At 41.4% G+C, this 121,896-nt stretch overlaps 2 protein-coding genes across 5 annotated transcripts; both read left to right on the forward strand.

Moving 5' to 3' along the window:
• The first annotated feature begins 1,477 nt into the window (after positions 1-1,477).
• Positions 1,478-42,347, forward strand: fermt2 (FERM domain containing kindlin 2). Of its 4 annotated transcripts, XM_083998409.1 has the most exons (17): positions 1,478-1,720; positions 3,670-3,827; positions 17,503-17,736; positions 24,048-24,176; positions 26,850-26,882; positions 28,565-28,790; positions 28,983-29,085; positions 29,215-29,322; positions 32,706-32,840; positions 33,452-33,501; positions 34,127-34,251; positions 34,412-34,518; positions 34,617-34,835; positions 37,605-37,625; positions 38,665-38,789; positions 38,955-39,096; positions 39,823-42,347. In XM_083998409.1, the coding sequence occupies exons 2-17, from the start codon at positions 3,671-3,673 to the stop codon at positions 39,994-39,996; spliced, it is 2,088 nt and encodes a 695-aa protein (XP_083854535.1). In that variant the 5' UTR covers positions 1,478-1,720; position 3,670; the 3' UTR covers positions 39,997-42,347. The 4 variants fall into 4 exon arrangements, with proteins under 4 accessions (XP_083854535.1, XP_083854536.1, XP_083854537.1 ...); XM_083998410.1 differs by lacking the exon at positions 37,605-37,625; XM_083998411.1 differs by lacking the exon at positions 26,850-26,882.
• Positions 42,348-52,620: 10,273 nt separating this feature from the next.
• Positions 52,621-109,920, forward strand: stxbp6 (syntaxin binding protein 6 (amisyn)). Its single transcript, XM_083998623.1, has 6 exons — positions 52,621-52,947; positions 61,736-61,956; positions 97,495-97,625; positions 97,747-97,912; positions 106,564-106,721; positions 108,478-109,920. The coding sequence occupies exons 2-6, from the start codon at positions 61,803-61,805 to the stop codon at positions 108,499-108,501; spliced, it is 633 nt and encodes a 210-aa protein (XP_083854749.1). The 5' UTR covers positions 52,621-52,947; positions 61,736-61,802; the 3' UTR covers positions 108,502-109,920.
• Positions 109,921-121,896: the final 11,976 nt, after the last annotated feature.

A 121,896-nucleotide genomic window follows, 5' to 3' on the forward strand; every position in this document is an offset into this window, starting at 1 on the left:
TGTAATGAGTTTCTGATACAGTATAATGACTGACCATGTGTGAGTTAAATATAGTTTGCACATGCAGGAGAAAATTAAAATGTGAGTTTCATATTAAGTTTCCACCAATGTGAAGCAGAGGAATGTTTTATATTAATTTACTGTACTTGCATAAAAGCTGAAAGCACAGAGACTTTATTATTTCTATCTTGTGAGAGGTTATATTTTTATTTCATTATATTGTATGACTGCATTAAGTGTGGTACTTTTTCTGCAGCTGTACGTACTTGTTGTCCTCTGGAGTGTGATTTTATATTAGATAAAATGATGAAATATAATTGATTTCTTCGCTTTAAATCCCCAAAGTGGATTGAAGCGGTCTGACATACTGCAGCTCCACCTGGGCCAGCAACAACACTGCAATAACATTCAGTTTGAATATATGTGATGTGTCAGGGATAAAAGTAACCCCCCAGTTTTCCACCAAGGAATTAAAGCGAGATTTTGGAGAAACTTTTATTTTATTTATTTATTTTCAGCGAGGCCTATTCAAAAAGTGACAACCCTAAAATGCTGTGTTATATTGTGCTGTTGCACTCGGGAGTAAAGACCCAAAGGTCCCTGAATGCTCCTGCAAGGCTCAGCAGTATTATTGCCATAAAAGGCAGCTTCAGTTTTTAAGCTCATGTCCATTATCCCTGTCACAAACTGTTGAGTTTTGTATCTGTTTTAAGATACATACACAGACGCACGCCTGCCGTCATCTGTTCACACTTACATATAGCAGAGACTTACTTTTATTCTCACAGTTATTTGACAAATCCTGTGGTGAGTTTAGACTCCAAACACTAATCAGATTAATTGCTATGATCGTTTTTCTGTGAAAAAAAAATGGAAAATTAGCCAGGTACAATGATGACAGGAGTAAACAGTGGGGCTACACTGTACTATCTATTCAAATTTCAGTACAGTTTCAGTTTATTTCACACAAAACAGGCATAAAAATTACATACAAATATGATGCATAGTGATAATAAGAAAGGGACACCCCAATACACTTAAGTGGTATGTACTAAAGTAGGCTATACAAAATACTGGAAATCCTAATACTTCATAACCCCCCCCCCCCCCCAAAAAAAAAGAAGAATAACTTAATGGTCCAAAAATATCTAATCTAACATGCATCATAAAGTTTAGATAAATAAAAGATTAACTATTACTTTATCTGTTCTCACAAAATTAGTTCAAATTATTTTTATGTTTAAACCTCTGAAAAAAGTGTGAAATAGTTAAAACATAATAGAAATGAACACAGAAATGAATAGAAACCAAAAAAAACAAAACTATAAGAATTCTTCTTATGCTTAAAGCAAGTCAAAATGGAGTATTAACCTGTATTTGTCAGTGTGAGTGAGTGTATGTGTGTGCTGTGTGTGAGGTGACAGGGGGGGACTAGTGGGCGACCAGTGAGGCTCCCAGTATGAAAGGAAAAGTAGGACTGGAGAAGTGACGTTGATCTGCTGCTGGAAAAAGAGGGAGGGAGAAAGAGGGGACGACTGGACTCCATTAAGCCGAAGGCTGCAGGAAAACTGTTTGGAATACTTCACTTCTCCAGCCAGTTCTTCGGGGATTTCTCTCTGTTTTTATCGCCTTTTAAATACTTTATACATGATTTAAAGAAGGGGAAGTTGCTGTGAACCGCGTGGTCGACTGTTTTAGTGTGTTTTTCGTCTTTGTGAAGGTAAGTACACAGATTTAAATGTTCGTCCTCAAAGCTTTTTTTTTTTTTTTTTTTGCTCGGTCGCCGCAATGAGAAATGAAAATCACTCTTCTTTACGTATCGCACGCGCTTCTCTTACACTCGCACGCGCTCTTCTTGGCAACTTTGTCGCAATTTTTTTAGCGGTTCGTTTTCATTTACGCACTTTTTTTATTCTCTCTCTCTTTTCCCTTTTCAGTGAATTCAGTAGTGACCGAGTTGAGTGTGTGCATGGAGCCGGGGAGTTGTTGTAGTCCACAGGCTCTGCTTACATAATGAACCCCCTCCCCAGTCTATTTGTAAGAGAGGCTTTACCGTTACTTTTAACAGGTGAACCAACACATTAGCGGAGCTAATAGCGGAGAAAGGTTGAACTTGTAGCCGCGGGCATGGAGCCTTTGTTCGGCCGTGTTATATTGATTAAGGCGGCTGTTTTGATCGTCAGGCTACTGTCTGCTGAAAGCCCTCAGATCACAGTGACAGGGCAGACTACAGTATAACTTTTAAAACCTGTTTACCCAGAAACGATAAGGACAGAGGCACAGTAGTGCTAAAACAGTAGCACATATATGAATGTTCATGTTTCCTCCTTAGAGAGCTAGGTTATCTTATCTGTCCCCTCTAATATTACCATAACATGTTGAAGAAGTAGGCTACCTGCTTTTAAAATGGTACTTAATCATCAGCTCAGTATCAATACCAGATGTTAAAGTTGTCTGGATGAGGAATAAACCTTATCAGGAATGGACAGTATCAATAAAACATTAAAATTGTTTGTGACAATATGATGATCTATCAATGTAAATCAATTGAAAATGGTTTATAGATACAATAACTAGATGGATATGTCTCTATGCAGTCAACCGAAGGCCTGGTACATCAAGAAACGAAATCACACTGATTGATTGTAGATTTCCAACATTGTCTACAATGACTTGCAACCTTCCTGAAAGTGACATAGATCTGGTGATATTAAAGGGCCACTCCAGACATTTAATGTCATACCTCCATAAAGTTCCAAGAGACAGGTTTAGAAAGTGGTTCAGAAACATTTTGTGCCTGCTACATTCCTATGACGTGAGGTTTTCTCATATAAATCTGTCGTCCGAGCCAAGATGACTCTTAATGACATCACTATAACATATCATGGTTACTTTGGAAAGCTCTGCCAGAGCAACAGGAGGTATTACTCAATGATTTCTCAGGCTGAGATGTAGGCTATCAACCATTACCATAAAAATCTATTTAAGTTGTCATATTTCTCAGCCATAGACCCCATCATAGTGTTTAAAAGTATTACGAGTATTTTTTTTTAAACATTTTAACCGGTATGTGTATTGGCAAGAATCTGGAGGTACGATACATATCCCAAAAGATTTGATATATTGTGCGACATACAGATACTATAAGTAAGGTGATGTTGTTTTGCATTTTTTTCTTCCCTCAAAGTCTAGTTTTTAAAAAACTCTCACAATGTTGTATACACAAGCAAATACAGTTTGTTTTTGTGCATCCAGAGTCAGAACAGTTGCACCTGTTTGTATGTAATTCATAGTTCCAATCACATCCTACATTATACAGTGCTTCAAAGTATTAATACAGTCACACAACATAAAATATTGCAATATATTAGTGTATCAATATTTTCTTACACTCCTATCTATTGGGTTTGTGCACATAGTTGGTGCTCAGTCCAATTCCACTTTATATCAGTCGTTTTCATAGTTGTGCATTTTTATATAATCTTCAAAGAAGCTCCTCAATCTGCCATATACCGTAAAGGTAGTAATGGATATATGCAATGTATGCAAAGAAGGCCATGTATACATAGGCTTTGTACCACATTATGCCTTTCCAGAGGGTCAATGAGTTTCTCTTCACCCAGAAGCTTAACTGGACCTTCTCCCGCCTCTCGGTGGGTCTGTTGGCAGGATGGCGCTGGACGGGATCCGGATGCCCGATGGCTGCTACGCCGACGGGACATGGGAACTGAAGATGCATGTCACTGACCTCCACAGGGACGTTTCGCTGAGGGTCACCGGGGAAATCCACATCGGAGGAGTCATGCTCAAACTCGTGGAGAAACTAGGTACGCATGCACAGTGCTGTCTGTCACACAGAGCTGCTCAAAGCTGCTTATCTGAAGTGTAGGAAACAGATTTGAGAATGGATGACCAGTGACCACGCATCTGTAGATTTCATAATGCATCACATTTGTTATACAGTAGAAATTCTTGTGGTTGGTGGTAATTATAGCTCCTTCCTTTGACCTCTGACCCATCACCATTTTGCCATTGCAGAATTTGCATGTAGGCTATGTCAAAGGCTGACTTGTGTTATCTGTTCATATTTTTGGGGCAAGAAATACCTCTCCTTTAAGAGCTACCATTCTGAGAAATCAGATTCCACTGAGCAAACAGCAAAAGTACAAACTGTTTCTGAACACTGGCCAAAGTTAAGAACAGACATTTTCCACTTTTGTCATGGCTGGGAACTCGAGAGGATGCAATTTGCCAAAGACATTGAGAGAAAATGTATGAAATCAGTGATAAGGATCTGCCTAAGGACAAGCTACGTGATTGTCTTAAAGGAAGAAAGGGAACCTGTTAGTTTGCTACTTTTGAAACTGTGCACTAATGAGTCTGAACTTTCAAACAGAGGTAAATGTTCCTCTTTGTTTGCCAGTTTGTCAGCAGTGCATATGGGTCAGTTTCCCAAGGTATAAAGAAACCATAGATGGTGCCCTCCCCCTGCTGTATCATGCACTGTTCTGTGACTGCAGTTATGCACTTGACAAGTTTGGGGCAAGTAAGCATAAGAGTCCTCTGTTCCAGTCACTTGAACACTGTCCTGTTTCATGCCGGCTGGAGAAAGGTCAGCGGTGGTGGCAGCACGATTTGGGAGTGTGACAGTGTGTTGTGTGTCAATGGTGCTTGAATGCTCAGCATTCCTGCAGCGCTCCAAGGTTTTATTCCCTGTCCATGGTCCCGTTTTTAGCCCTCCTGTGAGAGCTCCACATAATTGAGGTCTTTGTTCTCTGTGGTCGTCTGAGCTGAGCAGCGTCCATGCTGCGTGAGTGCAGTGTTGCCGCCGCGAGTGGGACGACATGAATTCATCGGCCCGCCCACCCAAACTCCGCTCAGAACCTGGCCTTACCCATTGTTTGAGTTGTGTTCATGCCTTCTGTTGAGGTCTGGTTTAAGGGTATGTTTTTACTAAACATGACACCCCCAATGTGGTAAAGTGTGGGTGAGGTCTTTGTTACATCGGTTGGTCTGTCATAACAGTCGGATGCATAACGGAAAATAATATAGTAACTTTAGCTTTTTATCGTCAAAGAAATTGAATTTGACGCATGTTTGAAAAAGTATAATGAACTGCATTGGCTCAAGTCTTATTCTTTCTTAAAGCAGATATCAGCTTCACGGCCGTTTCGGCTAATGCTGCGTTCAAGGCAGGCTTTTGAAACCGTAAGTTACAGCTTCAAGTCACAACTACGACTTGGTAGCGTTCCAGGTAACCCGTAGCTCGTGTTTTTACCATCCTGTTGTCTGTGAAAGTTCCCTATAACGGCCACTCGTAACTTCCGACCCGTGAACTCGTACCAGATCGAACTGGTATGACTTCACAGGAAGGAAAAACACAAAGTACAAGTTTCTTTGAACGCACCATGAGTTAGCAGCCCCCGCCCTTGTCAGGCATCAATTGGTCCTCCTCGTGCTACGTCACCACATTCACGCGCATCCCTTGGCTGCACACACAGCCCTTCATGCCGTTCTATCTCCTCATTGGATAACACTTGTATCCCACAAGGAAAATTTTCTCCTCGGGTTACAGCAGAGCAGAGTGACGGAGAGACTCGTGTTTAGGCTGAAATACTTCATGTAAGTGATTGCTGACGGAAAATAGGACTATTTAGGACTTATATTAACAAAAACATTCCACTGATATCTGCTTTAAGGAAGCAGATAACTTCTGATGACTAGCCTGTTTTTAATTTCTCATATTCAGGTGGATTATACCTTTGCATCCTCAACCTGACGATTTATGATTTGTAGACCATTGTTTTGTTTGCTGTTTTTGTGTTTTCGGACATAGGTATGCAGAGTTGTTTATGTCGATGTCTTATCAGAAAATCGCTGTAATTCCAGCTGTGGTTACTATTCTTAAATCTGGATTATCGTACTACTTCTTCCACCATTACAGCAGTTAATGTGGCGTACTGAAGTATGCTGGAAGGTAATAGACCCCCTCGCTGAGAGGGAGAGTTCTTGCCACTTGGATGGTTTCACAAAGCGAGTGTGTGGGGGACATTTCATTTGACTGCCATCTCCCTCCTACCTTGAGTCAACAGGTTGTTTTTGCATTGTAATCATTAACCCACCCACAACATAAGTTTTCCACATGGCCACACGCTGCAGGAGACCGCACCGTTGTCCACGTGTGTTGTTTTTGAAACAGGCACTTACATGTGTTTTTGATATCAGGAAAGAAATAACATCTTAAACACGATTTATCCGTAGAAATCTTACAACAGAAACACAATATGGTGTGTTAATGTGTTGTGTTTAGAGAAAATAACGCACCCACGTTCCATTGTGAGATAAGATTAAATGCAAAGCACGTTGTTGTCACGTGACACCTTCTGTGGGAATAATCCTCAGGTCTTTGTTTTGTCGGTTACCTGCTTCTGTCCTCTGCCAGCTCTCACTGGTGACACACTCCTCTCTGAACACCTCTGAAGTGTTGCAGTCACATACCCACTGCTGGATTTGCTGATTGCTTGAATGCGGTGGTTATACATAGACACTGTACATGTGTAAATGCACATATGCACACATACACAGTGGTGTGAGAAAGGACACGTAGATGCCAGACTTTTGGCAGCCGCTGCGTCAGTCTGGTATCGGAAGGACATCCTTGTGCAGTGTCAAATCTCTCTCTCTCTCTGTCCTTCCCGCTCTCTGTCTGTCCCAGACCTCTTGTGTTCAGTAATCGCTCTCTACAAGGATGAAGGCACCATTACTGTTCTTTTTTTTATCCGTGGAACTGGAATGAATGATTGAATTGAATTTTATTGATGTGTCTTACTGTAAGGTGCCCGGCCTATAAGGGCTTACAAGACACAGATTTCATACTCATAGCCAGCAGACATAATCAGCAGAGTGCAAACCAAACCACATATATTGTACATTTCAAATAGAATTCACACAAATAATTCTTCATTTCCAAGCACTTTTTTATGAAAGTAGCTATAGCAAAGACCTCTTCTCTGAAAAACCTCTCCAACCTAACCTCATCATCAGTCCAAAACAACTCAGGTTCACACTCTGCATTTTCTGAAATAATAACTGCGTGGCTTCGTCATATAGTGGACAATAAAACGAATCACGTTTAGAACTGGATGTAGTAGCTTTCAGAAGTAATATATGCTGGTGTGGGAATGCGTTGACGTCAGCTGAATGACCACTGTTCTCATTAGTAGTATTTGTGCATGTGTTTCCACACGTGAGCCCGCCCCTGTGGGTTCGGTGGGTGTGTCTCCTTCCCGTGTATCCTGCCTCGGTCCCATCATTCAGCTCTTCCTGCGAGCTGCAGGTCTCGGTCCATCCACATCGGAGGCTCAGATGGCCTTCGATAATGGATTAAATAGACAAATGCCAGGAAGGCACTTAGCTATTGATCACAGCAGCCGACGATGCCTCCATTTCCCCTGCAGCCCTGCAGGAGGGGAGTATTTAAAGCCAGCTGATTGAGTACCCTGTGGTCCCCCGCTCCTGTAAACCCTTTCATCCCTCTGTTAGCTTTCCATCATCGCTGCTTTCTCTGACTTTGTTGATGTTTTTCAAAAGTGCTGCTCCCCGTCTTTAAAAGCAAACATCGTTCCATTTAGGAAGGGAAAACAAATATGTCACAAACAACATTAGCTGACGGGAGTTTTATTATTCGATTTAGAGGGATTGTTCCCAAGTTACATGGCTTTTAGGGCTATATGGCTTACAGTAAGTGCTCAGGGCTGTCCATGTTTCATACAAAGGCACATGATGCTACAGGTAGACAAGGCAGCTTTTTAGCTTATATGGGCTCCACGTCAGCTAACGGCGCAAGAAGAAGAAGTCTTGGAATTAACAGCCCACGTTATCAAATGTAAATACTCGTGAGAATGATGTTGCACACACACACTCGTAGAGGCATCCTGGTCGTATTGGCTCTGCTTAGCCTCACAGAGACAGCTGAGGGTAGAGGGACTGGACGGAGGACAAAATGGGAGGGAAATGGAGAGGGGGGTGGGGTGTGGAGTGAGGAGGAGGAGGGTCTGAGCACTCTCTCCCTTCCCTCTGTCCCGCTCCTCTCGGTGACGTTAGCCACGCTGCTAGAATTCCATAAAAGTCTTCGATGAAGCAGGAAATGACTTCCAGGGTTTGGCATGATGTTCTCTGGTCACTGCCGTCATTGCTGGATTCTCAGCTGCCTGCTTCATCCCCCCCTTCCCCTCCCCACCCCCTTTTCTCTGTCAACCCTCCCTCCTTTTCCCCTTCTCCCTCTCCTGTCTTACTCTTTCCTCGTCTAAATATATTTTGTGGAAACTATTTTTATGATTTTATTTTGTCTCACTTCTTTGAAGATTTGCCACCGTCGCCTCCTCCAGCCACGTAGCACGGCTTTACAATCGATAGGAAACGTTAAAGTGCGCACACTGTTCACTTTCTCATGGTTTGTGTCCCAGACTGACTGTTAATTGTTCTATAAATAGACCGAGAGCAAACTAATTGGTCTGGTGTGACTCTTGATCGTTCATGTGGTGGTTTCCAGTTAGGAGGCTGCAGTTTTCTTGGCCGCGGCATCGGCAGCCGGCCGCAGAGAACTTTCCCTGCATGTCGGAGAAAATGTGTGTTTTGTATTTGCCATGACCTACATATTCATTTCGCAAGCGATTCAGTGAATGTCATCATCCTGCATTCATTTCAATTTTTCTACAACAAATCATGTCAATCGTTTTCCAATTTTTCCCTGTGTTAAGACAAAACATCTGCACACAAACACCAGTTATTGTTATAATGTTCAATAATAATTCAACTTAGAGGTCACTTCCCATGAGCAAATTTGTTGCGTTTGCATTTTGGTTTTCCATTGTGCTACCTATTTGAGTTCCTTTTTAGGATGCCAAGATGCTGTTTACTGAAGGTTGTGGTGACCAGAGGAAGATGTCTTCATTTTGACAATGGAGTCCAGATTTCATTAGGAAACGCCGGACATGATTTAACACAGGATGCAGAACTTCCTTTAGGCTTTTTTTGTATGCCTACTCCCTTCTGCCTTCCTTTCATTCCCGTCTTCCTGCCCTCCCAGTGTTTATGGCTTTTTTTTTTTTTTTTTTGAAGGATGTGATTCTCTTGGGCTGAGGGGAAAGGAGGGTCATCGCAAGATGAAGAGCTTAGATATCATATCCATGACAGCCCGCTCACATCTTTACCGTCAATATCACACATCACACATATCAGCGATAGGTGGCTATGACCGCTTCGCTTCTGCTCTGATCAAGTTACCGTGATACACAGTTGCGATACGTCACCATGTGTAATGAGAGTCATTGACTGGGAATGCACAGCCATCCTAGAGGTCTGCCATGACAAAGTGCGAAACGGCCCGGCAGCCAGTATGATCCTCCTGCTCTCTAATCTCTCTAACAGGAAGTAGTTAGCCTAAGTAGTGGTCCTGCCCAGGCCAAAGCTTTCCTGTTTCACCAGCAAGATGCTGCAGCGATTGTTCTGTTCTGCACTCAGACTTGGGCATGTACATATATATAGACCCTTGGCCTATATATATATTTACATACACACACACACACACACACACACACACACACACACACACACACACACACACACACACACACACACACACACACACACACACACACACACACACACACACACACACACACATATTGTTTCCCATATATAGAGTTAGTTCATGTCAGCATCCCACCCACGTGGATCTTCTAGATGTATTTCTTGAATTTCAGTATTCTTATTGTCACTACACATAATTAAATTTCATATCCCAAAGAAAGGATGATGAATCACAAAAGTAATCTGTAGTTTATCAAAAAATTGGAATAATAACGATGAAATAAAGATGCCATGTGTCCAGACATTGAGTTATGGGTCATAACTCATATTGAAACATGTAAAGGAAAAGGTGTGAAGTACTGTAAGGAAACCAGCTGTGGTTGTTAATGTGTGATGTGCTGCTGAGTTAATTTCTTACACATGATACAAGGAAGAGTTTCTGTTTAAGCTGAACTAAACCTTGACAGCTGTCGGTTTTGATGCACTCCCTCGATGCAGGGTCATGTGGGAACAGTATCAGCTGCTTAAATGCTCTAAATATCACATGATGCATGTTTCTGATGGGGGTCGGCTGTAGAAATTCTTGGCGCTTTGCAAATGTATTTATGGAGAGTATAGCATGATGCGATTTTCATGATACTTTTTTGTTTTCCATGGCTTTTAGCGTTTGTCCACTTTCATCGTGCATCACTGTGCTCGTTAAGGACTATTTCATTTGCAATGTTTGGCATCTGAAACATGCAGCGGAACAAACTTTCACGGTTCCTCTGGGAATCTGAAGCCCATTCCTTTTCGTCCCTCATGTCTTCCTGTAGTGGCAAGGAAGGCAGCACAGTGGATCCAGTGGAAGGAAACGTTAGAGCTGCGCATTGTTGTTGTAACAACACACACACACACACACCTGCATGTCAGTGGAGTAAACTGATCTGGAGTTTTTTGTTTGGGTTCTCAGCCCACATTTCATTCATTTAGAGCTGTCCCCACCTCTCAGCACTCTCTCCCTTTGTACAGAGCAAAACAGCTGGAGAGGTGTTTGTTGTCATATCCTAAAGGTTTTATAAGGACAGCTCTGACATTGTGGAAACATTATAATTACTGATCTGTCACTCTCAACATGTATGATTAACAGCAGCTTAACTGTTTCCCACTCCTATCGTTTTCTTACTTGTCTGTTTAGATTTTTCTGTATTTCTTCTCCTGTTTATTGTAAATATTTTATCTGATCGTTACTTTTTTTAATATCAATCTTCAAGCCATTTGATCTGCAGTACTTATAGTGCAATACTTAGTATATTCTAGTGTTCCTACTTATGTTTATTATCATGCACTAAAACACCAAAGCAAAATCCTTGCCTTTCAAAAAAAATAAAAAATGCCAATTTTCACATCTGAACAGCCTTGCAAGGAAACTTCTATCCATCAGTCTGGTCATCCATTACTTGATAAATCAGCTAATTGTTTCCACAGTGCTGTAGACTGTACAAATATTTAACTTGGAGACAATCATGCTCATCAGCCTCCACTATTCAAGAAGTGTCGCTACAACGTGCCGGTTCAACTCAGGGTGTCTCGCAACTGAGCTTCCTGTGGAGCTCACAGATGCATCACTGGGACGTCTTATCACAGTCCTAGGGGGGGACGTCTGGCAGGATGCATACATGGATAGAAAGACAGATGAATAACTGTGTAACTGCTCCATTGATCTTAGACCCAGAGTTTGTAATGTCATTATTCCACCAGGTCTCTGAACACTTAATTGTATCAAGCTGTGTGAGGGCGGAGAGGGAGTACCCCCACTGTTTTGCTGTGTTTGGATTATGACACAAATGGATACAAACTCTTTGTCTCTAAGGAGGTTTCCTCTAATGGCCCTCCTGGCCTCTCCTAATGCATCAAAGCCAGCGCTGTTGCACTCGCTTCTTCTTTCTAACAGGCAGGATGTTCCTAAATTTCCTTTTAAGATTTCTGATTTACTACACTCACAGAGAAGACGTGCCTATTTTCTTAGACTGGCATCGAGTCTGGCAGCCAGCTTTGCCTGTAGGCCTCTGCTCTCCTGTCTGCCTCGGCTCTGCCAAAGCAGTTTCATCGTATCCTCTGGAGCTCTCAGGTGAGCTAAGACGTGAACCTTGAAGCACCAAAGATTTGGCCTGAAGCCTGTGTGTTACTAGTGCTTATCCCGAAGCATACCCCCGGCTCATCCTTTATTCTTTAGGATATAAATGAATGAGCGTGTTTTGCGGAGGGATCTGCGTGCTTCATGAAAAATACAAGTCATCCAGTTTTTAGTTGGTTTATGTCTGCGTGTGGGAAACAGTGGCAGAACACTCAATAAAATCAATAAGACATCACGACGTCCCCTGACTCCTTTTAGGCACCGCCATGACCTTAAAAGATCTTTTGCGAGACTGACACAGAGCATAACATCAACAAACCTTTTGATTCTTTTTGTTTCTGCAGCTTGAAATGCTGTAAATCGCAGCATGTGTCGGTGTGTCTCTTTGTGAGCTTGACGGGCTTGAAATGTTCTGGATTTCCCTGCGAGTCTAAAGGCGATGTGTCTTGCATATTTAATGCGGCGATGAATGGCCAGTTTGAATTTGATGGACTGTTTGGCAGGAAGCTGAGCTCGTCGTATAATAACCGAGTCGACAGAAATAAGCCGGGCTAACCTCGTTCAACTCCGCCTGTCGATGCAAAGCACTTGAGTTTAAATGGTATTGGTTTGTGGGCACCTAAGGGACACAGCTGGAATAGATCCACACGTCAGTCAATGACTTCACCTTTTGCCGGGTGTCGGAGTTGGGGCCAACGTGATTTGTCGGCAGTATTACACAATCTTAGCTGTGTATCGACAGATGTAACAGATTGCATTGCGAGCATGACTTGAGGATAGTTATCTGGTTATCTGTGGGTCGTTCGTCACGAGTACAGAAACACGTTTGTCAGCTCTTCAGATGCTTCTTATGTATCTTCTTCAATCTTCCACTGTAAACCTATGGGACACTCTTATCTCACGTCTGCTACAGAGATGTCATCATCACCTGTCTCTATTGAATCTGTTGTATACATGTAGGGTATCTGATGTCGATACTATCTAGCATGACTGCACGAGCTAGGGAGTGCCTAAAGGCCATTTACAGTTACAGATCTAATTTAAGGACAGAGCTCGCTGTCTGTATCTCTGCTTGTCAATACCGACCTTCACCCTGAATAAGACGTGGAATATAATTAGAAAGAGAAGAGGTTTAACACTGTAGAGGGGAGGGGGGGGGATAGACTGACTGTGTGTATGGAAAGGACACAGGGAGAAAGAGAAGACAAACAAACCTGCCACTCTGTCTTTGTTATGTATGAAAACAAGTTGTCGCCTTGCACCACTGCCCCTGCGGCGTCAGCCAAGAGTCACCAAGGAAACGGCATGACCAGCGTCACCCGGGCTGTAATGTTTTTTATCAGCTGATTGTGGAAAATGACAAAGCGGCGCGCTGCATGGCCTTGGTTATCAATGACAGCAACAGCTTGGCTCTGACAGCTTATAAAAAAAAAACCCTATTAGAAAAAAAGGCTCGCTGTGCAAACACGGTGAGAAAGGCCTAACCTTTCACTGCGCCCTCGCTCAAATCTCCTCCATCGCCGATGCGGGGAGATGAGCTTCGATGCTGCTTTGGGCGTCAGTCAGCTGACTGTCACAGCTTTGCTAGTGAAAGCCCTGTAAGGGGAAAATATCAGACGCTGGAAAACCACAGATTATTTATTTTTCCTCGTAGTACAAAAGTTCAGTGTCACGTTTAGACTAACGTGACCGCAGGGTTCATTAGTGGCATTGATTCCCAGCAAATCAACACGCAAATGCACGTAACCTGTGCTTGAACGCATCTTTCTACTTTCAATCTCTCTGTCATTAAAGTTGCAATTTTAAGAAACTTAGCAGTCAGCAAAATGAAATGTAAAACAACAAAAAGAACAGATTTGTAGTGAAAACAGCCAAGTGACGTTTACAAAACAAAAGATAGGTGGGCATATACCAGGTATTAATTCCATGTATGTGTATGTGGATGTATAAATCTCTACTGTCTGTCTTTATTATCTGCGTGTTTTTGCAGTTTTCCATTTTAATAGAAGGGATGCTGTGCGTTTTACTTTTTTGCAAGTCGATTTTTGTCCTCTGGCTTATTCAGTCGTCCCCAGTTACAGCTGCTCCCCGTCCTCTGTCCATCCTCTTCTCTCCTGTTCATGTCCTTTCTCTTGTTCCTTCTTACTCATCCTCTCTTCTGTCGCCCCCTCCCCTCCCCCTCACAGCCAGGCCTCCATAAACATAGCTGTCTCCTAATGTAAACACCACAGATACTCTGACTAGAATGGGAGGGATGGAGAGAGTAAAGAGGAGCGATGGGGAGGAGTGGGAAGGAGGGGACAGTCCAGTTTCCTGTATTACTCTAATTAGAGCTGTGCAAAAATCTATTTCTGTGCCCGACGACATTTTGAACCCAGCTTTAAACGTGCGGTCCTACCAGTAGCTTTTCAGAATATTGCAGCATTAGTCCACGTGTTTTAAAGCAGCATTTCTATTTGTGGTGTCTGGTGCTCGGAAGAAGAGGAAGCGGTCTCGGTGGAGAGCTGCTGCGGTGATGGTGGTGAATGAAAAGAACTCAGTTTGACAGAATTTATGGATTAATTTAGCTTGTTAAAGCACGCACACGCACAAACACACAGAGCTAATGCAGTTAATGGATGGATAAGAACACCCTCCCCTCCAATATGTCCCCTAACCCCCACAGATACACACAACACACAATCTCTGTATCATCTTTCACGTCCTGCAGAGGTCATAAAACATGGTTTTCCCATTCTGTTTCCCCCTCCCCTTGTCTTTCAGACTCAAACACACACACACACACACACACACACACACACACACACACACACACACACACACACACACACACACACACACACACACACACACACACACACACACACACACACACACACGCATCTCCACTAAAGGGGCTGTGGGTCCACATTTAATGCACCCAATTACTTAGGCCCCCACTTCTCATGCTGCTGCATTACGTCAGGCTTGGCAGGCTGTATTTTTAGCCATTGGCCCCTCTCTGCCTCCTTCTCTGTGGATTGAGTTACCACCTTGTTGCTGAACGAACCCAATGGACGCCTACGCGAGCCGCCCTCATCCAATCACAACACATTGAACCACTGTGTAATGACACAAGGAAGCAGGAGGAAAAGGCTACAGTACGTCCAGTAAGGTCTTTTGGTCGTGGGTGGGGACGAGCCGCCACCGAGAGCTGAGCTGAGACCGGCCAAGACGTCGTGCATTCATGCCTTCGCCACAGACTGTATGGTGGTCATGCATGCTGAGTATGAAGACGCTGCTATAGAACGTGGTCTGTGGTGGAGACGCGAGTGCCAAAATGTTAACGCTAGCTGCGTAGCGTTGCCTCCAGACACCAGAAATTACAAGTTTTGTAAAAGGGAAAAAAAAACTGTGAGCAGAGTTATGAAAATACATTCAGGTCTATTTTTTTTTAAATGTTCCTCTCTCTCATTATTTCAACCTTTAATAGCTGCAGTGCACTTCGGGGAGCAGTTTTCTCCGACGGTAGGCAATGAAGTTGTGTTCTGCACAGCTGAGGCACGAGAAGGGAGCGATGACAGCTAGACCCCATGCTGATCGAGTAATTCACAAGGGGGTCTCAAGACAGAAAGCAAAGGAATGTTTTCACTCGAGTACCAAGTGTTTGCCTGTCGGAGTAAACAGTATAAAACCCAACAGCTTGACAAACAGCCCCTCCCCTTCCCCCCAACCAGGCAACACAGTCCCAGGCCTTCTCTGCATTGAGATGCTAGTGGCCACTTCTTCTTTTTCCCTAAACTTTTCCTCCCCATCCTAATCACCAGTGTAATCTCTTCCTCATCACAGCGTGCTTAATACCGGCCTTGTTTCCTGGTTCAAAGCCGCCAAATCTGTTTTCTTCACCCACTCACCAGCTAATCCCATTCATTCAGCGCTGGGGAGAGTCAACACCGCATCTGAATGCCCCCTACCCCTATGTAGAGTTAAGGTCAGGGGAAACAATAGCAGCGCATGGAGACACAGGGGCACACTCAAGGTTTTGGGTTACCATGGCGCCATGCAGTTTGATTGACAGAAGGAGGAAATCACCATGGGGTTACATTCAAGATCATCCCACTGTTTTGTTTTGTGTTTTTTTTTTTGGGGGGGGGGGGGGGGGGGGGACATTTGCTGACCATCTCCCTGTCTGAGTGAGCAGAGGCTGAGAGCAGAGTCGGATTATGATGTAAAAAACCCGAAGTACAGCTGTAACTGCTCACTGTTTATCAGAGAGTAATTGTAGTCCATTATGACTTCAGTTTGTCCATTAGCAGCTGTATCCTTCTTCATGTCATAAGTATATGTAATGAGTTGATGCCACATTTAGCTAATGTGCTAGCAGCCTTGAATACAGAGTAGATATGTCTCCTTAGTGTGGGGGAAATGCATCTCCTCCCTGTTTTCTTTAATCACAGGGATGTTCAGCAGATATTTGCACTACAATACATAAGGTATAAATATTATTTTATATATTTTTACTCTACACATCTTTATGATTTGGTACATGTAAACGAAACCTAAATACTAAATACTTGTCATCTGTCTTTTTTCTGGATTATCTAACATCAGACTATGACAGCACAACATTTTCTGCCCAGTCAGGCCTTTGGTCGAAACACTGGCACGGCTGTGTTGAGAGCTGAGACGGTTCAGATCGAATGCTTTGAATAAAGGATGACTGAGCAAACCCACGTCTCTGTCTGGACACTGACTCAGTGAGAGGAGAGAGAGAGGGAGGATTGGCTGGAGAAGCGATGAGGAGCTGCGTGGGTGGAGGAAATGAGACACCGCACTGGGAAGTGCCTTCCTGGACTAATGCTAGAGTAATGACATCACTATTCAGGGGGGACATGTGGAAATATAAAACTATAGGCCTGTTCACTCCATGTCAACTATCATCCTCGGCTAAAGGGGCGATTAGATGTTGCACTTAACACAAGGCAGCGTATGCACAACATGGGGTACATGTAAACAGCAGACACGTCTGTTCTGGAACCAGCTGGCCTGCCATTCATGTCGACTCACTGCAGCTTAACATACTGAGCTATTTTGTGAATGTTTGCCATTAGCGGGATAAAGAAATGGGACACGGATACAGATGACCTCTCATTGCTTCGCTTTTACCTTTTTAGCTTTGAAGTGACTCACGGATCAGATGCACAACTTCAGCCCACGACAATGCCACAGCAAGGTGATCTGCAAAACAGCTGCTTTGAGTTCCCCTTTAAATCCCTGCAATTTTTTTTGTTGTTTTTTTACCATCCCCTTGAAGTCAGACACACACACCATGAGACCACAGGTCCGTCCCCATTGTGCTGGGCCCCTGCGGAGCAAAAGCCTGGGAGCTATGTGGGGTTTTGGGTGGCTTGTGTCTGCTTTAGAGGGATCACAGTGAGAGTTTGGAACAAAGAGGGAGGTATGAACCTGATATCCCCACAGTGTCATACAAACAGCCATATCTTTCAAGCACTCAGTTGTCTCCTCCTTCTCACTTTGACTTCACCGCCCCTGTGCAAACCTTTTCTCGAACCCCCCCACCCTTAACGTGACCCCCGTGGCCTGCAGGGACAAATGTGGTGAGCTCAGGTCAGGACAGTGAGATGGATACAGGCTGAGTTCTATAGTTACACTTCACCTTTGTCAACAGTATCTCTGCCTGAGTGATGCAGATGCTCACAATATGGTCATGTAAAGACAATGCTAGTGTTTTCATTTGTTGTTTCTCTGCAGTTCCTACTTAAACTCATCCTGTCCTCTTCTCTTCCCCTCCATAGATGTGAAAAAGGACTGGTCAGACCACGCTTTGTGGTGGGAGAAGAAGAAGACATGGCTGTTGAAAACCCACTGGACGTTGGACAAGTACGGCATCCAGGCCGACGCCAGGCTGCTCTTCACGCCGCAGCACAAGCTGCTGCGCCTCCAGCTGCCCAACATGAAGCACATGAAGGTCAAGGTCAACTTCTCGGACCGCGTCTTCAAGGCCGTGTCCGACATCTGCAAAACTTTCAGTAAGTGCAGCGCTGGACTGGTTTACAAGACCGCGGACGGACAGAGCAGCATTCATTTTATTTTTTTAAAGCGGTGATGTGGAAAACAGTTGTGAAGTAGATGTGAGATGAGGTGTGACCGATCGGCGATGAGTTACAGGAATAAAATATAAAAGTGTAGAACAGCGAGTCCAGTCCTACTGAAGTCCATCCTGCTAAAGCAAAAAAACAACAACTCCAAAACACTATTTTTGGAAAGTTTCTGGAAATGTTCCTCATCAAACTGAGCTAATCATGTCCTTCCTCTCACTTTGTTTTCATCCCTGGCAATTTGGTGTGTTTATTAAACACTCGGAGCCCTGCGTACTGGAGTCACGTCTCCTCACCGGTCGTCCACTGTTGGCTCTGGGGTCGTGTCCTTGGAACGTCGGCTCCATCAGTCTTACCGTAATGTTTAGTAAACAGAGATTATCAATCTGTCCCAAGCTTGTAACGCAGGCACACACCAAAGTACAAATGCATGCACACGTAAATAACTCTTGCTCACTGTCTGGCTTACCTAGCATCTCTTCCACTAATAACACTTCCAAATTTAACTGTACCCCAGGGTGTAAGTAATACCCAAGGGTCTCTCTCTCACACACACACACCCACTATTGATATCTTCCATCATTGGCACCACACTGTCCTGTCAGAGACGTGTCAGAGGTCACACACTGGACCCCGGTGACCCTGACCTGCTAACAGCCACTTTTCCTGGGCTCAGATCTCACCACTTGCCCCCTGACTCATAGTCACTGTCTGCAGAGGAGGGGGAGGGGGGGTTGCAGGGGGTTTGCAGGTTTGCAGAATCCCCGTGCATGTAAATCCTTCCATCAGGCAGAGTCTTAGCACACCTGTTGTGACTGTGTCACTGGACTGTGTTGAGCAGACAGGACCACTGGCATGCCCTTTATTTTTATTGGCTTCTACAGGTAGCACATGGCTTTGTTTTTAATTTGTCTGGTATTAAGATTTGTATTCTTTTTTTAAAGGCCAAGGCATCTTAATGGATGAACAAGAACAAAGAGCACAGTGTAAATATACAAAGAGGTGTTTTTGGGAGACGGGGTAGAAGCAGACCTGTAGCTTTCCTCTCAGCCAGGCCTGCTTCACAATATGTCTGCCGCCTCTGTAATAAATCTATTTCAGCGTTGCAGACATTTAGAACAAATTGCTCTTGGCTGACATAGTGCATACCAAGGTTTTGCAAGACGTTGTACGGTGGCTGTTCGTCCCCGTCTGTATGATGCGCTTCTACTCTTGTATTTGAATAGCTGTGTGTTACAGCTTGTAAAAAGCAGAACTGAAGGTGACGGACAGTAGGGAAGCTGTAAACTGTAACTGACAGTGTGGCAGCTGACTGAGCTGACTTACAGCTGGTCTGACCTGGAAGCATTTCTTTTCTTTTTTTGTCATCTGGACAAGTTTTGAGTTTTTACAGTTTCCTGTGCATATTTTCTGCTGACTCCATGTGATCCGCACGGCTCAGAGAATCAGAGGGGACAGGAAGAAACCAAAGCCTTATCCAACCAGCCTTCGCTCCAGACAGCTGCCTGGGAGGGGCAGAGATACTGAAAAGACGGTGGAGATTGTTTTCATTGATGAGCAGCTCAGCGTTGGCTCCGGTTCTTGATATCACACTAATTTACTTGGAGGCGTTCGTCGCTCTGGCGCATCGTGTCAGTTGGTCACACAGAAGCTATTTCCTGTTCCAAAACAAGTCCTGGGTTCAGTCCGCCAGTTTTGTATTTCACTGATTTTATATCCACCCACTCCATAGTATGTTTTTCTTATTATGATATCAACAGTGTCATTTAATGACAATATTTTATCTTGTCTTCTTCTTATTCTCTTCAGCCCAACTCAGACTCTTGACAGTGAACGTCCTAAACAGGGGAAGAGCGTAGAAAATCGACATAACACTCCCAAGTTGAAAGTATAAAACCAATTATCATGGCTGTACTTCTCCCATGTCAACGGCAGCTGTGTCCTGACACAGGCACAGTCCATCCGAGCCGGCTGGGAAAGAGGAGGACTCAGCAAAAGGTCGATGTACTGTGATAGATGAAAATCACTCAGTTCCACTCCTGTTTTGACCTCTGATTCCATTTGGCAGCTCTCACATCCTGTGCTGTTCTGCTTGCTTGATAGCAAAGTCAAGGCATTGGGGATTTTCCACTTTTGAGTTGCGAGATAACATTTTTGAACTCTGTCAACAATTTAGAGAATTTTCTAAACCCATGTTTGTGTCTGAGGTTTATTGTGCTGCGGTGCCAGTTTGGGCAGTGGCGACGTGCTGAAGTGTTGCAACTAACAACTATTTTCAATATCAACGTATTTGATTTGACTTTTTATTATCATTTAATCTAATAAATGACCCTAACCCTAACCCCAATACAATGAGGACTCCTTGATTTATAGCTCACAAATAAAAAAGTCAGTTTACAGTGACATAAGATTCACTCATTGTTTATGGATATGCAACTTATTTTTCTAACTTTCTTATCTCAGTGTGTGACTAGTGCTGTTAAGACTACAAAAGCTGCACCACTTAAAACAGAAGTACTTAAACACTAATGTCTTTGATCTTGGCCAGCGGTGGATCTGACTTGCGTATTTCCCAGAAAACAATTCCTGTAACAGTTTTTTAACAGTGGCTCAGAGTAAGTTCCTGTTTAGGCTACTGTCTTAAAGCAGCAGAGAAAATATGATTTCTGGGAAGACGCACTAAACACAAACACACACACACACAGTTGCGCTGCCTCCCTCTGACGGCAGGCTGGTTTAGTCTTTCCTGCGAACCAGCTCACAAAATGTACTCTTCACAACTGACGAACACATGACTGTGGACCTGGGAGCCTGAGGCAGAACAAAATGAGGCTGCTGCTCTCAGCAAACCACCACGTCAGGGTAACGAGTATCAGGCAGCTCCATTTATGTGAGTGTGTTTTTTTTAAGTAAGTAAGCACTGCTTTGCTACCATATGTGGGAAAACTAAGGCACAAAAGTATTGTCTGAAGGCAGCAGCAACACTGCAACGTTAGCACTCTGAACGAGGCAAATGAATGAATGGAGGTGGATGTTGATGACCAGACAGGAGAGGATAGGTGTCAGTGTTGCAGGACACAGAGAGAATAGGAGGAATCTGCAGAAGTACACTGGCGGTTGGGTAGTGAGACTTGCAGTGAAGTGTTTGGTCAGGGCACTTTATCTTCTGGACATCTTTCTGAACCCGTGAGCAGCCGATGCTTCGTCGGTTTGGTCCAATAGATTTATGGCCCATCAACCTGTGGTCTGCTTGACTGGCCAGTGTTGTCACAACACAGGGGGTGGGGTGCTGTGTGGCCTCAGCTCTTATCCAGCCATTATTATCCCCTTTTGAGTGGTCTTTTAGCACCTTTTTAGCTTCCTGTCTGAAAGATGGAGAAAATCTCCCAATTTACTGTCATTCTGCAACACTAGTAGATATTGTTTGTTCTTAAAGGAGCTCTAAAACCTCAGATCTGTATCTAATGATCGGTAGCGATGCCAGCGTTTACTCGTCTTTTGCTTTGTCACTAGATGTGGCTATTATCGACACCCTCTTTGGGTACAAATTGGTTATTATGGGCCAGGGCTAGCTCGTTAGCATGCTAACTTAAGTGGGTATGTCTGCAACACAATACATAGCTATGTTTCACATGCAGTCAAAATCTTGCTTCATGCTCACTTGATACTTTGTTGCATCTTTGATTGATTGTAAACTGTATCATCCATTACTCATGTATTTGTATTGGGTCACATTATCATTTGACTCACTTCAGATGTCTGAAATAGAACGTCGAAACACTTATCATTCGCTAGATTTTTAAAACATCTGCAGCATGTGGAATCTGTTTTCCTTTGAAGTGCAAATATTTGTGAGTAATCCCCCTACCACTGGTTTAAGTAATCTTCCCAGGAACAAGTGGTTGTATTGATCAATCCGTTGAGTACCTCCTCATAACACTGATGGGGAAATGGGTGGTGCGAAACAGAAGGTGAAATCACTCCTCTTTAATTTTTTTGTCCATGTAGGGTCTCCATCTGTTTGTACTGTAAACTTTAGTGCTGTAAAATTAGACTGTGACGGTGTTTGTGATTCTTCTGCGGCTGGCCTTACTCACTGCAATGAATCATGTGTTCCAAGGAGTAGGTCTTGGAAGCCCCGGCCGCCTCTCGGTAAGCTTCTCTGGCTCCGGGCCTGGTTACTGCCACAAGGAGAGAAGATTGGGGTCTTATTGTCTAAGGTGTCATTTTCACCTCATGGAACTCAACCAGGCTTTTGTAAGCGCTCGAAGCATCACTCAGCCTTCATCCCCGACAGTAGCCACAAGTATGCGGTGAGCGTAGGCGCAATCTTTCCCATTCTTAAATTATCTCTATAAACATACAATTCAACACTCAACTAAGTATGTCAGCAGAAATGGACTTGGCTTTTTTTTTTTTTTGGTCTTGTAGTTTTTAATATATTTTCCTCTCAACTTGCTTTCGTCCTCTTTATCTGTATACTTTAATGGCATTCATACTGTGGCAGCATATCAGCTGCACCTCCACTCCCTTTTAAAGGAGTGATGAAAAAAGCATATCTGTCAATTTTATTTACCTCACCCACCCATTTCCCACACAGGCAGACACAGGAATTCAGCAAAGGGGTTTAAAATATTACTCTGAGAGGATATTTACCACATTGCGTAATGATTTAAAAAGTTGTTTTTGACCAGTGAGCCACACATTTGATCTATAGAGGGTTATAATATTCATGTTTGGAGGTAGCAGATACCATATTATTGTCTATCAGCCTGGTCTTGCACAGTAGATGTGTAGTCACCCCCTTATCAATAAAGTTTCCATGTCTGACAATGAGGTTATAATGAACGATTAAAATGACTTCGTAGTAAGAGGCCATATGCGTCTACAACGTCTCACCACGAGACCGAGTCCTACGTATGTACACAGTGTAATACCCACTTCACTGTGTGTGTTGGCCCTCTTGCGCTGCTCAGTGGGGCTAAAGCTCGGCAGCATGCCTGCAACTCACATGGCTGTATAAGGGCACAGGGATTGTGCTCCAGCACCGCAGTCGAGCGAGAATTAGGGAGGAGGGAAGCAGCAAGAGAGAGAGAGAAAGAGAGAGAAGAGAGGGTGAGCTCCCATCTGGTAGTTCTTAAAACTCCTGGAATGCTTTTGCTTTAGTTACACAAACCAAACAAGCTTTCTCACCAAGCCAAGACGTTCTCTCTCCCCGTACGCTCGTGCATTCCCCCTGCGCCCCCGGCAACCTCTTCAATCAGTCTGCAACACCTTTCCAGTCCCTCGTCTTTAAAAATTATGATATACTTATATCAACAGATATGAGAAAATGAATATTTTTCGCAACAGTTATGCACAAAAATAAGTCTCCCAGATATCAACTCACTCCTTAATTTATCTGGAATCCTTGACAAAACCAAATCCAGCTGAAGATCCAGATGTGCTTGCTTCTAGACTACTTCCATCTATTCTTGTCCTGACACATCCTGGCCGTCTCACCCACTAGATCAGAACCATCCCAGGCCCATCTTAAAACATCACTGCTGCTGCTGAGTGATGGTTCCCTGGCCTCCGAGCCCAAGGGAAGAGGGGAATGGAGGGGAGAGCAGCGAGGGGAGGGGAGGCTGCTCTGTTTTAGTCATTATCCTCTGTGTGGTGTCTTACTGTCTGATTGGGATCTTGCACACATCTCTTCCATTTACACACACACACACATTTGGGATGTGGTTGTTTATTTCATTTATAGTATCTGGGTATCTCCAGAGATGTTTTTCTGGTAGCCGCTCGCTCACCAACATAAACTGGACTCTGGTTTCATACATGTGAGATGAGAAGTCAGAGGAAGGAGGGGAAGAGAGAGGTAAAGGTTGTGTCAGACCTGTCTCAGTTGGGGATTGGATACAGTTAAAGCTCGATTTGTTGAGGTCCCTAGAAAAGGGATTTGCAATTTTCCACCCATCTTGTATACAGCTGTTTATAGCCGTTTGCCCTTCCCATTTTTGTGTCACATCTTTTTTTGTTGTTGAAATTGATTTTGCAACCCTGTATTCACATGCAGTGCACTTTCTACACATTGTTTGTGCCCTGTACAAGAGGTTATGTGACTCATTTGGAACCTGTAGTTGGAAAAACATGCAAGTTACTGTATGTTTTTAGAAACTTTGTGACAACTCGGTGTCCAGATTGTCAAGACTGTTTGTGACATCAAATTAACTTTCTTTCTCTCTCTCCCCCTCCAGATATCCGCCACCCAGAGGAGCTATCTCTACTGCGTAAGCCCCGTGATCCCAAGAAGAAGAAGAAAAAGTTGGAGGAGGCCGAGGAGGATGATCTTGAGCTGGAGGGCCCACTGTTAACCCCGGGATCAGGTGAGATGATGGACAGTTATGTGCATATGGCAGTGAAGCGCGTACGGCTTCAAATCATTTGTTACAGTATTTTCCAGCAGAATTATTCACATTTAGTGGCATAAAAGCACAGAATGTACAGCTAATCCAGGAAAAAGACGCCTTTTAAATTAAAAACACAAGACTTTTTATGTTCTTCACTTAAAGTGTTCAAGTAAAGGGATGAAAATACTGGGTTTATACAAACCTGAGTCAGTGCGTTCCTTTTTTAGGCTCAGATCAACTTTGGTGCTTTGGATTTTATTTTTGTATTTCATTTTGAAAAGTAATAATCTCATTTCCCTCAAGCAGCAGGTTGAATAACAGGTTCCACCGGCTGTTTGGAGCGTCCTCTCTTCTTTTTTTTGTGTCTGATTGCACTTGTGGTTCAGAAACCACTAAGATAACTCCAGATTGCTGCACCCTGCTTCTAATGACCAAATATGAATGTGTGATTTTGAGGCCTGTTTGGGATCCAGAGGCCTGGCTCCCAGTTCCTTGGCAGGGAGGACGAAGAATGGTTCAGATTCCACACATAGTTGGTCACGCTGCCATTTTAAACCCAAACCAGGCTCCTCGCTGCAGCTATACTGGCCCTCCTCCCTCCTTCCACCAGTGATGGGAGAGTTACAACCATGTGAGCAGGGAGGAGCAGAACAAAACAGCGTACGCCGCTGTCACAGAGTTAGCATTAAGCAAAACTGCTAACGCCATGAGACAGGGTGAATGGGAGTCTTTGTGCGGTTTGAGTCTGTTCTGCTCTGCCCTCGAGTCCGTCTGCTTTCTCCTCAGACTCTGCTCAGCGTGCATATAAACACTCACATGAGTGGAAAGAGGCCCAGATAATTATTGTGAACTTGATGAACCATCACTATTTCTGCAGTGGAGAAAAACTTAATTCTGCTGATGTGCAGATTTGGTTTGCTGTATATGCCCATGTATAGATATAATACGAGTCATGGAAAATGTGCCGTTTCAATTGTAGTTCAGCTTTTATGGACACGGCACACGATACTCACACCCAGAGTTGCATCATTACATTTCCAGGGCGCATCGCGTTGATTCCTCTGGTTCAGATACATTTTGTTCCCACTGGGCAACTGTGGTCGCTGGAAGAGGTGGTGCAGAAAAACAGAGATTCAACAGGAATGTGCAGAATCTGTTTACTGTCACCACTGTCCCGTGTGTCTCACTTGTGAGTGCACACACACACACACACACACACACACACACACACACACACACACACACACACACACACACACACACACACACACACACACACACACACACACACACATACACAGACTTCCTGTCCTCCTCCCTAGCAGATCACATGCTGCAGTCAGAGAGTGTATTTTCATGGCCAAGTTGTAAGGCGTTATTTCGTCCCTTGTGGGAAAGGGCTGGTCTCTCAGCCCAGTCCTCCTGATAGGAATCACAAGGCTTTGCAGAGAGGCAGCGATGCAATCAGAATCACAGCCAAATCCTCCTGTGTATATAGTCCACACCACCTTGGGGACAAAGAAAACAAGGGCTCACTGCAGCTCACCATGACCTTTAACTTAACCACCGATTAAAGCAGATACTTTCAGACTGTTACTCCTGTAATACTTAGAACTTCACAGGTTGGAGGTTCAGCCATCCAATCAACAGAAAATGAATCCTGCAAAAACTATGAAAAATGATGTAAATATTACCAAACGATTGAAATGAAACAAGAAATAGATGAACAATAGATGATAATTAATATACAGTATATAATAATATATTTAGAAATGTTTACACAAGTACCCAAGCAAGGAAGGAAGAGTGTTCACCCTTTTGCTTCACTATCTTAATTGTGGTAAAAACAAATAAATAACTTTCAATTCAGTGTAATTATATACTGTAGTATTTTGATGCATTCAGTATTGAGTGAGGTGACCTCAGAGGCAAATGGGATGGGTGGAAAAAAATAAGGTCACAGGATGTACATCATCATTTATTTCCACTTTAAGACTGTCAATCCCTTTCCAAAACCTCAGTCTCTATCTTTAAATGTAGGAAACTCTGTCTGTCACAGACTTTGTCATTTTGGTAGAAAACCATATTACTAATCCTCGGCTGTTGTTGTGAGTCAGACCGAGGGCCTTGATGCCGGCCATGATGCCAGTTCTCTGGGTCCCTCCGGGCCCCATGTCTTGTCGTGCCTGTTGTATCTAATTATGTGTCCTGTCAGCCTGGAGAATGACATCCCTCAGACAGCCAGTACAGTACTTTATATTTGTGCTGCAGTTTATACACGCTGGGCCGGGTCACGCTGACCAACGCCTTGCCTGGGTTTTCAATCAGTAGTGCAGTGCTGGATGGTTATGAATGGGTGGATGGAAACGACAGAATCTAACAGTCATGCCAGGGTGATCTCCCTCTGGTAAGAGGCTAAACTGAGTCATCCACTCTGAGGCGAGCGGTTGGCAGTTCCCCGTGGAATCGCCACGGATCTCCTCATTCTTGTATTTCTCTATTTTTGTTTTTTCTCCTCTGTTTCCTCCTGTCCTTGTTGAATTTTCTGCATCTTAAATCTGTCCTCTTGTTGTTGTTGTTTCCAACTCCGCTTCTTCCCTCCACTCCATTCCTCTTTCCTCTCTCTTACTCTTTCTCTTTTCATCCTAGCCTCTGAGATAATATACATCGGACCTGTCAAAGGTAAGCTCTCCTCTTCCTCTGTCCTTTACTCTTCAGCACTGCTTCCTCACCCTCGCCTCTCCCCTTCCTCTCAACCCTCCACCCGCCACAGCTGGAGCGTTGAGGTCACATGACATCTGTAACCTTTGGGACTAGCGGCCGGGCCACCTGACTGCCCCTCTAGAGGAAGTCAGCTGATTCGAATGGTCACATGATGTAAAGGCTTTGCCTCTCTTTAGAAATTAGCTCAAAGCTCACTTTTTCTTACAGCTACTCCAGGACTGCTCACTGTGCCTGCTGACTGTCTGGCAGGATAGCTGATTGTTTTTTTTTTGTTTTTTTTTTTGCTGTAGGGTTTATAGATGTTCAAATGATGATGCATATCTGCCCATAATCCTCAATGCACACCACAGCCACACAGTTTTGTGTACAACTTAAATTCACCAAAGACACTTTCATTAATTGTGAGCCCTCTCATGGTTTACATCAAGTCTTAACAGCCCATGGTGGTCCAGATCCTTCCATCTTAAGCCTACTACGAAATCCCCAGTGTGGGAGCATTAGGGAGTCAATTTATGTTCACATTCTTTCTGCCTTTTCGCCTGTATTAGGAGACTCAGTAAACAGATCGGAGGAGGCCTAGTTGTTTTCTTCAGTGGCTTCCTGCTTTTAACCTATACAAGGTCTCTCTGGATATTTGGGATTCCTGAAGAAAACTCATACGGGAGATGGGAGTATTCTCCCTGACCCGATGAACTCAGCGTTAGGAAAAAAAACTTTGAAAAGAATCAGTGAATAAAACCCCTCCCCCATAAGACACGGGTGGCCATACCCTTCACCCTGTTCTCATGACCTCAGTTCGCAAATACAAACACACACGTGCACACTCACAAACACAAACCAAGCCCACTTCCTGGTTTCCGAAGGGATTTAGCGGTTTAGCCAGTGTTGCTTCTTGACCCTAGGCCCTACAGAGGGAGAGAGGGAATGGAGGGGTGTGGGGTTGAAGATACTCCACCAGGCCAGCCAACAGGAAATACAAACAGCTTGACTTTCATGGCTTGTTTATGTTTGTAGGCAAAAAAAAAAATCCAAAATAAAAATAAAAAATACAACTTGAATATACAGATGAATCAACATTTAAAATATTTAGACAGATTTGAAATCATTGTTTATTTTTGGGATGTTTTTTTTTCCATAACCTACATGTTTTTGTAATCTATGCGTCCTCCCACATCCCTGCGCTCCCCCTCTCCTCTCTGTGGCAAGTTGTGCAGTAGTTTGCTGTGTGCAGTGCATTCCTGCAGGTTTTTTGACTGTGAGTAAGTGGGGTGACCCCTGATCATGTAGTGCATCATCTGCATGCTGATCCACATCAATCCCCGCCATCAGCAGGAGTACATTGTTGTTGAAGGCACTCATCTGCAAAAGTGTGGGCTGGTAGTCACATGGTGTTGTTGACCGCTAGCTGGCCTGGCTAGGCTGCAAGTGTGTGTGTGCTTTTTGTGAAAAGTGTTCACCCTTTTTTTTCCCTTGATGCTGTTGTACGTATATATTTGTGAATGTGCACCAATTGGATTCTCGGGGGAAAAAAACATATTTAAAAAGAAAAACATTATTTGATTAATACATTTGGTGTAATACTATCCTTCCTCTTCGGACTCTTGCATTCCCAGAACTAACTGATGACTTTGTGTTTTCAGGGAGCATCTACTCCAGTCCAGGCTTGTACAGTAAGACCATGACCCCCACCTACGACTCCAGGGACGGCAGCCCGCTGTCGCCCACCTCCGCCTGGTTCGGGGACAGCCCCCTGTCCGAGGGCAATCCCAGCATCCTCGCTGTCAGCCAGCCGATCTCCTCACCAGACATCCTGGTGAAACTCTACAAGCCCCAGTCCCTGCTGGACAAAGCCAAAATCAACCAGGGGTGAGATGAACTTTGCTTAGTGGTTTGGTGGTTTTGGTTAAACTGCTTGTAGTTAGAGGTGCTGTGGTGGATTGTAGAATATTTTCAAGCTTAGCTATTGATCAGAACAGTCGCAAGAGGCTGAGTTTTCTTTCAGAGGAGGGGATTGCAGTTGAAGACGTTGTATTTTAATCGGTCACATTCGCTGTGCAGGTGGTTGGACTCATCCAGGTCTCTGATGGAGCAGGATGTGAAGGAGAATGAGGTGCTGCTGCTGAGGTTCAAATACCACAGTTTCTTCGATCTCAACCCTAAGGTACAGTACGTCCCAAAAACAGCATTACATTACTTACAGTCCGTTGGGGCATTTGGCCTCAACAGATCTGACCCGTGCGTGTCAAACAGAGCGTTCATTCATTTACTGTTTGTTTGGTTGCGTCCACAGTATGATGCCATCCGAGTGAACCAGCTCTATGAACAGTCCAAGTGGGCTATCCTGCTGGAGGAAATTGAGTGCACAGAGGAGGAAATGATGATGTTTGCTGCCCTGCAGGTAAGAAAACGCTGCGTGTTTGTGTTTTGTGCCTGATCTGAATTCTCCCGTTTCAGCATTGTTGTTGTTTTTTTCTTCTTCAGGATTTGCAACTTGAAGACCCACATTTTTCTTTTCATTGGGCAATGGGCACATTTCCTTCTTGACCGCAAGCTAATAAATTGGATGGGCTCCCAGCCCAGAGCTGAGCCATATGGCAGCCAGTTGTGCTGCAGCGTGCATACTCAAACTTGGCTATTGTGCATTGTTGCAGAATGAGTTAATGGGGGCATTATCACACAGGTTCCCACCGGGCTTCTCAACGCACTTCGATATCAATCAATTCACTTTATTTCTGACTCATGGTCAATATAAAAAAGGGAGTCATTTGGCTTTTAAACCAAAAATCCAATATGAATAATTAACTACAACTGATGTTAAAGACATTAATGGACTTACCGTATTTAGTTACACAGTTTGTTTTAGTGTCACATTTACTGCCTGGAAACAAACCCTAGTGAGTAATCATAATAATAAAATATGAGGTTGAAATATTGTATTCAAATTTTCATGTAGATTATTAGTCACCTGTGAAAACTAATCCAAACACATTATTCTTCCATCTATAAATTCACTGAGTCATATCAAGGGAGTTGTAGCATGTTTGTGTGTAAGGTCACGGCTGTCAGCGTCATGCAGTTGAGTAATTTCTGCTCCTTCCTGCACAGACACACACACCGACACAAGTTTAAAGTACCGTCAGAAGAAAGTGCAGTAGCAAAAGTGGATTTCAAGAGGGAGAGTGGAAGTGATGTACAGATGTGAGCCCCTCTAGGTTGCCCCCTTCAGTCTAGGGGTAGTGGCCCTGCTATTTCTGACCCTCATAAACTGTGGGCGCCAAGACCTGAGGACGCCACCCTGTCTTCACCCCTGGGGTAATTATAGAGCATCTTGGGCCACAGGACCCAGAGCTTCAGCCTGGACCACCCACCCCAGCAAGAGACAGTCTCATAGACCTGCTCACATTCCCCTAAAAGCCACTTTACACTCCCGAGGTGTAAGGTGTGTTTCATCAGGCCGGTTATAATTACACTTAACTGGTTTCTTGTTACTCTCTCTGAGAGAGATGCGTATCTGAGTCGGGTGTTTAGACTGGCAGCCAAACTGTCGCTACCTGTCTGTTAGCACTTCGGTAGCTACTACTATGTTTCAGCTGGGTAGTATGAGCTCAGCGTTTTGGCTAAGGTTTCACTGCTGGGAGTGGATAAACAGGGGCTAAATAAAGAGCAGTGATTGTCCACTTCCAGCATGTCGCTGGCTTGTGCTACCATGCTCTCACCTGGAAGTTTCACTTCAGCAATACACAGAAATGAGGTAATAGGGATTCAAGAACAGTAGTTGACCTCATAGTCCTGCTGCCCAGGGGGGAAAAAAAACTCTCAGGGTACAGGTTGTACTTTGTATCTCAGCAAGTAAACATATGTGGTCAGACACACACACGCACACAAACAGGAAACGAGCCCATCACGTTTTAAAAGACTGTGGAAGTGGCAGAGGAATGGAGTGTCATCGCGAGCCCTTTGTCCCACATTCTGTAACCCAAGCTGGCTAAAGCCCCACATATCTCTCTCAAACCCTGCCTCTGTATCTCTCACTCTCCCTACAGCTGTTCATTCATATTCAGACCCCTTTAAATTTTTCACTTTGCAGCCATTTGCCAAAATCAAAAAAGTTTATTTTATTTCTCATTAATGTACACTCAGCACCCCAGCTTGACAGAAAAAAAGAAATGTAGAAATTTTTACAAAATGTATTAAAAAAAGAAAAACTGAAATATCACATGGTCATAAGTAACCCTTTGCTGTGACACTCATATTTAACTTGCATGCTGTCCATTTCTTCTGATCCTCCTTGAGATGGTTCTACTCCTTCATTGGAGGTTACAAAAGAATTTCTGCAGCACTCAAGGTTCCTAAGAGCACAGTGGCCTCCATAATCCTTAAATGGAAGAAGTTTGGGACGACCAGAACTCTTCCTAGACCTGGCCGTCCAGCCAAACTGAGCAATCGTGGGAGAAGAGCCTTGGTGAGAGAGGTAAAGAAGAACCCAAAGATCACTGTGGCTGAGCTCCAGAGATGCAGTGGGGAGATGGGAGAAAGTTCCAGATGGTCAACTATCACTGCAGCCCTCCACCAGTCGGGGCTTTATGGCAGAGTGGCCCGACGGAAGCCTCTCCTCAGTGCAAGACATATGAAAGCCCGCATAGAGTTTGCCAAAAAACACATGAAGGACTCCCAGACTATGAGAAATAGGATTCTCTGGTCTGATGAGACGAAGATTGCAATTTTTGCAATTAATTCTAAGCGGTATGTGTGGAGAAAACCAGGCACTGCTCATCACCTGCCCAATACAAAGGGCTGCAGTGATAGTTGACTCTGTGGAACTTTCTCCCATCTCCCCACTGCATCTCTGGAGCTCAGCCACAGTGATCTTTGGGTTCTTCTTTACCTCTCTCACCAAGGCTCTTCTCCCACGATTGCTCAGTTTGGCTGGACGGCCAGGTCTAGGAAGAGTTCTGGTCGTCCCAAACTTCTTCCATTTAAGGATTATGGAGGCCACTGTGCTCTTAGGAACCTTGAGTGCTGCAGAAATTCTTTTGTAACCTCCAATGAAGGAGTATTGGTGGGGGGTGGTGATGGGTTGACATTATAAATACCATTTGTCAACAGGTTGTATTTAGTGTGCGTGACTCACACTAAGAGGAAACCGCGGTCAGATTTTCAGTAATGGCGCAGACTTAACGAATCGTTGTCTGCGTCGCTGCAAGAAGGCACAGTCTGTAACCACATCCCATTGTTCCTGTTGCACATATGTTCCCGGGAACAAAAGTTTTATAGGTCATTACAGTTCAGAGACATTGTCTAAACCGCACCGCTAATTTTTCCCAGTGAATCATCGTCATCAATCACTTGATTCTCCTCCTCATCCTGAAACTAGTCTCCTCGTTTTTAAAGACACAGTTGGCAACACTCGCTAACATAAATGCCAACAAGCCTTTAAGTATTTATATGGTAATTATCGCAGACTGGTTTTCTTTTATAATACCAGGTGATATTGTTTATGCACCAGTAGCATGCAGGAAAAAGTGTTGATGAAAGTGTTGAGTAGCAAACAGTTCTCCACCTTTCTTTTGTTAAGGCCGTCTCTGACGCTAGCTGATTTTCACCTGATAGGCTTCAGTAAATCTGGGCAACAAAAACTCGATTTTAATAAAGACTTTTTCCACAGCACAACAGCTAGCTTTGATTCTCAAAAGTCTCTGAAGTGTACACTATGTGTGTCTAAAAGGAAGATGCTGAAAAACATTCTTAAATTTCTCTGTATTTTTTTTTCCTTTTCCTCAGTATCACATCAACAAACTGTCAATCATGGCCTCAGACAACCACATGAACAACAGTGAGAAGGAGGTGGATGAGGTGGATGCAGCCCTGTCAGACCTGGAGATTACTTTGGAGGGAGGGAAGACGTCCAACACACTGGTATGACACACAACACATCAAGTCATATCATCATAGAAAATAACTTGTGCTTTTAGATTATAGCACTGGCCTTGTCCAAGTGTTTCTTTCATTATTTGAACTCGTTTACCCAGTTGTGGAGGCCTGGCTGGCACACATTTGGTCCTTTGTTTCTCTGCTGTGTTCTGTCGAAGTCTCCTTTCATCAGTGGTGTTAAACAGGAGCGGAAACCTACATAGACACTGCACATGGACCCATGGGAGGGGAAATAACAAAGAAATTCACTCTGAGCGCAGAATTTCACACTGTTATTTATGACTGCTGCATCCAGCAAAAGAGCTGGGGATGTGAGATATGTGAGCCACTTACACAAACCCCCATGAAGGCCACAAACATATACTGTATATCTATAGTTACAGCAGCCCCGCCTTGGAAAGTTAAGTTTATACAGCTTATCAGAGGAAACTGAACTGTGTGATATTACGCAACAAATACTTGTCTGACATTGAGTGACATTTGACAATGTAAAAAGTAAATCCTGAAAGTCTTTGTTATGTTTTACCATGTTCACATTTTTTACATTAAATTCTTCAGGGCTTGTACTAACAATGGGCTTTTCCCTTTTCTCCTAGGGTGACATCACATCTATTCCTGAGCTAGCCGACTACGTCAAAGTCTTCAAGTGAGTTCACATCCACAACTCCCACATTCTCTATCAGAAACACTGTCTGTAAAAACTATGTATTATTGTGCAAAGAGCATATTTTTTCCAAAATATGTTGACTCCATCACTGAACCAGCAAATAACATTTTCTGGCTATATATAAGAGACCTGTTGCCTGTTTTGCATCAGTATAATAGGGCAAGTTCTCTGCCAAAGGACATTTGTAGGCTGAGTTTGCAGGTTTTTTTGTGCAGTTGGATCAAGCACATTTTGAACCATTTCTGGCTTTAAGCCTTTGCTGACAGGCAGGTGGCCCCTGGGGCGGCTGTCTCATAAAATGTATAAACCATCGGGGGTGGGGGGTACGATATCAAGAGGCATTTCCTCTTTAATGGGTTTCCAGTAATGTTCTTGTCCAATCCTGGCTCTTTTCCTAGTCACCACGCTGACTTTGCACTTGAGCCCCCCCTCCCACACTCCCCCACTCCCATCCCATTCTCTCTCTTTCCTTTGCACTCGGGTATGATCTCCCCCTCCCCCACTCTTCCTCTTGACCAGTAATAAAGAAAATGGGTGTTTTTTTTTCTTGCTCAATCTGTCTTAAGTATGACATGTCTCTTTCTGTCTGTTACATTTTTTCCAGACCCAAGAAGCTGACGCTGAAGGGTTATAAGCAGTACTGGTGCACATTCAAGGACATCACAATTTCCTGTTACAAGAGTAAAGAGGAGGCACACGGGACACCTGCTCACCAAATGAATCTTAGAGGTGCAGATAAATATACATTTATATAGAGACACACACAGAAAAAGCAAAGAAATGCCTAATTTTACTGCTGCAAGTGTGTTATCTTTGGTGCTGTGTCTAAAGAATGGCTGTGATCTTTGACCTCTTTTTTCCGCTCTGCACCATGGCTTCACATGTGTAGGTTGTGAGGTAACTCCAGATGTTAACATCTCGGGCCAGAAATTCAACATCAAGTTGCTAATCCCAGTGGCCGATGGCATGAACGAGATCTGGCTGCGGTGTGACACGGTAAATCCGAAGTTATGGCACCGTAATCTGCAACGTTTTTTTTTTGTTCTGACAGTTTTTTGTTTTTTTAATCACCTGCGTTTGACTGTCTCCTGCAGGAGAAGCAGTACGCCCACTGGATGGCTGCATGTCGCTTGGCCTCCAAAGGGAAAACCATGGCCGACAGCTCCTACAACCTGGAGGTCCAGAACATCCTGTCCTTCCTCAAGATGCAGCACATGAACCCAGATCCTCAGTTCATCGAGCCCATCACCACCGACATCAACCCAGAGTGCCTGGTGTCCCCGCGCTACCTGAAGAAATACAAGAACAAGCAGGTAAGCATGGTACTTTAAACACAGTACCTCTAAATGTACAGCACCATAAGGTCTATTTGGTGCAGCGTGTAGTTGGAAAGAGGCAGAAAGAAGATGGTAACTATCTGGTCTAATGTGTGTTTTGTGGGAGGTTGTTTACTTGTTTGATGAGTTGGTTGTGGAGTTTAGACGGAGCAGCATTTGATGCTTCCCAGATGGGCGCCTCCTGGCATCAGGGTTGTCTTGCATTGGAATGTGGCCTCCCTCTACTCCCCCCTCTTTTACTTTTCCTCCTTCCTCCCCGTGTTCCCTCACCCCACCCCGTTCTGTCCGAGGGGAAACCAGGACAGCAGACGTCCAAACCACTCAACATGCTGCTTACAGTAGAGGAGAGCCCATGTCAGACTGTAACAGATACTGTACCTCGGCTCTGGGTCTTTGTGTTTGAAAACAAAAGGGCCGGAAAGGTAAAGAAGCCCGTCACTCAATCTGTAGGTAGTTTATCCTACATGGAGGTGAAGCAGTAAAATCCAATTTCTTTTTTTGTTTTTTGCCTAATGGGAGTGGCCACAACCCTATGGCTATAGTAAACATTTAATTAGCAGGTGTAACATTCAAACACCGAAGAAGAATGAATGAACTTTCATGCAAGTGTTAGGAAAATTCTACAATGCTCCCGGCGGATTTGCATGTAAGCAACAGGCTGGTGTGTGCACACTGGAACAGCTGAGTACACGACTGCCATGGCTGTGTGAGCTGGAGATGGGTGAGGGAGGGAGAGAGAGAGGGGGGGTGGGTTGGTGGCCTTCACCATAGCTTACTCACTCTGTCTGGATGTGTTTAAGTTCTACTAGAAAAGCTGAGTGTTGCTGGGGGGGGGGTTAGTGATGTGTTTGGAGGGATGTTGGCACAGAAAGTGATGACTCGGCAAAGGTCTGAGAAATAGTCTGAAATAAAATGGACTAGTGGTCTAAAAAGAAAAGAAAGAATCTGAAGAGAATGGAATAATTATTGAGAATGGATGCACAACAAAGACCCAGAAAGCTGTGTTTCAAATGCAACTGTTAAAATGTTATGAAATATTATTAAAATAAAAATGGATGACTGGTGGTTCAAAACCAAGAAGAATCACATTCTGTAGGTGTTAGCATTGTCAGTTGATTCTATGTGCTGCAAACACCTCTGATAGGACAAACCCATGATGCCAATGACATAAACAACAGGAAACATGCATAATATGACATGGTCCTCCTGATGAACACACAGCATAGTAAAAAGTTCAAATGACCCAGATTTGCAGAAGTACCACATAAAGTTTCTGTTCTCTCTCTTCATGTCTCACTTTAGTTTCCCAGGAAGTCATTGAAATTCAGCTGTGGTCAACAATTGATTCACCATTTCTAATAAAAAAATATATATATTTTGCTATGTGCTAAAGTGACCAGTTCGTGTTCAAGCAAAGTTGCAAAGATATTCACAAACCAGATCAAATGATGCACTTTTACCCATTAAACCCAGAGAGACCTGGTCCCGGTCTGCAGCTGTTTCCCATGGAGAGTTCCTCTCATTTGTTTTCCTGAAAAGCACATTATTGATATTTTAGGAGCCCGTCGTTCTAATCAAGATGTAGCATTCAGGAACTACAGTACATCTCTCATCAGTCATACTGTGTGTGTGTGTGTCATCACACACTCATGGGAGCTGTTGTAGTTGAAGACTGACAAAATAATAGTTGCCTTATCTTGGTTACAATGATTAGCAGCTCAAATGTCAAAGTGCACTGTCCCTGACCCACTTCACTTACAATAGCAGGAGAAGACAAGACTCCAGTGTCATGTTTCAGTGTTTCTTACTAAAGACGGATAAAGAAAAAAGCCTCCATGGTTTTAATTCTTTGTATGTAACAGAGTCCAGCTTCAACAGGGGGCAGGACTGGGACTTTTTAAGAGTATAACCCTGACAGTGTGTGTGTGTGTGTGTGTGTGGGGCTGTGGCTCTTTCTGGCCCAGCTCCAATCTCCCTCTCAAAGCCAGTCTGATAGAGGGTGTCCCCAGGCGCAACATGAAAGGCTAATGGCCTATATGTACAGTACTGTATGTGCATGTGCCGGTGCACTCACACACATGTAGCCGTGTAACTCATGTAGTGGGTGTGGGGCACCAGGAAATGAGCCATGCCTGGGAATGCTGCGCGGGAAAACTGTCTGGGAAAAGCCCGTTAGCTCTCAGTCAGCTGTGACCCCTCCCCATCTCCCTTAAACTGGACTTCCTGTGGCAAGATTTGTCTGAGGAGGCTTCCGTGCTGCAGTTCCCGGCGGATACACACACACAGGATTTTTTAGATTACATGGACTAGAATGGTCTCCGGCCAAATCCGTACATTTACATAAGAGAAAAGAAAATCATACGGTCAGAATAATAAACTCCTGGAGCTGGGGAGACATGACACTCCTACATTTCGGTGCCTCCAGTGTCTGCTGCCTGGCTTTTATCACCACCTTGTGGACGGAGGAGGAATTACAGGGAAGCGGTGTATTGTGAAAGTCTTGAAATATAAAAGCTGTCAGATTGCTGCTGTACTGTCCCTCCTGTGGCCGAACACTGCATGATGCCCTCTTCCAACTTTGACCCTTTTTTTTTATTACAGTCATGGTCTCCTGCTTGTTACACTCCTCCCTCAACACTGATCTTACTTGCTTGTACTCTTTATCCAGTATTTCTTCCTCTCACTTTGTTATGCATCTCCTTCGTTCTTCTCTGTCATCCTCCCATCCCCACCTCCCCTCTTCAGCCAGGCTATATCAGGGACTTGGTAAGTTGAGCTGTGTGTCCACTGCGTGCCTTAAAAAAAACATATATAAGTGCATGACGCTGAATATTAACCTTTCTCTAAGTAGCTGTAGGATGTAGTCATCGTAGCTTCTAGAAGAATGGATAGTAGACTTCTTGATAGTCTGTGTGTTTTCTCTATGCTCTCTTATCTCTTCAGGGAGCCATATGATGCATATTGTTATTGTCTTTGTACTTAATTTACATCATTGGTCCACAAATCTATATGGTCAATCAAATTTTATAGGCTTATAGAGATTGATGACCACACCCTTTAGACAGATGCTGATTTCAGTTCATTATAATTGTTGAAACATTGACTCTTGAATTTGTGCTCAGTGCTGAGAAAATGTTTCCATGTGTGTGTCCTCGCTCTAAACGGCAACAAAATGATGAATGAATTTCTGACATCCACATTTGTTGTGTTTCCTTAGTAGCTTAGTGCAACATGTGGGAGACTGGAAAAATGTTGTGCGCTGCGATGACTCACATTTTTCATATCGCACTCGCATGAACTGAAATCAGTAGTGATCTCGAGGGTCGTGAACACACATTTGTAGCTCTTCAACATGCAGAAGAAAGAGTCGGCAGCAGAGTCGGCCTCATCTGAGACGGTTAACCTATGGTGGCTGTCTTAATTGATGGATAAAATGTTACGTTTAAAGACAGTGGGAAAATGTACACACAGACAAACGCTTCCCTTGGCTTACTAACCATAGTCTGACTCTTTAGTGTGCTCATAGGTTTATTATTCGCCTCTCTTTATAGTTCCTAGCTGTGTGAAGTAGATTTTTACTGTGACAGCTCTATGGGTATTGGCTGACACTGTCTGTATGGAGCTAGCCACGGCTTATTTACGCATTGGGTGCGTGTTTGGAGCTGGGTGCATCGGGTGGTTGAAGTGCGGTGATGGGATATGTTTGTTCACTTTTGGGATATGTTAAGTGTTTTTGGTGACTTCAGCTGGTGGGAGACTACTGAAACGTTCATGTGTGTAATATCTGCGATTGTGTATTTGTCAGATTTCAGCCCGGATCCTCGAAGCCCACCAGAATGTGGCCCAGATGAGTCTCATCGAGGCCAAGATGCGCTTCATCCAGGCGTGGCAGTCCCTGCCTGAGTTTGGAATGACTCATTTCCTCGCCAAGTAAGTTTTGTCCCAGATGACTTGAGTTCAGTAAACTGCTAATATGTCTTTTGTACTTTTATCTCCATCACCCACACTGAGTTTAATGTGCTCATTTGATCATTTAATCTACCCACTTTAATTTCACAGTGTTTTCTTGTTTTGTTTTTTTCTTCCTCTCTGCAGGTTCCATGGTATAAAGAAGGAGGAGCTGATCGGCATCACTTATAACCGCTTGATCCGGATGGACCCCAGCTCTGGAGATGCCATTAAGACCTGGCGCTTTAGCAACATGAAGCAGTGGAACGTCAACTGGGAGATCAAGATGGTAGGAAACACTTGGAAAATTGCAATTTGTTTTATTAGATTTCCCTTGAATAGACTTCTATATTCCTAGTTCTATGCTCTGTGGAGTATTGGAAGTCGTTTTTTTCTGGAGCCAAAACAAATAGTCATCTAAACCACTGATTAACAGATAAAAAATGTGTTGAGCCTTTTACGACTCCAAAAGAAGCTGCACAAAGTCTCTTGATTCAGCATCTGCTACAGCTGAAGACTACAAATTAAAATATCTACACCTCAGCTACACTTAACTGTCAGTAGTTAAATTGCATTGTGGGTAATGTAGGTGCCAGGTTTTAACAGGGAAGAGAAGTGGAATAAAAGACTAGCTCTGGTTCTGCCACATTGATTTTAGTCTGAAACTCTCCATTGGGTTTGACTACCCGTTTGTTATAAGCAGCAACATTTTAGATGTGTATTCATCTGTTCAGTTGTTTTTTTAATTATAAAAAAAGAAAATGTTGGATCATGTTGAAGGAGAAGTTTGTTTGTTACTTCTTTCTATGGCAGAGTTGTAATAGATGTGACTTGTAATAGCCTCTTTCTGGTCGTGCACTTGTTCTCTGGGCTCTGTCAACAATAATTCAGGGAAACATTGGACGCTACATTGCAGTGCCGTTCATCTTGTTGTCTCCATTACCAAACATGATTACATTTCTCCAGTTATTTCCAGAGCTAGGCTGACGTCATGCTCTGTGCTCTGTGTGTTCAGGTGACGGTGGAATTTGCAGACGAGCCCAGTCTGTCCTTCACCTGTGCCGAGGTGGACTGTAAGGTGGTCCACGAGTTCATCGGCGGCTACATCTTCCTGTCCACGCGCGCCAAGGACCAGAACGAGTCTCTAGATGAGGAGATGTTCTATAAGTTGACCAGCGGCTGGGTCTGAGCCGCCCCTCCCCTCATCCACCAGGGGTCAACGATTGTAGGTCAGGGGGCCAGGAGGGAAGCGGTGGGGGGGTGGAACACATTGTATGGGTTTATTTTATTCTCCTATTTCTCAGTCTTTTTAATTGTTTGGAGCTGTGCTGAAGCGTCCAGAGCAGCACAACTGTTGCCATGCTGATATCGTTTTAATTGTTCTAGTTCCTTCTTGCATTAACGCCGACAAGGTCATTTGTTACAACACTAATTTGTGGTTGAACGCAGTCCAGATGAACTCTGAACTTTAACTCCTGTGGTTGAACAGAAGCCTTACACAAACCTGAACTGGGATATTTGTCCAGTGTTCTACGATTTCCTGCCTCCTCTCCTCCTGGACTGATGGCCATCAACTTACGTCCATGACTACCCTTTAAAAACCAATCGAACACCAGATTTAATCCCAAAGATCCTTTATTTCCTCTTCACTCTTTGTCTCGCTGTGTTTTTTTTTCTCTCTCTCTTCTAGAACTGGACTAAAGGAGCCGACATCAAACTGTCATGAAAACATTGTTGTGATATAGTGCCACAGATACTCACAGTTATATCTAATTATTTATCCTAAAAGATGGGCTTCATCAAAGAGTCCAATCAAAAAGAGGGTATCTGTAAACACCGGTGTGCATCCTATCCACTCTATGAAGGGTTTAATCTCTTTGAAGTCACATGTAAGCACTTCTACACTATACAGTCCTGTTTATGAATAAGCTGTTTTTAAATTTCCTTTTTTGCTTTTGATGTCTGTTGTCTTTGTTTCAGAGCCGGGGAGTCTATTCTCTCTATTTGAATCGTCATTGTATTAGCTGACAGGTGTGATATGGAGAGTCTGAGCTTTGTTTTGGATGTGATAGACTGCTAATGCTGAGCATGTCTGAAAACACACTACAGTTCAGTGCACTTGGGGTGGGTGTCCTGTTTGTTTCCAGCCAACCTAAATGTCCTCGCTGCGAAAGCGTTCATTTTAAAAAGTCATTTAGTCTCGTGTTTGGACTGTGTACTGTCTCTTTAAGACGCCTTTTAAAAACTGTGGTTGGTGGAGATGTTGAACTAAGTTAGATCACTTGTGCATGTGTATTTAAAACGTCTCATCACACTGACAGTTTTAATGGTTAGTTTTTGAAAAAATATATATTTAAAGAATCAAGAAGAAGCTAAATGATTTTTTAAAATGCACATTATCTTTTCCAAACTTTAAGCAGAGTTTGACAGTATAGGTTTTTAATTTTCTGACCTGGATGTGCCATTAACGCATTAACATTTTGCCAAATGTATTTGTTTTTTGGCTGCTGCTGTTGTGACCACACATCTAAGTAGCAAAATCACAATGGCACACTTTGAATTGCATCCAGATCTGAACCTCTGACATCTCATTGCTTCGTGCGTGTACACTACATAACACAAGGGATTGTCACTTCCTTGTGCCGACTTTTACTTTACTGCCATACTGTTTCTCACACCGTATAGTATTAATATTGTTATTATTATCATTTTTATCATTACACACCAGCAAAAGGTCACTGAGTTTGAAGAATGAATATGCAAGCGTTTTTTTTCTCTTCTGTCCTCAGTATGAAGGATCAGTAAATAAAGTATTATTTTTTTGTAACTAATGTAAAAACACAAACGTTTTATAGAATTGTACAGTTTTTTTTCTGCTTTTTGGGGGGTGTGGAAGTCTTTCCGTTCAGAAAAAAAGGGGGGGGGGGAGCCATCTGTCAACATGTGTAGTATTCAGAATTGTGCCTGCTAATGTTGTGGTCTTACTGAATTTTCAGATGAAGATATATATGAATATATATGAAGATAACACTAGTCTCAAACTCCAGGTTTGATTAAGATGTTTGTCGAGTACTTTTTTTTTTTCTAAAATTCAGAAACGTATGCCTTTTTAAATGTTTTCTTTTTTTCGTGCATTACTCCTTAACTTTATTGATTTCTCTGCTTCCTCTTCTACAACTTGCGGCTGAACATCTGTGACCTTAAGTTGCATCATTTTTAGCTCATTCTTAGACTGACATTGATACTTTGAGCAATTTTTTTTCTTTTTGCTGCAAATTTAATTTGCTCAGCTCCTTTTTAAAAATACTTCACTTACTTGTCTGGTTTTGTCACAGCCGAAGTGTGCCATTTAATAATGTCCATATGAAGGAGACCCACATTGTTTAGACCCTGGAGTTTGAGACAAATCAGCAAAAATGAACAGAGGTAAGAGGAAAATCAAGCCTAGTCTGTTTTGTTTTTTCTCTGATGTTGTTTTTATTTGCCTCCAGTGTCAAGAGCAGCAGTGCATGTCCTGCTGCTCTGCTTTCTGACTGTAAAAAAATGCATTTATTTTAAAAAATAAAGTAATTTTTATTTAAACGCAGTGTTCTCTATTCTTGATTGTACATGGTTTTTATTTAGAGTAGAAGTAATTAAAAGGTGCATATGGTACTTCACTATACACCGTATGCACTTGCTGTGTTTGTCCATCAGATGGCACCGTACAACAATCTGTGCTCCCTCAGCTTTTCTCCCGTCGTCTCATCCTCACTACGTTCCAAACTTTTCCAAAGGTTTCCTCGCCCAAATCTCTCATGTTTACCTGGCATCCCAGCAGAAACCCGAGTGCCAGATTGAGGAGGAGATTAGATCAGAGAACACCTGCAGACACTCTAGTCTATTTGCAGGCTTCTGCCCATCCTCCTCCCCCTGCAGTGGACGTGGCACATTTTTTCCCTGTCACCTGCTGAGCAGCTGGAGCACGGAGGTGTAAGTGGCTGTGGGGACTGGGGAGCAGCTCACACCCCTTGATGTCCACTGTGGTGATGCTAAAGATGATGAGGATGACTATAATTACAGGCAACAGTTAAAACGGGTTAGACAACAGCTTGTGTAAGATTAGATGAAGTCAGTGTGGAAGGAAGGACAGTTTATTGTGAACAACAGAGCTCTTGCATAATCAAATCCACTTTAAAAACTGAGAATATCATCCACTCTTCTCTTATTGATGTCTAATAATTTGCTTTTACAGTGGACTACTGCAGTCAGCCTTTAAGTATTGGATAATTAATAGCTGGTGCTCCATTCAGCAGCTTGTGAGCTTGTATCCACCTTCTTGTCAGTTTTGTGATCAGATGTGTTCTGCAGCAGCATCACAGTGGGAGCTGCAAGAACACCCTGTTCTCGTTGAAGACATGTCCCAATCCAACGCTTAAACCGGGGCGTTTGACAGCGCCAACTTCCAACCGAGCTTTTGAAGCACACTGCAAATCAAGACTCACTTGTAGGTGGGATCTAGATGTGGAAGCATACACTCTTGCCTTTCTCCGCAGCTTCTGATGTTCCCTATATAGCTCATATTCCAGCGGGATCTGGCCTATTGTGTTCACAGTGTGTATGGGAAGTAACGATGCATCAGCCATGGCTCCACCTAGTGACGTGGAATTCCTCAGACCCCTCGGGAGGACAGGGTGGATGATGTGACAGAAGAAAAGGTGGGAGGAGACCCGAGGTTGACATTTATAGATTGTGCTGCTCACAAACAATTAAAATGCAGGAAGTAAAAACATAAAAGAAGTAGCACAATACAAGGGGGGGTTATGGGGGCAGAGGTGCACCTGTTGCCGTTCAACACAGCAGCTTCCTGGTTGAACAATCTGCATGGTGCAGTTGTAAGGAAGCAGCGCTCTGCTCTTCCTCACTCCTGAAGTTCACAGCCAGTTAAAGTCATTGTTAATGTCATGGAGATCTCGCTCTAGGAAAGTGTTTCTGACTTTTACCCCTTTTTGCCTGCAGTGAGCAGGCTGCCGTAGATAATGTTGGCCTTGACAGCAGATGTGCTGATAAGCTGGTTTCAGGTAAGCCTGGAAATTTCCTTTGATGAGAACTTGCTCTTTTTCCCACAAGATCAGTGTTGTGACCTTGTCTCGATCAATTGCTTTTTATTCTCTTTCACCAGCGACTGCCGCAAATTGTCAGGGTATTTCACGGTAGCTGGAGGCCTAAGTATCTACTGCTGGTAACATGATGTAGAGTGATGAGATCTTGCAGGGTTTTAACCAGGCTAGTGGTGTGGTTAAAAGGACGGTGGCGGTCGGTCCACCATTGAAGTCCAACTGAAAACTCAACAACTGCTGGATGGGTTTGTACCAAATTTTATACTTACATTCATGCTCCCCTGATGATGAATCCTAATGACTTTAGTGAACCCTTGACTTATCTTCTAATGGCACCATGGGGTTTTGTGTGAAATGTCTTAAACAGCTATTGGACTGCCATGTCTTGCCATTAAGCACAGGATGGATTGTAATGACTCTGATGCTCCCTTAACCTTTTTTCAAGTTCTATCATCAGTTCAATACGCTCATGACTAAATGCCTGTAAAACTAATGACATACATCCCCCTCAGCCTCAGCACAATGAACACATGTAATCATACCAGCATGCTAAACTACAATGTGAACATTACACCCCTCTTCACACCTCCACATTGTAAACATATTTACATGCTCATATTTAGCATTCAACTCCAACCACAAAAGCACTCAAAGCTGGTTGTCAACTCTTTGGCTTTTGCCAAGTTTTGCTTTGCCTCTACATTTATTTCTTTAATCAATGCAATAACTTTTCAAAGTGAGTGCTTTTCATCATTTTGGAGAGCCTTGGATATTTTTTTGTTTGTAATGAGCAACAAATGGCTTGAACTTTAATTACTAAGCAGTCTGGTGTGTTTCCAGTGTGTGTTTTGCATTAATTCCCTTTGAAAGCCTGCACTTTCACTGCCCCGATCTTTTGGAAAAATGTTCTAATAATAATGCAGAACTCATTATTTCCAGCTCTATCTATCAACCCGTCTGTGTGCTTGACCTCTTGTGTACACATAGAAATTCCACCTTAAAAAGAACTGACATATGTTATTCCCATTATCTTGGACAGTACGGTCTAGATGTGTTTCCATGGAAAATGCTCAGTCTGGGCTAAACACTGAAGAGAGCCAAGACTCTTATCTTGATGTCATCCATTACACTCTGTTGCTGCTAAACTGTGAGTTTAAAGGCTCCGGGAAAACATATGTCAAAGCTCTGTGTGGTTTAAAGTCCAGCTCTAAGAGCCCACAAAGACAGGTTCATTTTTACCATCATTTAATTCATATGAAGTTTTTCAGACTGGTATTACAGCTGTTAACAGATGTTGAAGGGCAAGGTCATTCAGATACCATAGGGGGATTTTATGTGAGGGGGAAAATGTGACATATTGGTGATTGACTTGTTTACAAGATGTTGAGTCATTAATGGCTATAAAGCCAATGACGCCTCTTGTGTTGGGACAAACCTTTAGTAGTCTGGTTCATAAACATTCTACGCGACTGCATCTCATTTGTTGGAAGAGCATGTGTAGGCCTGAGGTCATCTACCTTGCTCATCTTGCCTTGAAGTCGGCGACATAACGCACGCCGCTGCAGAAACGATAAACATGTCATTAAAGTCTCAGAGCTGATCTGGAGGGTGTCCTCTCAGCTGATGAGCTCATGTCACATGATGTCTAAAGAGATGAGATGGGCCTGTTGTTTGCCAAGACGTTTGCATCAACACTTTCTGCTGCACGCGAGAATTGCATGGTCATGCATATGTGCACAAGTGTGATCAAATTGCCACAGCTACAGATGCTGTGTCTGTTCCAGCCCGCATAACATTTCAAGTTAAAGCTTTTCTCTGGCTATTTGCTGTGGGAGCTTTATTTTTATTTTTATAAAGCAATCCACTTCGGCCCCAGGGACCTTTTGACTTAAAGCACTGTAACAGAAAATTGGGTAAAATGTGCATCGCCTCACTCACTACAACCTGTTTTGTTTGGTTGAATCTTGTTTTTCAGTCAAGTTCATGCAGTGGAAGCAGCTGCCGTTGTGAGGGAGTACATGTGAAACAAACAGACAAGTGTCGGGTTCCTTTGTGCAGTGGTGGAGGAACCTGTCTTTGCCCGGGGCATGATGGGAGCGTGGATCTGCTGACTTGTCAAACGAGAAGGGGAAAAAAAAGAATTGTGGGGGATATTTTGCCAAATTCATCACACAACAAGAGTCAACAGGGAATTCTGCTTTTAATGATAAAAAAAAAAAAAAGCCAATCAAAGTGCAATTTCAGGAAATAAGGTGCAGACAGAGACTGAAATGAGACACCAGGGACAATTTTCAATTTATCTGGTTCAGTGTAAGACTGTTTATAAATTGATCCCTTTGGATCAGTAACATCAAAAAGCCCATCTAAAGCCATCACCTTTCAGGACCTCATTGGTGACTTCATCTTCAGCTTCATCCATTTAATTTTTTATCATATTTGTCTCAAATTGTTCCCAGATATCAAAATCATAATAAGAAATAAGTCAGTGCCTCCTGTGCATCTCTGTGGCATTGGAGTGTGAAACAGTGACACCACTTGTCCTGCAACAATAAAAGACCAAATTGAACTTGCAAAATGAAATTGGACTCTCGGCTCTTTCTGGAGAGCTCTCTACATCGATTGGCTAAATTAGCTCATTTTGACTGTTATCTGGCAATCAAATGATAAAAGGGTGCATAGCAGTGAGAAGAGGGGGACAGTGGAGACAGGAAAGTGGGAAAACAGTGAGAGCAGACTCACATGTGTTGCTAAGAACTAATAGAAAACAATGCAGTGTAAAGTGATTCATGGATACAGGGGTTACAGGTCCCAGCATTCACAATACTGTATTTATCAAAGAAGCTGAGGGTTCACACTCAAGGATTTCTTCAATAATTTAGATCCAAAGGCCCCAAAGAAGCTTTCAGGGATCTGAATCTTTTATAATAACAGAGGTGACTCATGGAGAGTGCCACCCGTCTATCATTCGACTCCCTGGCTGTGGTGATGGAGATGGATTTAGTTTGCTGTGTTTAATGGTGTGTGGCTCCATTACAGTTAGTCTTTGGCCCAGTGAGTTACTCTGAAATCTGACTTGAGCACACCCCAGAGTATACGCTTTGATTCAGGATGGGTTCTCCCTCTGAAAATCCTGTTTCCACTCCTGAGTTAAGCTGCTGCCTGTGGGCAAAGTGAGATTAAATGTTTCTCCAGAGTTGGCATGATGCATGATAGCAGGCAGGGGGAAATATAGAAGACTGACTGTGACACATATCACAGCTATGAGGTGTTTTGCATTCCACGCTGTATTTCCTTTGTACTCTGAAGCGAAACAGATGTACTGTAGGCTTTGAGGAAGAGATTGCCATGTATTCACTTTCCTTATTCATAACAACCCAGATGAAGACAATGAACAACAACAACATCAGCAGCTGTATTGATGGTAATGTCATCACTTCCACACTGCTTTCAAATAGTGTCAATCTGAAAATGAAAATGAAGATATTCCCCACCCCTGACATGTTATATTATCTTTCTGACTCGCGTCTCTCCAGGTCCACTGATTCTCAGTAGCTTCATGGTTGAATGTGTTTTTCCACTGTTTTATAAAATGACAAAAAAGAGATTCAAAAAACGGGACATTGTCCACTTCAAGAAAAAAAAATAGACGCTGAACTATTAACTTAACTGTTAAAAAGTGGACGTTTGTGCAACCAGATACGGTAAACAGAATAATACTGCATCATTAGGGAGACCTTGCTCTTGAGACCTCCCTTTTCCCTCATAAAGCAACCATCTGAATTTAATTAAATATTGATTTTTCTTTCTTTTTTTTTTTTTTACATTAAAACTAAATGTGTCATTGATTGAGTAACAATATTTTATTTGTAATGCAGTATTCAAAACATGGACTGAAAGCAAATTTCGTTGCCACATTCTCCAAAGCAACAAAGAAGCCATGATTGATCTGAGCATGAAAGTCGTTACTTGAGGCTGGCGAGAGCTCAGATAATGGACGGTTAATGGCTCCTTCAAAGCAAACTTAAAATGGCTGCCGTTGGCAAAAGAGTTACTCAGACGACCGATTCCAAAATTCACACTTTTAAAGAAGAAAACGTGTTGTCAAAACTGATGTCAGCGTGAGGAATAAAGTCGTTTGGATCCTTTTAACGAAGTGACGGGTCTCTCTTGTGTTCCAGCAGTGGGAGGCCACATGGATCAACTCCCCCCTATGATCTGACAGATCTTCTGGATCAATCAGATGAATCCTTCTGACAACCGTTGTCCCAGAATGACTGGCTGTAAACAGGGATACAGATGTACTTTAGAGAGTGCCGTTCAGCTCAACCCACTCTGTGAAAGCTCATTTGTATTTCCATGCTACACTGGACACAATTCTGCATGCAACAAAAGAGCATGATTGCTCCAGGTGTATACCCCCTTGATGCCGATTACCAGAGGACTTTAACTGAAACGCGCTCAGGCAAAGGAAGCTAATTGAACATGAAAAATGGGTGCGATTCAGTAATGCAAGCAAATTTCCTAAAACAACACAAGAGGTCAGGAGTTTATTCAGCTCAGAGCCATTTATCACAAACGGTTCTGGAGTATCTAATGTGATTGGTCAGGGGCCACATGTGAGAGATTTTCTATCAGGCACCTGCTGGAAAAAAATCAATACCAGATCTGAGGTTTTAATATTTTCTTATTTCACACTGCTTCAAGGTTATCAGAGGGTTTTGTTACACTCGACTGGGTTTGAAAATGTGAAACATGCATGGGGAGAAGGAGAACCCACACATACAGTATACACACACACACTTATTTCCTCACTTGACATGTGAAACCTAAACAAGAGGTTTGAGACGCCCCTTTCCTCATGTAAACACGCCGTGCACACTCCCTGAATGTGCAGAGTTCCACGAAGTTCCCGAGAACCACAAGAAAACAACTTTGATGAAAGAAAATCAAACACTGTACTGTTTGATATTCTCCACTTGGAACACAGAGGCACTCGCAATAAAATCCTCAAAGGAAAACACGCAACATCTCGCACACTGTGCACGCACATTCTCACTTTTTGAAGTAATGTATGCATGTCAGCTTGACCACAATGGGATGTGTGTTTTTTCTCTCTAGTGAGCTCCCATGCTGCTCTGTGACCAGTGTGCATCTCAAGTCTCACACTGCGCGGGGTAAACAGCAAACCGCACAAATTCAGTGTTTGATTAGTGCAGCAGAGAGACACATGGGGAATAGAAAAATTGGGGATGGAGAGTGTATTTGGGAGTGTGTGTGAGTGTGAGAGTGTATGGCAGCCATCTGGCCATGAGGGGAGATGAGAGGCAGCTGGTGGTTGGAGCAAAAGGTCCCGCGCACCGTTCCATTCCTCTATCGTCAGATCTTCATGTTTACCCTGCTCACCACGGGGACTGAGGTACCTCACTCTCCCTAATCCAACCAGCCTGCACTAGCTGCTCCGTGAGTAACGTCACAGGTCTTGTTTATGTATTCCAGGATTTTTTGGGAATCCTGGATAAAGGGTGGAGGGGTGGAGGGAGTGTCAGTGACAGTAGTTCCTGATTAACCTTTTGACCCCTTGGATCCTTTGGCAGATCCAAGCTCATGTTATGTGATGAACGTTACTCAAACCCACACAAGAGTTTTAAAAAAAAATTCCAGGCAAGATGTCAAGGTTTTGAATTAAATACCTAATAATATAGAATTATACAGTAAGTTAATATATTTAAAGGCGTGGGTATCCGTAGGTGTGACATGTGCCTCTCTCTTGGAGCTGAAAAACTTAATTTGGATTTGATTATAATTCGTAATGTATGAGTGATGAACCATGAATAAAATACTTTAAAGCTACTTAATAGAAAATCATGGGGGAATAGTAGGAAGATTAGTTTAAGTGGATAAACTGCGCTCAGGTCAGGGGAGAACAGCTGCTCCTGAAAATTGCTCATGTAAAATTAAATGAATAACTCACTAACAGTTCAAAACTGCTCTAACCATTCTGTTAAAAAAAAAAGAATTAAAAAAAGTTTGGCAGTCATCAATATTGCTTTGTAAAAAGTGAGTCCATGTCAGCAATTGTGTAAAATATCCAAACAAATTCACAAGAGTAGCTGTGATTGGTTACTTTCCCCCTCCACAAAGATTCCATTCCTGCAACACATCTCGGAAACTTTGAGCCACATGAGCAAAAAACCTGCAGGATGTTTGAGTCTCTGTGGCGTGTCATGAATCCAAAACCCAACCTCAGAACTGGAGCAAGCAACAAGCAGTGTCGGGCTTTCAGCATAATTTGAAGGTCATTCTGCAGACTGTTATTGAAACGGATGGTGCCATAGAACCTGGACATGGTTCTGTGTTTTGCCTCTTTCATCAGACCAAGTTTTTCCCTTGAGACCCCACTGCCTGAAATCCCAAACTCTCCAACAGGAAACAGCTAATGCCCTTTTAACCCTCTATGCTTGTGTGTGTGTGTGTGACGTGTAGCTACATGTGGTTGATTTTTCTCCCTCTCTTCGACCACAGTTTCTTTTCCCCATCCACCTGGAAAAAGTGACTCATTACTGTGAAAGCGTTTGCTCATGTGGGGGAGCACAGAGGTACAGCTCGCTCTCCAGAGTCTAGCACTGTATCCAGCGCTGTCTCACTGCTGTCTCCCTCTGGCCCCACAGCCATAGTAGGAAAACATTTCCCTTCAGATCCAAATTTACACTCAACAGGACAGGCCTGTGTAAATCAAATTGGACTGTCTGAAGGTAAGCATTAAAAAGATGTCTCCGAAGGCTCAGCAAACATTTTCAATTCTAAATTCTTGATATGAACTATTTCCACATGCTCCACCAGATGGTTGAGCAGCTTGCTGTACCGAGGAATCACAAACCCAGACAAACGGTAATATGATCCTGAGGAAGCTTCAAGCGCTGGAGAAATAAGGAACATTCATATTTGATTATTGGTGTGCCAACTGCCAAGTTCAACTTTCTTTGTCTAGGAGCTTTAACTGTTGTCACTGCGATGGTAAACAAACTGAATGACGCTATTAATGCAGCTGGTCCTCTGTTTATACAGTGACACCTTATGAGTAATAAAGTGTTTAAGCAGATTGCTATATAACGCAAAAATGCTTGAAAGCTGAATAAATTAGAAACATTCATATCTCATTACAAGACAGCTGTTTATCAGCCACAAGTGGATTTGTATCTTCTTTATCATGCATTATTTAATACTGTGGTTTTCTCAATTCACCCGAGGACATCTGCTCCATTTCAACTGGTCATCTGCCTATCATGACCAATAACGATGACTTAAATGCTCATCCTCTCCCTCGGCAACGTGTCAGTGATCAGCTGCAAGGACCCAGAGGCAAAAAACAGAAGCAAAACTTGAACCATTTCGCATGAGGCGGCAGTGTCCAAGTCTGTTCAAAAATGAAGACAGGGCTTATAAAGGAAGCCAAATCTATCAGGAATTAAAGCTCTATAGGGAATTTGGATGACTCACAGTCAGCCAAGCAAAACATTAGATTGACAAAATCACACACACACACACTGACGCCTCCACTGCTTCTCCATGTGTGAATTCCCAGGCAACAGATTTCTGCTGGCATGTTCCTTAGAAAGAAAAGATGGCGGTCAGCAGCTGCTGGTGCAGGAATTGAGTGTTGACACATCCCACACTTCTATCAGTGAGCTATTGGAAAATGATCAGGTAGCGTAGGCCTGTCCGAACACGCAATTCTGAGCTGTTGTGCAACTTTCTAATGGCGACCTTAGGGAATGACCTAGTTACAGTTACAGTAATTCAGTCATTCAGAAATTTCATGGAAACCCTACCCTACTGTAATCTTTTTTTTTTTTAGATTCAAGTCATAGGCCTAGACACAGGGTGATAAATGCCACAGATTATTACATGTGCCAACATTGTCACTTCTAACCTACTCATAAATATGTCACTATTATAATGGATAGCTAAACAAGTAGCCTAACTAAAATGAGTTGCAACTTTTATTATCAATGTTAAAGCAGAAATAAGCGATCCGGTCATTTTGACTAACTTCCTGTCAGCAGATGGAGTTAGCAGTCCCCGCCCTCGTCCCTACGTCACCACATTCACGCGCATCCCTTGGCTGCACACACGGAGATGACTGCCCCTTTATGCCGTTCTCTCTCCTTATTGGATAAAGGTTGTAGGATACAAGGAAAGTTTTCTCCTCGGCTTACAGCAGAGCAGAGTGACTGACAGACCCGTGCTTCGAACCAAACACTAAGTGATTGCTGTCGGAAGATATAACTATTTAAGACTATAACATTAACACAAACATTCCGCTTACTTCTGCTTTATCCACTTCAGTCAGTCACTTTATGGAAGACCTAGTCCACTATAATCAGTGAGAGCTATGTAATACTGTAATAAAAACCACTGAGCTTTGCATTATCATAAGGACTAAAGGTCACTACTACTCTAGGCTACTAGGAGACTCGAGTTTAGTCTTAAACAGGTTTCTATTTACACATTGTCATAGTAGCTATTGTTTTATTCCTTTATATGACTCATGAACCTTTATCTTAAACTTCTGTGTACAATGGTCAGCCGTGATAGGCTACTTTCTTCTTAGTTTCTGTTCATAGAAACTCCCAAAACATGCAGATGTGAAGCAGCGTGTTACGTGGTCGTGTGACTCTGTACGTGATTGGCGGGCGGGCTCGTGGGTCTGGGAACCTGCTACTGATTTCCCAGCCACACGCACACACATACACGCGCGCGCAGACTCAGCCACAAACAGACAGTCAGTCTCTCCGCAGAAACAGCAGCAGGCAACAAAACAAACTCTCCCTCCGCGGTTCAGACGCCAGCACTAACTAAAACTGTCGTGGAAGTGGAGTCGACGCGATGTTAAACACGAAATGCTACCGAGCACACGGCGGCGCACAGTGAGGCAGGGGGTGCTCCTGAAACAAGTGGGTGAACTGTGACAGAAGAAGCTGGAGAAAGCAACCCAGGAATTTGTGCTCCACACGTGGAAAAAGCAAAGCTGAAACACATCGGTGAGTAGCGTGAGTTAACGTGGAGGTGCACTCCTGTTTTAGTTATTTTAATGCGTGTGTTTGTAGTTTTCTGTGTGGGGAAAAAAGTTTAATTCACATTTTATAGGCGTTTATACCGACGAAGGGAGAGTTACTGTGTTGCTTCAACTGGTTGCCTTTTTACATTAAATCCGAACAAGTGTGCGCACGTAGTCGTAATTAACTGTCTGTGCAGGTGCTGGAAAATACTTGATAAGTGACTGTTAACTTCATCTCTGATTATACGAACTAAGCGTTGTTTTGTGAGTGTTTCTTTGAGCCTGTCTGGAGCAAACCTGGTGATGAAGCGGTTTTACCTTTTACTTTGACTAAATTGGAATATTTAAAATGCATTTTCTACACCAAACGTAGCTACTATCTTTTATTCGTTTGCTGTAAGGCGTTCATGGGAGTGAACCGCGCCTCCCCTGTTTGTGGAGCTGTCTCCTATGAAGTGAGGCTGCTGTGGTCTCGGTTACATCCTGGTGTCGCGTCTTTACTCGTCCAATATTTATTCGGGATCTCCTCCTCCCCCTCTGTACAGTATAACTTGGAAGTGCAAACATTTTAAGGAATTTATTGGCTGTTGTCCAACTTGAAAAGCTGGGTATAGTTATTAGGCTGCACTTCTGTAGGCTTATCATCAATGTCATCAACCTACAAGACAATATCAAATAGTAGGCTATTTGTTGGATTCTGCTGGTGCTAATGAACCACATGGAGTAAGGCTTTGAAGATTATCCTCCTTGGTACTGGTGTTTCCTCCCATAGAAATAATCAATATATCTGATTATTATTGAATCATAAATGCTCAGGGAAGCATTTGGACTGTCATTGGCTGCATTTCTGACAAAAACATTTAGCAGTCCTATGCATGATTTGAAAATTTGGTGCACATAAGCAAACTAAACAACCATTAAAACACCCTCAGGTGCAACCTGGGGCTCCTCTTGATATTTTTGGAAACAGCCCTGTTTCATCCTGTTTAAGATGCGTTTTTGACACATTGATTCAAAGGCTTCTTAAAACGGATGTTATGAGCCTATGGAGTTAAAATATTGTCTATGAAAGAGCATGAAATGTTTTAAGGTTGTTTGAAAACATGACCAAGATGCAAATATGGAGTCTTCACTTTATTTATGTATTTATTTATTTTTATATGTCTATCCAAAAAACACATGTGAGGGGGAAAAAACTGTTGTATTCAAATGCCTATGTCCCCGATGAGCAATTACCACCTGTCTCCACCAGTGTATCATTTAGACAGGTTGTGACCTGGAAGCCCGTTTGCCTCAGATTAGCGCTGGGGCTCCTAATCCTGCCCTTGTGGCTCCCAGTGCTGTTATCTAACCCACTTGCGATAATATATTGCTTCTTCCTAGGAGTTCATTTGCTGTGGCTCACCATAATAGGTGAGTTTATACCTTTCCTCATACTTCAGTGTCCAATTACAGTATAATGTAAACGGTTGAGCTGGCTCCCTCTCTGTGTGTCCTTTGCGTGTTCTGTTGCCAGAGAGAACCGATATCCATTAAAGGAGACATACTATAGAGCCTTGTTTCCCTAGTGGTTTGTGAAATAAAAAGAGGAACAAAAACCTGCTCATCAGTGTTTTTTTTTATTTCTATTTTTTTTTTTTTTTTTTACAAAAAGACAGAATGGGGAACCTCTGTGGCTGTGGTTGCCACCCTTGCATTGCATTGATGACTAGCTCTGTGCTTATAATATAAGTAATTTATCTATTTTGCAATACTTTAACAATGGAGAAGTTGTAGTGTAAAGTTAGGCTGCTTATGTTTTTGTCTGTCTCCTCGGAGTATGTGTTGATTTTGTGTAGCCATTGCCCCAGCCTATTATTGAGTCACTGTGGTAATGATCCCTGCAGTAGTGCTGAGGACATCTGTTGGTGAGTGCTCTACGTTTGCTTTTCTGCTGTTTGCCAACCACTGTTCAGTCCTTCCCAAATGTTTTATCACTGTAAGGTGCTGGGCTATAAATACTAAGCTCATTTGGGGGCCTAGCATGTCATTCATTGATTAGTGGTTAGCCCATGCCTCCCTGGCAGTATATAACCTCCACTAGTAGCTGAGTCACCCAGGAAAATGAAGGGGTTCTACCATCTCCTAGCTTTTTTGACAGAGCAGTGTAAGGTTGGATTAAACCTGCTGCTTTGATGGAGAGTTATTCATGTGTAGTTTTCATTTATTATGTCATAATAACATGAATAGACAGTCATGAGACAAAACATAGGCTATATGTTATTGTCTATATTGTTTGGCCGACACAATGTACACTGATTGCCTTACATATTGAAAAGAATAAGACAACGCACAGTAAAAAGAGACAAAGGGTGAGACAGGATGAGCAAAGAACTATTAAATTATAGGAAACATCTCTAGGATGAAAAATGCTTTTGAGCTCTCTCTCTCTCTCTGAGAGCATTCACACAATCTGCTGGAGCACTCCCTCAAGAATAAAGGAACAAATTACAGTATTAGTGCCATTCAGTAGCCAATTATACACTAACATAGGTCCCCCCTTCATGATCGCTATGCTGACCACACACACTTCATGGTGTGTGTGAGAATCTCTCTACTGCTCAATTAGACGACCTTCCCTCTTGTAATCTCTTGTCTCTCCGTCATTGTCATGTGAACAGAATACAGTTTAGATTTGGATGTGCAAAATCTAGATACCCCACTCCCCAAAAACACAAAACAAAGAAAATATCTTTTAGCAGTCTTTCACCTGAGTCTGCTAAAATGAACTCTGAAGAGAGAGAGCAGCTCAGAACCTGCGGCATCCAAGTGTCAAAGAAAACAGAGTGCAAGATACTGAATTGGAGCAGTGGCTGAGTTGCAGCACATTTGTTGTTTTCTGTTGGGGAAGCTTGTGGAATCCCGATGGTGATATTGTTAAGTGTTGTAGTTTTCACTCCGTGGGCCCGGTTTCTTTGTTTTCAAACCCAACTTTATTCTGTACTGCAAAAGCAGAGCACATTTGACCAAGTCAAGCATATTTAAGAATCTTGGATGGCTGAGCTGGAAAAAAAAAACAGTGTTAATGAGCTTTGCTAACTGGCATGCATATTGAGTTGGTTCTGTGGGAGGGATTTGGTCCTACATCTAAAAACTTGGACAGTCAAATCAGGTCTGAAGTCTGAGTCTTGAATAAGCTGTCCTGACCTTGGCTTGTTTTACTTTGTAGTTGAAATTATCTGTTCTGTTGTGCACTTTCTTCAAGGTTATTTCTGAGAAAAATTCCCTAACTCAGTATTTCACAACACAGCCCTAAAGTAAAGCTATCAGTGAGAGGAAGCACTCTGATTCCCTTAGTGAAGTATTGGAGTAGTACACAGTAGAAATACTGCTAGTATGGGCTGTCTTTCACTGATGAAATACCAGAGAGACTTTCCCCCTCAGCATGAACTGGACTGTGCAGTTGTACGACATAATAATTCTCGGTATTACTGGCACTTTATCAACAAACATGATGCTTGTAAGTTGCCTGTGATGGAAAGGCTTTCACTGCGCATGTCGAGGCAGAGTTTTGTTTTGCACCAATTTAGGATTCGATTTTTTACACATCACAGGCTGACACCACCAGCACAAAAACAGCAGGGTAGACGCTGTAATCTCTTAATTCTTTTAAGAGAGGTAACATTCGCCAGCTGCGCACGTAGCGATGTTGGATATTGCTCGCTCAGTGTCACTGTTGTGTGACATCACTCTCGAAAGATGTAATCGTGAAAGATGTGTGCACCGTGGGAGGGTTTTCTGTAAAATCAAGGCCGTGTACAGAGCCATGAGTCAACATGAAAGATGCGCCTGAGAGGCAGCAGATGAGGTGAAGTGTTTTATTTCTTTCATACATCTTTCAGAGTGCAGTTTGGAATGAAATTTTGTCTTTGAAAGTTACTGAACTGGGTAAAATGTGTGTGGGAGGAATAGATACAGAGGATGAATGGTTTAAAGAGGAGGATTATAATATCAGTTTGAGTTGGTTATCTTGCTAGATATCATTGTGTTCTGAATTTTGTAGTGAAGTTTTTGTAGATCATATAGTTTATATCATTGAGTTAAGGTTTTGTCTTCACCCTGCAAGTAATATCTCTTAACATATTTCTTGCACGCCTGTTGTCTACTGCTGGTGGATGGGCTGTAATTTGTTTCAGTGTTGCTGTCTTACCCACAAGCAAAAATGCTTGTAAACACACTAGAGCAGTGCACTTACTGTATATGTTTACTGATGTTTTTTTGTTTTTTTAACCATTGTCTCTGTCTCTCAAATACTGCATATTGGTCTTTGGAAAGACACTGTGCTGTAAATGTTTCTATGAAAATATTGTACTAAATGGCACTGTGCTACTGTAAAAGCAGTCCAACCTTTCTGTTGTCCCCTAGCTAAGACACTACTGTTCTTATTAGTGCCAGGTTATATACAGTACACAAAGACGATTTCACAGCTTTCCCATATCCAGTTTTATCAGAGGAGTGTAAATATACAAAGGTTATGTTGAAGCTGTCAGACAATATTTAGATCCATTCGAGAGCAGCGTATATCCAGACAGTATAGTGGGAGTGATCGGGGCACCGAGATTGGCATTGTAAACGCATTATCAGCCGCAAAACTCGTTTTGCTAGTGCTATTCCCCTTTGAGTCCAGAGTTGCCTGTTACTGTCATCCGGGGTCTGTAGATTGATCTACTTCTACTATAACCTCTGAACTGGATGGTGTCATCTCTGAGTGCCACGCGCAGCTGCAGCACGGCTCATTCACTCTGCGACAGTCGGCTTGTTTACAGTACCTGGAATTTGCTACTGCTAGTTTTGTGCAACATGGCTGAATATTTGTCAGATTCCTACAGACCCCGGTTGACGATAACAGAACGAGTTTCACGGCAGATAAAGCATTATTTAGAGGCTGCATTCTTGATGCCCTGATCATTCCCACTATATGGATATACGCGGCTCTTGAATGGTTCCAAATATCATTAAGACTCCTAAAGACACCAAAGTTATATGGATGAGTAAACAAACGTATTTTATGGCAGAAATAAGGTCCAGGTTGTAAAAAAAAACGCACTTCTCCTTTAAGGATAAGTTGTTATTCCCAATCAGCCGTTCGTTAACAAGTAAAGATAAGGCAAAAATGTGTTTTCTCATGCTTATCACATTTTTCTGGTGGATACGCGCACCTACAGTACATGTTTGTGTCTTACCCGTGCCCTTAACTTAACCTGAGACTCCCTACAGTGGTGAAATGGTGAGGATGTCCACAGTCTCCAAAGGTGCTCTCACTGTCATGGTTCAGAACTAATTGCTCCAAAGTCCAGACAAAGTGGACGCACACACACACAACCAGCGTGTCACTCTCCTCCTAGTTTCAGTCACTACTGACTGAGCAGAGTAAATATACTTAATCATTCATTCTTGCTGGATTTTTTAGATTGTGCCAACTATTGGTTTCACTTTGAGTCTCCAACGGGAATAAAAAAACCCACACTGAATTGATTGTGGTTACAACCCGTATCCTCCACCTGGCTTTTGGACTTCACCACAGCCTCAGCAGCAGTAGCAGCAGCAGAGGACCCTGCTGCCTCTGCTTCTGTGCCTGGTTCTCATGGACCTGTGAGCACAGGATGGAGAGCAGGCCCGTGTCAAGAAGTGGCTGTGCAGCTGACTCAAAGACCTCACTCCAATGAGGTCCCAGGAGAGCTGTGAGCATTGACTGAGCGAACAGACCTCACATGAGCACACAAGACGGAAACGAGGGAGCGAGCAGCAACAGTGCTACTCGTGCGCTACTGCTTGGCAGTACACGGCCACAGTTAATGAAGTGTTTTGGAGTGGGGCTCTACTTGGAAATGGGGTGATAAGGAGCTGTAAAATATATGTACGTCGTTTTCACTGCCACAGCAGATCCCACCAGTGCTACAACTCAGCCCTGCGCTGTGAGCACTGCAGAAGACAGCTCCAAGTCAAGCTACAGTATAAGCTACACACTGTAGCTGGCTACATTTCATTGCCTTGAAGCTCCTGTCTGCCTCCTCCTCGTCTTCCTCCTTCTTGTGTGCTTCTCACATCCCCCATCCCCGCGTCCATCCCCTTATCCCTCCTTCCCGTCATGCTTCAGTGGGCCACCTGAGGGGGAGATCTGCGCTCCCCTTTGCCTGGTGACAGCTTGCAGGGAGATGTGGGCAGCCTTCCGTCTCAGCTGGAGGATGGTGGAAAGAGGGAGAGATCCTATGGATTAGGGCTTCCACAGAGAGGAACTCCGCTGGGCTGATTTGCTCCTATAGAGGGCAACAAGACCAGTAACTCGACTACAGTTAATTTAGATTTTCTGGTTATTATTTTTATTATTTGTGTGATCCAGATCCAAATATAAAAGGATAAGACAGTCATAACAGTATGAATAACCTCAGAATACTGTAAAAGGCCTGTGTGCAACTTTTTGGAGTGTTGGACTGTTTGTGCTTTTTGTGGTTGGACTGGCACGGTTTAGGTCTTACAGTCTTTAGAGCTCAGTCTGTCTTTGACGCAAAACTCAAAGCAGAGTTTTGCACAGTATTTACACCGTGTCTGGCTGACTTAAAAGGCTGCCATTGAAAGAGATTCCCTGCTTTTGACATGGTGGAAAACAACTTTGTGCCTGTGATCAATGGCATATTTTCATTTGAAAGTTTAGGTATTATTTCCTAGCTGAAGTGGTGAGATGTTGGGCGTCTCTTGAATTCCAAAGAAATGGATAGTTATTAGCATTTCTAATTACTCTCCACAAAATCTTGGCCTGGGTTTTTGTTTACTCTGAAGTCTTACATTGCTGAAAGAGCAGAGAGGACGGGAGATTGATTGAAAGGCAGCATATAATGCTGCTTATGGCCTTGTACAGAAACAAGTGTACAACAAAACAAAAGGTTTGTAAATTAATTGAATTGAAATCTTTATTGTCCTTGAGGGGCAACTGGATTTATGTAGAATGTAGAATTACTTCAACTAAAATGATTACTACTACTTATAAATCCCTGTAATTCGCTGAGTATCTTTTTATAATGAGAATGTGGCTCACACAAAACACACGTTTTGTCACTTTTATAATTCAAATTTCTACATTCCACTTATCTTACTGGAATAAGTCACACATATTCAACAATAAAAACATTGGAGGCCCATACCCTTGAATATGACTCATAGAATTGTACCAATGGTGCACTGGACTGTCATCATAATGGTTGGCACAATATATTCTACCTAAGACCTCTGATATGAAAGTTTTGTAGGTGACTGCATCAGAAAGCCGAGGAGTCTTTTTTTTTCTTTAAAAAAAAGAAAAGAAAAAAGAAAGCTGATGATTCAGCTCCCTGAGTCAGCCCTCTGTATTACACACATTGTCTTTACAAGTAATGCCATTCAATATGAAACCACCACTAAATTCTCTTGTAGAAATTACCACAGCTCAGCTCAGACACTCAACTCGAAATATGAACAGTAATAGCCTCATGGAAGTGCCACTTACTGCAGGACTATTTATTAGATTGCATTATGTTGCTGCGCTGGTATTGTTTCCAAAGGTTTTATGAGAGCCTGCTGTTGATGTGTTCCTTCTAGCTTGACGTAATCCTACTCTAACAATGACCACAAGTCAACAATGGCAGCCTTTCAGCCACTGCGTTTGGGGGGTGGAGATGTTGGCTTACACACTTCTCACTCCTCATGTAAACTTTGTGCTCCTGCAAATCTTGCTTTTATATTAACCAGTCAATGAATTTTGACTGTATTTGGTTCTCCCTGCTGCTGAGCATTCATTTAGAAATGGTTTATTGTTTTGAAGTAGTCTGTTGTTTATTAGCCGGCCTGTTTGATGAAGCCTTTGTTTTGCAGTCTGGCTTGCTTTGCCCCGTAGTAGAGTAATTGATCCAGTGGTTGAGGGAGACAGATTGGCTCATCGGGGTGGCCTGTGTGGTATGTGGTTAGCAGTGCCTTGCCTGTGCTTCTCTAGTAAATGTGTGTGGCTGAAAAAATGATTAAGCTCCACAGTTCTTGTGAGAGCATTTGGACCTAATTAACCCACTTCTTCATGGCTGCATGCTGTAGTTAAGCACAACTGGGCCAACTAAGGACAGTTTCCCCCCCGACACCGACAGACATACAGCTGTGTGTCTCATAGTATATTCCCAGTCACCCAGAGATAAATTTACCAGTAGATGTTGGCTGTGATAATAGAAACATGATTGCTGCTCTGTATCAGTGAGACTTACCAATACTCTTAACATCGTCAGCTGAAGTCATTTAGTTTCTGCAAGTGGCAGTGCTTCCAAGCAGAACATTGGCAACACATTTAAAGAGATGGAGCGTGGAGACTGGCTGCAATACAGAGAGATGCAACCATTCTCCATTTTGGAACCCTTTACTCCCTCTGTCATTACTTTAATGTGCTATACACTGTCGGCAATGGAGAGTATACCAGTCTACATTTGCTTTGTGTTTCAACTAGGGCTGAGAAAACAGAAAACACATATCAGCTGTATGCTATTAACAGACTCATTTCTTCTGCTCATGACTGAACACATTTTAGCCTCATTCTCAACCTCAACACAAAGATTGATCTGACTGATCAAAAAACAGACTTTCTCACTTAGCTCAAGTGTAGTTGTTCCCTTTCTGGGGCAGAGTGGCTGTGGTGAAATGCTGTCACCGACCAGTTAACCTGGTCCATTGTTTGTGCTTAATGTAATTGGCTGTTTTCCTTTCTCCCTTCTGCTTATCAGGGAAGACTGGATCTCATCCTTTCCACTTTGACTCTTTGCCACCTGTTCACTCCTGCCTACTTCAAAGATGAGTGCCAAGTCAGCTATCAACAAGGAGGTGTTCATACCCCACGATGAGAAGATGCTTGCTGCTGTGCAGGTGAAGCGGAGGACCAAGAAGAAGATCCCTTTCCTGGCCACTGGTGGTCAGGGAGACTACATGACCTTCATCTGCCTCTCAGGTAAGAGAACTACTGTCTCTTCTCTTCTCTTCTCTTCTCTTCTCTTCTCTTCTCTTCTGTTCTCTTCTCTTCTCTTCTCTTCTCTTCTCTTCTCTTCTCTTCTCTTCTCTTCTCTTCTCTTCTCTTCTCTTCTCTTCTCTTCTCTTCTCTTCTCTTCTCTTCTCTCCTCTCCTCTTCTATGCATACGCTATACTGTTGCGACCCAACATTCACCATGTCTCCCTTAATTCTCCTGCTAATGTTCACACTGATGAGCATGTTTACATTTCCTCTGCCAATAGAATGACACACTAAATCAATTTGCTGCTGGGCTTTAGGTCAATCCTTTTTTAAATAGATTAGATTTGCCTTGAAATTGAATAATTGTTTCACCAGGAATTGAGGTTTAAATTATTTTGTTTTTTCCCCCTATATTTGAACATTAGCTGAGATATTGCTTGCTAATTGAATTAGCCATGCATATTATTCACAAGGAGACTAGCTAGAGCCTATAAATTTCTGTGCCAGCAGAACTGCTTATGAAGATCAATGGCACTCCTTAATCCTACTATTTTAATGTGTATTAAATTCTGCTTTGGCAGTATCTGATCACATCACAAAAGGTTCAAAGTAACTTAATTGTGACTTGGAGGAATTTAGAGTATATTGGCACAACACAAAGACCAGCAGAGCTCTCTGTGTGTAGGATTTAGATTCACTGTTGCCTTTCAGTAGTTGCAGTCCCTCCCTTTGAGCCTCTATGTTTACACTCTTGGGTATGACCATATAAAAGTCAATCGTTAGCACACGTCACAGATTAACTACAGGTTTCTGTGAATGTGAAAGAGAAAGTGTTTTCCAAATGGTTAATAAGTAATTTCTTCTTTCATGTCAAAATGGGAGTATTGCTTGATTTTCATCTGCTGTAATGACGGTCTTATCACATTCCCCACCAGCAGCCCCTGTGCCACGTTTTGAGCCCTGTTGCTCCAAAATCTATTAAAGTCACTAAATGTATTAACTGCTTAGTCGGTGTTACATCATTTAAATGCATAAATTATCTGATATACCTTGCTTGAAAATTTTTAATTATGATTATAGAGAAAGTCTGACATAATATGGATAGATTAGTCTTGAGTAGAAAGCTGTTGGACTGAATCCCAAATGTGGCTGAGAAACTTTTTCTAACCTTTCAGTCCTACATCATTTGTATTTGTTTGCTTTGTTTTTCTTTTGTTTTTGTAGCCTTGACTTGACATGGGTAATCTTTGTGTCAGCTTGAGTGTTTCCCGTCATTACCTTGAATAGGAATACACATAGTTGCAAAGAATGGTATTTTTCACATCATTACATGTCAAAAACAGCCAAGGGCACCCTTGAGACTGCAGAGAGGCATGGTGATTTGGGTGTTTTCCATTTGCAGTGTGTGAGCATAGAGAGCCTGTGTTTATGACCCCCATGCTGATGTGTCCTTCAGCAGGACAGCTCATCTTCCACACCAGCTCTGTGTTATTGATGTGCTTGCCCGATAAATTATTCAAATGATCAATTGAAATTAAAGGTAATTGGGACACCTAGAGGCTGGGGGTTTATTTATAGTTATTATTTAGGATTAGTGATTAATACTATTCTTTGTTAAGTAAACACACATTTCACCTCTGATTGTCTTAGTGGGATGGCCACCGATTCTTTTACATTGAAATGCTAACTGCACATTTTATCTTAGTGTAACCTGGACAGAGAGACATACTGACTGACTGAGACAGGGTTAGTCCTAAATCCCTGGTGACATGTCAAGTGGTATCCAATTTAAACTGCCTCAAAGTTGGTATCGGTGGAGGATTTATACCCCAAGTGACTGGAGCAAGATAAGTTGGCTACAGTCAATGACTCCAACCTTCCTGTGAGGATATAGAAACCTAATGTTGAACTGTGTGACTAAAGGGACAGTGGGTTGCATTCTTACTTTGTTTACTTTTTATGTAATCCAACTGAATAGGTGTGTTTTCTGTTTTTGTCTACAAGAGATGAAAGTGGGAGTCGAGCTATCTTTTTCTTTTTTTTAAACTGCCATTCATTTACTGCCACCTTTGCTTATTATGAACAGAAACATCAAGCTGTTTCATCCTAGTGCTGAAAAGCCTTTTGTTGATTTAGTGTTGATCCTTATTTAAAAGAGGAACATTTTGTATCTCATTATCCTTTGAACATATTCTGTACGTGTGAATGCACGCTGCATAATGCCCTAAAACAAATCAAGAAACTTCATAGTCTGTGGCCACAACTACCATTACCAGCAATTGCCCAAGTTTATCTGTGGCCATAGCTTTTTATTAGGGTTTTTTTCTGACTGCTCCATATAAACAATCTCCTGACCAAGCTGCTGCCTTGTATCACATGAGGGAGCACAGTAGTGGAGGCAAGCACTGTCGAGTAATTCACATAGTCATGTGGCATTTCTTTAAACCAGCCAAGCATTGTTCCAAGTTTTCTGTGTGTGTTCCTGTGTGTGCACTGTATAGCCAAATCATGAGTGTGAAACCAGCCTGCACCCGGCTCCCAGCACATTGAAGACACAAGGCTGGTGTGTGTGTGACTTTGAGTGTTCACCATGTGTGTAACTATGTGAAAGCACTGTGTATGTATATAACGGTGGGGGTAGGGGGTCGCTGACAGTCTCATGGCTACAGTAGCAGATAGTTGAGGCCTCAGGGCCATACAGTGGCAGAGTTATGTAATCTGTGGCATGTCATGGCTAAAGGAGGCCTAGCTGTAATATTGAGACAGCTTCAGGCTCTTCACTCTCAAGCTGAGCAGGGCGCTAGGACAAAGCACCAGGCTATCACTGCTGCTCTAATTCCAGGATCATATGCTGTTATACTGGGAGATCTGAGTGAAAGAAAGAGATATAATAAGATATGTTGAACTAATATCACTTAAAATCCCCTCATTAGACATTAAAAAGTAATGGCTAATGTTTATTGTGTATTGTTAAATGGATCCCCATTAGCTGTCACAATGGTGACGACTATTCTTCCTGGGGAAAGACAGACAAACAAACAAAATAATTACATTTTAAATAAACAGTTACCAACAAAGTAAAAGTAACCAGTATATGCACACTTAGTCCTACTGTAATATGTCCACTTTCATATCCATTTGGAATTTATCTCCGCTTTCATAGGCATGTAATATGGATGTTATGCAATTGACCTTCTAACCACAGCAGTCAGTGTACAGTGTCTTTCAGTGTGGGTGAGCCTGAGCCTTCGAATTGGCTGTTTTGTTGAGAATATGACTATTTGTCTTAGGTAGAGGGGCTGAATCTCTCAGTGGAACGAAATGCCTGGACAGCTGCCACTTGGAGAGCAGTGTTTTTTGTCTCAGAATTACATGTGGCTCCAGGAAAACAAGAGCGCTTCGACTGTTGTTTGGCTTCAGGATGAAATCTTGGACCCCAGTCATATGTCAGCAAAGCAGAACAATCCTATTCTTAAACTTGAGTGTCAGCACAACCTGCTGCAATAAACTGATTTCCACTAGAGGAAGCTTCTTGTCCACAAGGTCTAAACCTTTAGTATCTGAGAGTTGGCAAAAAACTTGTTGGCTACTTGACATTTTGGGAGTTTGATTAAGGTTCTTATGCTGTTTGGTGCAGGATCCACTTTATCCACGCTCTACAGTTATCGATCACTATTTGATGGATTCAGTCTGGGTGTTGTCTCTGCTTCCAAGTTTGATTGTGGTGAGAACACAACTCAGACAATTAATATCATGATGTGGTAAATGTGACACAAACGCAAAGTTTAGCTAAACCAATGGTTGTGATTCCTTTTAAATGTCATGTTTCTGTATTACATAGTAAAGATGGACCATATCATTCCTCTTTTTCTAGCCACTCAGTGTCATTTAATACGTTTAATAAGTTATTACCAAATAACGTCTCAGCTCAGTTTCATTATCAAGCCTTGTTTGTGAGAATTATGAGCTCTACATCACCATCAGGTTAAATGTATGGCTACATTTTCCCAACATCATCAGGCATCATGATGTTATAGGAGTGTGTTGGAGCAAATCCACAGGATCAACATGGACCAAGTTGGTTAGTGAGATTTCTCTTTGATCACAGGGGCCTCTTGTGGTGCCTTTATGGCTGGACCTCAGGGCTCAAACACCGGACCGCCCACAGAATGTTTGGCTGGAGAGATCTGAGGCCAGTTGAGCTAGATAAGACACAGTGAAGGTTCACTGAGGTAGCCTCGTCGTCTACATAGTTTTCTTTTCATTTTTACTGATCTGAGAGGAAAACATATTTGCATTCCTTTGCCACCGCATTTTTCCTCTGAGCAATTTTTGTTCTCTTGGTTTTCATCACCTACTTTTGTACTTGTTGTTTACATCTGTGCTGCTTGTGTTGTGTGTGCAACCACTACAGGTTGGCAGCTTTGGGGAAAGGCTTAAGCGGCATCCGAGGAAATGCCATCCTTTTGTTCCGAACTAGCTAACCTTACTCGATTGAGCGCCCTACTCCCATTTATCTGTCACCAACATATGCTCTGTGTGTTTGACTGCACTGATGTTTTATGCTAATATGTGAATTTCCATGTGGGAAGCAAGTCTGTACCCATGTTTATGAGCATATTCATGCACCACGTTTTTATGCAGGCATGCTATTTTGTGGGTTGGTGTTTAGTTTGTGTTGGCTGTGTCTTACATGTATGATATACAGTAGTATGCCATGAAACTCTTCTTATGGTTGTATAGATTTGATTTTTGTTTTTTTATGCTTGAACTTACTTCCCAGCATTGTGTTTTCCATCACTCATCCATTGAAATTTGAACAACACAAAGCAGAAATTATATATTAAATCATGTGATAAAGGTTTTAATTAGAGTATCATTAACTTATGGCAGCTGTATACATTACTGTCAGGCACCCATGACTAACAATAAGTCCTCTTTGTCAAATGAACAAAGATCTTTTATGATCTGTCAAAGAAATCCAACAAAGGCCATTATCAGGGGTTTTCTCTAAGCCTCACCAGAACAGATATTCCACAGTTACCTTGACAGTGTGTGTCCTGTCATAAGTGTCAGCTATTGTGAAGATCAGTTCAGAATTATTATTATTATAAAATGTTTTACTTTAACATTTGCTTTAGTTTATCAATTGATATTTTCTTCAACCACTAAATTGCGACAAAACAAACCCTTGACTATTGTAGTTCTCAAGAAAAATCTATAGTCATTCACGTTGATGGTAGTGGAGATAAATATTGTTCCTTTAAATACCACAGTAAATAATTTTATAATTCAGCATGCTCTGAGATGAACTGTTTTAATTTGTGTGGTTTGTTTTATAGAAAGTTCAGTCCACACTGTTGGACCCTATACGTTTCTTTTTTAATTTGACTTTTACGCTGCATCTGACTGATGACAATTTTTTAAACATCTCAGGGAGTCTGGACAAATGTTTGCTAACGAGCTTGAGCCAGGCGTGGGTGTGTGGGTGGTCTGTTGTGAAGAATGTTGCCTTCTGTAGATTTCTCACAGGGCCAGTGCAGAAGCAGTGACTGATGCTGACCCCCCAGTTTTTAGAGTACAGACGCACAGCCCACTCACCCACCACTAGACACATCAGCACAGCATTAATACCCCCATTTCTTGTTAAGGTATGTGTGTGTGTACGTGCGTGGACCCACATGTGCGTGCCATCCATACCAAATCCCTCTGTATCAGTGTAGTATGGAAGTCTTTATCTACGTAGACTAATTAGGTTCTTGCAGCAGCTCAGCTCATTTCTGTGCCAGACTACTCTCTAAAACATGAACTGTCTTCACTCTTGCCTGCTCTTATCATGTCAGCCTCCCCCTCATCCTTTTGCCTTAAATCTCCTCTTGGCTAAGATGAGGGTCCTTAAAAGTCCTGCGAATGACTTCAGTGCATGAGTGACTTTAGCTTGGTGAGGAAAATTAAGAGGGCAAAAGGTAACTGAAATGAAGGGCACATGGCAAAGTGAAAGATTAAAGCGATGGATCCTTGAATAATGAGCTGGAAAGAGTGTTAACAGACACCAAAAACTCTCATTAGTTTATCATTGAACTTGATCATCCACACAAATACTAAATATATTTTCCAAATTGTTGCTGGTTGAGAACAAACCCAGGGTTGAGATTTCCAGTAAAATGATCTGTGGTTTAATCCGACTGATTCCTAGATGGCAGTTTATTGGCGATGAAAAAGTAAATAAAATGTCAGTAAAATGAAGTGCAAAAATGTTTCAATGTTTTTACTTAGAGTATTGAACAGCTGAAATGCAACAATTGTTTTTAGGCCTGATTTGCCATGTTTTTTTAATTTCTTGTTTTAAAACAATAGGAAAGAGAACATTTCCTTGAGTTGTTTCTGGTCTGTATTTGTGGGATCAAATGTGATTCATCAATAATTTAACATGAGTACAAACACATTATAGCTATTGTATGTTTCCTTTGTCAGATTGTTTTTGATTATTTTGTTTTCACTTGTTTAGGTTATTCAATTTTAAAATGGGGGAAAAAAAAAACATTTATGAAAGAAGCAAAATAGCTTAAAAGACATGCTGGCAGGCAAATCGCATAATAAGGTATCCATGGTGTCTGATGTCTCTTTCACTTGCTCACTCAAACAACGCCCACACACACACACATGCTCACAGCAGGTGGGGCTGCGTAGATGAAAGGCTCAGGTGCTCTGCAGGTGGACTGAGGTGTGTGTGTGTGTGTGTGTGTGGTGCAGTGCATACAAAAGCCTCCCTCTGTAGAATCGGCCAGTGTGTTTCATCCAGTCCGCAGAGAATGAATGTCGGGTTGAGTATATGTGTATGTGTGAGTTGGGAAATCAGTACATGCCCCAGTAGTTCTGACAGCTCTCTTCACAGTACGTTCCTAAACCACAGCCAAAATGTCTATCATCTGCTCCTCCTCTGTCCTTTGCTGTCCATCTCAGTCTGCCTGCCTGTCGTCCAAATGGCACTTGGCTTCCCTGCAATTTTGCTTCATGATATCCTCATATCAACTATAATCCCGTGTGTCGCTCAGCTGCCACTGATTTGGTTTTTGTTTGTGTCTTATTTCCCAGTAGAAACAGTAGGGTGCTTTTTCACTTTGTAGCAGGGATTTCAAAGGAGGTTAAATCGAAAGCAACTGGACTTAGTTGTTTGTCTAGGAAGACGTTTCACCTCTCATCCAAGAGGCTTCATCTCTTGAAGCCTCTTGGATGAGAGGTGAAACGTCTTCCTAGACAAACAACTAAGTCCAGTTGCTTTCGATTTAACCTCCTTTGAAATACTATGACCTGGACAAATGAGAATATGCACCGGCTTTGTAGCAGGGATTTGTTGATTGGCGTGGTAGTTCACAGTTGTTGGTTTGAAAACCTGTTCAGCTCTGTCTAACTTGTATAACTCTGATTCACTCTTTGGCTGCTGCTGCTGGTGCAGTCTCACTTTGTCTTTAGGACTCTCTGGGGTTTCTGTTTACAGGCTCCTGCTTGGAGACACTCAGGAGATGGGAGATGAGAATAAAAGAGATAAAACACTTGACTAGGGATATACTTTCATTGCACATTGCCTGCTCGGAAAATATATTTGACTTTGGGGAATTATATGTGGATAGCTGAGATTTGTAGCTTATATATTTCATTTTGTATATAGTTGTTTATAGTTGTTGTGGTGTAGTGATGGATGTTCCACCCTTTATATCACTACATTTTTAAGTTTTTTCGAACGGCATTATTCCTCTGCTTTGGAAGGGTATGTACTACAGTCTCTGGGATGAGATGTATTTTAGTCATTACTTATTAAAAGAGGAGTGATTTGAATATTTGACAGTTTAATCTATAGGGCAGATAAACAAAAAGTTTTCACTGTAACAGATAGTCTGTGATCTGGCTAGAGCTGAATCCCTCCTGGAGGTCCCCTTACAGTTTTAGTCGGCCATTACAATCACAGAACAAGGTATGTTTCTTTGTAACCTGAACACTTCATAACTATTCTTATTAGATTTGACAGAAATGTTTAGAGTGCAGGTGTTTTGTTTCTGGCCTCCTAGCTGGGGTGTACTGTCATTCTGAATGTTATGGAAGAGTTGATGGCACACAGAAACAGGGAATGGGCCCAGGGCGATGAGGTGATGCGGCCACTTCGGGATCACTGAGGACGTAATTATTCAAGAGGAGGACCACACCACACATGTTTTTGATGCTGTGTACTCTCTGACCATATGCATTAGCTCACTAATAGTGCAAACACAGTTTGAACACAGTTTGAACACAATTCCCTGTGTACCTGAAGGAAGCCATCTTCATGGTGTTCGCAGCTTTTGTTTTGGGTAAACAAAGTTTGTACCTTGGATCCTTCGTCTCATCTATGTTGGTGTGAAATGAGCGGAAAAAGAGGAGAGGAAGAGAGCTGTAATGAAAGAGCGCAGAGCCCTGGCCTTATAAAAGTCAGTCAGCCATATAATTATCTGGTGCTTTGTCCATGTCAAACTAAGAGCCCTCACAACTAAACATTTAATAACCAACTTTAGTTACTCAATCCAATTGACCATCCAATACATTTCATTACCCTGTATTAAAATTGTCTCTGAAGATACTGAAAGTACAAATGATTCAAGAAAAACATTTTTATGAGCTGTGTCTGAGTTGTAAAACGAGACTTATTTCAGCAGCAGCTCATTCTTATTTCGCAATGTGTTGACATTGGTTGATCATTACTAACTATTCTGCCAGTGCTGCATAATTCCAGGGATTTTACAAGGGTACTTTTCTCAGATGGTCACTGTAATTTGGAAGCAACAGTTCCCCTTTACTGTAGGTCGAGGGGTTGCCAGATAAATGGAAAAAGTTGCCACCTACAGTATGTAGTTGGTACAGTGTTGATGCATATTAATGTCACATGTATTTAATGTGGTCAGGGATGTTGGAATAAAAGGATGTTAAGGAAATCAGTTGCTCTCTCCGTCATTAGACCTGGCCTGAAAAAAACACTCGTATATCTTTAACACTCTTGAGACATTTTCATTGGCCTGTTAATTCCAGGCTTGAAAGTCTGGATCCTCTTTGCTGCACTTGGCCCTCTCTCATTTCTCGTAGACTTCTTGTAGGAGAAAAACCTTTTGCTATCACAACGGTGAAGTCAGTGTTTTGGACTCCTAACAACTCTCTTCTGTCAACTTGTATGATGTTTGCAAGATATTGTCCCCCGACAGATAATGCTTCCCATTGATCTAACATTCATATCTTTTTTACACAGTTTCTTTCCTGTACAATTGTTGTGCACTAGTATTGTCTTCTTTCTTTAGCATTGATTGAACAAACAGGGCTATTGTTTATCTCATGGCTTCTGTCTACAGTAAGGATTAGAGTATGAATGAAATAGAATATGAATGAACTAATGCACCATGCTTCCTCCAGTATTTGGTCTGAAAACATCTACAGCCATGCCACATTTATTTTGTCACTATGCATATTGGACTCTGCTGTGGTGAATGATCTTGCAGAAACATTTAGACCACATGCTCAAATGAGGCAATGCATTTACTGGCTCTGTTTCACTTCAGTTTGTTGTTTGTGTTAGGTGTACAGTACGTCAGCTGCGTTTGAAACACATTTCTGAACATACTGCAGAGAGAACATTTTGTCTCTTAAACTACAGCACCTCTTGATGTAAACACAAAAAGGGGGAGTTTAGTTTTTCCCACCAACCAGTGCTATTCGACTTTTTTCTTTTTTTTAGAAAAGGCACAAACACAGTACTTTGTGTACCTGCCTCGGTTTAGCTGCAGTGACTTTAGTTAATTTGATTGGGTTATTTGTTTTGTTTCAAACAAGGTAAAGTAGCTCAATGAACTTCATCATTTAGGTAAAATGATTCTTCCCTTCCCTTAGTTAAAATTACAAAAAGTTGCATAAATGGATGAAAAGACACATGCTGTTATTAACAGTAGCAAATCATAACTCACAGTAGCTACGCATCTGAAAATGTTAAAAACTGAAATCTTATTGTGTTGACCTCGGCTCAACAATTCAACTTTTTGTTGGATAAAATTCAACAAACAGGGACTTACCGAAGTGTCTGTTGGCTGGAATATCGACACTACACAATCATCCTGGTTTTATGAATCCAGTAGAATTTATTATCAGTTTGGGCTGCCAAGGTTTGGCACATCTGCAAGAAGTATCCAGCTGTGTGAAGCATATGGCTGAATTGCTGCCTGACAGCATATTTTAGAACGCTATGTATAGTTTTACCACCGTACTGTATGTGTTTATAATTGCAATTGTATAATTTGTACTTCACTGTGATGTGCACTTTAACTGTCAGTAAGTCAACCTTACTAGATCTCATTCATGTTTATTTTATTAATTTTCTGTGGAAATTGTTACAAGATGACAGATGACACATTTCACGTTGGCTGCATCTCAGTAAATCAAGACTCCCTCTGCTTGTCATGAAGAACTTATCTGTTTATCAGATACGATCAGAGACGCATGAAAATAGCGACTAGAAGGAAAGGAGATCTATTCAGCACAGTGTATACCCACGTAGACTGCGAAAAGAGGAGACAGAGAGATAGAGAGCTATCTATATAGATAGAGAAAAAAGTGAGGAAGGGAGGGAATGATCTCAAGGGTCTTGACCTCTGATAATCTTTACTGGAAGGATGGAAGATTTCAAATGGAAAGTGAAAGTTGGAAAGCTATCACTGTTAGTCTATTGTACATTAGTGTTTTTAATGGGCTTTCTATGAACGAGGAAATATAAAGCAGTATGATTATGATTTTCTTTTTGTTGATGCACTATATTCCACAATGTGTGAGTGTGACATATTGTGTGTGAGTGTATCTAATTGTTTTGCTTTATTCCCCCTCTTTAAAATTTAAATGATATGTTGTTAACATAACAAAGGCCTGAGTAAAAGTCTTAATATTTATGTGCACCACAATGGGAACGTATTCTTTCTATTAAGCATTTCTCCTCATACTAGATTGTATCTCTAGAGTCATGTTTTTGTCGTGGTTATGAGGCATTTCTTCAACAGCCTCCTTATGCTGATGTCGGTCTTGCCTTGATTTATAATTCCTTTGATGGCCCGAAAGGTGTCTAATACCTCAAGTGCTGCATAAATAAAATATTTGCCAGGGCCAAGGGAGCTGATCAATTTATGCATGTCCTTTATAAACTGTCAGCTTCTCCTTTGTCCGTGTCTGCACACATAATTAAACACATCCATGTGTCTCAGTGCTCACCACCACCATCTTATCCCTCTCTCTCTTGAACTTTATCAAAAGAGACTGTGAGGGTGAAACATGACAAAAGTAAGATGTACTGTATTGTACTTCACTATGCTTTTTCATGCTCTCTCTCTTTAAAAAAAAGTTTATTCAGTATTCCTCTTCTCTTAAATCATCATCTTTGAGATGTCTCTTGTCATGTGAGGCTGTATTATGGGGCTAATAAAGCTGAGAGCATGTTGTATCTGAGCCAGCACCACAGACAAAACGCTCACACACACACATGCACACAAAAGAGAAGACTGAAATCTCCATGCATTAACCTTGTGCACTCATCTGTCTGGTTGGAAAACTTTTAAGGAGAAACACTCTGCTTCATCAGCCTCCCTCTCTGTAGCTGTCCAATTTTCTTTTGTTTGAGTGTCTTTACTTTATGGTAGTTAGTGCACGAGGGTGTGTGTGTTTTTCATGATATTAGTGTGGCTGTGTCCTCTTCCCTCTGGCAGAGATATTGGCTGAGTTCAGGATTTTGGGGAACATAAATGAACATGGCTTATCCATGGCACATTAGCATTTAAGTATTGCCAAGTGAAGATTAAAGGCTTTTTGTATGTGGCTTAATTTAACATTACTTTATTTGTGCTTAAAGTACAAGGATCCCCACTGTATTTCATTGCAGAAGCGGATGTAACATTCATAAGTAAAAGCAGAGCAAATGTAGTCAAGAGTTAATTCGTATGTCCATTGATTGGACTTTAATCTACTAATTAAAATGAACACAAGATGAGATGTAGCTGGTTCAGGGTGGCTTGCAACGTCTGCTTAATGATATCCTGCTGGAAACCCTGTGAGTGGATGTTGATGCTGCTGCTATAACGTGTTGCCCCCAGTTTCCCCCTGCAATCTCAAAGAAAGTGTGAAATAGTGGAAATAAAACTGACATAATTGCCTTTTCTAAAACCACAGGTTTCTGCTGTGAAACTTGTCTCCACTGCTCTGGGAGAGGAATTGGCTTGTAAACTGCTTCTAAGTGATGGTGGCGAGAACTGAGAATTATCGATAAGGCTTGGTTTCAGAGAAGGCCCTGCAGCGCTCACTGTAAATATTTGTTTGGCACTCTCCTACCAGCCCTGAAGTTAGAGAATTATGCAAACAGCATATAATTATGATGTGGAAAAGTACACATTTAATGCTAAGTATCATACATGTTTTATTCATAAAGAGACTGAGGGGTTTGTCTGTCAGTCCTGAGGTCTAGTCATTCATATCACATTTATCCTAATTCATGAAAGAGTGATACCTCAAACTTTGAAGGAGCCTATCCCTGGCATGTCTCATTTCTTGTTTATCGCTTGTTTCATTTCATTATTGGACATTTAATGCATACTGTGTTACATATAATGCTGCAGCATGAATCTTACACAAACCCCTTGTCTGACAATGTGACTTCTCAGTGGTCTTTCCTGACATTTCAGTTGCTTCCTATATTTTCCCAGTCTCTGATAAATTAAAGATGTAAGCTCCTTTATCCTGCAAAACAAATGTATAATGGGATAATTTACCAGAATTAATGCAAATTGAATGCATCTGTGCAAGTATGTTGAGGCAGACAGATTTTGAATGGATTATACCAACATTATGATCATCACACACTATTCATACAGTACTGAAGGAAGATGATGGATAATTACTCAGCTCACTTATACTAATTGTCTATTTCATTCTTATTGAAGTCACAAAAGAAACACAGTTTAATAGATCTGATTTTTGACAGTTGACAGAGGGGACTATTTTGTGGAACTCCATTCATTGTGGCCTTAGTCTTTTTATGTACCCAATTGGCTTTATGCACAGCTCCACAACTTCCTGAAATAAGCCAGCTCGTTTATTTCCTGTCTTACATTATTGGACCAATTGATTAATCCAGGTGTGTCTGACCTCACAACAGTGGTCAGGCACACCTGGATTAATTAGTTGCTGGCTTATTTCAGGAAGTTGTGGAGCTGTGCATAAAGCCAATTCAGTTTTTTTTGCCTCCCCAGACTCTACAGAAATGTTTTCTGCCCCTGGTCAGTAGGCTGTCAGACTACAGCTGTCTAAGAGAGAACTATAGGGAGATTTAAAAGAAGTACTGTATAGTAAGAAAGGCTTCTCTAATAAAGCTGGTTGATACCATCAAATGTAATGAATTCAGAGCTGTATCGGATTCCACGGGTATACTCACTGAGCTTGAGGATTCTTACATCATTTTAAAGCTGGTAGTATTGATTTTGAAGTGAGGCACATGGATTTGCTGAGCCACTGCAACTGGAGTTAACTCTATCACTCTCTTTAAAGGGGGAGTGGATTTATCTACAGCTACACAACAAAGAGGAATTCTGCCTTCCAAGCACATCTGAGTCCAGCCGCAGTCTACGTAGAAGACGAGGCGCAGGGAGTTGAATTAGATACTGCACAGTACCCTGTCATAATTATCTCTGTAGCATGACGCATTTGTCTGTGTTAAAGATGAGTTTGAGCTGGAGTGTTGGGAATGAGGAGTAGGGAATAAGTGTTTGAGTCAACAGATCCCAGACAACTCTTTTGCACCTTCTTCAGTTGGGAAGTTAACACAGTGAATAATTTGTGCTCCCTGAGCAACATGCGCTCGAGGCAAAATCTACATGAGCCAACTTTAGTGCTGAACAGTACATTTAGTGTTTGGGACAGACTCCAAGGCAGTCTCCTAGATCCCTGACCATGTCTTTTTCTAATCCATCCCCTCAGAGCCCACAAGCAGATGAGTGACTGAGTGTGAGTGAGAACTGGAAGTAGGAGCTGGCGAGATTGAGTGACAGTGCAGAGCCGCTGGAGAAGTCGCCCAGTGCAGCGTTGAGGCAGCGCCAAGAGCTTTGTTCGGCGCACGGCTGGTTTCTTGTCTGGCAGGTAGCCCACAGTGCATCTTAATTCATCGAAAGATGCAGGCTGGACTTGTATAGTCTATGTATGTGAACCATCCCCACGGTGGTCCTTTACAGATTGCTGTTATGTTTGGGTGGTGGGAGTGTGTTTGTTTTCTTGATCAGGCCATTAGATGTGGATCCGCTTTGATGCAAGTAGACAGCACTGAATCTACTGAGCTGCAGTAATTGGACCTTGTGGGGAGCATCAGACCCATTTCTGGAAAAGACACACACTCATGACAATAGTTGTGTACACGCACGCGCACACACACACACACACTGCTTCCAATAATAACACTCTTTGTTACAGTGATCAGATAAAAGCCAGCCTATTGTGAGATTACAACAAATGGCCTTTTTTTGGTAGAGTTTTTCCTCTTGTCAGTAACAAATCTTGAGCAGCGTCGGGGTCAAGATTGCAGTCAGGTAATCAGAAAAGAGATCGTTTGGATAAGATGCAATCTGACCAAAGAGTCTTTGAGGGGGCTTTCACACCTACCTCCTTTGGTCCGGACCTTCGGACTTTCCAGATAGTTCGGATCAAATTGACAAGTGTGAAAGCTCCCACGGACCACGGTCCGGACTAAAGACCGAGTCTTTGGTCCAGCCTCAAGAGGTGGTCTCGGTCCGGACTATCCTGGACCAAGGTCCGCTGCTGCTAGTGTGAACGCATTTTTTTGGAAGGTTCGAACTATCAGACCAAATACAGGAAATAACGTCAGACTCGCTCGTGCGGAAAAAAGTAAATAAACAGAAAAAAAGGAAAGAGGAGCCGGCAACATTTGGGGAGAGGAGGAGATCATATTATATCCAGATTTGGTCAGAGGGATGGGTGTGTCAGTGTAGGCTACACTTGTAAACGTTTACACGGAATTAAACATTAATATAAATCCCCAAACGATACATGCATTTTTTTATATAGCCTATTTTTTATATATATTGACCCGAATATATTTTTTTTCCGCCGAAAAAAGTCTGAAAAAGACGGATCAGCGGGTGACACCAAACAACGTCTGCCCCAGCATGTCAGAGCTTTTATTTCTCTCACACTCACACACAAGTGACCTGGAGAGATGCAGCCGCATCTGACAGGAGGATCGTGCGTGTGTGCGCATAGCGTGTGTGTGTGTGTGTGTTCCCCTCCACTACACAAAACAGCTGATCGCTGATCGTTGCCACTCTGATCAATGAGAGCATTTCGCCGCGGCACAATCCTCTTTTTCTCTCTCCTTTCATCAGCTCTTTCCAGCAGTAGGCTATATATATATATATATATTTTTTTTTTACACATGTTTTTATTTAATTTTTTTCAGAGCACTTTCTATGCGCTAACGTCAGACGCACGCTCATCCGTCATGACGTCGGTAGATCCTTTAGTCCGCTGTCATAATAGCAGTGTGAAAGCGAACTTTACTGGACTATATGGAAACTATGTAACCAAAAAAAAAAATTAAGTCCGGACCTTGGTCCGGACTATTAGGTGTGAAAGCGCCCTTATTTTCACAGGATGGTAAAAACATCTGGTTGAGGGAAGAGTCCACTGCTGACTTCCACCCCAGTGAAACATTTTACAGAAAAGTGTGAGATGGTCTAAAAGGCTCTTGACAGACTTAAGCCATGTTTCCACTAGCCATGTTTCCACTCGCCTGGTAAAGGCGAGAAAGAAAAAAATTATTTGATCTATGTTTTTAGCCTTGTTTCGGGACACTTGGGTCAGTACGGATGAGCAGTATGGAGGTATTTGGATGTTTCATAGTGTGTGTTTTGGACGATTCAAAAGTCAGCACTATCCGCTGCCCTTATATGAAAATCCGTTGCCAGCCGGACCCCCCCTGGAACTCCAAAAGCGTTTTGATGACTCTGAAAGTTTTCCAAGCCCTTCCTTGGCATGACCATGAGTAGAAAATTGGTGAATTATCGATTTTGGGTGAAGTATCCCTTTGATGGCGTAGTCGTCTGTCCACTTATCATACATCTTGTCTTCCTGTTGTTGTTTCTTTCCGGCCATATACAGATGCTTTCTACTAATGCTTTTCTTGTGTTGAGGGCCACTCTGAATACGTAACCCGAGGCAGGGACTCGTTTAGTCCCTGTAAAAGTCCTGGGAGACCGTCCTTCGGGGGTGGTTCCTGCTATGGAGACATGCACCAGCTGCAAAATTACCCCGAACTTCCTGCAATGAAAATGCCCCTTTAGTTCTCAAAATAGGTGATCTTTAACTCTTACAGTAAAGCGCAAGAGCACCAGATATCATATTTTTTCCCATAAATTACCAAAATTTCTTGAAATATTTATAGTATCTTGAAAAAGGCAATGTGCACCAGTCCATAAAGAAAGTCCATAAAGTACATGGATTAAAGGTCAGTTAGAGTAATCATGTGTCAGAAGCATACAGTATAAAGCATAGAAAAGCACCGGGGCAACTATTTTCATGAAGGCCTTTGTCAATTACAGCGTTGTAATGCTGGGGCAAAGTCAAGAGGCTTAAACAACTTGTGTAAAATTCGAGTTATAACAAACATCTGTACATCTGTGAGACTATAGAAGGATTGTGGTTGGTATCTTACCACACATTGTGGTGACAGGTTGGTTTCTTGACCATTCAGGCTCTTTGCCCCTTTTTTATTTCTTATGGTCAAATTCGGTCACTGAAGTATAATGGGTCTGGATTGGTGTCTCTTTGTTTCATTGGTGTATTTTAATACGCTTTGAAAGCTGTAAAAAAAAAAAAGAAAAAAAAATCTGATCACATTTTTATGTTTGAGTCAACAACTTGTACAATTTTTTGAAAAATAGGACCAAGTTCATATGTGCTCTCCTCCTCATACTGTAACTGGCAGGACGTAACATATCTGTTCAACACAATCAGTTATGCTGTGGTGTTTTGAACAAGATGTTCTTTAATCAAGGCATTCTGCGGCGGTCATGAAACGAAACAACGGGCTGCAAGTCTTTTCAAAAGAAAGAACATGAAATTGAATTTGGCCTTTTCTGATAAACTTCTCAGAATCATGGAATGAAATGGAGAAGACAACCAAAACAAGGGTGTTTGATTAAAATCCTAGGGAAACTGGCAAAAAGACTGTTCCGTCTCTGATGTACATCTGTTCACCAAAAATAATAACGCTGTTCAAATGCCTTTTTAATTATCAAGTTAATGACATCATGCTGATTTTTTGTTTTTGTATGAGCGCTCTCGTTGACCTATGAATTCAAGGGACTGCGATAACGCTTTTTCCAGAAGAGTTTACCCCAGCCTCACCCTGAACCCAGCTGTTATGAGGCCTTATTCTGCCATGATTTTTCCTGCTCTGTGACCTTTAAATAAATCAATGTAAGTTAAGATGACGATTACTTTCTATTACTCTTTCCTCTCATGCAACCCACAACTCTAATTGGCCAACCTGGGCCTAAATACATCACAAGCAGCCATGGACTTTATCTGTTCACCTTCATCTTCCCTCTTCTTTTCTGTGATGGCTCTTTTATCTGTTCCTCCATCACACCCTGTCATTCCCGTCTCCTCTCACTTTCTTCAGTTTCATATCCTTGACCTTCTCTTTCTTATACTCAACATCTGTTGGTCTTCAACCTCACTCTGCTTCATACATTTCTTCCTCCTCTTATCTTGTGTAATAATGAGCTGGAGTCTCCAGATTTAAAGTTAAGGAAGATGATTGTTTGCCTTAGAGGCCCAATAAGAGCAACTGTAAATGTGTGTGCATAGTTATGGCATGTTTGTCACTTGAAATTCCTTTTGAGAAAAAAAAAAAATTAAAAAGCAGCAGTCTGAAACTGATGCCTTGTTAGAAGTGTTTCATATCAAAACCATAATGGGAAGAGCAGTCAGTTTTTTCCACCATATATCATCACATGAGTATTCTCCTTTTTTTATGAGATATTTTGATCATTATTCAGTGAAGAACTGCAGGATTTGTGCTTTATTCCCCAGTAACGGTTTGGCCTCAGGTGGTAGCTCATGTGTCTTCGTCACATACAGCCTTATGTAGAAACCACAGTGGCGTAAAGCTCTTCAGACTTTTTAGTGGTCTTGTTGACACAAAGCCAAAGCTCATGTCAGCGAACACCACCACTGCAGTTTCAGTTTGACTTGGCGTCCAACTCCTTGTCAATAACAGTCTGTTGGTTGAAGTCAGCGGGCTAAATGTTAAGAGTTTGTCATGTGACCTTGGGTCACTATCTGCTTAATAAGAAAAGAGAAAAGACTAAAATAAATTGTAATTTTCACAAGTGTTGTCTGCAACCTTCAAACATTTTAAACACTGTAAAATGTAAAATCTACTATTAAAATGAGTGATGTGGCTTTTATTGGCTTCTAATATGTTATCTTTCTTTTTTCAGAGAGACTTCCATTTTACATTTTGCGCACACATGAAATGGTTTTTACGTTATTTCTTTTGAGTTACACTCCCTAATTTTGATGTTCCCATTAACATCCCCAAGCCATGAATGTTTTCTCCAGTTTATTGATGTTACTGAAAATCAGCACTGTACACGGTATAGTTTTTGTATCTACAGTAGTGACCACACTTTCACAGATAGCCTTGTCTTCATTAGCTTCCTCTTTAATCTACTCTATAACCATCAAACAGGAAGATCAATAAGAAATGTGGAAGGCCTCCTGCCTTAACAACACAGCAGTCTAATGCTGTCCTGTTCTTCTGTCATTATCAGTCAGAACCTCTCACTGGCCAATTAAGCATTGTTTTTGTTTCCCCTGCCGTTGTATCTGGGGACCTGATCAGGCATGTATGAATGGGTCTGTGTTGAGAAGAAGTGGAAAGCGAGAGGTAATGGTCTCTGTGTTCACCTTGTTTGGCCTTTGTGGTGTTTGATCGATTAGCTTTAGAATAACAAACAAAAGTTCCTGAATAAAGTGCCCATTAGCTGTTGTGCAATAAGCTATTGTGCAATAAGACCTTTTCCTTATTGATCTTTTTATTGTCAGGGTATCTGACACAAACCAGAGTGTTTGTATCTAAGCTTGGAGGCTTTGTAGATGATCCAACCCAACTTTCCTGATTTAAGTATGTGGTTCATCAAAGGGTTGAATGGCAATGACTGATTTGTAAAGAGACACTTAACCCTAATGCCAGTGAAGTTGTGCATACTGTATGTGATGGCTGTAATGGCGGCTCCGTAACAATAGCTAATTTTTTATTTTAAAAAATCATTGCTCTTTGTAATGTGTTTGTTGTGGCAATCCATATTGCACTAACATTAAAAAACAATACAGTTATGCATCATGGATCTAAACATCAGTGAGGCCTGTCTTGTAGTCTACAGGTGGCTGCTGTTTTCTATAGTTTTTGTTTGCATTGTAGCTAGTTAATGTATGCTCTAAGGGTTACACGAGGGACAGCAATTAGTACATCTTATATATTGACTCCACTCAATTGTCTGTAGGTACAATATTGTATTGGCAAATTTTGCAATGACAAGTTGTTTGTTTCTACAGTACATGTTCCACCTGGAATACATTATACTGTAGATCGGGTGTTTTCCAAATAATTCGCTTTTTTCGTTGTTTGATTCACTCTTTGGAGTTATGTTTAGCAATTCTGTATGTGGTCTTTAGTTTTTTCCCCCCTCACTGACTAACTGCCTTGTGTCCCTTGCCCATCTCCTCTTAGCTCATGCTTACATTGCAGCATTCACTCCAGCCTAATGTGCCCGTGAGTGGCATGCATGTTAATTGTGGTAATGAAGGTCACCTAGAAGAGCAGCTGGAGTCGTCCTCTGTAACTACAACACTCCCTGTAGGGAAGTTTCTGCCCCGCTTCAACCTCACCAGGACACTGCAAAACACCATATGGTCCCCACCCACCACCTTACACCTTATGCAGGGCTGCCGCTGAGATATTCACATTCACATTCACATTCACATTCACATTCACATTCACATTCACATTCACATTCACAGAGCCCTGCCAGATATATGAAATATTATGAGGTCTGCTGTCCAAATTAATATCAAATGAGACAGACTCTAAATTGGAGTAAACTAACTTCGTTATGCAAGTGAAGTTTCTGGCCACCTGCAACCTAACAGAAAAGGGGTCAGTTTTATGTGCTTTGACCACTCTCCAACCAGAGTCCCCCTGCATTCTTACTATGATCTTGTATAATGTGATACTATACTGTACAGGTACTGTACATCCTTTTTGTAATGGATCCTAATGCTTGCAATTTTTTTTTATGGAGGATCCTATTGTATTTACATATTTCCATTCCAAATGTTGCAAATGAAAGGATGTCCCGAGATGATTACTAGTGCAAACTTAACATCAGATGTTGACTTATTACCAGAAGACCAACACATTTTCGCATACTTCCTCATTTCAGTGTGACCTTTATCTCATTCTGCCTGCCCTCTCAGACGACAAAGATGGGGTTGCAGGCAGCCATGTGTGGCGGACATCCATTACAGGAAGCTCAGTTTTCTTATATTGATATCTGGCTGAAAACCATTTATCTTCAAAATGGCAACTTTTCATCAAGTAAAAAAAAAACAGTCTTATGTGAGCAGCAAGACAGCGCAATATTAAATCCAAGATTTGATAAGGTTCTATGAGCCTTAGAGTTTGGACAGTTTCCTTTACCTTTAATCCGTGTTTCTGAAGGCGAGAGAATTGTGGAAGTCTGAGATGCATGGATTTATAAGAGATCAGTGCTCTGCAGCAGTGTGTGGGAACCCAGCCAATGGATAACAGCTGTGCAAAATGTTTTCTAAATTTTAATTTAAATGTATCACAGCAGCATTGTAGCTGAGAAAAGAAAGATCAGTGAGATTGACAGCCTCATATAGAAGACCTGTCATGAAATGCAATGGGGAAACCAAGTTGATGCATTTGGTACATTTTGTAACAGGGGACCTGCACTCTTTTTAATTATTACACGAAAAGTTAAAGACGATTAATGTGCACTGTAATTGGTACTGGCCTCAAATCTCTACAGTTGGGACTGTGTAAATTTTAATTACTGAATATCAACGGCAGAGATGTTATGTTCACTTCTCTTTGGATTATGTATCAGTGATGTTTTGTAGCGGCTTCAGCACCTCCTTACAACTGATCAGCCCTTAGGTAGGGTTGGAGATCCTGGGAAAATGGTTTGAGCAGGCCACATTTTGAAAATACACACGTCAAAACGTCCTAGCCCCTTTCCTCAGACTTCTCTCTGAAGCAATGCCTCCAAAACACAGGGACACGCAGCGCTTGTTCAACATTGGGTTCACATCAAGGTGAAGCCGCGAAGGTGTTGCCCTTGCGACGCCTCAGCTTTTTCATTCACGTGAAAGAAAACGCCTAACATCATATTAAACCACCTAGCATCCAGCTTAGAACTACATTGCCACCTACCAAACTGCAGTGTGGTACATTGTATCACTGGCATTGTCTTTTCCGTGGTCATAACTTGTTGAAGATTCTGATCGCACACACGTGCGGTAGACGTAACAGAGGAGGCAGGGAGGGGGCAGAGACGGCAGCATGATTGACACATCACGATCCAATTGACTTAAACGTCGCATTCAAGATGATTGGTTGCTGTTTTTACAGGATTGCCCGTCCCACAGGTGACTGACTTTTTAAAAAAGCATTTAATTATTTGGTTGCAATCGGAGGATTTCAAACAATTTTGTACAAAATGCTCCAGAATAGGATCTTCAACCCTACAGTACCTTTAATGCTTGTTCAGTCGAGCACACATACACACAAATAAATGCAGCTGTGTCATTTTGTAAAGGTGCAGTACCACTATAATGTACAGATAGGGATAATAGGTTAACTTAATGTTGTAACCCCTATACTGTTCTAGAAGAAGACAGATTCTGTGTTAGTGTTATAAATATGGACAGTTGTTGATACACTGCACACTGAGAGTATGCATGTGTACATGTATTCAAAATTGTGCACCTATACAGAAGTGCTATAAATAAAACTTTGTCTACACATAAACTGTTTGTAGCACCAGGCAGTTAGAAAACTTGATGTTTAGTGTTAGTCAGGATTTAAAGGTTAGGCAGGATGTGGACTGGCACCTTGGCATCTCTGTCTCTCCAGGCAGCTGTGTTGCTGAACCGGCCTGTTGACAGCAGTCAGCAGGGACTCTAGTGATCCACTGTTGAGACTCCCTCTGTCAGGTCCTGGGTGGGCTTTGCCTGGTATTTCACAATAAGGGCACGGCTTAGCACTCCTGCAGATTCCCTGACAGTGCTGTATCGATACACACTGGGTACTAGTGGGATGCCAGGCACACCCACATATACACATTGAGGAACATGCTGTCTATCTGTGAGGCTTTTTGTGTTTGCTTCAGTTGAAGATGATCAGAGCAACTGAGGTTTTATTTCAGCATTTTATTTTTTATTTTAGATAGAAATGATGCAATTTATTTGATGGCCAAAGAATGATCTGGTCACTTTTTCCATGTGTGCTGAATATTGTGCAAAAACAAGGGAGGAAAGGAAGACGGATATCACGGTTGAATTGAATATCACCCCCACCACCCCCAGCTGTTTTCCTGCTACATGGAATATAATTCATGGTGGAAAGACCAGATGGACACCCACTGACTAAGGGAACAAATGAAACTTTTCCTGCATTTTTGTGATCCATCCTGGTAGAATTGCAATCTGTGCCCTTGGATGACACTGTTTTTGAGGATGTGTGTTGTTGTGACAGGGCACCATATTTCTCACTTGATGATCTGGTGCAATCATTACACTGCAAATCGCTCTGATTCATCAAAAATCGACTCATGACAGGACAGGACAACTTTCGCTGAAATATGAAATCCGCTTGTCCCAATCCTTTAAATCCTCTGTCAGATTTTAAGTTTGATATCAATTTAAATTTTTTTTACATGCCATACAGAGATGGGTCCAGGACAAGGACACTCAACAAATTCAAAACTGTTTGGAACTGCAAATGGATTTTGGTTTTAGGTATAAAACAAAAATCAAATCTGATATGAATAATAGATATGAATTAATCTACGGTGGTTTTGTATTTATTGTTGTAAGTTGTTTGGGTCCAGCCATCTAGCTTCCGGTCCTTGAGTTAGGCTTTGCCCACCTGTCATTGCAGCAAAGTTTATTTTCCAAATTGTCAGGGTGTTTAATTGAAAACAAGACTCATGTGTAGTATTTGTCAGTGTGTAGTTGTTGTACTGTACCTTTGTCCTTCATAGTACTCTTTGTGTTTGTGCAAGGGACTTTGATGTATTCTTGCCGATGCAGGCTCAGCTTGAATCTTAAAGACACTTGTTTATCTAACGCTACCTTCCCTGCAAAAGTTCTTGAAGATTAATTAGTCGGCTGAATCAGCCACACAGGTGTCCCTAATGAGGGGGAGTGACTGAAAACCAATGTAATATCCACTGAGTGAGCCAGCAGGCCTAATTGGATACTTGAGAAGAGCATTGATCTGGGGCTCCGGTTTGTTATTAGTGACACTGGTGAACTTTTCCAATATTTCCCTCCCGTATGATTAATTCTTTTATCCCTTTGATGCACTTGCAGCAACCACACACAGTGATGCTGCTTACCTCTAATGTTCATACTCTATTTCACATCTCATTTCATACCTCACTACATTACACAAGATCACATTATACATTAATCAATATTCAGATAAATATGGCCAGTTCTGTAGTGTTACATTTGGTCATATTAATAGTGCCTAGTGTCTACGATCCAGGTCCTAGACTGCATTTAATCTTTAGAAATATACTGTGACTGTAATTTGTACGCTCTGAGATAAATTTAGATTATATTACAAAGCCATGTGTCTCCCAGAATCTCTGTTTAATATATCACTGCACAGATATGTTAACAGCATACAGTTGTATATGCATATACAGTCTTATTATCCCATCTTTGTTCTTTCCCATGACCTCTTTGTAATGTACTGAATTATTAATCCCCCTACTCTTGCTTTGCTCTTGCTTTGACCAAATGTTCCTTATAACAGGACTAATGGATCTTAATGAGAGTAAAGGCAAAATTAGGTGCACTTCCTGGTGCCGTAGAGTCTTCATACCAGTATAAATCAAGTAAATTCTGTGACCCTCTATTTTGGATAACCTTCCACTATTATATAGGCTTTACTACTTAACAAATCATTGTGAGAAGAACTAATCCATTCAGTTTCCATTTTAATACACAACATATGTGTCCAGTTAAACACATCTGTCACCCTTACATCATTTCTCAGGTCAGGTTATGTCATCTGCATTACAAACCTCGTCAAAGGGTTGTTGAACAAAAGCAAAACTGAAAATATAAAAGTAAAATCTGGATAACAGTGAACAACATTTAATGTTGTTCACTGTTATCCAGATTTTACTTTTGTATTTTACTCTGCACATGATTACTGTCGCCCTTTTTGATGAATCTAAATTAGGTTTTCATACAACATAAAACCCAAATAAGTCTGACCTGTGCTTAATTTTCAGTGTTAACATGACTTGTGTCGACCAGGGTTAGGGTTATACCGTGTGAAAAATAAGAGCTGTTTGAGAACATCAAAAATGTTATTATCAAAAAAAGTAAATATTCAAAAGGATATGATGTGTTTGCTAAATATCTTGTAATACAAGAGGCCATCAAGAGGTTTTAATAATACAACTGCTAAGATGTTTATAGGATGTGGTGCTAAGCAGAAAATGTAATACGAGACGTTGAAGATTGGAGCGGATTGTGGCAAACAATAGGACGTAGGCTGACCTGGAGCAGTCTGGAGTTGTGATTTCAGCTTAGGCTACACTGAAAAAAAACAACACAGAAATGCAGATCAACCACAGTCTGTGTTCTGTGATTATGTTCTTTGAACAGATAATGCGAAAGTAGAGCACTCTAGGAACCTATAAAACATGGAGCCCTTACCATGCTGTGGGGCTGCTTTGCTGCTTCTTGTACTAGAGGCTTACTTTGAATGTATCAAAGGAATTATGAATTCAGAAGATTGCCAAGACATTTTAAAGTGAAATACATTACTCAGTGTCGGCGAAGAAGGTTTAACGAAGAAATGGAAGAAAAGCTACCAGCAGACAGGTGCCAGAAGTTTTTAGATGGCTACAACAAACACTGATAGGCTGTCACTGTCACTTTATGTTACTGAAGGGTGCAAACATTGTATCTGGGGTACATTGTGACTCGGTGTTATTCCACTGCTGCATTGAGGTTTTTGTTCAGCAACCTCAAACAATGTATTAGGATATACTAGTTATAAAAAAAAAAGGTTAATTTACATCTGAAATTCAGGGGTACCAATAATTTTGACCTGCAAAATATGAGACTTCAAGGAAAAAATATCCAGTAGAGGCAGAATAGAATATTTATTTTCTAGTCAGAAAAACTAATCCATGCTGGAATTAAAAATGCTTTTGTATTATTTCCTGAGCTTGGTACCTTGAAAAGCACATTAATAGAGCCTTCTGTTCTTTACAAAAGCATGTGTCGTCAAATGCATTTATGCCTAAATTAAGTATCTTCGTGACCTTGATGCTGTCCTGTATTTATTGAGGAGGATCTTGTTGAGCAGTCTTCATGCAGCCTGTCACTAGAGAGGAAGATTGATGGATGCTACTTACCAACCATCCCTCATGGGTGACATGCCACATGTTTGTAAAAAACAAAACAAAAAAAGACAAGTTTGTACTGATGTGGAGATGAGTAGACATTTTAATTTGACTTCAAGCACTTAATTTCTTTGTAACATTTTGAAACAGTTATGAACAGTATGACTTAGCATAAGTCAAAAGATTAAGCAGTCTCCGCTGTTTTGTGAAATTTGGGCAGGTGTAGCAGTGATATTCAACCAACTGCTGGAAGCTGCGCTCATGTTGCCAGCACATATGGCCTTTAATCGCAAACCATGATTCAGAGGTTAGGTTTTAAGCACGCTAGAGCAGAAAAAATGTGTAATGGATTTTCTGCTGTGTGAAACTTACATTTACTCCACATGGAGTATTGACCTCACTCTACAATACAGGAAAAGCATTTCAGGCTGGGTTCTAATCCCGTCTGGATACAGTACGTGCTAGGAATTGTGAATGTAACCCCCAGTCAATCCCTTACACACACAAACATGTGCACATACGCTACACTGTAAGATGTCATTGTGCTTTTCAGTATGGAATCAGATACTGTATGCTTTCCTCTTCAACAAAAGCTACAGCAGAAACAACAAACAAAATGCCAATGCTATTTTTTTTTTAGCCTTAATCTTATGAAAAGCAGACAGTGTATCAAAGCTGCCCTGTAGCATAGTACTACTACTTGCAATCATTTTCTTTGTTTTTCAGAAAATGTCTTCTTTGTTGCATTTCCAGAAATATCTTCCTCTGATTTATAACTGTGACAGTGAAACTTGTCTGTTTTCTTAAGACTCCATGAGCAGTTTGTATTCCTTGGTGTTTGGAGAGAGTTGTGCGTGTAATCTCTGTCTCTCCCATTCATTATTACAGACGTTGCTTTACTAAACCCTGTGTAAAAAAGGAACAGATGGGCTAGGAAATGAGATTTGGAAACAAGCCTGAAATGTAATGCTTTGATTCAGCATTTGATTTCACTTTTCGGGGCTTAAGGTAGAATACAATAGAATGACTCACTGGTATACAATCCAACTCCACCAGAAGTTTTAGTAATAACTATGAACAACTTAAAATATAAGGGTTAGTGGATGAATTAGTGCAGTAATAGACTAGTAGATTTAAATTCCTAGAACATTAACATCACATAAACACAAACCTGACCACCCAGTAAAGAGACTAATACTCTTGTAAAGTCAACATGTATGATGTAGGACTGTAGTAAAATTACAGCCAGCTGTATTCAGTGTAAACGGAAGACTGAGAATTTGAGGTACTCCCTGTAGAAATGTCTCAGGCTTATTACTAAGAATTTCTATCAAATACTATGTGACCCATGTTTGACACAGAGGTTGCGTTTGGTTTGAGGATTTCTCTTCCAGGCACATCCGTTTAGGTCATCCTGAAGAAGTAAGTGTTGTGGAATGCGCCCTGTTTTGATCGTTTGAAATGCCGGTGCATGCTGTTGCGTGATGATATCCAGATTATGTTGTTATGAAGTCGTCATGTATAACGCGCACCAGAGCTTTGGCACATGCAACACGTTTTGTGTGTGGTGTTTTATCTCTTTCCAAACTAAGCTGTGAGATTGTATTGCAAAATCTAATAATTTAACAATACTGTTGCTTTTTGTCTGCATCCTGCACTCTCTCTTTATTGTGGCCCCAGTGCCTTCAGAAAGCCCTCAGACTATTTTAACCGTTCTACATTTTGTTAAGTTTCAGCCAAAAACACACAACTAAAACATCACATTGACACAAGTAAACTGTTATCTTAACATTGACATAATTTATATGTATCTTTTTCATGCTTTCTTATTATTTCATAAATGCCAATCAATCCACAATGAATGCTTAATTGCATCGTAAAAATATGTAATTTTCCCCTCGGAGCCTTGTGGAGTCATGCAGAATCACAGTCAGGTCAGGTTTTACATGGCCAATGGGGAGCCTAGACAGGCAGATGGATATTAAATACATCCCATAGCATCACAGTGGGGCAGAAGCCTCAGGTCGGTGCCCCAGTGTAATTAAATATTTCCTCGTATCCGTGGGCTCTGGCTCCAGAGGAATGTCTACTATGTGGGCTGGGGCCTTGCCTGAATAGCCGGGTTATTAAGTGGTCCGTGGTGCACTGGGTGATTGACGAGCACACAGGGGGCCATAATGTGGAACAGGGGCCTCACAAGAGACCTTGTGTTTCCTCCCTGTTTGTGCACGGGAGCAGGAGGCAAGATGAGAAGAAGAAACACAATGACTTGCCTCTGTAGAAAGTATGATTGTTTTTTTCCCTCCGTATTTGATGATGATTTTTCTTGGTTTCCCTTCATAAGAATCTAAGATGCATTGCTCGTCTTTCATAGTGACTGAATCTGTGCTTTATGTACTGTAGGTCTGAAACTTGATTTGCTGGGGGTCTAAAGCCTTCAATCAGTGAACTAGCTTGACAAATACGCTTTGCTACTCTAATGACTTTCCTCACGTCTTAACTGCATTCCCCCTTTCCAGTTTTCATTCTCATCTTCTCAAAAAGGGCTGTTCTGAATTATGTTTTTACTGTCCCACAACTTTACACTTCATGTTACCTCATTAATAAACTCCTCGAGCTGCACTTGACACCTCTGTTATCAAGGGAAAATCTCACACTGATCAGTTAGTGTGTTTGCACTGTATCATCATAAGCTGTCAACAGAGCATCTCATCACTTTATAACCAATGTGTTACTGAGAAGGTTTTAGGTCAACAAACCAAGCCAAACCAAGGTTAGCTCAACTGATCGCACTGTGGGAGATGCAGATGAAGATCGACGAGGAAAACTGGAAAGTTTAGATCATATTGAAGTTACTTTTAGCTGATAAATATATCATATATGGCACTTTATAAATTGAATTTGACCATCACATTGTCATCATCGTTATGATTGCCGACATTTGTACACTGAACTCCATACCTGATTATTAAAACTCAAGGGCCTGGAATGTGATTATGGTTTCAGTTCAGAGGTTTTTAAATTTAATCATTTGTGTGTTGTGTTGCATTGATTTGAACTGAACTTAGAAGCTCTGGTGCCACAAATGAGAGTTTTCGTTTTGGATGGCTGACGCACATGATTTGTCAAGCCTCCAGAATCCTTTTAATGTGTTGTCCTTGGGTGAGTGTTATAATTGGATGGATAACAGATGTGACTGGAGGCAAAAGGCAGCTATGTTTTAAAAAGCTCATTTGGGGTTTTGAATTTTCGCAGTTTAAAGGAGGTTGAATGAAAGAAATTACTTGACTTTCAAACGATCCTCAAAGACACAAATTTGTGTAATTTTGAACATATGGCTTGAACATAGAGTTATGTGGATGTCATTTCAGTCATAGTTAGGTTAATTAAAATCCAAACATGCAAAGTCAGCTTTATTTAATTTGAGGATCATGGTCCTTTTTCAACAGTAGTTTCTGTTCTCATTATGTTGCAGTCATTAGCAGTAACCCATGTTCACACTTTGGAGGATTACCGCAGTTAACAGTTGTGCATTATTGTTGTTTTTAAGGGCTATTAGTCACAAATAAATACTGCTTCTTAAATTAAAATTTAAATACACATGAAGGACAGAATTGCATAAGAAACATTTGTATCTTAATGTAACTTAAACAATCCCTGCAGTTTGGCCTTGATCAAAGTTTAAAGTCTTTGTTATTCTCTGCAGCTTGCTGATTAAAAATCCTTTTATGGAATGTTTAGGTTTTCAGGATGTATAGTATGTGAACATGAAAACTAAACTAAAACAAAAACGTTATGTAGGCTAAGTCATGCAGTGCAAGTTGTTTTCAGTCAAACACATTTTGTACTAAAGACCCTTACACATCATATTGTTTTGTTCGGGTTTTTACATGTGAATATGCTCTGGTTTTCTGGAGTGAAGTCAATTTTTCTGAGTTTTCGCCTGGCAGCTAAACGCATCATGTAGAGTGCAAAGGAAGTACGCCACACCCCTATACAGTACACAACACCATGACAATATCAGCAACCTGTGTCTCTCACCACCTTGTCTTGTTTGACAGGGGACACAAACGAAATGAAGGACAATGTGTGGCGAAGCATCACCGAACAGCTCGACTGTCAGGGTAGTGATCAGATAGTGAGTTGCTGTGTTGGATGTAGTAGAGTTGGTAAACAAACCGGTGTTGAATATGTGAGGGATAATCAGCGAGTAGGTGTGTGAACCACCTGATGCAAAGTGAAACTTTACAATTGTTGCGTCTGTTGCATATTTGCGTCACCGCTGGTATGAATGATTTTGATGGGACATGCCTGGTGTGTAAAGGCCTCAACTCAGATTTTTGCAACAATTTTTTATTGTCTTAAATAATGAATAAATAGTTGTTTAAAGATGAATAGTTGTGCATGGCTCCATTGTGATAATGTTGCTGTCTGAAGCTAATGGTGTCTGTGTCCATTTTGTAGCTATTATTCACCATGGTACATGTACTCCCTTTTACTATTGGTGCCTTGCCACTGCATGGTCACCATCCTGCCTGAGGAGGCATTGCACATAGCAGTCACAGTGTCTTCAGACCCATGAATAGACTGTAGAGGCCTTTGTTCTCGGGTGTTGTTGCCAGTCTAGCCACTGCTGTGGTTCATTCCAGTGACAGCTTCTTTCTGAAGATAACAGTGTGTTCCAACTCAAGCAGAGAGGCAGCAGCTTTAAAATAGACCTGTAATCATAGGTCCAGACTGAGAAAAGTGTTAGACGTGTCCCTAGACGACAGCTCTAATAACAAGTCGCAAAATTCAACCTGTAAGACAAACCATTTGGATATTTACCTTGCAAGATCGTGTCCTTTGTCCCTAGATAGCTTGAATTCTGCAATCATTTCAGTTTGTTGTTGTTACTGCAAGAGATAGGGTCATAAGGTGCATCGTGTACGCCTTCACACTTTCCATGAAATGGCTTGAAGCAGTTATGAAGCAAATTCTTTCTCTAAAATCAAAGCACCGTGCAAACTTTTTTTCTTCACATGAACTCTGAACTCTCCTAAATTCACCACTCATGAAGCCTCATCTCTTAAGTTTCTTCAAACACTTGTATCCCCTGAGAGCATTCCTGTTTTACAATGGGGAAAAGTTTCTCAGCCAAGCCAAACAAGCTACAGTAAAACAGTTCTTGTGGCCAAGTGCTTCATCCATTAACATTTCCTACAATCTTAATGATACAAATGGCTTTGAAATGCTGTCAATTGTAAGCCGTCCTTGCTTGCTGTCCCTGAATGAACCTGAGTCGATGCCAGCCCCTGCTTCTCAGGTGTCCTTTGTGCCATGCAAATGAGATTGCCATGGTAACCTTGTCTACTTAATGTCAGAGCAAAGAGCCAATTGACTCCTAACTAAAGGGGTCTGATTTGTCAAGAGGTCTCTAGCCCACCTGGTTGAGATGGAGGATGTGAAATGCTTCTTTGAATGAGGACAGATGGCAGTATTATGATTAAAAATGTGCTTCCATTTTTCTGTTTGACTTAACAGGGTTTCTTTAAACTGCTATTAGAAGTAGTTATATAAGCAATTATCTGTTCAGCCACACGATTACAAATTTTAATCAAGTTTGCACATTTGCTATTTTGAACAGATCTGCAGTCTGATCATTTATGCTGCTAAATATCTTTTGACCCACAAGAGTAAGTGAATTTTAGGTTTCTAGAAGCAGCAAAAGTATCTTTTTTGAAAAAAAAACAAAAAACAAAAAAAACTTATCTGCTTGGTGAGTGAATCTTGAAACAACCAGTCACTCCAAGGGCAACACAGCCCTCCCTGCTTGTACGGTAACACATTATCTTCCATATCAATGTGATCTTTTATTATTCTGTAGTTCTGGATTTTCATATTTGTGCTCAGGTGGCCCAAAATGTTGATACTCTCCATATTTCAGGCTTGTGAAAGGAGATTTTTGATAATCATCGGTGTTGACATGAGGATTAAGTTGTATTACATAAGGGAAATGAAGTTATTAATGTTATGTCCATGCAGGAGGGCCTTCTTTATATTCTCTTGGTATTACTGGCAAGCTCAAACATTTCTGTGTACATTCCATGGTTGTTTTGGATGACCTTTGTTTTCATAATGTTTAATTCAACATTTTTATTACGGCATATATATACATTCAGAATCGACAGCCTGCACACTTCCCACATGATCACTGATGTCATTACTGCTTTTGCAAGAAATCTCCTGGCGCTCATATTCCTCCCTTAACCTCCACAACTATGATAATATTTCCATGAGGGAAAGCTGATCCTGAGAACGTTTCCTCTGTGATGTCCACAGCATGTGAATGGTACAGTCCGAGTTTCCCTTCAGGCTGCAGCGCTCGTGCATAGCCAAGCACAACAAGGGACTGATCCACTGGAGGAAGTGAGAGCATGTCACCATCAGAGCATGAGAAAGGAGCAGGACAGGAACCCCAGCGTGGCCTTCCTCTGACAGCCAGCCCACATGGAAACAATGGCCTTGGCAGCCTCTCAGTGGTTGTGGTCTTTCCTTGTCTGTAGATTGTGTGACATTAGTTTAATGTTCAATTCACTTCAGTTCATGTACACGAGGGGCAAATGCATCTTCATCCATCTTCATCTCTTCACTCGGTACACACAGTTCAAGCTCAGTGAACTTTGGCCTGTGAATCTCAATCTCGGCACGACTCGAGGAGCTCATCAGAGTCGTGGTCACTCATATTACAGTTATACATGCAGCAGGACTGGTGGATGGGGCGTTGTTTAATAGTAGTCAGTGTTACAAGAGACAATCAAATGATGAAGATTGCTGCGGCAATGGATATCAAGTTTTGATAAGATAATGTAATATGCTAATATGCCCAACGATATAAACTACTCTGTTGCTCCCTGACTCCCTTTATGTTTTTGTCATCATTTTCAATCTGTTGGCCTTTTTTGTGTGACTTTCTCAAATATTTTTTTTCTCCCGGAGTGGGGCTTGAATTTACATTTTCTCCCAGACTTCTCCTTGATTGCTGTTTGAATAAAACAAGCTCTTCTAACTTTCAGTAATTGTTTAATATGCAGCAGAGCGACTCAGACAAGACGGGCGGCATCAGCTGAATATGAAATTGATTTTAGAAGCTCAAAGGTGTCTGGCAGTTTGATTAACATCTCAGCGATGATGTGTGGACAATTTAGCTCCTTGTCCTTGAGACGAAAGGTCTCTCACATATTCCCCGATGATTTTCAGTTGTCAGGTCCTGGTGCAATGTCATAGTTTAATATATAAAAGAGATAAGTAACCACAAAGTGCTACCAGATTGTGATTCAATATGCTGTAAGTGTTACTCCCCATCTCAGCAGCGACTCATTTAGTATGTATTTCTCCATTTCTTGAGTGTTACGCAACTGTTATTCTAATCCTGGAGTCAGTGTGATTGTTTCGAAAGCAGGCTCACCACAGAGCTTCTGATATGACAGTGAATATGCTAATACAGGGACGTATCAGTCAAAGCCTGTGAGGCTCAGGGGTTGCTCTCATTCATAATCAGGATTTTTTCTTTCATCTGATATGTTGTACAGTATGCCATAGGGGCAAATATTTACAACCACTGAGCCATGACACGAGTGGTTGGTATTGCATGTTATGCAACTACAGTACTGTTATTGTATTTTTAGTATGTTGCATTTTGCTTGTGTACAGCCTATTCAGCTTGTGTGGAGGGCTGATCTTAAATCACAAAAAAATGACAAATATTCACCAGATATATCCTCTCAAATCTGAGGATAGGTTTTTTCCTCCGTTTTACTTCAATGTTATTCAATATCTTAGGGTTTTGGCATCTTTGCCAGACCCAACAAGAGATTTCAAGACACTCTGGGAATAAGATTTCATTCAGGTTTCATGATACTTCATGGACTAAGCAATTTCAGTTAACTGAAAAATTATTCTCAGATTCACGGACAATGAAAATAACAATAAGCTCAGTTTCTGATGTGTCATGTAGGATGAAATAGAGATGAGGCTCACTTACTGTATAAGAGAGAGATGGTTTCTAGTTGAATTCTTCCTGCTCTTGTGTCAGGCCTTTATCTCTCTGCTGCTAGTCCTGCACTTATCTAGTAAGAGCAATAAAAGCCCATTTCTTCTCCGTCTCTTTGGAGAAAGTAGTGCTTCTGTGCTGCTGGTCTATCATCTGCCATGGATGTAGCTTGAAGACACACTATTCTTGCTGTGAATTTGATGAGCTTAGTTTCCAGACTTCTACCCTTCTACATCCTGGCTCATTGCATCCAGCTGTCATCCTTCTTTAGAGAATTTTCTGTTTTTCAGAGCTTCTATTAGCCTACTGTCTGACCCAAGACAGCTCCGATCACTCACTTCATCTATTTGTCAAAGTTGGGACTGTGGGTTTGAATAAAAATAAATTAACAGAAGAAGAAAATAGAGCCTTTATCTGTCTGCTTTTGTCTGTCTGTCTATTCTATCTTTCAACCTCCATGCAGCACCTCAAGTATTAACTGCAGCTGTCTAAATTGATACACAAAACATATCCAAACATTCGTCCTCCCAGGGGAATTTGCTTTCTGAGTGTCTCACCTGATGTAACATTCAGCCCTACCTATTTTTTTTTCAAAATCATATCTCGTAAAAGGGTGTGATACTGTAGAGCTTTCACAAATTAAACATGTCAGCTAGCAGGATAGTGGTGTGCTTTTTAGAGAGATGAGAAGCAGAGTAAAGAGCAACAGCAGTGAAAGTGACCTGAATGCTTTCCTTTTCACTCTGAGGAGCGGAAACGGAGGTTTGCTACTGGGGTTAAAGCAACACAGGAGCATGTTGCCTCTGAGAATGACAAAAGGTCTCAGTGTCCAACCACACACAGACCCAGCTGTGAGGCTCGATGATCTGTAAACATGTGGTGGCATTAGTATATATAGGAAGAGACAGACAGTTTTTAGTTATTCATAAACATTACATGATAAGCATGTTACTAGTCATGTAGGAGAAAAAATGTCTCTTTTGAAAATATAGTTTATCCACCAACTGATAAAACAAAACCCCCACCATGCTGTACTTCAATAGAAACACAATTTACTACCACTGTTTGATGCTATCATTGTTTCCATTTATCTTTTTGACTTGGTTAAAGGAAATACATCCACGCCTGAATGTATTGTTATTTGTTACCCGCTTAAATTTAGTCAGCAGTACAGTGGAAGAAATACATCACTTTCGTGAAGAGAGATGAGTGGTGTCTAGAGCTGTATAAAAAAAAACCCTCAGGAATTTGTACTTTGACAGGAACAATATAACCAATTGTTTATGTTCTCAAACCAGCTGCGTGGAAAGTTTTGCTTCGTGAACTGGAACACAATAGGAATTCACTGCACAGCAAACTGTACTGTACTGTATGTATAAGATTAGGGTTTGTCTGTTGATAGTTGGACCGTGTCTTCTCATAGGAAATTGTATCATGGTCTCTGTTTCTATTGGCTCTAAAAGTGAAACATCCATTGTTAATGGTTCCCTTTGTTTCTGCCGCCCACAGACAGAATCTTGTGGCTTTTGCTTGACTCAAATATCCCTCATCTCATGACCAGAACTGTCCATTTATCAGAATCCACACTTTCACTGTGTGGGATGAGAGGTTATGCAGAAATCTTATAATCTGGAATTATAATGTTCATGTTTATAAGTGTGTGCAGCATTCTTACCTTGTCTGTTTATATTGTTTTTATCTTCACAGTGACGAATAAGAAACCTTCCCACTTATCCATCACTAAGGTGAAGCAGTTTCAAGGATCGTCTGCCTTTGTAAAAAGGTCACAGTGGACAATTGACCAGCTACGACAGGTCAACGGCATTGACCCCAACAAAGTATGATGTTATCAGTTTTTCCTCTATTCAGCGATATTTGTTTATATAACACGACTTTCTTCTCCCTTACTACACTCTCACTTAACGCTCATGTGTCCCTCTCACTGTTGCTCTCTCCAAGGACTGCCCAGAGTTTGACCTCATGTTTGAAAATGCTTTCGACCAGTGGTCTGCTGGTTCGGCAGGAGAGAAATGCACCTTTATCCAGATTCTTTACCACACCTGCCAGCGCTACAGCTCAGCACGGAAACCAGAGTTCGTCAACTGTCAGTCGAAACTGCTGGGGGGTAAGACAGTGAAAAAAAAGCTATCCCATTCTTTCTTAACATGTGTGTTCAGAACACAGTGGCTCTGCCATGGCAGACTCACTGCTGTCATACTGTGCTGTAAGCTAGCCTGAATCTGATTATGCATGATGACAACCAGCACCTGGTGTGTATGAAAATGCATGCTTACTCCTCATACACAGCATCTGTCGAGCGCTCTGCTTGAAGTGAGGTCAATGAGGATGTCCAATAAAATATATCAGCTGTGACTCAAAGCATCTGACACAGATCAGCTGGTTTTACAGCACATAGATAAACAATACAAAATGATCATTTTCCCTAATTAATGTGGTGTTTACACATAGCACTGTGTGCCTGAAATGTGAGACTCATTGGAATCCACCCTTCCAAATAACATTAAACATCAGAGTAAAAGCTGTAACAGTTCCATTGTTGTTTGACATTGATATTAAATGCGTGAGACTGTGTAAAAACAGTCTGTTGAAAGCTAACCTTTCCATTTGAAAATAACATTTATTTCAAGCCCAACTAATTAGTGAAGATCAACTGAAACCAAAACTAACTCCCAAACATTTTAGACATGTACAATGTCTAAGATGTAAAACCACATAATTGGTCATTTCCTGGCTACAAGTGTTTTTTACCCAGGAGGTAGAGAGTCCTGGTGCAGGCTGGTGCTTCCTCTACGCTGAAACCAGCCGGGAATGCAGCATCCTGCGTGGCTTCATCGGATATTGATCTGTTTACCCCCAAGCTTCATCTATGAGCACCGTTCAACCTGTTGTATTATTCATGCAATTATTTATGGAAACTCCTATCCTCCTGCAGTTTGTCCATTTACCCCACATGCAGAAATCAATGTCCTGAATTAGAAAATGAAAACAAATAATTTACCCTTCCAGATCTTACACCTTTAATTGTTAAGCTAGAAATTAAATTTCAGTTTGAACGAGTCAGAGGATGAACAATCTCTTTAAGTCTTGATTCTTTTTGAGATTTCCTGGTTGATGCCACAGCTTCAAAAAATAATCTTGAAGACACAATACGTTGCACTTAGGTGACACTATGTCCATCCCTTTCACAAAGATACTGTAGTTACAGTCAAATTTCCTTTGTTCCTATTCTATTGTCCTCTGTCTGTGTGGGAACTCGGTATCTTCCCATTGATGATAAAGCTGCTTATCCTCGTCAACATGCTGTTACATTTCCTTGACCTCCCTCCCACTCTGGAAACCAAGTCCATATTTAACTCGCATAAAGTGCCCCTGGTGCGTACTGCAGTTTCTGTATGTGTAGGTGGGAAGGTAGTGGTGTCCCGCAGAGCACTGAACCTGGGGGTCTTTAGAGTAGGATGGATTATGGAGTGCATATCATGCATATCAACCACACGCCTCCAGTCGATCTGAAGATTACACTTACTGTAACATTTTTTAAATTCTAAATATCCATGGCTCATAATAAGAAACAACACACTTGAGTTGATATAAATGCTTGTTGAATTTACAAAAACGACATATCCTATTTAGATTAAATGTACTGAAGTGCCAAACCTGTTTTTCAGCTATTGATCCAGCTATGGACACCATGCTGTGAGACCATCTGGGTGATGATTTGATAATGAACTCCTGGCTTCTGGTGTGTTTAGAGGAAACTATGTGCGAAAGATGAAAAAGTTGACAGTTTGTGACAAGAGGAACAGAGAGGATACCAGCCAGCTGCCAGCTCTGTCCCCTCCAGTTTAAGTCTCACACCAGTGCAAAACAAAAATCATGACGCTGCTCAGGTGTGGGACCATAACTGTGGGAGACTCTATCTGCAAAAAGTCTCTGGATGGCAGTCGCTTGGAAAAAAACAAAAAAACAAACAAAAAAACAGATAAGTAATATAATGACATGTAAAACAATTCAAAAAACATTTAATTTAACACGCCTGTAAGATGAATAGGTGCTGCTTTTCAAGATAGTGTGCACAGAATTAATGAAGGCGATATTACTGCCAAGTGACAAATCGCTGGGGATTGTTGTTGGTTCCGTGACGAGTGTACTGGGGATATGAAATCTTGTCTTGACAATGTCAACAGTGGCCTGTGCCAGCAGCTTTGTTCTGTACTTAAGTACTCCCTTTGCTGGTTACATGTTTCTACAGGAGGTCCTGTCAGTCTTGAAATGATAATAGGCTGCAAACAGTCACAACTGAAAATCATCCGGTGCCATCACCTGACTCAAAATGTTGAAATATACGATGGAGCAGTAAGAAATATTTTAGGATTTCAGAACATTGAAGATTGAAACCAAACTCATGCAGATTAAGTATTAAGCATTAGTACAGTATATACGGTAAATACGTAGCACACATTTTCATTCTTGTTGTGAGGGTTAAGACTCCTCCGATCAGGTGTAAACAAGAAGCTTGTGTAAATGTGGGTCTTTTTTACACTAACATGTCATCCCTGATACATTTCCTTTACACAAAATACCCATTTAATTGTGCAACCTACATTGTACCCAACAGATAAATAATAAATCAGTAACCAGTTTCACGCATGACACTTATAAAGAACTAAGCCCTTTAGTGTCTCACTTGATTGATTGAGTGATTTAATTTTCCAAAAATGATAACCCCTTTTGACTAATCTCAAAACTATGTAATATTTCAAACATCAAAGTTGACTATGACTTTCAATATTTTCTTATCACAGAAGATGAAGCTGTAGATTCAGTCATTGTCCGTTGCAAGGTCTTTTTCAACAGAATGAGGAAAGAATTTGTTACGCACGTTGGTCGTCTACTAAGACAAGGTAAGATAATGGTATATGAAACTACTAAATTAAGATATTATCATGATTATTATCCCAAACTAAGAAGTTCTAAATTCCTCTGGAAAGTGTGACATAAGTTTCCATAGATTTAAACAAACATCCCCCCTACTAACTTGTGATGAGTTCCAGTAGCTCACGTTTGATAAGAGACCAGATTATCTTTCAGAAATATTTCATTTTAATTTGTGGCATCTATGACAAGCTGTCGGAGGATATGGGTGATGCGTCCCTTCCATGTGGAAATCACATATTGACTGCAGCAAGGTTTAAAGCAGTAGCATACTATAGTAAATTAGGTCATTCTGCAAAGTTGGATTTGATGCCTGTTCTCCCAACATCTGACCTGAGGGTAAGCTCCTACTGTAGCTCCCAGCCACTTAACCGACCCATGCTATGATTTTTAGGGCTATACTGTAGTAATTGTTTACACACTCATAGACAATCATGCACCTTTGTTCTGTATGCTCCCAGTGAGAACACAGTCAGTATTTTCCTTTGTGTGTGTGAGCACTGTGGGGTTGAGTACACGCTGAAAGGGAGGTTAAGTTTACACTAAAAGGTTATCTGAGTTACTTTCACTCCTCCTCCCTCACTTTCACTGTGTGTTGGGAGTGTGTAGATCACAACTACACTACTTTAACAAACAAGAGCGAAAGATTTCTTTAGAATTTGTATATAGTATAGTTTGTTTAGTCTGTGTAGTATTTCATAAAATAACAGTTGGGCTCAGTCAAGATGATAATGATGATGTAAATTACGGCAACTTAATGCGTTGTGTGATGCTGACATTTATCTGCTGATTAAAGCCACAAAGACCAGGCTGATCATGAATACCCAGTAGCTATTTTTCTGTCAGCACGGCCCTGAGGTACATTTACACAGGACAAAATGTTCCATGTTTGTTCCCATTAGTGTTCACAGTTTCTTTCTGCTGAAGCCTTTTTGACCAGCTCAACAGTGACTGAACCAAAGGACAAGTTGGCAAATCAAGCTCTTTGTCTCATGATAAAATGTCTAGGGAAGACTGATCTCTCCTTTTTTTTCTCTGAGAAGTTAAAAAGGGGGTTGAAGGAGTTGGCCAGGTGCCACATATCCTAAATGAATGTATCTGTACCTGTAGGATACATAAATATGTCCATTAAAGCTGGAAAAAAATGTAGCTCATTCAGAAGGGACCAACAAGGAAATGCAGATTAATGGCTTTATTGACTGTTTGTAATAGGGTCATTTGTTGTAACCTTCAGCGTGGGACCACACATTTTACATTAGCAACTGAGTAATAGTGCAGTAGATGGAGCTAGTAGATGGACAGCAACTGCTGATGCTAAACTAGTTAAGGCTCTTGATGCCTGTGGTGTTGGGGATGGGGGAGGAGCAGCATTTAGGTTGCCTGAAAGACAATGATAGACATGTATATAGTTGGGTGTACATATGGTATATATTTCATGGGAAAGGGGTGTGTTTGAATAAGAGGGGAAAACACAGATGGCTTGATGATTTGGGAGAAATATACAGCAGAGAAAGAAAGAACTACCCTTTATAAAATGTTTGGGAGTGACCATTAAAAGAGAGAACAAACTTTATCAGGAATAACTGCAGGAAGATTGTGAAGAGAAGTGATTACATAAAAGGCTACAGAGAAATAATAGGTGTGTATCAGGATTGCTGGGGGGTGGTGCCCTTCCTGGGTGAACTCCTGCTATAGTTTCATTATACTGCTGCGGGTAATGTCAAGATTTGCATTAACTGCTGTGGGGTTTATCTTACAGCTGGAGCAGCAGGCCCATGTGATGATTACATTAGCTGATTCCTGATTCATTTTTTCTCATTTTATATACCATTATTTATTTTGTATCGAATCCATTTGAAAATTAAATGTGAAGTAGTGCATTGTTTCTTAAAGATTACTGCTTTATTTATTGCATATTTATTTTTCGTGATCAATGGGAGGCCAGCTCCAGCAAAGCAACATGCATACCCATGATAAATGTTGGACTACAAATAAAGCAGATCCAGAATACTTCAGATTTTGCTTCAGTATCTCCTGTTTCAATCTTGTTAAATAAGAAAACTATGGCACAAAGGCATTAAAGGGGCCCAGGATGTTCAACATATGTTCAACATATGTCACCTCTTAACTGCATAACTATATGCCTCCACCAGTGCTGCTGTTTCGCATGGGGAGCAAAACAAACTTCAATCTGTTGACTTTGAAAATAAATCAAAAGATTTTTTTTTTTTTTTTAACCTAGTCACACTAAATGGGATTCTGTCTGTGCTGAATGTTTTAACACACACACGCACAGTTGACATAATTGTGTTTCATGTGAATTTAAAATGAACCACAAATTGGTGTGAAATATCGTTTTTGTACAGTTTATTCTGTCTGAATAGATCAGAGAGATTAGTAATTTAGGGGTTTTCACTGATCTTTATTGTGTATCATGACATGCTTTTTATTTTTCTCGTTAATATTTGTAAAATCCATGGTGTTTGCCCTCTCTATGAACTGAAATAAACCTACAGTAAATTAGGGATGAAACATTACCCATCCCATTATAGTATGAAAATAAGGCCCAGCAAGTACATTGTACTTCATAGTCAGGAGAATAGGACTGGGAGGATGTCCTTGACAGAATGCTTAAGTTTTCTTATGGTGAATAACACCACTTACAAAGCCCCCTGGTAGTATCTGGGTAATAAGGAGAATTTTTGATGGAACTTGCTGAAGTGCAGATAAGTTTGTACGCAGTAAAACTTTAAGAAGAAACTGTAAGACACTCTCTTTTCAAACATGCACGCATTACACCCCCCAGTATCATCTTAGGAAAGTGAATTTATGATCATGTAGACTGTCAGAGATTATTACAGGCATGGATATGTTGTGTGTAGGTGTGTTTGTTCTTGAGATGAACCATCCAGTCTAATCAGTTCCATATGCTTTATGAGTGAATGTGACTTGGCTGTCAGCATTTCATGAAGTGTGTCTGACATGTTCCTGTTGATATCCATCAGCTTCTTTCCTTAGTAGAATAGCAGTGTAGCCTGTGATCTAATGCCTTTAGCAGAACTGCAAAAGGAAAGGGTGACTTTGAATGATCTTTCCTCTTCCTTTGCTCAAAGATCCTATTTTCTGGATTATTTTGTTGCTGGAAAACAACTTGCCTTGTTATTCACTCTCCATTGTTTAAGGGCCTTAGTTTATTATGATGATATCATGTGGTATAGAAACAAAATTCCTTTTGCATTTTTGAGAGGGGCGTGTCAGGGATGTACTAAGTTCACCCTCGTACTTTACTGCAAACCTCTTTCAATCAACAGTGTAAAGTGATAAAGCCTCCACAGAAAAAAGCTCCTGTTTGAGGTTCAGTGCAACATCAATGCCAAAACAGCTCCTGGCTCGTTAAAATGCAGCATGAATTAACCCTCTAAGTGACATAAAAGAGCAGTCATTAGCCACACTGATAACAACGATGGCTGATCAGCTCCTACATTAAGTTAAAAGACACTCAGGCTCAGAGTTTCAGCGATGGCACCATGAAACATAATCTACTCCTACACATGTTTCATTCAGCTCCTGGTGCAGCAACCCCTTCATAAGCTCTCCAGAATGTCTCCACCCTGCCTTTTCTGTAATTACATTCTCCACCGGGAGAGCCCACGCTGCACCCCGCCACTGATCTCTGACAATGAAGAAAGGCACCAGAGAAAAAGGAAAAAGGGTGTGCAGACAAATAAAGGAATATGTGGTGTGGAGGGGCTGTGAGGGTGGGGAGTGTATTGAGGATGATGGGAGTATTACTCCCTGGGTTATCCCGCAGGAGGAGAGGATTAAGAGGAATCTGTCTGAAGGTGAAAAGGTCTTATCCTTTCTAGTGAAGACCTACAGTAAAGCCACTACGGGAAAATGTTTTTTTTCTCCCCCCTCAGACAGAAGCAGAGCAGGAATGTGATTAAGCCAACGTAAACTCGACTCCTTCATTCATCCATCAATGAATTTTGGTTACACATGAACTTCACTTTACTAATGTCTTCATAGTTTCAAGTTAAGAAAAGTAAATTTAAGTTGGAGCTGCATCACAGAGTGAGTCTTCACGATTACAGCTTACTATGGCATTTTCATTTCATTTGTGAACAATTGAAAAAGTAATGCCAGCAGGTGAGGCTTATTCCATCATCATTCCAGATGTGTTTGTCATGTGCAATCTGCTCTGCTGCCTGCGGTTCATTCACTGGAATCTCTGTAAAATTGGCTGATGGAACGCCTTCTATACAGCATGTGGCCCCCCCATTTCCTTTTGTGTGTGTAGGTATGGGTTTGAAGAGCTATATGATGTACATCTGTGTTTCTGTAGTTTGGGTGTGTATCTCTACATAAATTGCTTTGACTTTATCAAGCTAAGTTCTTTTGAAGGAACACCAGCTGGTCTTGCCGTCTGCTTTTGGGGCTCTCATATAACCCACTGCAGAGGAGCTGTCCCAATTATCTGCCACTCAGCCTACCTGCCTTGATGCCACGGGACATACACTCGCTATATTGTAGTTTTCCTGTGGGGAAAAAATGGACTCACACTTGTCAAGTCTTAATACAGTTGCTACCTTCGGGCTTTGTCTGTTCTATCTCCTCAAACTCATTTTCTATATATCAGTGGATATAGACTTTGGAAAATCAAATCTAACTTGTCTTACTGTATCACTGTGGCTTTGCTGTGTTTTTCTTTATTATTTTTCCACTTTTTAAAGCTGGGTACAGGGTAGAAAGTGCAGTTATGAATCATATTGATAAACAAAACTGTTCCACTGGAGTGGCTGAAGTGTTCGTCTCCAAATCCAGTATCCCAACGACATCTAATGATTCAAATAACACTATGTATTGCAAAACAACGGGCAGAACATTGTGGTCCTAGTCATTTTTCATTTTGTCATATTGTCACATTGTGAACCCGTTCCATCGATGTAATTAAGAATTACTTGTCAAGACTTTGCCACCATAAACTGAAAGTCCATTTCTCACTTTTAGCAGTTTTTAGCAGTTTACATCAGAGCAAGTAGAAACTTTAAAAACAAATTCCGATATTTTCCCAGACTGGCGTGCTGCCCTTAGGTTTATCTGCATAAAGTGACAGATTATGCCCCACTGGAACAATGCAATTTTATTGCCAACAAAGAGAAAGCAGCAGAAAGATTGCTGTTCCTGGTCTAGTTGTTAGCGTATAGTGCATAACAGCAGCACTCCTGACGTGCGTTAGATTAATGGCTTGTCAGAAGAAACATCCGCGGGGCTGCCACAGCAATTCGAAGATGTGTTTTCTGTCTCATAGCCACTAATGGGTCTCGAGGGCTGCCCGTTCAGCCAAGCACGGATCCTCTCTTTATTACTCTCTAGTTTAAAAAAGAAGAGACTAATCACAGGGATTTCATCAAAAATAGTCCCGAATGTCAACACAAATGACATGTGTTCCTAAAAAGAGACATTAAATCCAACTTCGCATGTGTTGCTGTTGCTACTTTGAAAAGGTTAATTTCACTTGCTCTTTCCTTGAAGTAAATCGGCTTTGAAGAAAACTCATTAACCACCTTCTTACGTGGCACCTGATGGAAAGCCATTGACTTTTTCATGTTTGTCTCCTACCATTAACACTAATGCTCAGGGTCAGTGATTACATTGCATCCACCTAATGTCACAGGTTCAACTGGCTCAGACGTTCTGTTGTTCACCAAAGGAATGACGGTTTCTTTCTCTTTTGTCTCCTCTCTCCTGCTTTGTGTTTCCCCTGTCTTCTCCACCTCTCCCTGCTCTGTCTGGCTTCCTCATTCCCGTCCTTATCTGCAGGTAACAGCATACTACACTCAGCCGCAGACAGTGTGACGAGTGCCGTACAGAAGGCCAGCCAAGCTCTGAATGAGCGCGGCGAGCGATTAGGCCGCGCAGAGGAGAGGACTGCAGACATGATGAACAGTGCCGAACAGTTCGCTGTGACTGCACACAAGGTGAGGCAAAACACAGGGTGGGTTTAACATGCATGTTTTTTACACAGCGCATTGAAATCCTGACCTCGAGTCCCACCTCCTCTCTTACGGAATATCTAGTTATGATTTGAAAGTCATTACTAGTTTAGCCAAAAAGATCAAACATTCTCCTTAACCCTGAGGATATTTGCAAGAGTTGCTTCATCGTGACTTCAACCTCTCGGTAGTGGTGCTTTCTGCTCTGGGAAGATAATAGTTTATTCCTTCTTCCTTCATTTACTCTCTTTTGTGTTTCTCTATAGGGTGTTCCCTCATCCTCCTTCTATCCCATATCTCTCGGTTTCACTGGAAAACTAATAGCATGCTGTTTAATGAGGCTATAATACTTACACTACATGCTTTACTGCAAAACAAAAAGATCTATTGCTTTGTAACAAGTGCACATGATTACGATCATGGTACTGTAGCTGTCTTTCTAATAGCACACAGTGGCTATATCACACACCCTTGGGTTTACAGCTCTGCCTCTTGCAGCATTGTGCTGTCTGTGGTTAGCCTCCGCCCTTAGATATGTGCCACTGTCTTTGATAGTGAAACCATCCACTACCCACAGAAATGACTGTTTTGAATGATGCATAATGCCATACTAGAGATGTTGGGATAATTGAAAGACATTTGAAGAGCCTTTCATGGCCCTCTTACTGTTCACAGATGAGCTTCCCCACTGTGATGAATTACAGAAACTGTGATAAGCAGAGAAAAATGTCTTGGCTGAGCTGGTTTCAGTAGAAAATGATTGTAGAGCCCCCATGAAGAATCACTCATTTTTCAGCATTTCTCATTTCACTCGCCGCCATAAAATTTTGATATGATTTTCTTTACAACTTGTCATTTGTCCTGCATACTGTTGCATGTCTGCAGCCCACTGTTAAAGGCAGTTGGTAGCAGTACAAATGGTCTGTACTGCCAGAATTAACAAAACAATCTGCCCACTACCCATTATGTTTCTGTCTGGGAATGACTTTGTGATTGGCTTGATGTATTGTGAAGAATTTGAGCTTTCCTACTTTTCAAGTCATTTGCATGTGTTCTAAGTGGACCTAATAAAATTAGCCAAGTGGAGCACTAAGCATCCACAGTGCTGTTAACAGGTCACCTTGGCTCTTTTTCTCTTGGTTCTCTTCTGCTCTTCCATTTCTGCGCCTTGTTGTGTGACAGCAGACGATTGAGCTGGGCTGCTTGGCTTTAGTCAAGGCCTAATACTAATTTCTGCATGCTGCTCTACTGCCCCCACTTGTTCAGTCTGTAGTACTAATTTCTCCTCATTCTACAGCAACATACCCCATAGTATTTATATACGTCGCCGCATAGTTTGTTGTCTGTGTGTGTGTCTGTGTGCATGTGTGTGTAATGTGTGCATCATCCATACTCACCTCTCCACAATCTGTAGCATTAGTTTTGTGTTTCTGGTCACGCAGTAGCTCTAACTAGTCATTAGAGCCCTTGCTATTAAGATAAATAAAATTGAATTGGCATTGCCTGAATAAAAAACAAACAAACAAAAACCAGGAAACATGGCAGTCTTCCAGCATTTGTATAAAAACTGCCTGAAATTTCCTCATTCACTTCCACATTTTACCAAAGGGATTCTGTTGTATCTACTTGTTTCTTGGTGGATAGCATTTTGCTGATGGTGCAGTTTAACAAAACCGACTCGCACCGCCTTGTTGAGTTTCTCACGGTATTATCCTGCTCCCCCACCCCATTTTTTCTACAGCTTGCCATGAAGCACAAGTGTTAAACCACTGCCAAAACCAACTGGGCTGGGAGGGGGGGTCACCAATCGCCAGTCGCTGTACAGAAGAAGGATTCCAGATTTTATTCTTTTTAAGAAATTTAATATTATTACTATTTGTTAACAATGTTTACAACATTTTAATGTTTTGGGGTTATTGTATTCTGGTGCATCTTCTGGTGGTGACGCATCAAACAGAGATGAGGAAGAGAGGTATGCAATGCTACTTCAGACTGTCAACAGAATGTTTTATGCTTCTGTTTGCCAAAAAAAGTAAAAAAGCCACAGCCATGACTGTATTTGATAACCACAATCACTCTTTCCCTTTTTCCTTTGCTCAGACACGAAATGTCAGTTTAAACATGCTGACAAGTCATTATCCAAGACAAGGAACAGCTTGTGTCGCAGATTATTAATTGTAAGTTATTTATGAGTACTGCAGTGATTATGCAGTCTGATTAATGAGCGAGACAGACCCTGTTCTGGGTATCATAGGTGTGACTTAGGATGGGGTAGCACACAAATATCTAATTCTTAAGAAGATACCACATTTAGGAGAGTGGCTTTCAGTTTCTTATATTTCTCCTTAACACTGCATTCTTATGGTCCATGGTTCTGTTCATCATTTCAAATTATATCAAAACAGTATTAGTCAAAATGTTTTCAAGATGTTATTTTAGAAACTACAGGTGAGACTGAATAGAGTGGTTTTAGTGACATGATATATAACAACAGTGAAATATTTAGACCTCTGTTAGACTTGTCTACCATTAAAAAACGACCAAATCTACGTTGAATACAGTTGCCAACATCTTTGGAAGTGTACTTGAAGAACTCGTTTAATAAGCTTTTTCATTCCTATCTTTTATGTTAACGGGGGGAAATTGAGTAAACCAGCTTCTGCATTGTAAAAAGCGAAACATGTAATTCTTCTAGTACTATTATCTCAATGTCTGTAGCGCTAATATGTCTCATGAAAATGGGATATTTTGAAATTACGTCTGGCTGTATTTCAACTTTAAACATTCAGTAGTCATCCATTGTGCTTTTTGTATAGTTTGAGTTGTCATAACAATCATAATAATGATGTGTGTAATGATAGATAAAGTCCAAAATGTCACAAATAGCAGCAGCAGCAGTGTGTAGTATTTTTTGTAGTTTATTTTTTCGTGTCAGTGCACACACTGCCTTTATATTTTGCTTCCTCACTGGCAAGATACCACCCTCACAGTTAAGATGTATTTGATTCTTTTTGTATTTTGAATTTTATAATTCATGATGTTAAAATGCACTGACAACCTTATCTTGCAGAGCACTGTTGAGTTCATAATGAAACGTTCCAGTTGCCTAACTCTTAGTGTGCTTTGATTCCTCTCTCTAACACTTTGGATGTTTATTGTTTAAATAAAAAAATATATAAAAATGCACTTCTGTTATTATTGGCGTCCTTTTTATAAAACCAGCTTTAACAATGGAAGTTTACATTTATTTTTTGTTGGGTATTCTTCATCTATATTATTGTGTTTGTGTGTTTTTACTGACATGGATGTTTCTTACTTGTGAACAATAAGCTGCCAAATCTCAAGAGTCTAAACTTGGGTCAAGTGCTCAGTTTCACATCATGCTTCAACCATACTGTCATCACACTGATCTGGACAATAAATACTGCAATATGTTAAGTAAAATCCACAACCACAATAAAATGGTTCTTTTCCGGTGCCTTTTACTTTTAGTAAGTCAGCCTGAAGTTTATTTACATACTGTATACATATTATTTGCATGTTAATTTAAACCAACCAAGTTATAGATGAAGAATGTTTTCAGTAGTGACACTGAAGATTTTATATTTCAGTTCTGTCAACTACAGATGACTGTATATCCCTAAAAAAATAAAATAAACATACTACTTAATGTTGTGCAGCTTCTTTCCCCACCGCTCACTATGTTCCCCCTGTAAATTAGAGTAGTGATATTTCTTTTGTAAAAGGGTAAATTATAGGATTCACAATACTGTGTGTGTGTGTGTGTGTGTGTGTGTGTGTGTGTGTGTCTGTGTGTGTGTGTGTGTGTGTCTGTCTGTCTGTCTGTCTGTCTGTCTCTTTATGTTTCTGTGGCTGTGTCTCTCTTGGCTGCAGTAAAGACTGCCCTCGTGTGGTGTAATATAAAACACGGATGATTCCATGCCCTCAAATACATGTTAGATATTTAGTGTGAATGCTGCAGCAACACTATTGTTCTTCTGTTCTGCCATTTTCTTTATACTTATTATTTTCACTTAAGAATTAGCTATAAACAATAACAATGACTAAGTTTAGGTGACTTTAATATAAATGCATTTTAACATATGAGCAAAGCTGTCTATTGAATTATGATTGATTAAGAAACAAGATTTTTTATTTTTCATTTTCAAGATTTTCAGAATGATTGCGCAATCTGAATTTACTGCTTCACTGCACAACTTGTGCAGTTGTACTCTTTTAAACCCTATGCAAACAACATGCTTTATTTCTCAAAGCTTTATTATGCCAAAACTGTGCATATTTAAAGCACATTGAATTAATGTTAGTATCATAGTTATCTCTTTTTTGCACACATCTTTGACTTATTAAAAAGCCCTTGTGTGTGCCCATAAAATACTTGCTCTTCAAATCAGAGGACCAGCAAGGGTCATGCCAATCATATTATTAGAAACCTTATTGTTCCCCAACCTGTTTTTAGCTCCACTGCTGGATCCTACCATTCCCATAATGCAAATTGGTACTGCATCATCTCCTTATTAGACCCTTCATACATGGTAACAGACAAGCTTCTTGTCCCCACACTGTATGACAGGCTTCCCATTGAAAATGTATAGTTTTCAAACCCAGGTTGTGATTATCCTATCATCATCTCTCAGGTTCTCAACCTATGCAAGGCTCCTCAACGGACACAGTGGATGTTGCACAACCGTTTACTACTCACGACCTTTATGTATAAAAATCTGTTGAGTTTTTAACTGAGGCTGTATTTTGGCAAATCTCCAAACAGAAATCAGATTCTTATCAACTTCCTGTTGTCAGGTTGAGTTTAGAGAGTCTATTAATAACATTTTAATTTCCAAGCCATATTTTTGTTCATGTAGTCTGCTTTATTGTGACTTATGTTTTCAGCTACCCCTCCAGGATAGTTCATTATAATTTCCCACTCTTCCCAGCATCAGACAATTAAAAGTGTGAACATAGAAAGCATAGTAACATTTTGTACTCAGTTATATTATTATATCAATTATATCATTCACTGGGATGATGAGGCTGCTCACTGATAAAGACTTAATAAGGTGCAGCAGAGTCAAGTGACCAGAAATGAATCTTATCAAAACATCTACATAATCTTCTCCCTCCTTGGCACCTCTTAATAGTATTTCATTCTTCCGGTTAATGATGTGGACCGGGCTGGCAAGGAAAACCGTGGCACATGTAGTAGCAGTGCTGATATACAAGATATACAGCTTTTAGAGCTGCAAAGGGAGGAAGTAAGTACCTCATAAAAACCTCTGTGCACGACTTTGCTACCATTACTCACTCTGCCAATTCCTGTGAATTATACCTCACTCCTTAAAACCCACCTCTAATCGCTCTGCTCCCCTCTTTCTCTCTCCCTTCCTGCTGTAGCAGCACACTGTCTATTCCTATATCCTGTTACTGCACACACATCCTGGATTATGTCCTGAGAGCTGAAAGTGATTATTTGTTTGTAAGATTATGACCTGTTTTATTGGAGTGCTGTATAGAATATATTTAACGTGTAAAGCAATAGAGTCAAATACTGTAGGACGCCACTTGAGGGTGCACTGGCATTGTAGAAAGACCGACCTATACCGTCAGCTGGTTTTATAGCCTGGTGGTGTATTGATTAGTAGAACTGGTAATAAGTATGTCATTTTGAGTTTAATGTGCACATTGATTGTAGGTTGAATGTGTGAATTGAGGTGCTGATTGGAAGCTGTTTAGAACCAGTAATTGATGCAGTGGATGTCTGTCTGGACAGAGCACAAATACTGTACATCTAATACACTGCTAAAGTATCCAACAAATAAATCTGAACTCTAACTATCATATAGTTTTTTTTTGTTTTTTTTTAAATTACATTACTGCCTTTTATTTTAATTTTATTTATTTATTTATTTTTAGCATTTTAGTCAGACAAAAAACTAGACAAAAAAGGATAAGATATTATTGCAAAGAGGAAAACAACATAACAGGAATTTATGAGTAATGGTATATTCAAATATACATCCTTTTCAATAAAGTTCCTTCCCATGTAATTGTTTGATCTAATGTTACAGTTAGGTCAACATTCAGCTAATCTTGTCTTGTCAATATGCTTTTGATTATTTTTGATTAGCAATCTCAATCTATCAAATAGATTCACTGTCTGTCACTGAAAGTAAGGCATTTGCCTCTTTCATCTAAGTAGAAGTCTGAATAAACAAAAATGTAAATGCCCAAGAAAAGATGTGACACTTCTTTGGCTGACACATAGTAGAGTGCTATAGGGACTTATTCCTTGAGTGAGCTCAGCACAAGACTGGAAAATGTGCCCTGTATGGTGTCACCTTGAGAGGTGCATTGACATTCTTGTCAGCCGTGGAGTTTGTGTCACTTCAGGAGAGGCTCGGTGGCTGTCTGACGAACTAACTGGCTGGCCAACTAGCCTCAGGGCAACTCCTTTTTAATCTGCCAACCTCCCCATAGCTCCATAGGAGTAATTACAATTTACACCCAGAGGTGAGAGGGCCAAATGAATTGGGGACTGCACCTCTATTTCTCATTATCACATCTAAATCTTTGCAGTGATTCTGTAGTAGTCCTATTAGTCAGGACCGGATTTTACCCCAAAGTCAAAATTTAATAACTGTAGCAGGATATTGCCTTTGTCCCTTAGGTAGTCAGAGGAGTGAGATCTGGAGAAATGTGTCCGGACAGGGTTTCTACAAACTGATTCAACTAACAGACAGGGCTGTGAAACTTTTCCACATGACAGTTAAGCTGTGTGCTCTATGAGGCAAATGAAATATGTACAGTATAACCATTACTGAAATGTGAGAGGGTCTTGAAATGACCATATAGATATGCATTTAAACTATAGGCTTTCACTTTCAAGAACACTCCAATAACATTTGATGATCATTTATGAAATACCTATACTATGTGATAGTATGTCTGCCTCAAACTTAAATTTAATTTTCCTCCACAACTGGTACAGTATTATACATTTTCACTAACGCTTGTGATTTTACATATAGTACAGTTAGGGAAGCATAATGCAGACAATACCACCTTGGCAATGTGATTAAATGAAATGAGTTTAACAGTATATTGGAGCTGAATGTGTTACATGCTATGATTAAATTAAAGGGAAGGCCTGTGAGTCAGACCAGGGGGATCGACTCAAATTGCCAGCTAAACTCCCACATTTTTCAATCTAGAGCACCTGCTGTGAGAAGGTGGTCTATTTATGCTGTCGGTACCCTGCCTACTCCTTCGCTCTGCTCCACTGAATCGCTTACTCAGCTGTATTACTGCATCAAACACCTACTGCTGCTGTTTCATAAGCAAAGTTCACCTGCAGACAGTCTGATCGTGTTGCAGCTGAAGAAACAGCAACTCCCTTTTTTGTTTTCTTTGCAGTATTAAGCTAGGTTATTGCTGTTCCTTTGTACAAACACATATCATGAATTGTATTCTTGAGTCTATTTAGGTGTAGTAGTGTGCTATATCAGTAGACTGACGTTATGAAGCTTCAGAAATTGAATGCTGTATCTATAATAGGAAGACCAAATTATATTTTATACAGCACAACGTTTTAGAGAATGCAAGTATACGGTACATCACTGCAGAAATTACTTTTACATCAAGGATATTAAAAACCAGCAGGCCAATAATTTTCATGATGGATTGGTTAAGCTATGTATTAAGTAAAACTTCAAGTTTTTTGACTATGCTATGACATTTTGTATATTACCATTGACAAAACAAATCAAAGTAAATGCATAAGCGCAGATGAATCCTTAATTAAAAGTTATATATTACCATAGTAAACACTAAGATATGAAAATCTGTCCATTTAGCTTAAAAAATACAGAGGGTTAGATAGCAGCAAGGCTAAGAAAGACCACAGCTTGATCTTATGCAATGTAGCTTTCACCTACACAGAGCAATGACACTTGTTTACCTTGGCTGAGTTCAGCTACAGTATGATCACATGGCGCCAACAAGCAGCCACAGAGTCAGCACATCTGAAGCAGACTTCTGAACCAACTGAATGACAAGGGAGACGTTCAAATCTCTTCAGCGCTGCAATTCCTGCCTGTTCATTAACGGTGTCTCATTTCAGTTGTGCAAGTAAATGATGGTGCATTTGTTATTTATCTTTGGAGGAAATACTGAGTAAGTCAACAGGGAGAATGAGGAGTTTCACATAAGGAAGCAGCAGAGACTGACTGGTGGAGCTCGGGAAGTCACCTCGGTGCCCTGCCCACAGTGACTTGGCAGATGTGTAGTGAGGCGAAGTGCACAACAGCTGCTTGCTCTAAATCGGGCCGCCCATCCTCCCCATTCTCCTCTCTGCCTTTGAGTTCCTGTGGAGTGCAATGTCAGCCGTGCTGGAATCATCATTCATTATCCTGATATGAATCTACCTCACATTGCTTTCTCTCACACTTTATTCTCCTTTTGTGTGTGTGTGTGTGTGTTTATTAATAAATCCAAAGGGATATTTTTGAGCTGAAGGGAAAAGCGTAGATCGGCATTTTCCCTGCTTACAGAATATAAATATCACTTTAAGCTTCTGCTGAAAATGAGACTAGTTTTAGAAGACAAATGGGGGTGGAGGAAAAAAATCTGCAGTGACCCACTTCCATGTGCACCTTTTTATGCCTTTTATGTTCACAATACAGTATACACGGGATTATTGTTGTTATACAAGGTACAAAACATTAGACATCCTCGCTGTTGCAGTAAATTTGACAGAAAACAACTGCACCAACTGTAAACCCAAGTCTATAACAGAGCTTGCAGGCACATCTCGATGTCGCTACCACCTTTAATCCCCGAAACATACAGCACAGAACAAAGTCAATCATTCCCTGTGTTGCTGTTTGTATGTGTGTGTCTGCGTGTGTGCGCACACACACAAATCCTGCAAGTCTCATGGTCTGATGTGGCATCATTATTGATCTAGCAGCCCACCCCTCTGGTGTATCCAGCTGTTAAAATATTGACTTGACTGAAGAAACAGATTGGCTTCAAACAAACAGTGACATGCAATCTTTCCTACTTCTGGGAGCACTCAATGCCCCAGCTCTGCCATAGGTAGGCCGAGGACATAGTGCATCAAATAAGGTGGTTCTCTGTTTCACTGGAGATATATACGGCAGTTTCACGATCGAAGGTGCAGACCTTAGTCGAATTAATGTTTAATACTTTTTTTCCCCTGAAAGCTCCGGTGAAGGTTTCAGACAGACCTTTTTTTTTTTTTTACCGGTGCTCAGAATAGCAGTACACAGTGACCTGGAACGTCATTCATAGACATATGGGGGATGTTTCATTTAAAGTTGTCATGGTTTTTCTAAAACCTTACTTGAAATTAGAAGTCATTGTTTCCCTGTGCAAATCTTGGGCTGATAATTTTGAGCTGACTCAGAAAAACGACTTAACAAACCTACATCATCAAAATAATATGGAACAAATAGCATCACCCATTGTGTTTAAATTTAAAAACCAAATGAGCTTAAGATTCCTGTCGAATAACCACCCCCCCAAAAAAACTCGGCCTCTGGTTTTTGAAGTAGAAGAAAGAAACAGCATGTTTTGAGCTCCCTGTCTCTCCTTGAATGAGGATGAACAGAGTAAAACCGATGCACGTGAACGCACACACGCACATTTAAATCATGTCGCTGGATTTGACTGATTGCAGGCCATTAATCATCCTTACATATGAGCTCCAGTCCATCTCTGTTTACATCGATCCATGACCGGAGGAGGGTTTTTAGAAGATGAAGCTTCCCCACAGACAGTCTGAACACGCTCAGCTTTGATAGCTGGATCTCTATCTTTCTTTCTTCTTTTTTTTAAGCATGTTTATGTGCAGGATGTTTTCACGAGCGTCTATAATATCCTCTGTTGTGTGAGGGATCGTCCAGTTAAAATGATTGGAGGAGCATCTGATCCTTGGAGTCCCTGCTCACAGTGAGCAGGACATCAGTATGCAGACAACGCCCCGCAGTTTTGCAGTGCAGGCTGTGTGAAGCCTCCAAATCACAGTGGAATATGCAGGAAGGAGAATTCATAACAAAATGTGTCGCTTCTTGTTTGTCTATGATACATCACCACAGTCTCGTTAATATTCTCCAAATTCCACTAGAGGATTGAGGGGGTTGTTTATGGGAAGGTAGCAAGGCAAGTCATTGTATGTGTATGTGTGTGTATGTGTGTGTTTTTTTGCTGTGTCTGAGCTGGAGGTAACTGCAGTGTGAAGCTGTGAGGCAGCAGGACTTTGTATCTGTCTCTCTATCGACTTGAGAGATTTATCTGCTGGGCGAGGAGGCGCCGCCCAAAAGCGTGTGTATCAGCAAAGTAACGACAACCGCTGCACTGACAACAGGGGGCAGCAATTAACATGAATTAATCACATTGATTTAAGATTCATCTCCCCTGGTGAGAGCTCCGTCTTTCACCGCTACACATCCTCACACAGACACACACTCGGTGAAAGAGTTGTGAAGGTAGTGTCTTTGTCACAGTGGAGAAGGAAGGTGCTAAAATTGCTAAAAGATGAAATTTAAATCAAAACATCTGAACCAATAGGTTTTATTTTTATAGAGACAAATAATCATGTCCTAGCTTTGAGGTTTTGTGTCGAACCCTGACACCAGTCATGTGTCTAGTAGTATGATATGTTCCTGTCCTCTCTGTGCCCTCACCTCTCCTCATCTTGACCGTATCCTGCTCAGGGTGTGTGCCTGCACTCAGCCACCGAGGGGCGCTGTAGCTTAAGCAGAGTCCTGCGGAGAGACACAACCCTGCTGGATCTCTCGAGGCGAGCACCGGCCGCAACAGTGTCAGCTGCTCACTTTAGTGCCAGCCCCTAGAAGTTACCCAGGATACCCAAATCTGCTGAGTTGTCCTCTCCTTCCGCTCCTTACTCTACCGCAGTACGACTTTTCCACCCAACTCCCAAAGAAACTTCTTTATATCTTACTGTTCCGGCTATCCTCCTTTTTCCTTGTTTCCTCTCTTTTTATCATCTTGTGCGCTGCATGTGCTCCCTCTCTCTTGTTCCATCTCCCCTCTTTTTCTTAGAGGCATCAGGTCCAATCCAGCTGTAGTCAATCTAATCCCTCTAATTCAGTTAATCTAATTTTCTGGATATGGTCACACTGCTGATCTCCACTACTGGTCCTCTACAATCTCTCTTTCTGCCCCAATCCCCCGCGGAGCCTGCACTTTCCCACTTCTCCTCTACAACACTTATAAAAACTAACTGATTGGCACTAATTTGATCCGGCAAGAGTTCGTTATAAAGTCTCAAACTACCAAATATCTGTTGTACATTTCTAGTTGGGGAATTTAATCCAGCATCAATCACCCTATTACCTTCCACTACACTGGAGATGCCTCCCAGTGTTTGATTGGTTTTAATCACAGTGACAGTCTATGTGTCAGAGCCATGTTGTGTTCTGCATGACTCTCAGTTACTGCCATAAACACTTGGGGGATTCCTCCTTGCAGCATGTTGCACTGTTTGCTGATTATTAGTGATTGAATTAACATTTTGCACGTCAACTGTCTTTGTTGAGGGCAGTTTATGCTACAGAGCTCACGATATGTTTGATTTATTTAAATATGACTTGGCAATGCAGTTATATAGGCTGTATTGTATATATTAGCTTTAAAATTCAGAGTTTAGTGTATTGGATTTTTATTCAGTGTTCAAGAAACATATGAGACTCCTGGCGTCTTTTCTAAACTGATATACAGATCTTTGAATATCTAGATGTACTTTTTGTTGTAGATCATCTACATACATACGTATACATAGGTGGTGCACATGCTGTAGTATGAATGATCTGTGGGTTTCTAGCAGACTCCTCTCATTCAGTATTCATTAGAAGCTGCCAATGTGCAAATACATGCGTGTTTGAGGGATTACCAAGCTCTATTAACAGATAAGAGGGACTTTCTCGGTGGAAATCGCTAGAGATAGGGTATGTAGGTTAAACATTATGTGTCCCAACATTCGCTCTTTAATCACATTCACACAGATAAGCTCAGTGTTCTTTGCATCTTCAGCCCGTTTTAACACTGGCTCACAGCATCACAAACACCACTTGTTTCATCATGCTTTTTTTCCCCTCCTGCCACCACTCTATACTTTGTCTCCTTCTTTCACTCACACTTCCCCTCGTCTATCTGTGGCTCTTGGCTGCGGCAAATCTCTGCAGTGATTTTCAAAAGAATGAAAGCGTTTTATCCGCATGAAAAATCATCTTCTTTGCACGTCCTCCTTTAACCTGTTATCATGTAAAAGTACAGAAGAGAGAGAGAGAGAGAAAAAATAACAGTGTGCGTGGGGGGTGAGGCAGGAATGGTGTCAGTCTCAGAGAGAGGATTAGGGCCAGGCCAATCACACATTCACGGGAGGTGCAGGGGGAAAGTGGGCCGGATGGGACACACCCTTGTTCCGTGTCTCACCGTCTGGGTTTTTTTTTTTTTTTACCTCTCTTCTCTCGCTTTCTATTTTTTCCTTGCTTCCTCTTTTTCTCCTACACTCTCCACCTCCCTTTTTCTCCAGCTCCTTCTCTCTGTGTCCGATCCCCTCGACTCACCTATGGCCCACTTGTGAATTTATAGGTCAACTGTCTGACAATTTCAGGTCCATCTTATTTAATTCCTTCCCAGTGGATGTCAGGAGAATGAGTTACCTGCCGCAGCTCAGTTCTCAGAACTGTTACTGCCTGCTGTCTGCTCGGTGGATAGACTGCAGGAATGTAATTTGTGCAGTTATGTGAGTCTTGAATAGAAAGAGGGAGGTGTCAAATTAAAAGAAGATAGAATAAGTGAGTGGTAGGGAAACATTTTGTACATGAATTTTTGAGAGCTGATTAGAGATGAGCGTTTGTGATAGTTAAGACTAATCACAAACCTATTTTTATGTTCCACTAATGATGCATGATGGATGAGGGATGTCAGAACTCTTCAGCTGAGTTTGTTCATTAGTCCTTTTTTTTTTTTTCTTTTTTTTTCTTTTTGTTGTCTCTCAATAGTTTATTTTTCCTCCACTCCAGCTCTGTCCTCAGCTGCCTTCTCTTCTTCGATCTATCTTCTTCTCCCCAGTGAAATATGGATGTGTTCAGGATGACTGCAATGCAGCTGAAACAACAGCAACGGTTTTACAGATCAGGCAGAAGGGAGGGTGGCCTGTCATACAGGCCTGCATAAAGGTTTTAAAGAGCCACTGTGCTTTCATGATCTGGGATGGACTGGTGGGTCGTCGGCCTGTCCAACAGATCCTCAAAAGATGCGGAGGAGAGAAACCCCATACCTCCTGTCTCAGCATGGGTACAGAGAGACAGAGATAAAACAAAACATGAGAAGAAAGACAGAATATAGAATACCACGAACGTAAAAAAGAGAAAAAAACTGGGAGAAAAGTAAAGTAATACGCCTACACCCACTAATGTTCACATAGAGATTTATTCATGCTATCAATGGCACATACACAAATATTTTCTTTGCATACATGCCAACCATCATACATCAACAGGCCTGCAGTATTTTCAGCCTTCTCACACTGACCTAAGTGCTTCTCAGTGTCCATTTAGCCTCTCGTGGTCTGTGTAAGCAAGCCAGACAGGTGTTTTCCATTCTGCATGATCCTCCTCTGCGTTCAGTGTTGCCTCAGCCAGGCCCCACGCCAACACAGCAGGTGAATGAGTGTAATCCACTGCCCACCATGTATCATGTGGGGTAAATATAATACCGACTCTGGGGCCTTAGAGTTAATTTAAATGCCACCGAGAGCACACTGTCTTCTTTCACTGGAATTGCACTATAGTACAGAGTAAGGAAAATGGGGGTAGGAGGAAGAAGAGGCAAACCATGTGTGCAGGTGTTGGTTGCCTTTATTCACATATTTACATAAAATGTGCAACAAAATTCTAAATCCAAATGGCAAAAATTAAATATTTCAGTTAAGGACTGTGTTCAGTTACTATATTGATAAAATGTCTGCACATAAATTTACAGTTTAGTTGGGAGATAACCACTAACTTGTAATTTAGCCAAATAGCAAAGCATATGTTCTCAAATGATGTACAGTACTTGAATAAAATTTTTGGGTAATCTGATGTCTTTTTCATACTGAGAACTTTCAGTTTTTGCTGATGGAATTTATTTTACTTACAAGATTTTGAATGCAGGACAGGAGTATTTTAACAGTGTTGTGCCTTCACTTATACCAGATATGAATACTTCCACCACTGCTGGTAACTTGCTGTGGGTGTAGTCTCATAAAAATTGAAACTGTGTCATACGACTCTTGACCTTCACTCATTTTAGACATATAGATGAGCTCCTTTTTTGCAGAATCCAATTGTGGCCTGTCTCAGTGATCAGCACTGTCTGTCACTGTCCTGCTGCCTATCAGCTTGGGATGACAGACAATTAGTGACAGCAGAAATGGCTTTTGCAGCAGACCCATTCCTCCTGAATTCCCTTGTCACAGCTCATTGCTATAAGACAGTGACTGCAGAAGCACTGTGAGTGGGATAGCAGGGCAATTACACTATGCATTCATTTTTCAACAGCCACTTGGGCTAAGGCTGTCTTTAAGAGGAGCACACGCTCATGCACGCGCACACACACATTGGATACTAACCATAGCACTTAGAAAACAGCCCTTGCTGCATCAAACACACACACACAATTTCACTCTAGAGTTTATGACTGTGTGTTTGTGTTGTGTGTTGTGACGAAGCCTAGCTTATTCAACACAGTTGTTTTTTTTTTAGCCACTTGATGAGGGAAAAAAAAAAGCTGAATGTCATATTAGGAGTCGAGATGCGCTCTGCCACAGCATGCCTGAAAACTACTCACTTATTCAATGCACAGAAGCAATTAGGAGAAAATGAAATCTCTGCATTTGTTAGCAGAGTTGCTGTTTATTGCTCTGGCAGTGGAGCTGATTATTTCTGACTGCTGGCACCCTTAGAGCCAGAAAAAAAGAGAGTCCCCAGTGTCGAATATCTTCAGGAAAATAATCTGTTTTGCTCATTCTAGTATCAGTGAACTGAGATGTTAATGTGTTGCTGGGTGTCTTTGGTGAGTCTGGAAAAGGGTGCTGGGCAGAGTCTCTGATTGG

The sequence above is a fragment of the Trachurus trachurus genome (assembly GCF_905171665.1).
Source record: "Trachurus trachurus genome assembly, chromosome: 22".
In the NCBI taxonomy this organism is placed as follows: Eukaryota; Metazoa; Chordata; class Actinopteri; order Carangiformes; family Carangidae; genus Trachurus; species Trachurus trachurus.

What these genes read in the sequence shown, in the direction of transcription:
- stxbp6 (XM_083998623.1), top strand. Translation starts at nt 61,803, where the DNA reads ATGAGTGCCAAGTCAGCTATCAACAAGGAGGTGTTCATACCCCACGAT. An exon ending in ACGGCATTGACCCCAACAAA is followed by an intron (nt 97,626 to 97,746) that starts GTATGATGTTAT and finishes GCTCTCTCCAAG; the next exon opens with GACTGCCCAGAGTTTGACCT. An exon ending in TCGCTGTGACTGCACACAAG is followed by an intron (nt 106,722 to 108,477) that starts GTGAGGCAAAAC and finishes TTTTTTCTACAG; the next exon opens with CTTGCCATGAAGCACAAGTG.
- fermt2 (XM_083998409.1), top strand. Translation starts at nt 3,671, where the DNA reads ATGGCGCTGGACGGGATCCGGATGCCCGATGGCTGCTACGCCGACGGG. An exon ending in ATACATCGGACCTGTCAAAG is followed by an intron (nt 26,883 to 28,564) that starts GTAAGCTCTCCT and finishes TTGTGTTTTCAG; the next exon opens with GGAGCATCTACTCCAGTCCA. An exon ending in TCAACTGGGAGATCAAGATG is followed by an intron (nt 39,097 to 39,822) that starts GTAGGAAACACT and finishes CTGTGTGTTCAG; the next exon opens with GTGACGGTGGAATTTGCAGA.